Raw genomic sequence first — 144,179 nt, forward strand, 5'->3', positions numbered from 1 at the left:
CCACGAGGGTGAAGGGCGTGCCCTACCACCCTGGGCGCTCCCCCTGCCTCATGGCCACCTCGTGTGCCCTCTGGACTCCGTTTTCTTGCACGATACTTCTTTTGGTCGGTAAAAAATCATTTGTATCGCACGGATAATCAAGCTACAGTGAGACTCTGCTAATGATGCCATGTCACCTCCGTTACTTTTGCTAATCTCTGGTTAGTTCAAAACCAGTTCAAAAATCAAATTCAAAATATAGCAAACCACCAAAGTTTTCAAACTTTGAAACAAAATTGTTCGGTTGGTGCCAGATATTGCACAGGTAATAATAGTGGAGGAAACTCATTTTTAGAAAGTGCCTAAATATTTTAAATTGAATATAAACAACAAAGGAAATAAAAAGGAAAAAAACCTAACAAAACGAAAGACAAAAGAAACCCCCCAACCCCCTGGGCCAACTAGCCCAGCTAGCCGCCAGCCAGCCAGCCAACCGGCCCATCTGGATCGGCCCACTCCCCCGTCCCCCTTGTCGCCTCCTTCCCCACGCCCTATTCCATCGACCGCGCCATGAACAGGATGAACAGGGGTGCTGAGGGAGTCCTGGATTAGGGGGTGTCCGGATGGCCGGACTATGACCTTTGGCCGGACTCCTGGACTATGAAGATACAAGATTGAAGACTTCGTCCCGTGTCCGGATAGGACTTTCCTTGGCGTGGAAGGCAAGCTTGGTGATACGATATGTAGATCTCCTCCCATTGTAACCGACTCTGTGTGTAACCCTAGCCCTCTCCGGTGTCTATATAAACCAGAGAGTTTTAGTCCGTAGGACAAACAACAATCATACCATAGGCTAGCTTCTAGGGTTTAGCCTCTCTGATCTCGTGGTAGATCAACTGTTGTACTACCCATATCATCAATATTAATCAAGCAGGAGTAGGGTTTTACCTCCATAGAGAGGGCCCGAACCTGGGTAAAAACATCGTGTCCCTTGTCTCATGTTACCATCCGCCTAGACGCACAGTTCGGGACCACCTACCCGAGATCAGCCAGTTTTGACACCGACATTGGTGCTTTCATTGAGAGTTCCTCTATGTCGTCACCTTTAGGCCCGATGGCTTCTTCGTTCATCAACAACGACGCGGTCCAGGGCGAGACTTTTCTCCCTGGACAGATCTTCGTGTTCGGCGGCTTTGCACTGCGGGCCAATTCGCTTGGCCAACTGGACCAGATCGAAAGCTACGCCCCTGGCCATCAGGTCAGATTTGGAAATTTGAACTACACGGCTGATATCCGCGGGGACTTGATCTTCAACGGATTCGAGCCACAGCCGAGCATGCCGCACTGTCACGTTGGGCATGATCTAGCTCTGCCGCTGGACAATGCCCAGAGCGCCGCTCAGGTGTCCGCTCCGACCCTTAGCTCGGAGCCGACCGCGCCAATCAGGGATGGATGGTTGGACGCCGCCTCGGGGGCTGCAATCTCTATGGCAATCGAGCCGAATACCAGCCTTGTCCTTTATAAAGCTTGTGACTCCAAGGTGCCGGACTCCTTTCCGAACTCTGAATCTTCTGCACCCCTTCCGATCGAACCCAGTTGGGCTCCGATCATGGAGTTCACCACCACAGACATCTTTCAGCACTCGCCCTTTGGCGACATCCTGAATTCACTAAAGTCTCTCTCTTTATCAGGAGAGCCCTGGCCGGACTATGGTCAGCAAGGTTGGGATGCAGACGACGAAGAAATTCGAAACCCACCCACCACTCACTTCATAGCCACTATCGATGATTTAACCGACATGCTCGACTTCGACTCCGAAGACATCGACGGTATGGACGCCGATGAAGGAGACGACCAAGAACTAGCGCCTATAGGGGACTGGAAAGCCACCTCGTCATATGACATATACATGGTGGACACCCCAAAGGAAGGGAATGGCGATGGAGCAACGGAAGACGACCCCTCCAAGAAACAGCCTAAGCGCCGACGTCAGCGGCGCCGCTCTAAATCCCGCCATAGCAAAAACGGCGATTCCAGCACTGGAGACAATAACACCCCGGACAGTGCCGAAGACAACCCCCTCCAGCAGGATTCAGCGCAGGAGGATGGAGAAGCCAACCCTCATAAGAGAGCGGCAGATAGAGAGGTCGAGGACGACAATTATATGCCTCCCTCCGAAGACAAGGCAAGCCTCGACGATGACGAATTTGTCGTGCCAGAGGATCCCGTCGAACAAGAGCGTTTCATACGCAGGCCTATGGCCACGACAAGCAGCCTTAAGAAAAAACAGCAGCAGCTTAGAGCTGACCAAGATTTGCTAGCCGACAGATGGACTGAAGTCCTGGCGGCCGAAGAGTACAAACTCGAACGCCCCTCCAAGAGCTACCCAAAGCGCAGGCTGCTACGCCAACTAGAGGAGGAAGCAACTAAACCTACATCACCAGCGTATGATGCGGCCGATCGGCCACCCCGTGGCTGCGACAGGGAGACCTTTCGGCCCTCAGCTCAAGCCGCACCCCGGCGCCGCTCAAAAAGTACCAAGGCACGGGGAAATGCGCCAGACCTGCAAGACATATTGGAGGACAAGGCAAGGCAAACAAGATCGATCTACGGATTGCATGGGCGCCCCAGGACACGTGACGATAACCATCACATCGGATATGGCAAATACGGCCGGGCCGAACACAACAGACAAAGCTCATCCGAGCTACGTCATGATATAGCCCAGTACAGAGGCGCCGCACATCCACTATGCTTTACAGATGAAGTAATGGATCATCAAATCCCCGAGGGTTTTAAACCCGTAAACATCGAATCATACAATGGCACAACAGATCCCGCGGTATGGATCGAGGATTATCTCCTTCATATCCACATGGCCCGTGGTGATGATCTACATGCTATCAAATACCTCCCGCTCAAGCTTAAAGGACCAGCTCGGCATTGGCTTAACAGCTTGCCAGCAGAGTCAATTGGTTGCTGGGAGGACCTGGAATCCACATTCCTTGACAACTTCCAGGGCACTTATGTGCGACCACCAGACGCCGATGACCTAAGCCACATAATTCAGCAGCCAGAGGAATCGGCCAGACCGTTCTGGACGCAGTTCCTAACCAAGAAAAATCGAATAGTCGACTGTCCGGACGCAGAGGCCCTTGCATCCTTCAAACATAACATCCGAGACGAATGGCTTGCCCGGCACATAGGACAGGAAAAGCCGAAATCTATGGCAGCCCTCACGACACTCATGACCCGCTTTTGCGCGGGAGAAGACAACTGGCTAGCTTATAGCAATAACATGACCAAGAGCCCTGGTAATTCGGATACCAATGCAATAATGACAGGTCGCGTCGTAACAAGCACAAGCGCCGCATTAACAGCGACAATACCGAGGATACGGCAGTTAATGCCGGATTCAGAGGCTCTAAACCCGGTCAGTGGAAAAAGCCATTCAAAAGAAATACTCCAGGCCCGTCCAGTTTAGACCAGATACTCGACCGCTCGTGCCAGATACATGGCACCCCCGAACAACCAGCCAATCACACCAACAGGGATTGTTGGGTGTTCAAGCAGGCAGGCAAGTTAAGTGCCGAACACAGAGACAAGGGGCTGCATAGCGATGATGATGAGGAGCCCCGGCCGCCGAACAACAGAGGACAGAAGGGCTTTCCCCCACAAGTGCGGACGGTGAACATGATATACGCAACCCATATCCCCAAAAGGGAATGGAAGCGTGTTCTCAAGGACGTCTATGCGTTGGAGCCAGTCGCCCCAAAGTTCAACCCGTGGTCCTCCTGTCCGATCACTTTTGATCGAAGGGACCACCCCACTAGAATTCGTAACGGCGGATTCGCCGCATTGGTCCTAGACCCAATCATTGACAGATTTCACCTCACTAGAGTCCTCATGGACGGCGGCAGCAGCCTGAACCTGCTTTATCAGGATACAATGCGAAAAATGGGTATAGATCCCTCAAGGATTAAACCCACAAAGACGACCTTTAAAGGCGTCATACCAGGTGTAGAAGCCAGCTGTACAGGCTCAGTTACGCTTGAAGTGGTCTTCGGATCCCCGGATAATTTCTGAAGCGAGGAGTTAATCTTTGACATAGTCCCGTTCTGCAGTGGATATCACGCCCTGCTTGGACGAACCGCATTTGCAAAATTCAATGCGGTGCCGCACTACGCATATCTCAAGCTCAAGATGCCAGGCCCTCGCGGAGTCATTACGGTCCATGGAAACACTGAACGCTCTCTCCGAACAGAGGAGCACACGGCGGCCCTGGCGGCAGAAGTACAAAGTAGCTTGTCAAGGCAATTCTCCAGTCCGGCTGTTAAACGTCCGGACAACGCCAAACGCGCCCGAAGTAACTTACATAAAAACCGTCTGGCACGTTCCGAGCAAGCATAGCAGTGCGGCCCCAACCCCAGCCCTCGCGAGATTGCGATACCAGTACCATGCGTACGTAATTACGCTCTGGAAATACCATGGTCATAAGGGGAGGGGCATAACCACGGCACGCCCAGAATGCGGCTCAACTGCACTAGGGGCTCCCGATTTTTCCATTTCTTTTTTATATATACTTTCAGGACTCCACTATTCGGAAGGCCTGTCCGGTAGTACAATCACCGGACACATGATGTAACAGCCAGGGAGACAACAGGCCATGTCAAACGTCCAGGTGGTCTCTATAATGAGCTAAATACCTGTCTTACTTAAAGTCTCGCAGCTTGCCCCTGGAGGGGGACATGTCAAATAATCCCATCTCTCGCGTATCGCACTATTTGTATCGTCCTGCTCTCATAGCAGCCCTTTTAATAAATAATACATAGCTCTTGTCTATTATTGCACTCATTTTTTATATAAATATGTTCAGTTATGACATTATGCAACCATACACTTCGGTACGACCAATACACCAGGGGCTTAAGTACCCCATAATACGGTGTGAGAAGACCGAACACTCTCATGAGTGCGGCACCCCGAACTTATAGAATTATATGCATCGGCTCCGAATCATGTCTTGGGTCAATAGTTGGGTTTGCCCGGCTCCCATGTTTTGGTACCTTACGTTCCGCTATGTCGGCTAAGGTAGTGCTGGGAGAACTACTGTGATTGTGCCCCAGTTGAGCTGGGTTAACACCTCAGTAGAGAAAGCTAAAACTGGCCGTCATGATAGGGCGAGAGACCGGTCGCTCTTCGAGAGGTTTTTTGAGTCCTTAAAGACTTATGCCGCTTAGAGCGAGGAGCTGGCTTTGTCCGGCCTAGGCGTGGATAGCGCCCCGAACTCGGTCTTCCGAATACTAGGGGCTTCGCCGAAATTTAAAATTATAGAATTCTATGGCTAAGTGGGAGTGATAAAGCATTATAAGTCTGATTGCCTTGTTCGTTGTGCTGAGCGCCTCCCTCGATGGACCCAAGAATGGGAACAAGAGTGCTCAGGTTTATCCCGAACACCCCAGCACTCGTGGCATGGGGGTAGAAGCCGACGACTTGCATCTCTCAGATTTAATAAACGGCCGCACAGAAGGTAATATTTTAAATTCAAAAAGCGTTGCTTAGCGCATATGAACAAGTTTTCAGCGCACAGGATAAACACGAGCGAGTTTACTCAAAAATTACATCCCTGGTACATTCATCCGCCACACGACGGGCACCCTTCAGGACGCCCTCATAATACATCTCGGGCCTGCGATGCTCCTTCCCCTCCGGTGGCCCCTCTGTCACCAGCTTCTCAGCATCCAGCTTGCCCCAGTGCACTTTAGCACGGGCAAAAGCCCTACGGGCGCCTTCGATGCAAACGGAGCGCTTGATGACTTCAAACCGGTGACAGGCATCCACCAGCCACCGCACCAGCCCAAAGTAGCTCAAAGGCATGACCTCCCCAGGCCACAGCCGGCCTATCAGGCCCTTCATGGCCTGTTCGGCTGCCTTATGAAGCTCGACCAGCTGCTTCAGCTGGTCGCTCAGGGGCACCGGGTGTCCAGCCCCAACATACTGGGACTAGAACACCTTCTCCGTCGAGCTCCCTTCCTTGGCCCGGTATAATGCGGCAGCGTCGGATACACTGCGGGGCAGATCCGCGAATGCTCCTGGAGAGCTCCGGACTCGGGTAAGTAACAGGTAATTTACTTTCACGTGCTTGCTCTACATAAAGAATGCCTTACCCGCCGCTATCTTTTTCATCGCCTCAATTTCCCGAAGGGCCTTTTGGGCTTCGGCCTTGGCAGATTTGGCGCTTTCAAGTGCCAAGGCAAGCTCGGACTCTCGCGTCTTTGAGTCAAGCTCCAAACCCTCGTGTTTCTTCACGAGAGCATTGAGCTCTTGCCGCACCTCCGCCACCCGCGCCTCTTGCTTTTCTCGCTCAGTGCGCTCCACGACCGCATTGTCTTTGGCCTTGGACAATGCTTCCTTCAGGGCCGCCACCTCAGTTGTGCCCTTGCAACATTCATGTTGGTCCTGTCATTATTTGCAACCAAGTATTTTTTATATACTTACATAAGGTATTACATACCTTCCTTGTCCTCGAGCTGCTTCTTGGCACGGCCGAGCTTGTTTTTGGACCGCTCGAGGCTCTGCTTCAATGCATGGACCTCCGCAGTCAGTGCGGCAGAGGTCAGCAGCGCAGCCCGCATTCCCATATTGACATATTTATCTTAGACTCCTGCGTATATCTTTTTTCGATCCTCAGTCCGGCTTTTCTTTCCGAACACCAAACTGAGCATCAGGGGCTACTGTCTATGCGGTAACATTTTTATATGTTTTAAATACATACCTCAAAGCCTGTTAGAAGGCTGGTACAGGCTTCTGTCAGCCCGCTCTTGGCGGACTGAACCTTCTGAATCACCGCACTCATAACAGTGCGGTGCTCCTCGTTGATGGAGGCGCCGTTAAGCACCTCCAGCAAATTGTCCGGCGCCTCTGGTTGGACGGAGGCCGCCGGCGTCGTAGGCTTGCCCTTCTTGCGAGGGGGCCGCCTGCCGGACTCCGGAATCACTGAAGGTTCCGGAGCGGTGTCCGGCCCAGGGCCGGACTTAGATCCCTCTGGGGCTTCATCCCCTTTGGGCCTGGAGTCCGGGAGGTCGCCTTGCGGCGCCTCCAGGACCACCTCCTCCTGGTGTAGCCCCGTTTGGGACTCCACCTCGGCATCGTCCGTAGGGCGAGGGGAGGAGGCCGTCGGGAGTGAAGCGCTATTCACATCCGACGAATCTAGGGAGCCGCTCGACGAATCGCCGAGCTGAGCCTTGGGCGGACTGCATGAGTGAATTTGGCGTCAGAAGGTACTGTACAATAGGGGAATACCATAAGTTATTCTGGTATCCAGATACTTATGATTTTGCCAGGGGCTTGGCCCTGGATGGCCATTCCTCTCTACCGTCGTCGGCGTCGGAGGCGTAGTCCGGAAGAAGGGTCTTCCCCTTCTTGGACCCTCCGGCCTCCCTAGTTGGGGCGGCCTTCCTTTTCTTTCCTGCTCCAGCTGGAGGGGGAGAGGCTTCTTCTTCCTCCTCCTCATCTTCGGAGGCGGAGGGCGCTTCGGGGTCGTCGGGCGATGAATCCGACATCACCAGGCGCCGGGAACTCTTTCGAGTCCCCGTGGCCTTCTTCCTGGCCTTCTTCTCCAGCACCACGTGAGGTGCCGGAACCAGCAGCTTCGTCAAGCGTGCATCTGCTGGGCCTTCGGGCAGAGGGGCCGGACAGTCAAACTATTCGGACGTCCTGTTCCAGTCCTGTCAAAGGAGCGGGAGTTTAGATCCTGCATAGAGTCAAACTATGAAAATCAAGTGTCCTGTAAAGGATAAAAACAAGCTTACTTCGGTGGCTTGGCGCTTGGCGCAGAATCCGTGATCCTCAGTGACGGGAGGGGAGACCTCGGAGCTCTTGAATAGCACCTTCCAGGCGTCCTCGTGCTTTGTGTCGAAGAGCCTGGACAAAGTCTGGTGCTGGGCCGGGTCGAACTCCCACAAGTTGAAGGCCTGTCGTTGACACGGGAGGATCCGATGGAAGAGCATGGCCTGGACTACATTGACAAGTTTAACCTTCTTGTTCACCAGGTCTTGGACGCAGGTTTGGAGTCCGGTCACCTCTTCCGGATTACCCCACAACAGGCCCGTCTCTTTCCAAGATGTGAGCCGTGTGGGGATGCCAGATTGGAATTCGGGGGCCGCTGCCCACTCAGGGTCACGCGGCTCGGTGATGTAGAACCACCCCGATTGCCACCCTTTGATGGTTTCCACGAAGGAGCCCTCGAGCCATGTGACGTTGGGCATCTTGCCCACCATGGCGCCTCCGCACTCTGCTTGCCGGCCGCCCACGACCTTCGGCTTGACGCTGAAGATCTTCAGCCATAGGCCGAAGTGGGGCTTGATGCGGAGGAAGGCCTCGCACACGATGATAAACGCCGAGATGTTGAGGATGAAGTTCGGGGCCAGATCATGGAAATCCAGGCCGTAGTAGAACATGAGCCCTCGGACAAATGGGTGAAGTGGGAAGCCCAGTCCGCGGAGGAAATGGGTGAGGAACACCACCCTCTCATGGGGCCTAGGGGTGGGGATGAGTTGCCCCTCATCTGGGAGCCGGTGCGCGATCTCGTTAGACAAGTATCCGGCTTTCCTCAACTTTTTGATGTGCCCCTTCGTGACGGTGGAGGCCATCCATCTACCTCCCGCTCCGGACATGATTGGAGAAGGTTGAGGTGGGAAGTGCGGACTTGGGCGCTGGAGCTCGAGTGCGCGGAAATGGATAAGCAAAGGAGGAAGAAGGCGTAGATTGAAAGGGTGAATTCTTATCCCCTTATATGGGCGGCCGAAACTGCGTGCCCCCACTAGCCTAGTAAAGCTCGCTTATCTCCCAAGCGCCATGATTGATGGCGCGGTTGGGTTACCCACGCCCGTATTGATGAGAATCCCGGAATAAGGGGACACGATCTCTGCTTTGACAAGACGTGCCAAGGAAACCGCCTCGCTAAACACGCTGAGGTGGGACGGTAAAACGATTCAAATGAAGGCTTGGCTGTGGCATGACGTCACGCTATGGAATACGTCAGCAGATTAGATTTGTGCAGATGTTATTCTCTCTACGGTGGTATGTGGAACTTATTTCACAGAGCCGGACACTATCCTTGTGTTCAACATCTTCTATGAAGTATTCAGAGGAGGAACCCGCCTTGCAATGCCGAAGACAAATTTGCACGCCAGACTCGTCGTCATTGAAGCCTGGTTCAGGGGCTACTGAGGGAGTCCTGGATTAGGGGGTGTCCGGATGGCCGGACTATGACCTTTGGCCGGACTCCCGGACTATGAAGATACAAGATTGAAGACTTCATCCCGTGTCCGGATAGGACTTTCCTTGGCGTGGAAAGCAAGCTTGGCGATACGATATGTAGATCTCCTCCCATTGTAACCGACTCTGTGTGTAACCCTAGCCCTCTTCGGAGTCTATATAAACTAGAGAGTTTTAGTCCGTAGGACGAACAACAATCATACCATAGGCTAGCTTCTAGGGTTTAGCCTCTCTAATCTCGTGGTAGATCAACTGTTGTACTACCCATATCATCAATATTAATCAAGCAGGAGTAGGGTTTTCCCTCCATAGAGAGGGCCCGAACCTGGGTAAAAACATTGTGTCCCTTGTCTCCTGTTACCATCCGCCTAGACGCACAGTTCGGGACCCCCTACCCGAGATCCTCCGGTTTTGACACCGACAGGCGCGTCCCCGTCGCACCACCTCGCCGTCTCCGCCAAGGGGATAAGATCGCCAGTGCCGCGCCTCCTCGGGTCTCCTCCCCATTCCACCTCAGGCTCCCTCTCAGCCTCTCCCTCTCCCCTCGGATCCACCTCGCCCCTCCTCGCTCTCCGCCATGGCCGAGCGCCTTCCTCGCCACCGCTCGCAGTAGAGGCGACCACCGTCGTCCGTTCACCTCTCCAAAAAATCCAACAGCTCAGCCTCGCCCGTCTGCTTCAACTACACGGCTGGATCGAGCCCTGTAACCCATCGCACCACCGCATTCCTCCTCGACTCCGACTCGGCCAGTGCATCATCCTCGCCTTCGATCAACGCCGCCGGTCCTCCCCGAGCCCTCTGCCCAGACCCCACGCTCATCCGGTGAGCCTCTGCGCCGGATGCATCCTTCCCTGCCTCCTCTGGTCACCTATAGCACCTGATCCATGCTCACCCGAACGTGTCGCCGCTCACGTCATCGCCGGCAAAGCTCCGGTAACCAAACGGCCCCGGGCTTATGCCCATCTTGCTCGCGCGCGCACGTAGGTCTTGCCTAGACTTTTACTTCGCCTGTTTGCACCCCGTATCGTCGTGCCCGACCTCTGCCCGAGAGCTTCGCCACCGATGAGCTCGAAATGCTCGACTCCGGCCACTGCAGCCTCCGCCATCGTCACAGATCGCTCCGCCGTCGTCTTGTCGTTCGAATGAGCCCGGCCGCGCCCAAAATGATGCGGTGTGGATGAATCTCGCAGCTCTCCCAATCCCTTCGCCATTGGAATGGTTGCCGGAGCTAACTCCGACGTGATTCCGGCCGGTGCTAACCTGGCGCTGGTGGGACCCGCCCGTGTGCCACTACCACTAGGCCCCGTTGACCTCGGTCAGCGCTGACGTGGCTCCCCTGTGTCCATGACATGCGGGCCCCATGCCATAAACAAATAAAAATAAATAGATAAATTGCTAATTAATTAAATTATTTAATTAAAAACTTAATATCTCACTGACTACTGGGCCCCACCCGCTAATTAATCCATTTAGTTAGTCTAAACCCCCTATTAGTGCCCCTGACAATGACATGTGGGTCCCACTGGACCCACAGGTCAGATTTGACTCAGTCAACCGCGCCGTTGACTGATGACCTCAGCATTCCGTCATGCTGACATCAGCAGACACTATTCTGGATAATGTTAGAATTAAATAGATAAATAAATTCGAAAAATAATTAAAACTTTAGAAAATTAATATAAAATAAACCGTAGCTCGAATGGAAAAACTTTGTACATAAAAGTTGCTCAGAACAACGAGACGAATCTGAATACGCAGCCTGTTCGTTCGCCACCCATACCTAGCATAGGAAACATGCAACTTTGCCCCTCCGGATCATCTGTCCGAAAACGCAAACTTCGGGGATACTTTCCCAGATGTTTTCCCCCTTCGCCGGTATCATCTACTACCGCATTAGGGCACACCTAGCATCGCTCATTATCATGTCATGCATATGTTTGCATTATATTTATTGTTCCTTCCCCCTCTTCTCTCGCTAGACACCAAGACCTACGCTGCTGCTGCCCAGTTCGACTACGGAGTTGGCGACCCCTCCTTCTTGGCAGAGCAACCAGGCTAGCCCCCCCTTTGATCACCAGATATAGCCTATTCTTCTCTCTACTGCTTGCATTAGAGTAGTATAGCATGTTACTGTTCTGATTGATCCTATTCTGTTGCATAGCCTGTCATTGTTGCTACATCTGTTGATACCTTACCTGCAATCCTAAATACTTAGTATAGGATGCTAGTTTATCATCAGTGGCCCTACATTCTTGTCAGTCTGCCTTGCTATACTGTCGGGCCGTGATCACTCGGGAGGTGATCACAGGTATATACTATACATACATACATACATACATACATACTATATAGATGGTGACTAAAGTCGGGTCGGCTCATAGAGTACCCGCGAGTGATTCACGGGTTGGGGGCTGAAAGGACATTTGTCCCGACGGCCCTCTATGTGGATCTTTGTGGCGGAGCGACAGGGCAGGTTGAGACTACCTAGGCGAGAGGTGGGCCTGGCCCTGGTCGGCGTTCGTGATTACTTCATAATAACACACTAACGAGATCTTGGTATTTGATCTGAGTCTGGCCACTGGCCTATACGCACTAACCAACTACGCGGGAACAGTTATAGGCACTCGACGTTGTGGTATCAGCCGAAGCCTTCTTGACCTCAGCGACTGAGCGGCGTGCACCGGATTGGACTAGAACGTCTGCTCTTGTATAAGGGAGGCTAGGTCTGCTTCCGGCCGCCCTCGCAATGTGCAGGTGTGCAATGGGCGATGGGCCTAGACCCCTGCGCCATAGGAGTTAGACCAGAGTGCTGACCTCTCTATTGTGCCTAGGTGGGGCTGCGACGTGTTGATCTTCCGAGGCCGGGCATGACCCAGGAAAGTGCGTCTGGCCAAAGGGGATCGAGCGTGTTGGGTTATGTGGTGCACCCCTACAGGGAAGTTTATCTATTCGAATAGCCATGTCCCTCAGTAAAAGGACGAACCGGAGTTGTACCTTGACCTTATGACAACTAGAACCGGATACTTAATAAAACACACCCTGACAAGTTCCAGAGGCAACCCGGTGATCGCTTTCCCACAGGGCGACGAGGGGAGGATCGCCGGGTAGGATTCTGCTATGCGATGCTACTTGGAGGACTTAAATCTACTCTATTCTACATGCTGCAAGACGGAGGCTGCCAGAAGTGTAGTCTTCGATAGGACTAGCTATCCCCCTCTTATTCTGGCATTTTGCAGTTCAGTCCATCGATATTGCCTCTTTACACATATACCCATGCATATGTAGTGTAGATCCTTGCTTGCGAGTACTTTGGATGAGTACTCACGGTTGCTTTGCTCCCTCTTTTCCCCCTCCTTCCTTTACATCTTGGATGCCGCAACGAGACATTGGAGCCCAGGATCAAGACGCCACCGTCGACGACGACTCCTTCTACACTGGAGGTGCCTACTACTACGTGCAGGTCGCTGACGATGACCAGTAGTAGTTAGGAGGATCCCAGGCAGGAGGCCTGCGCCTCTTTTGATCTGTATCCCAGTTTGTGCTAGCCTTGTTAAGGCAAGCTTGTTTAACTTATGTCTGTACTCAGATATTGTTGCTTCCGCTGACTCGTTTATGTTCGAGAACTAGTATTTGAGCCCTCGAGGCCCCTGGCTTGTAATATGATGCTTGTATGACTTATTTATGTTTTTAGAGTTGTGTTGTGATATCTTCCCGCGAGTCCCAAATCTTGATCGTACACGTTTGCGTGCATGTGATACGTCCATTTCGCATCATGCTTTCATATCAATATTTATTGCATTACGGGCTGTTATTACACATTATGTCACAATACTTATGGCTATTCTCTCTTGTTCTACAAGGTTTATCATGAAGAGGGAGAATGCCGGCAGCTGGGATTCTGGCTAAAAAGGGAGCAAATATTGGAAACCTATTCTGCACAATTCCAAAAGTCCAGAAACTCCACGAAAGTCATTTTTGGAATTAATAAGAATTATTGAGAAAAGAAAGTACCAGAGGGGGGCCACACCCTGGCCAGGAGGGTGGGGGCGCGCGCCCCCTAATGGGCACGCCCCCTATCTCCTGGGCCCCCTGGTGGCCCTCCGGTGCCCATCTTCTGCTATATGAAGGCTCTTACCCTGGTAAAAATCATAAGCAAGCTTATGGGACGAAAGTCCGCCGCCACGAGGCGGAACCTTGGCGGAACCAATCTAGGGCTCCGGCGGAGCTGTTCTGCCGAGGAAACTTCCCTCCGGGAGGGGGAAATCATCACCATCATCATCACCAATGATCCTCTCATCAGGAGGGGGTTAATCTCCATCAACATCTTCACCAGCACCATCTCCTCTCAAAACTCTAGTTCATCTCTTGTATCCAATCTTGTATCAAAACCACAAATTGGTACCTGTGGGTTGCTAGTAGTGTTGATTACTCCTTGTAGTTGATGCTAATTGGTTTACTTGGTGGAAGACAATCAGTTCAGATCCTTAATGCATATTAATACCCCTCTGATCATGAACATGAATATGCTTTGTGAGTAGTTACGTTTGTTCCTGAGGACATGGATGAAGTCTTACTATTAGTAGTCATGTGAATTTGGTATTCGTTTGATATTTTGATGAGATGTATGTTGTCTATCCTCTAGTGGTGTTATGTGAACGTCGAATACATGATACTTCACCATTATTTGGGCCTAGAGGAACGCATTGGGAAGTAATAAGTAGATGATGGGTTGCTAGAGTGACAAAATCTTAAACCCTATAGTTTATGCGTTGCTTCGTAAGGGGCTGATTTGGATCCACTAGTTTCATGCTATGGTTAGGTTTACCTTAATACTTCTTTTGTAGTTGCAGATGCTTGCAATAGGGGTTAATCATAAGTGGGATGCTTGTCCAAGAAAGGGCAGCACCCAAGCACCGGTCCACCCACATATCAAATTATCAAAGTAATGAACGCGAATCATATGAGCGTGATGAAACTAGCTTGACGATAATTCCCATGTGTCCTCGGGAGCGCTTTTCGCATTATAAGAAATTGTCCAGGCTTGTCCTTTGCTACAAAAAGGATTGGGCCACCTTGCTGCACCTTATTTACTTTCATTACTTGTTACCCGTTACAAATTATATTATCACAAAACTATCTGTTACCTACAATTTCAGTGCTTGCAGAGAATACCTTACTGAAAACCGCTTGTCATTTCCTTCTGCTCCTCGTTAGGTTCGACACTCTTACTTATCAAAAGGACTACGATAGATCCCCTATACTTGTGGGTCATCAGCATGATTAGTGTACGATTGAATCGTGGGCGTCACAAGTTGGTATTAGAGTCGACTGCCTATAGGAATCCCCCTTCCACACTCCTTGGCCGAAGTCTAGTCTAGTCACTACAAAACTTTTACTAACATGGCTGTGAGTCTTACGGGCCCACGTCGCCATTGGGTGGTATTATGATGTTTTACTCCTCGACCTTTACTCTGGGGCTCTGAACTCTCTCCTACTCGGGTTAACCGAATTTACTAACTTTAACATTAGGATCCTGTTACCACATTCACCCCAAATTTGGATAAGCCATAGTTATTCTGTAGGATAGTATTTTGAATAATGCCCACATTGTCATTTGACTCCATTGAAACATCTTTGTTTTCATATGGAACCCACAAGGCAGGTCGTGCGCCACACGACAGCCATTGGTGCCTCAGGATCACCTGCTATGCTAGCTGAGATGATGACCTATCTGGGTTATCGCTGGCACCCTGAGTACACCGTCTACGAGGAGTACCAGGACTTTAACCAGGAGCAGTATCGTGCCATCGTCCACCTCTAGTCTCGGGAGTATGACTCCACTACTGTGCTGCACACCGCTCATGGTGTTGGAGTGACCATCGAGATGGCAGTCCACGATGCTGCTTATGCTGCTCTGACACCTCTTCGTGGAGAGTATCGGGCGTTGGACACTTCCCCTTTCAGGCACATTTCTATCGCATCTGATGTTGGTGTGGAGGGATAATACACTGCTGCCTACTCCACCGTCACCCGAGAGCCCTTCCACCATCAGAGCCTGGTTCTGCATGCTGATAGGTTGGACCAAGCTAACTGAGCTCTTCGCCACGAGTTGTACACCACCCGTCAGCACCTTTATAGTGCTCTGACACTGTTGCACTCCTTTGTTCTATCTAGACAGCTGTCGCGTTCTGCGGTCTACCCAACTAGGACCGTGATGCCCCACGGTGTCGGTTGGCCAGAGGTGGGAGGCTATGCTGCTGCACTTGGTCCTCTTCTGCCACCTGCCGTCGGGTTCTACACCGTATCCGCGGCCCCCAGGCCACTGACGTGGAGGAATATCCGTTGCCTCACTACCAGTTGTCAGGCTACGACTACTTCCACAGTTCCTCCTGGGACTGATGTTGTCTTGCTTATTAGTATTAGATGCATTCTCGGCGAGCCTGCGTGCCGCCTATGATGACTTAGTCTATGTACTGAACTCTATGTCCGACCCGTTTTGTAAGTTATGCCGACTACTATGTAGTATCTATCGTGCTCCTTTCATTATGCATGTTTCATCGTGAATGATTCTTGTCTATGCAAATTTCTCAATGTTGAACTACCCCTGTTATATATTAGCAGGATGGTTAGGCCAGGTGGTCGTGGTCGTGGCGGCAACGCCCCACCATCGCCTGAGTACATGGCTGGTATGATCCAATAGTTCAAGCTAAACTGTCACTTCATGGAGAATATGCGGGCTCAGTTTCCTCGTCCCAATGTGAATCAACAGCCAAACCCTGTAACTCTGCAAGATTTCATGCGTCTCAACCTAACCATCTACCACACCACAACTTAGCCTCTAGATGCTGATGACTGGCTCCATGACATCACCTATGAGATGGAGTCTGCTGATGTAGCCCCTGCCAGCTACGTCACCTTTGCTTCCTTCTTCCTGAAGGGACCCGCAGCTCAATGGTGGGACAGCCACAGGCGTACTCTGACAGTTGGAATGATCATCACCTAGCCAGAATTTCAAGCTGCCTTCCGCGCCCGCTTCATCCCTCAGGGGATCATGGACAGGAAGAAGCGTGAGTTCCGCAACCTCACCCAAGGCGACAAAACTGTGGAAGCTTATCAGCGGGAGTTTCTGGACTTATCCCGCTATGCTGAAGAAGACATTGCAACTGATGCACGCAGACAGGAGAAGTTCTGTGATGGACTACAAGCTGACATCAAGCTCACATTGCTAGTGCATGACTTTGCTAATTTCGCCACCTTGGTGAACAAGGCCATCAATGTCGAAACTGGTCTGCAGGAACACCAGAGCTCTCACAGGCGCAACCATGACATGGGCTCATCTTCGGGCCCGTCCTCGCAGAAGTGTAGGATCTGGATTCCCAACAACATGTACCAACCAACTGCACCTGCTCCAAGGCAGTCCTATGCTGCACCGCGTCTGCCTCCTCCACCATCTAGGCAGCTAAGACTTCCAGCTCCACCACCCCGAGCTCCAGCTCCCACTCCCAATAATGGTCTGTGCTTCAGGTGTGGTCAGCCAGGACACCGTGCTAGGGAATGCAACCAGAACCAGAATCAACTGGCCCTTCCAGCAGCTGGCCGTGGTAACAAGCAGCCCCGCAACAACAATGCGAAGTCTTATGGTCGTGTTCATGCCAACCACGTTGATCTAAATGAAGCTCAAGACCAGCCTGCTACTGTGATGGGTACTGTCGGTGTAAAAACCGGCGGATCTTGGGTAGGGGGTCTTGAGCTGTGCGTCTAAGGCTAATGGTAACATGAGGCTGGGGACACGATGTTTACCCAGGTTCAGGCCCTCTCAATGGAGGTAATACCCTACTTCCTGCTTGATTTATCTTGATGACATGAGTATTACAAGAGTTGATCTACCACGAGATTGTAGAGGCTAAACCCTAGAAGCTAGCCTATGGTATGATTGTTGTCGTCCAACGAACTAAACCCTCCGGTTTATATAGACATCGGAGGGGGCTAGGGTTACACAGAGTCGGTTACAGAGAAGGAGATCTATACATCCAGATTTCCAAGCTTGCCTTCCACGCCAAGGAGAGTCCCATCCGGACACGGGACGAAGCCTTCAATCTTGTATCTTCATAGTCCAACAGTCCGGCCAAAGTATATAGTCCGGCTGTCCGAGTACCCCCTAATCCAGGACTCCCTCATTAGCCCCTGAACCAGGCTTCAATGATGATGAGTCCGGAACGCAGATTGTCTTCAGCATTGTAAGGCGGGTTCTTCTCCAAATCCAGAGTACCTGTTGTAATGAGTAGTGTCCGGCATCCCATTAACGATGTATTCCTCGGCTCCTGTGCTTTTAAGAATGGCTATATCCACGTGTCGAGCGAATGCAAGAAGTCGGGGCATTTTTACATTTTCCACCCTGACCATGTAAGTAAATCATCTATTTAAAGAGACGGGGATCCTCAGATCCAAATCACACCATCTTCCCCCGCGCGAGTATCCATCAGAGCGCGCCCAGAAAAATCCATTCCATCATGGCCGGTCGCCATGGCTCCTCTTCTCACTCCCGTAGAACTAAGCCAGGTGATTGGGAGAAGTGCTCTATCACCCATAGCCGATTGGTTGAGTTGCAGACCTAGGGGTTTCTCCCACCGGCGTACATGGTCCCCGTCCGAGCCGGATTAGCCACTTATAATGACGGGGAGCAAGCGGAGAGTTTTCCCAACCCATCCGAGGGGGAGCGAGTATGCCTTGTCCCTTACTTGCTGAGGGGACTCGGATTTCCAATCCATCCGTTCCTCCGTGGGCTCCTGGAGTTCTACGGCCTCCAGCTGCATAACTTCACTCCCGCCTCCATTTTACACATCGTCGGCTATGTCGCCTTTTGCGAGCTGTTTCTGGGCTGAGATGCTCATTTCAAGCTATGAAGAGGCTATTCTGCCCCGTTCCCCGTACTCAGGAGGGGTCAATATATCAAGTGGGTGGAGCCGAAATATGGCGCATTGCCGAGACCGGATACCTGTCCGGTACCCCGAAGAAGACACCCGAAGACTGGCCTTCAGAGTGTTTTATATGGAGGACGTCCCCCTTCTGGACCCTATTCGGATGGGCCTTCCTGAGTTTGCAAATGCCCCGTTGAAGAAACGCCACAGCTGGCGCCCCTGGAGCCCCCAGGAGGAAGATAACAGAGAGGTCCTTTTCCTGATGGACAGGATAAAACGCTGGCCAAATCAGGATTGACAATAATTGAGGTTATGTCAATATGCATAATGCGGGGGGTACATCCACTTCAGTATCGGGGAAAACCCATGTGGCACTTAAATGGAGAAGACGATGCCACCCGCTACGGTCGTAAAGGTCCGGACTCTGCCGCCGCTCTGGCGAGGATACTGTCCGATTTGTACAAAGGAGAAGAAGAGGAGTTCATCCGTATTAAGCCACGGGATGGATTCTCCATGTACAACTGCAGTCCTTTACTCCAGTCCTTCCCGCATTCTTTATCGTAAATATTTACCTTGCTAATTCATAGCAGGAACTGCGAAAAGCTGTGAGGGAGATCCACAACCCGTCTCCACAACCAGAGGACCCCGAACGGGCCCTTGACCCCGGACTTGAAGAAGATCCATACATATCTATGGAGCTCGTCGACATGACATTTTATCAATTAAGTTGTGATGGTGCCTTGGTGGCTATCATAGCCGATTACCCAGGCCTACTCCCTGCATCGGATTTAAGTAAAACCGGAGTCCCAATTTCCAAGAAGGATCCCTTCTTTGCACCTTACCCACTGCACACATATTGCATCTTACAGGGAAGGCTATCGGGGCACCCTGCCAGACCAGCGAGACTCGTCAACAAGGAGCACCGAAGCCAGGTCGGCTTAAAAGGAAGGCGGTCAGGACAGAGACGCCATCGCATAGGTATGATTAACAACCTGCTACGTAATTATTGTCCTTAAAATATAATAATGCCCATGGTTCCTTGGCAGAAAGAGCGCTCGCCGGACTATATCCGGAGAGCCTGCCGGTCACGCTTCCACCAGCCGGACTCCAAGGCCAGATTCAAGGGTGGAGATTAACCCGGGTGCAACACCGGACGGTCCTCCTACAAAGGATGTGGATAGATTATCCACTACAAACTCCGATGTGGAGAGCGCCATCAAGCACTGGCGCCGATGGGCCACATTACGCAACCCTAATTTCTCTGAAGAGGCGTCCAATGCCTTCAACTCAGGGGACGCGTACATCAGAGCTGCTCGAGATGGACTTGCCAGAGCCACGGACCAATACGCAAAGGATATTCGGGTAAGAAAAATCTGATAATTATGTATATCAGTAGCACCTGAGACTTGAAACAGTTGGCACAACTGATTTAAGGATCATTGTATGCATAGGCTCTTATAGAGAAGAATACCCAGCTGTCGAAAGAGCTGGGGGAGTGCAAGGCCCAACTACGGGCCGCAGTTGCCGGAATGGAGGAGTCCAAGAAGGCCCCATCTGGTAATACTTGTCTTGATGGGAACAAAATGTAATGACGTGTACCAGTCAGTATTCGGCATGAATGCTAATCTAACAATAGATTCTACAAAAAATCCCGAAGTGAATCCGGAGATAATACAAGAGGATGAGCAATATGCTAAATGACAGCGAGAGGTTGGTGAGCAAGTGCTTACACGGGTTATTTGGGAGAAAAATGAGCTCCAAGATGCCCATACTCGGTTGGGCATTGAACTAGGAGATGTTCGTGCCCAACTTGCGGACTCCGTAAAGGAGAATAGGAGGCTTCGATGCGGCATTTTTAGTAAGTGCTCGAACGAACCTTTACACAGTTTGGCGAAGAAGCGGGCTAAATAGAATTATGTCTGTAGGTATGCTGACAGGTCGCCCCGAAGAGGAGATGCCCGGATCCACAGGTGATCTACTGCCGGAGCTCTCGCGACTGCACGAACAAGTTCGGCAGGTGATGCAGGGATTGCCCAGGCCTTGTGGCCCTCCGCGTCCCTGCCCGGAGGCATGGGAGAGCTCATGGAGATGCTCAAGGGAGCGCGGCGGCGCTTCCGATTATGAAAGATATCGGCATGCCGACAAGGTGCAAGGAAAGCCTAGGCCATGGTGAAGACGCGATACACCAAGGCTGACCCTAACCACATGGCCGAGGTCGGACCTGTAGGGCTAGATGGGGAAGAGATTCCTGTTAGTCTGGTGTATGACCAGGTAGGATTAGCCGCAAAGTATTCCTAACAGGATTGTAGGCTAGACAGCCTGTTGGATGGTATAGAAGAAGAATTTAGTCAGTCTAAGTGACTGTGTACTTCAAATGACATATATTGTCTCTAGCCGGATTGTAAATCATTTGTCATGGCAGACCTTTTCGCTTCAGCCTCTGGACCCGATAGTCCGGAGTGTATCCGAATACCCGCTCGGTTATGTAAAACCGGGGTATGCGTGGAGAACAGGCGTAGGGGTCATAAGTTCTTGAACAGACAAGTACCCAACTAGCTATGTTATATTACATGGATAGTATGAAACATCTTCCAGGGAGAATAGTTTCGTTAAGGGTTCCTTTCCTTGGGTACGCATGCATTAATGTGCATGTCCGAACTGCGAAAAGCTACAGAGGATATAAAACATCTGGGGACATGTGTTAAAATAAGTAAGAAACATCTTTTGTTCACCGATGGAATATTCCCTTAAGAATGCTAGCTTTCGGCTTCACCCAGTGTGAGGTACACATCCGGCTGACCCGGCAGTAACAATCGTAGAGGTGCTCCCCTTATGCCCTAGCCGAATTAACGAGAACGTAGGGCATAAACACAAGAGCCAGGCAACCCAGCTTGGCCAAAACTTAAGTCATATTGATGCATATAATGGCGGAAAAAGGGCACATATGAAGAAGTGACGCATATGTGGTGGGCATAAAGCCCCGAAGATAATTGTATTAAGCATCTGTGTAAGAAGCCCCCATGTATATTGAGCACGCATAGTGCGGCAGGAGTGTGCGTTCAAAGCACACTTGGAGCTTTTAAGGCTACGTATAAAAATAAAGAAAGAGAGAAAGAAAGAGGGTATAACTGAAAAAAAGAAAGGCGGAGGTAAGGAGACGAACACAGAGTTCGGCACTAGGCGTAGAATCTTCGTAGTTTGGCCGCGTTCCATGGGTTCGGCTCGAGTCGATTATCTGATGCATCACGCAGACGGTACGCTCCTCCGGTGAGAACTTTATCAATGATGAAGGGACCCTCCCACTTGGGCTTGAGCTTGTCCTTTTTCTTCTCTGGTAGGCATAGAAAGAGTTCACCGACGTTATAAGTTTTGGCTAGTACTTCTCTGCTTTGATACCTTCGAGCCTGCAGCTGATAGAATGCGGAACGGGCCTTAGCGACATCACGCTCCTCCTCCTGGGCATCTAAACTGTCTTGTCGATCTAGCTTGGCTTCTCTCTCTTTGTACATGCGCACTCGAGGTGAGTCATGAATGATATCGCAGGGTAGTACTGTCTGTGCGCCGTACACCATAAAAAATGGTGTGTATCCTGTGGTTCGATTTGGCGTGGTCTACAGCCCCCATAGTACAGAGTCGAGCTCCTCGACCCAGTGTGTGTCTGATTCCTTCAAGGATCGCACTAGTCTGGATTTGATGCCGCTCATAATAAGACCATTTGCTCATTCAACTTGACCGTTTGTTTGAGGGTGATAGACAGAGAGGCATAATCTAGCTTAATGCCATTTTGCCGCACCAAGTTTTCACTTCGTCGGCTGTGAAGTTGGAGCCGGTATCAGTGATGATGCTGTGGGGGACACTGTAACGGTGTGTGACCCTGGATTCGGTCGTTTTTACTAGCTTGGCCTCTATCCCTTTGGTGAATTTATCTACCATGACCAACAAGTATTTTTTTCTTATGGCTTCCACCTTTAATATCGAGCCCCTAGACCGCAAAGGGCCAGGTTATGGGGATTGTTTGGAGGGCGGTAGGTGGCATATGGCTTTGGTTTGCAAAAAGCTGGCAACCGACGCAATGTTGGACGAGGTCATGTGCGTCTGCTCGGGCTGTCGGCCGGTAGAAGCCTGTACGAAAGGCCTTGCTTACAAGGGCCCGTGCTGTGGCGTGATGGCCGCCGAGTCCAGCGTGAATTTTGGCCAGTAGCTATCGTCCCTCCTCTTCGGAGATGCATCTTTGAAGCACTCCAGTCGCGCTTTTCTTATAAAGCTCTCCCTCGTGAACCTTGTAGGCTTTAGAGCGCCGCACAATGCAACGTGCTTCATTTTGGTCCTTAGGGAGTTCTTGCCTATTTAAGTAGGATAAGAAGGGTTCCGTCCATGGGGCAATGACAGCCATAATCACGTGGGCCGACGATGTTATTTTAGTGGTGGAGCCTCCGATTACGTCAGGTTGCTCGGGATCTTGGGTTGTGTTCGAATCCAGGCTGATATTGCCGATCTCCCCTTCCCATACCACGGATGGCTTGAACAACCTTTCCAAGAAGATATTAGGTGGGACAGGGTCGCGCTTAGTGCCGATGCGGGCGAGGATATCCGCCACTTGATTGTTTTCTCGGATCACATGGTGGAATTCGAGCCCCTCGAACCGAGCTGACATTTGGAGGACGACATTTCGGTAAGCCGCCATTTTTGGGTCCTTGGCGTCAAAGTCTCCATTTATTTGAGATATTGCGAGGTTCAAGTCCCCACGCACTTCCAGGCGTTGAATGCCCATGGAGACGGCCATCCGAAGACCATGTAATAGAGCCTCATATTCGGCTGTGTTCTTGGAGTCTGTATATAATATTTGGAGTACGTATTGGACTGTATCTCCGGTGGGGGATGTCAGGACAACACCTGCCCCCAGACCAGCCAACATCTTAGCGCCGTCAAAGTGCATGATCCAATTGGAGTACGTGCCGTATTCTTTAGGGAGTTCGGCTTCTGTCCATTCGGCAACGAAGTCAGCTAGTACTTGCGACTTAATGGCTCATCGTGGTTTGTATGTTATGTCGAACGGGAGGAGCTCAATAGCCCATTTAGCAATCCGGCCCATGGCATCACGGTTATTTATTATGTCGTTGAGTGGTACTTCGGAGGCCACCATGATTGAACACTCTTGAAAGTAGTGTTGTAGTTTCCGGGTTGCCATGAAGACCGCATATGCTATCTTTTGATAATGCGGGTACCGAGATTTGCATGGAGTGAGGACAGTGGATACATAGTATACCGGCTTTTGAAGCGGGAACTTATGTCCGTCCGTTTCTCGTTCGACGACGAGCACTGCGCTTACAACCTAGTGTGTTGCAGCTATATATAACAACATGGGTTCACCAATATTTGGCATGGCCAGGATTGGATTATTGGCCAAGAGGGCCTTTATTTCTTCCAGTCCGGCCGTGGCCGCATCCGTCCACTCGAAGTGTTCGGTGCGTCGAAGAAGGCAATAAAGAGGTAGTGCCTTTTCTCCCAATCGGGAGATAAAGCGGCTTAGGGAAGCCACGCATCCAGTTAATTTCTGGATTTGCTTGAGGTTTGTTGGGGTAGCCAACTGTGGCAGAGCTCAAATTTTTGCCGGATTTGCTTCAATTCCTCTATTGGAAACGATGAAGCCCACCAGCTTTCCGGAAGGTATGCCGAAAACGCATTTTTCCGGATTGAGCTTGATGTCATATGTTCGGAGATTGTCGAACGTAAGCCTCAAGTCGTCTATTAAAGATTCGACGTGTCTGGTTTTGATGACCATGTCGTCTACGTATGCCTCCACTGTTTTGCTGATTTGTTTCTCCAGGCATGTCTGAATCATGCGCTGATAGGTTGCGCTGACATTTTTGATCCCCGAAAGGCATGGTATTAAAACAGAATGGGCCGTATGGTGTGATGAATGCCGTTGCGGCTTGATCGGACTCTGCCATCTTGATTTGATGGTATCCGGAGTATGCATCAAGGAAGCACAATGAGTCGTGTCCTGCGGTAGCGTTAATGATTTGATCAATGCAGGGGAGGGGGAAGGGATCCTTGGGGCAAGCCTTATTGAGGTCCTTGAAATCGACACATAGGCGCCAGGATTTGTCCTTCTTTGGTACCATCACTAGATTTTCTAGCCAGTCCGGATGTTTTATTTCTCTGATGAATCCGGCTTCGAGTAACTTGGCTAGCTCCTCTCCCATAGCTTGTCGCTTAGGTTCTGAAAAGCACCGAAGAGTCTGCTTGACCGGCTTGTATCCCTTCAGTATATTTAGGCTATGTTCAGCCAGCCTGCGTGGGATACCTGGCATGTCTGAAGGATGCCATGCGAAGATGTCCCAATTCTCTTGCAAGAATTCTCGCAGTGCAGCGTCTATGGGTTTAGCTGTGCCCCAATGGATGCTGTTTTTGTAGGGTCTGTTGGGTGGACCTGGAATTTGACTATTTCGTCTGCTGGTTTGAAAGAGGTGGACTTAGGTTATTTGTCGAGTATCACATCATCCCTGTCCACTGTGGAGCACAGCGTGGTTAGTTCTTCAGCTACGAGGGCTTCAGATAATGCCTCAAGGGCCAGTGCGGCGGTTTTATTTTCGGCGTGGAGTGCTACGTCCGGATCACTAGCTAGAGTGATGATTCCATTGGGCCCGAGCATCTTGAGCTTCATGTACCCGTAATGGGGCATAGCTTGAAAGCTCGTGAATGCATCCCGCCCTAAAAGGGCGTGGTATCCGCTACTGAATGGGGTCACTTGGAATGTGATTTCTTCGGACCTATAGTTCTCCGGCATGCCGAATACCACATCTAGTGTGATTTTTCCCGCACATCGTGCCTCCCGACTAGGGATGATTCCTCTGAAGGTCGTGCTACTTTGCTCAATGCGGCTCTTGTCTATTTCCATTTTGTTAAGAGTTTCCTCGTAGATGAGGTTTAATCCGCTGCCACCGTCCATGAGCACTTTAGTAAGCCGGAAGCCGTCCACAATTGGACTAAGGACTAGAGAGGCTGGTGCTCAGACTGTTTGGAACTGAGGTTCGTCACTGGCATTGAAGGTTATGGCCGTGTCGTTCCATGGATTTATTGATGCAATGTGGCAGACTTCGGCGAGGCTGCGGAGCGCTCGCTTGCGCCTATTATTTGAGGCGAAGGTCTCGAAGACTGTCAATACTGTATTGTTATTTTCTGCGGGATGATGCTCTGCAGTATTGTTGATGAGGAGATGCTCGCCGCTCTTGGCCACCTACCGGAGTATCCAACATGCTCTAAGGCTGTGTGTTGGTATGGTATCCGGCGTGCTATGAATTTTGCATGGTCCATTGAGTCATCCCTCCAATACGGTTCCACGCCCCGTAGTGGGCTTTGGTTTCTTTGTAATTGGATCGGGTGACTTGCGAGACTGCACCCTTTTAGTTCGGACAAGGGGTTTAGTGAGAGCCGGAGGATCCTGGAATTTTGTTTGGGTTTTCCAGGCGCTTTCCATCGCACAGTATTTTTGTACTATGGCCGCCAAGTCAGCGAAGTGTGCTATATCACGGCGATTTATGGCGTTAAGGATTCCCCTATCTGTGCAATTTTTGCAAAAGAATAAAATTGTGTCTTCCTCGCGACAGTCCTTGACCTTGTTCATTACAAGGAGGAATTTGGCCCAGAAGTGATATGCTGTCTCTTGGGGCTTGTCGGGGATATACCCCGCGGTATGACCCGGCTGGAATCGTAAACCGGCTGGGACTTGGTAAACCGGTGAGTGGTAAACCGGCAGAAAGTTAAAACAGACGGTAAACCGGCGAGTGTTAAACCGGCAGACAATGTTAAACCGGCAGACAATGTTAAACCGGCAGACAATGTTAAACCGACAGACGTTAAAAAGACCAGGAAAGGAAGTCAAAATAGTTTAAGTCTTAGTCCGAGATGGACTCTACATGTAACCTGCCCCTTTAACTTATATAAGGAGGGGCAGGGCTCCCAAAAGAGGGGAGGCAAGAAACAATCTCTAGGGCTAGACACAACTAGAGATGAGTCGGTTTACGCCGACTCCCTCGTGATGATAATGAGATCTAGCCTCAAACAACATGTAGGGTTGTTACCGGATGATGTTTCCCAGGACCCGAAGCTGTCTAAACCCTTGTCTTGTGTTGCATCTCTCGATTCTGCTCAACTTCTCTCAAGCTACCACATAGATGCGTTGGCCTCACGACTAAGTCCTCACACTAAGGATATCTGACGTGTTAATTCCATGATAGTTGGCGCCCACCGTGGGGCCTGCGCATGGTGGTGATTAGTTCTTGGAGGGATCTCTCCTAGGGATCAGAGGTTCGCAATGTTTTTCGGATGAAGAAACGGTTTAGTTGTGATCTATTCACTGCTATAAGTCGCCGAGAGATCAATACCCGGGTCTAATTGCTACTATGTCAACGTCAGCGGTTGTTAAGGGTAAAATCCTGAGCTGTTGGTCAAAATTTTCTATTGTTTTCCATATCGAGATTCACCGATTCACGGAGACAAGATTGGACAATTCACTGTTGCTACTATTCATCACATGACGAAAGGAAGAGATCGGTTATCTGTGACTAGTTAGGATTGGATTGACAAAGAAAAGGGAAGAGCAAGAAGTTCCGATTAGTGCTCCAAAACAAAGGAAAGTCCCAAGAGACTTGTTGTTTTTTGGGAAGGAAAAATCAGTTAACCAGCACAACAACTCCATGATCTGAAGGTGGATTCGGATGTAGATAGCCAGCGGCAGCCCACACACAAACACTGGTCACGGGTTCAGTTTCAAACCATGCCGCCGGCTCGCCTCGCCGCCGTCTGTTCACGGCTGCACCGGTCGAGATGCCTTCATGGCTATGCTCCAGCCTCAACTTTGTCGTCGAGTCGGCCTCCTCTATAGCCGTTGCCCGCGGCTGCGTCCGCTGCGGCCCTTGCATCAACCTACCACCGCGCATTGACCCAGGCTGCTGCCCCTGAAGCCTCATGCTGAATTGTAACCCCACCGCCATCGCGTTAAACCATTGTGGCTCTAGCTGCCGCCCGCAACTCGGCTCTGAGTCACCCAATCACACCTCAAAGTCAGCATGCTAGAGATTGAGATGGGCGTGGACTTGTTCCACTGTTGCTGCGGTTATCAAGGCACCCTTGCATCAAACCACCCAGCTCGCCTTGCCGGTTCAAATTCCAGCCGCGGGCGCCTGCCGGTTTATGCTTCCACACGTCCCCGGCCGGCTGTGCACCGTGCTGCTATGCCGCATCGTGCTTTCACCTTCGCACTTACCTCCAGACTCCGTCGTCCGCCTCAACTATTACAGGAGTGGGTCTCTGCACACTCGGCTTTGCCTTAATCCGCCATCCGGTTCTCAAGTTATTCTGGAGAGTTGTCGCCGCCATGGTCGCCGGAGCGCGTCCCCAAGCCATCGTTGCAGCGATACAACCCGGCCCTGCTTCAGAGCCACTTTGGGCCGGCTCACGTTAAGCCGTCAAGGATCCGGCTCGCCGCTGCGGAGACCTCAAGCCGCCCGAATCTGCTGCGTCCGCCTTGCCACAAGGGCTCCGCTCCGTGGAGCTACCGTCGCGGCCCTCCGCTGTTTCAAAACATCGCGACCTAACGCCAGGGCCGCCATCGCCATAAGTCACTCAAACCACCAGCCTCTGCTCCGGCCACGGTTCTACTTCTTCTCCGGGTTGAACCGGCCCCATCACCACAACTCGCCACTGGGTCAAGCTGGCCCGAGTCACTTCAGCATGCATCACGCGGCCGCCTATCCCGAGTCATAGCCATGCATCGCTGCTGCGCTAAATCACCACACGTACCTTGAGCCACTGCGTCCAACTCGCGCCGACGAGCGCTTCTCTCCGCTGCCTCTACAGGCGTCACCCCTGCTTTAAGCGTTGCCAGCGCTGAGCTACTGCCGCATCATGAGTCGGCTGTCCCGCCTCACTTCGTCGCAACAACCTACCGCTGCCATGCCTCCCGCCGTTGCGGCCCCGAGACGGCGCTCCCGCCTGCGAGCAGGCTTGCTGGCCCCGCTACCATCCCGCGGTCTGCATCATGCTGAGCGGTCTCGCTGAAGAGGCCTTGAGTCGCTAGCAGCCGCCACCGCCCGCCCGCCACAGCCTTCGTTTGATTTTTGTTCCATGCCGTGGTGACCCGCCTTGCTCCGCCGTTGAATCGCCCAGAGCCACCTCCGCGGGTCCGCCTAGCCTTCCACTTCTGAGTCGCCGTCTCCTCCGCTAAACCGCCGCCGCGATGGATTTAACTCGCGGCCGCCCTCGTCGAAGCGCCTGACCTGCTTCCGGCTGCCGCTTTACCGTAACCCGCCTCACCGGCATCTTCTACGAAGCCGCTGCCGACTTACCTCGCGCTAGCACTGAACCATCCGTGTTGACTGGCCTCGCGAGCACGCTATCCTTGAGCTGATGGTGGTGTTTGCCTCGGCCCCTGCGCGTTGCCTGGCGCTACCGTGCCTCCTGCCGGCTTGTCGTACGGCTGGTTGGGGTTGTGTTTCCTGCTAGCTCGCACCATTGCACGCTCCGTCCGTGTGCTGGAAAGACTAGTTTATCAATCTGCATGGATGTCTTGATGATGAAGAAAATAAAGAAATATCTGCTGAACATGCACGAGACGACAAAAGCAACAGTGGGGCGGAAGCAAGGTCCATCAGTCAATTTTTGCTGTTGCTCATGCGAAAGATTTGATGGTCAGGGGCTACTTGTAGGCCAAAAGCAACTATATACTCCTAGGCACTTGAAAACAAGAGAACCAGTATTACTATTCCTCTCAACATGGCACAATTTCCAGGAGACGGGTTGGAAGATCAATTCTTCTGTCAAAAGCCAAAACAACACTATGGCATGAAAAAGTCAAAGGAGACGTATTTATCCACTTTCAGCAGCGTCCGGTTCATTTTACAGAGAGCAATTGTCAAGTCACCAAACCGGCCTGCATCGGCCGTGTTTCCGTGGCACAGTACCACCATGTCGTTCTTCCATCGCCCTCGATCCATGCCGCCGAGTCGCCGCTGTCACCATGACTCGCTCCATCTCCGCATCATCACTCCATTATTAAAACCACCTCACATGCACGCATGGTTATTATGAGTCGAGGATCGACTAAAGTGATGGAAGTTCAGTTATCACAAAAGATGCAGATTATCCAAGGACGATATATACGGATCATTGTTTATCCGAACATATCAGGTGATATCTCTCTAAACTTATTTTATTAGCATATATACAGGATCATTCTTCATTATGAATGTGGTTTATATCACGGGTATGGAGTACGGGATGATAATATTCCGCCTGGCGATAGTCCGGGACATATTACATGATGAATGGACGCACACAAGCTGCCGCCCTTGCGGTCCGGCCCACAGTGACTTGTTGGGATCGCGTTTGCTCGCTGTTCAATGGACGTGCGCAAATCGCTGCCCCCGCAGTCTGGTCTACATCAACACACCGAGCTGCACCTGTCTGCATGAGCTGTTTGAGCAAGTCATAGTTCGGGTAGCCCGGTTTTCTTCCAACAAATTGGAGGCAAATTATCATCAGCCACTGTCTGCGCTGGATGGTTCAATGGGCATACGCACAAGTTGCCGTCACTACAGTTTGGTTAGCTTTAAACAACCAGTTGAAAGGAACCATTGGCCAAGTTGCTGACACGGCTCATACGGGATCATTTATAATCCGCCGCAGTCACCTCAACCTTCTGTGAATTTACATCGCGTTATGAACACCGATGATATATACCTTCTGCTATGGTCAAGTACGGAGAATCTCAAGACAATTCCTTGAGTCATCCTAAGACTCGGGGGCTACGATGATATGACTCAGTAAGTCTTGCCAGTTTCAGTAAATTCAAGTGCCCCATGATGTTGAAGGGAAAGATAACACGGTCCCAGAGGCTACTGTTATATTGATAAAAATTTAAAGGCCGTCAGAAATATTCCTGCTCACAATGATGCTTCCGATTTATAATCCGGTTTAAGAGGAACTATCTCTTGCAAAGCTCTGACACTCTCAATATCCGGTTCAGAATCCCGGTTCAAAAAGAATTTATCTCTTTCAAAAAGTTGCCGAAGAGGACCTATTGCCATGATGCATGGTTTGAACATGGATATCCCGCCTTATTGGCTTATCATATTATTGGTTACATGGGGTCTTCAGCTGACAAAGCGGAGTTCTGTCCATTAATCCGGCTATCACGCCACAACAAAGCTCGGGAGCTTCACACCCAAGGGGCCAAAGAGAGTATTGTTGCTATGCACAATTCAAACATAGGCACCCATTGAGCATAGCTCACAAAGTTACTTGGGGGCTCTTTGTGCAAAAGCCACAAAGAGTTCGAAAGGACCCTTGTAATTGGGTATCGACCCATGGCTTGGAAGCCTGGTGTATTCACCTAAAACCCTGGGTTAACCTGCCTTCATCAAGTAAGCCACTCCTATCCAGGTAATCCTGGCATGACCCGCCGAACGTTTGACAGTTACTCTCATTGAGACCCTGAACTTGTCAAAGTTAAAACGACGATTGGTTAGTTGGAGGCCCATCTTAAAAGGCTTTGTCAAATGGTTTAACTCAGCGGCCTGGCAGCCCACGAAAAGCCTCGAATTTGGGCCCGGCAGCCCTCGAAAAGCCTCGACTACAAGTTTTATTTGCTTTTGCTTTTTGCAAAGTTTTTGGTCAAGTTTTAAATTAACCCGGTGTTTACTGACCCGGCTAGACTATATGTTATTACATGAACCCGGTGTTTCTTAACCCGGTGTGGCTTCCAGTTATGAAGCTGTTAGCACATAATCACTTATAATCCAGTGTTTATTGACCCAGCCTGGCTTTGGACTGTAAGTCGCCAGTATATATATGTATTGCGCCATTGGAATTATGCGCTTATAAATCATTGGGTATATTATTCAAATAGCCAACATGGCTGGATTTTTATTATGGTTATCATTAACTAGTATTATGATCAAGGTTTTCAAAGTCGCTTTAGCGCAATGGCTATCATATTATCAATAGATATGATTTATTCTACAATTGAAGGAATAGTCCGAGTTGCTGCAGGCTTACAACCCGGTACTTGGGGGCTACATTATTTAAGTTGAGATTACATCAAATACACAAGTCTCATGTCGCTGCAAGCATGCACCATGACACTTGGGGGCTAATGCAAAGTCATTATTTTGCTCACCTTTATTGAAGACCCGACTCATCACATCATAATGAGCCGGCCCTTGGGGGCTACTAATTGCTTTTGTCAACAATTCAAGGTACAAAGTTTTTTATCCATTACATTGTCCACTGCTCAGTTGGTAAAGCACAAGGCTCTTAACCTTGTGGACATGGATTCAAGCCCCATGATGGGGGTTACATTGTATGATGTTATTTTTATTGAAGTATATATCAAGACCCAGCTCAATATTATCTTATTAAGCCGGCTTTTGGGGGCTACACCGTTGCTGTTCAAAGTTTACATGATTATATTTACAAAGTCCCTGCTCATTATTGCATAATGACCGGGCCCTTGGGGGCTACACTTGTTGAAGTTTTTATGAGCATCAGGAAATTACAAGTCCCAGGTTGCTGCAAGCATGACAACCCGACACTTGGGGGCTACATATGCGGAATACTCAGTTCTAACTAGTGATTGAGACGAACAAACTGGATTTCTTCAAGCTTGTGACATTCATATTGAAGCAAATCTTAAGCTGTTACTACGTTAACTTCTTAAGATTTGAGGGCTACAAGTGATGGGTATATAAGAGGTATATTTTCAAAAGCTGATGTCAACAAACAGTTATGATCCGGTGCCATCAATATTTGTAAACCGGCAAATTTTACATTCTTAAACTGGCCTAGTTTTACATTCTTAAACCGGCTGAAGATCAGATGAGTATTTCAAGGACCAATATTGTTTTAAGCATTGGGAGCTGAATCAAAGGAGTTATTCTTCACAATATATTTTCTATGAGAAACCAATATCAGCAAGTTGATTATAAAGCTGGTCTATTAAACCGGATTTTCTAGAAGAAGGAAGTGACAAGGACTTAAGGATGATCAGGATCAGTTTAACATGGATAAATCCAAATTAAACTGGGGGCTAATGTCGGGGATATACCCCGCGGTATGACCCGGCCGGAATCGTAAACTAGTTGGGACTTGGTAAACCGGTGAGTGGTAAACCGGCAGACAGTTAGGACAGATGGTAAACCGGCAAGTGTTAAACCGGCAGACAATGTTAAACCGGCAGACAATGTTAAACCGGCAGACAATGTTAAACCAGCAGACGTTAAGAAGCCCAGGAAAGGAAGTCAAAATAGTTTAAGTCTTAGTCCGAGATGGACTCTACATGTAACCCGCCCCTTTAACTTATATAAGGAGGGGCAGGGTTCCCAAAAGAGGGGAGGCAAGAAACAATCTCTAGGGCTAGACACAACTAGAGGAGAGCCGGTTTACGGCGACTCCCTCGTGATGATAATGAGATCTAGCCTCAAACAGCATGTAGGGTTGTTACCGGATGATGTTTCCCGGGGCCCGAAGCTGTCTAAACCCTTGTCTTGTGTTGCGTCTCTCGATTCCGCTCAACCCCTCTCAAGCTACCACATAGATGCGTTGGCCTCGCGACTAAGTCCTCACACTAAGGACATCTGATGTGTTAATTCCACGATAGGGCTCTTGTCTAATGTGCGAAAGATCACTTGTATCTGGGTGGGTGGGTAGATTTAAGTCCAAACCCTGACCCGATCTAAGACCCAAGGGCAAAGGAGCTTCCGAGCTTGGCAGTTCGGGCTCTAGGATGTTGCCAGTTTTTCCGGCCCGCTGTACGATTCTAGGTTCGGAGCTTGGGCCATGTCCTCCCGTAGACGGGTACCCGGCTCGGAGAGCTTGGGAATCTGGACATAGTCACTACAAAAAAAATACACTTCCGTGATGATACGTGTTTGTCACAGTAGGTCGCTGTCGGTGTCAAAACCGGCGGATCTCGGGTAGGGGGTCCCGAACTGTGCGTCTAGGCGGATGGTAACAGGAGACGAGGGACACAATGTTTTTACCCAGGTTCGGGCCCTCTTGATGGAGGTAAAACCCTATGTCCTGCTTGATTAATATTGATTATGTGGGTTACAAGAGTAGATCTACCACGAGATCAAGGAGGCTAAACCCTAGAAGCTAGCCTATGGTATGATTGTTGTTCGTCCTATGGACTAAGGCCATCCGGTTTATATAGACACCAGAGAGAGCTAGGGTTACACAGAGTCGGTTACAAAGGTAGGAGATCTACATATCCGTATCGCCAAGCTTGCCTTCCACGCCAAGGAAAGTCCCATCCGGACACGGGACGAAGTCTTCAATCTTGTATCTTCATAGTCTTGGAGTCCGGCCGATGATGATAGTTCGGCTATCCGGACACACCCTAGTCCGGGACTCCCTCAGTAGCCCCCGAACCAGGCTTCAATAACGACGAATCCGGCGCGTATGTTGTCTTCGGCGTTTGCACGGCGGGTTCTTCTTCATGCTCCATGTGTTTGCCGGATAGTGTCCGGTTGCTTCATAAATGCTGCGCTCCTTGGCTTCCGCGTCCAATAATGGTCTTCTTCCACGCGTCGCACGAATGCGAAAAGCCAGGGTATTTTTATGTTTTACCCCCTAGCTGCGCAAATAAGCTGCCTATAAGAGAGGCGAGGATCCAGATCCAAATCACATCATCCTCTTTCCGCAAGCACTCATCGAGGCGCATCTGACACCAAACCCATTCCAACATGGACAGTCGACGCGGCTCCTCTTCTCACGCTCCCAGCCCTAAGCCAGGAGATTGGAGGAGATGCTCAGTCCCGCACAGCGAGTTAGTGATGCTCCAAGCAGAGGGATATCTTCCCCCGGCCTTCATGGTTCCAGTTCGAGCCGGACTGGCCACCTACAAAGGTGGGAAGCAGGCGGAGAGCACCCCCAATCCCTCCAAAGGAGAGTGGGTGTGCTTCGTATCCTACTTAATAAGGGGACTCGGATTTCCTATACATCCGTTTCTCCGGGGGCTCCTGGAGTTCTACAGACTCCAGCTTCATCACCTTACACCTGCCTCCATTTTGCACATCGCGGGCTTCGTAGCTCTGTGTGAGCTGTTCTTGGGCATTGAGCCCCATTTTGCGCTGTGGAAGAGGCTGTTTTGCCTCGTACCCCACTCTCACGAGGGGTCGATATATCAAGTGGGCGGAGCCGAAATATGGCGCATCGCCGGGACCGGATACCTGTCCGGGACCCCGAAGAAGACGTCCGAAGATTGGCCTTCGGAGTGGTTTTATATGGAGGACGCTCCGCTGCCGGATCCAGTCCGGATCGGCCTTCCGGAGTTCAGCAACGCTCCCCTGAAGAAACGCCTAAGTTGGCGCCCACGGAGCCCTCGACGAGAAGATGATAGTAGCATCCATTACTTGATGGGCCGGATACGGCTGCTAGCCCATTCCGGATTAACCATGGTCGGAGTCATGGCCACATGCATTATGCGTGGGGTGCAGCCGCTCCAATATAGGGGCCACCCCATGTGGGACTTCAACGGAGACGACGACGCCACCCGTCACGGCCGCAAGGGACCTGGCTCGACCGACGATCTGGTGAAGATCCTGTCCGGCTTGTACAAGGGGGAGAAGGAGGACTTCCTCCGCACGAATCCTCTGAATGGATTTTCCATGAACAACCCTCGGAGCTGGGTAAGCGGTCGCATGCATATCTGAACCGTGCCTTTAAAGGCAATTGTCTTATTGTATGATTTTGACACAGGAACTGCGTCGGGATGTGGAGGGCATAAAAAGCCCAGCCCCACAACCCGAAGACCCAGAAAGGTCCCTTGATCCGGCCTCCGAAGAGGATCTGGACTTAGTGGTGGAACTGATCGACGGGGTGTACCACCAGCTCAGCATAGATAATGCTTTAGTCGCCATTATGGCTGACTACCCCGGTTTGTGTCCGGCTTCCCCGGTGAGTACGACCGAAGTCCTGGCGCCGTTACTTCTTTAATGCTTAGTTCTGACCACCGTGCACCAATGGTGTTCGACAGGAAGCGCCTTTACGGCAGGAAGTCGAGCCCGCGGCGACCGGCCAACAAGGGTCAGTCCGGCCCAGCAGGCGGAAGAGGAGTGCGACGCGAACTGAAACGTCGCCGCAACGGTACGGAACACCGCTATTTTTTAAGGGAAGGATTCCCAGGAGGTATATTAATGCTCATAACTTTTCCAGAAAGAGCGCTCGCCGGACAGTGTCCGGAGAGGTTGCCAATCAAGCCTCCGCCAGCCATGCTCCAACGCATGGCCCGGAAGCGGAGGCGAATACAAGGCACGAGTCGGACGCTCCTCTAACGGAGGATGCCAACAGGCTGTCCGCCACCCGGTCTGAGGTGGAGAGAGCCATGAATCACAGGCGTCGCCGGACAGTTCTTCGTGACGCGTGTTTCTCCCCGGAGGCGTTAAATGCCTTTGATGTGGGAAACGCGCACCTCCGTGCCGCTCAAGATGGGTTAACCAGAGCCACGGAGCAGTATGTGAAAGACATACGTGTAAGTAATTTTAATAGTTATATATGCCAGTAGCACCCGAGACTTAAAATGGTTAAAATAACTGATTTAAGGATCAATTTTTATGCAGGATCTTACGGAGAAGAATACCCATCTGTCCCAGGAGCTCCAAGAGTGCAAGGCCCAACTTGAGGCCGCACTGGCCACCACACGGGGAGCCACAGAGACCCCCGCTGGTAAGACGTACTTTGAAAAGATAATTAATTAACAAAGTGCAGCGTGAATCTGACAATAATATTGCAGAGGGCGCCGGACTAGATCCGGACAAGCAACAGCTACTGCGTCAGCTAAAGGCTGGCGAGAGGGTGCTTATGAAGGTGCAACAGGAGAGAAACAAGCTCCAAGATGCCCACACCCAGCTAGGAGAAGAGCTGAAAGGTGTTCGGGCCCACCTGTCTGGCTCCTTGAAGGAGAATCAGCAACTTCGTCGCGGCATTTATAGTAAGTGCTTGAGCAAATTCCTTTGAAAAGAAGAATTCGGCGAGGAAGTCGTTTGACAGAAATATGTCTTTAGGTGTGCTCACAGGTCGCCCTGCGGAGGAAATGCCTGGGTCAACAGGTGACCAACTTCCCGAGTTGGTGCAATTGTTCGAACGTGTTTGGCAGGCGATGAGTGGCGTCGTTCAGGCTTTATGGCCATCCGTCTCCCTACCCGAGGGCCTTGGTGAGCGTGTTGAGAAGCTCCAGGGAGCACGGCGACGCCTCCGTTTGTGGAAGATATCGGCCTGCCGTCAGGGCGCCAGGGAGGCCTGGGCCATGGTGAAGACGCGCTACCCGAAAGCTGACCCAAACCACATGGCCGAGGTCGGACCTACGGGGCCTGATGGGAAGGAGATCCCTGTGAGCTTGATGTATGGCCAAGTAGAACTGGCCGCGAAATATTCCCAACAGGACTGTAAATTAGACAGCCTGTTAGATGGGATTGAGGAGGAGTACAATCAGTCGGTTTGACGATGTAATTTGAAATGACATGTAAGATGCCTTCTAGCCGCATTGTAGATCATTTGTCTTTGCAGACCGTTTCGCTTCAACCTCGGGACCCAACAGTTCGGAGTGTGTCCGAATACCCCTACGGTTATAAAAGAACCGGGGCATGCATGGAGACAAGGCGTCGGGGTCATAATTGCTTTATCAGACAAGTGCCCAACTAGTTATGTTATATTACATGGTTAGTAAGAAACATCTTCCAGGGAGAATAGTTCCGTTAAGGGCTCCTTTCCCTGGGAGGCATGCCCTAAGGTGCAATGCTGGACTGCGAAAATAGTAGAAAAAGCATCTGGGGGCTTATAAATAAGTAAGTAATAAATCATCTTTCAAGTCACCGACCGAATATTCTCTTAAGAACGCTAGCTTTCGGCTTCACCCAGTCTGAGGTACACATCCGGCTGACCCGGCAGTAACAATCGCAGAGGTGCTCCCTTTACCTCCTAGCCGAACAATCGGGAACGTAGGGGTAAGCACAGGAGCCAGGCAACCCAGCCTGGCCAAAACTTAAGTCATATCGATGCATATAATGGTGAATAAAAGGTACATGCGGAAGTATGACACATGTATTGGGCGTGAAGCCCATATTAATAAGCTTCTGGTAAAGAAGCCCCCAGGTATAATGAGTGCTAGGAGCACATTGTGCGAACAAAGCGCAAATCAGCCTATAAAAGGTATTGAAAAAAAGTGGGAAGAAGGAGGGGGACAAGAGACAGTAAAAAATATAAAAAGGTGGACGGGGGAGTGAGACGAACTCTGAGTCCGGTGTTTAGGCGTAGAATCTTTGGAGACGGGCTGTGTTCCATGGGTTTGGCTCGAGTCAGTTATCAGATGCTTTACATAGACGGTATGCTCCGCCGGTCAGGACTTGGTCAATGATGAAGGGACCTCCCACTTGGGCTTAAGTTTGTCCTTTTTCTTGTCCGGCAGGCGTAGAACGAGTTCGTCGACATTGTAAGTTTTGGCCCATACTTCTCTGCTTTGATATCTTCGAGCCTGCTGCTGATAGAATGCGGAACGAGCCTTTGCCACGTCCCGCTCCTCCTCTAAGGCGTTCAAACTGTCCTGCCGATCCAACTCGGCTTCTCTTTCTTCGTACATGCGCACACGAGGTGAGTCATGAATTATATCGCAAGGCAGAACTGCCTCTGCGCCATACACCATGAAAAATGGTGTGAATCCAGTAGTTCGGTTTGGCGTGGTCCGCAGCCCCCAGAGTACGGAGTCGAGCTCCTCTACCTAGTGCGTGTTAGATTCCTTGAGGGACCGCACTAGTCTGGGTTTGATGCCGCTCATGATTAGACCATTTGCTCGCTCGACTTGACCGTTAGTTTGGGGGTGATAGATTGAAGCGTAATCGAGGTTGATGCCCATGTTTTTGCACCAGAGTTTAACCTCGTCGGCAGTGAAGTTCGTGCCGTTATCAGTGATGATGCTGTGGGGGACGCCAAAATGGTGTACTACCCCGGATAGGAAGTCTGTCACCGGTCTGGATTCTGCCGTTTTAACCGGCTTGGCCTCAATCCATTTGGTGAATTTGTCCACCATGACCAATAAGTATTTGTGCTTGTGGGTTCCCCCTTTAAGGGGTCCAACCATGTCAAGCCCCCAGACCGCGAACGGCCAGGTAATGGGTATAGTTTTGAGGGCGGTGGGTGGCATGTGGCTCTGATTAGCAAAGAGCTGGCAACCGACGCATCGTTGGACTAAGTCCTGAGCATCTGCCCGGGCTGTCGGCCAATAAAATCCTATACGGCCTTGCCTACGAGTGCCCGGGCTGCAGCGTGGTGCCCGCCGAGTCCGGCGTGAATTTCAGCCAGGAGATTCCGCCCCTCCTCTTCGGAGATACACCTTTGAAGGACTCCGGTTGTGCTTTTCTTATAAAGTTCTCCCTCATGGACCTTGTAGGCTTTAGATCGCCGAACTATGCAGCGGGCCTCATTTTGGTCTTCGGGAAGTTCCTGCCGAATTAAGTAGGCTAGGAATGGTTCTGTCCATGGGGCAATTACTGCCATTATTTCGTGAGCTGAAGGTGTTATTTCGTTGGCTGAGCCGCCGATTGTGTCAGAATGGTCTGAGTTCGGTGATGCAGCTGGCTCTGGATTGTTATTTCCGGACTCCTCTTCCCATAACACGGATGGCTTGAAGAGCCGTTCCAGGAAGATGTTTGGAGGGATGGCGTCTCGTTTCGCGCCGATGCGTGCTAACACGTCTGCTGCCTGGTTATTATCCCGGGCTACATGGTGGAATTCGAGTCCTTCGAACCGAGCTGACATTTTTAGGACGGCGTTGCGGTAAGCTGCCATTTTTGGATCTTTGGCATCAAAGTCTCCATTTACTTGGGATATTGCGAGGTTTGAATCCCCGCGCACCTCTAGGCGTTGAATGCCCATGGAGATTACCATCCGGAGGCCATGTAGAAGGGCCTCGTATTCGGCTGCGTTATTGGAGTCCATGTACATTATTTGAAGTACGTATTGGATTGTGTCTCCAGTTGGGGACGTCAGGACGACGCCAGCCCCCAAGCCAGCCAACATTTTGGATCCGTCGAAATGCATGATCCAATTGGAGTATGCGCCGTACTCTTTAGGGAGTTCGGCTTCGGTCCATTCGGCGACGAAGTTGGCCAGAACCTGCGACTTTATAGCTCGCCGTGGTTTATAGGTTATGTCAAAGAGCTTAATAGCCCATTTTGCAATCCTGCCCGTTGCGTCGCGATTGTTTATAATATCGTTGAGAGGTACTTCGGAGGCCACCGTTATGGAACACTCTTGAAAGTAGTGTAGCAGCTTCCGGGATGCCATGAACACCGCATATGCTATCTTTTGATAATGTGGGTATCGGGACTTGCATGGAGTTAGAACAGTGGATACGTAGTACACTGGTTTTTGAAGAAGGAATCTGTGCCCTTCTGTCTCTCGCTCGACGTCGAGTACCGCGCTGACAACTTGATGTGTTGCTGCGACATATAATAACATAGGTTCGCCCAGGTTGGGCGCGGCCAGGACTGGATTTGTTGCCAGTATGGCCTTTATTTCTTCGAGTCCGGCTGTGGCAGCATCCGTCCATTCAAAATGTTCGGTGCGCCGGAGGAGGCGGTAGAGGGGCAGAGCTTTTTCTCCCAAACGGGAGATGAAGAAACTTGAGGCCGCTACGCATCCGGTTAGTTTTTGTATTTGCTTGAGGTCTTTTGGAATATCCAATTGTGACAGAGCTCGGATTTTGGCCGGGTTTGCTTCAATTCCTCTACAGGAGACGATGAAGCCCAAGAGCTTTCCGGCTGGTACGCCGAAGATGCATTTTTCCGGATTGAGCTTAATGTCATATGCTCGGAGGTTGTCGAATGTCACCCTCAAGTCTTCTACTAGAGTTTCGACGTGTTTGGTCTTGACGACCACATCGTCTACGGATGCCTCCACTGTTTTGCCTATCTGGGTAGCCAGACATGTTTGAATCATGCGCTGATATGTTGCGCCGACGTTTTTGAGTCCGAAGGGCATTGTGTTGAAGCAGAATGGCCCATATGGAGTAATGAATGCCATTGCGGTCCGGTCTTTCTCCGCCATCTTGATTTGATGGTATCCGGAGTATGCGTCGAGGAAGCACAATGAATCGTGCCCTGCGGTAGCATCGATGATTTGGTCGATGCGAGGGAGGGGGAAAGGGTCCTTTGGACAGGCCTTGTTAAGGTCTTTAAAATCGACGCAGAGGCGCCAGGATTTGTCCTTTTTTGGTACCATTACTAGATTGGCTAGCCAGTCCGGATGTTTTATATCTCTGATGAATCCGGCTTCTAAGAGTTTGGCTAGCTCTTCTCCCATTGCCTGTCTTTTGGGTTCGGAAAATCGCCGAAGAGCTTGTTTGACTGGCTTGAATCCTTTTAGGATGCTTTGCCAGCCTGCGTGGGGTTCCTGGCATGTCTGAAAGGTGCCAAGCAAAAATGTCCCAATTTTCCCGAAGGAATTCTCGTAGTGCGGCTTCGACATCAGGACTTAATTGTACCCCTATGGAGGCCGTCTTTGTGGGGTCCGTTGGATGGACCTGAAATTTGACTATTTCGTCTGCTGGTTTAAAAGAGGTGGACTTGGACCTCTTATCGAGTATCACATCGTCCCTATCCACCGTAGAGCGCAGCGTAGTTAGTTCCTCTGCCGCTAGGGTTTCGGACAATGCCTCTAGGGCCAGTGCGGCTGTCTTATTTTCAGTGCGGAGTGCTGTATCTGGATCACTGGCAAGAGTGATTATCCCATTGGGTCCGGGCATTTTGAGCTTCATGTACCCGTAGTGGGGTATAGCTTGGAAGATTGTGAATGCCTCTCGCCCTAACAAAGCGTGATATCCACTGCCAAATGGGGCCACTTGGAACGTGACCTCCTCGGACCTGTAATTGTCCAGTGAGCCGAACACTACGTCTAGTATGATTTTTCCTGTGCAGCGTACTTCTCGACTAGGGATTATCCCTCTGAAGGTTGTGCTGCTTCGCTCGATGCGGCTCCAGTCAATATCCATTTTTTGAAGGGTTTCCTCGTAGATGAGGTTTAATCCGCTGCCGCCATCCATGAGTACCTTGGTAAGGCGAAAGCCGTCCACTATCGGACTGAGGACCAATGCGGCTGGTGCTCTAGCTGTTCGGAATTTAGGTTCGTCGCTGGCGTTGAAGGTGATAGCCGTGTCACTCCATGGATTTGCTGTTGCTACTTAGTAGACTTCGGCGAGGCCGCGGATTGTTCGTTTGCGCATGTTATTTGATGCGAAAGTCTCGAAGACTGTTAATACCGTACCGGTACTGCTAGGCTGTTTGCCCGGGTCTAAAAAGCCTTCACCACTTTTGGCCACCTGCCGTAGTATCCAACATGCTCGAAGGCTGTGTGTTGGAGTAGCGCCCTCCGTACAGTGGATTTTGCAGGGTCCGTTGAGCCAGCCCTCCAGTATGGTTCCATGCCCTTTAGGGGGTCTTTGCTTTTTGGTTTTTAACCCAGGTGCTTGAGTATGGTGCACCCTTTTACTTCGGACTAGGGTTGTGGTCAAGGCCGGACTGTCCCAAAACCTAGTTTCGGTGTTCCTGGCACTCTCTACCACACAGTATTTTTGTATGATAGTCGCTAGGCCGATGAAGCGTGTAACTTTGCGATGACTTATGGCGTTCATGATTCCCTTGTCCATGCAATTGTTGCAGAAAATTGAAATCACGCTTTCTTCGCAGCAGTCCTTTATCCTGTTCATAACCAGGAGGAATCTGGCCCAGTAATGATGTACTGTTTCATCGGGCTCTTGCCGTATTCGAGATAGATCGCTTATGTTTGGGTGGGCGGGTGGAATCAAGTTCGGAACCCCGCCCGATCTGTGGCTCAAAGGCCAAGAAGTTTCCGGATTTGGAAGCTTGACTTGCTGGATGCTTTCCAACGAATCTAGTCCGATGCTTGACTCTAAGTTCAGTATTTGATTAGCGTCCGTCCCTTCGCGGGAATCCGGCTTGGAGGGATCGGGAATCCGGACATAGTTGGTTTTCAACATAGAAGAAGGGTTGCCATATTGTTCCTCTACCACGACAACGTGGTGGGTGGCCTGAGGAGAGTTAATCTCTCTCAGATCGGGTTTAAGCCCAATCTGATCGTAGTCTGTAGCAACTCCCAGGGCGGCGATGCGATCCAAGAGCTTCTTTACAGAGGAGAGCTCAATCGGATCTAACTGCTCGGCGAATTCCGGGCTGACGTGAAGATCGCTTTTGATGACCTGAGAGGTCATCGTCGGAGCGGTGGAGGAACAGGCGGTCATAAGAAAACCACCTAGCCGGACAGTTTGGCCGGCGGCCAAAGATCTCTTGACGACGGTGCCGTCTTTAAAGACGGGAGAATGCATCCTTCCTGATCGCGACGGCACAGAGGAACTCTCAATGAAAGCACCAATGTCAGTGTCAAAACCGGCGGATCTCGGGTAGGGGGTCCCGAACTGTGCGTCTAGGCAGATGGTAACAGGAGACGAGGGACACGATGTTTTTACCCAGGTTCGGGCCCTCTTGATGGAGGTAAAACCCTATGTCCTGCTTGATTAATATTGATGATGTGGGTTACAAGAGTAGATCTACCACGAGATCAAGGAGGCTAAACCCTAGAAGCTAGCCTATGGTATGATTGTTGTTCGTCCTATGGACTAAGGCCATCCGGTTTATATAGACACCGGAGAGGGCTAGGGTTACACAGAGTCGGTTACAAAGGTAGGAGATCTACATATCCGTATCGCCAAGCTTGCCTTCCACGCTAAGGAAAGTCCCATCCGGACACGGGACGAAGTCTTCAATCTTGTATCTTCATAGTCTTGGAGTCCGGCCGATGATGATAGTTCGGCTATCCGGACACCCCCTAGTCCGGGACTCCCTCAGTCGCGTTTTCTGTCATGCATGTACATCCATGATGATTTTATGACAGAATCAAGATAGTCATACCTGTGCTGTCGTAGAAGTGTTCCATGACATTACCAATATTATCATCACGGAAGTGTCCACTTCCATGACGATAAATCACGCATCACAGAAGTGCTTTCGTCAAGGGTGACCGACACATGGCATCCACCATAATGGAACGCCGTTAAGCTATCGGGTTGGGTTTTGGATCCGATAACCCGTTAACAGCCCCGGCCAATGGGGATTTTCCACGTGTAAAATCATCATTGGCTGGAGGAAACACGTGTCGGCTCATCGCTGGGACAGATGCCATCCACTCATTGGACAGAAGGCGCCTATGATACGTCGACACGTGGCACGGCCCAACAAAGGCCCATTCCTGTGAAAAGGCCGGCCCGTTTGACTTTGTCAAAAGGTGGCAGGCCGGCCCATGGAAAGCCTGTTAATGGCCTGTTCGCATATAGCCCATTTACAGCCCGCTAACCCAAGGCCCGTTTGTTGGGGAACGTAGCAGAAATTCAAAAAATTTCTACGTAACACCAAGATCTATCTATGGAGAGACCAGCAACGAGTAGAAAGAGAGTGCATCTACATACCCTTGTAGATCGCTAAGCGGAAGCGTTCAAGTGAACGGGGTTGATGGAGTCGTACTCGTCGTGATTCAGATCACCGATGATCAAGTGCCGAACGGACGGCACCTCCGCGTTCAACACACGTACAGCCCGGTGACGTCTCCCACGCCTTGATCCAGCAAGGAGAGAGGGAGAGGTTGAGGAAGACTCCATCCAGCAGCAGCACAACGGCGTGGTGGTGGTGGAGGAGCGTGGCAATCCCGCAGGGCTTCGCCAAGCACCATGGGAGAAGAGGAGGAGGGAGAGGGGCAGGGCTGCACCAACGAGAGATCAAATCACGTGTTATGGGCAGCCCCTAGGCCTCATATATATAGGGGAAGGGGAGGGCTGCGCCCCCTTTAGGGTTTCCCACCCCAAGGGGCGGCGGCCAACCTCCAGATGGCATCTGGTGCGGCGGCCAAGAGGGGGGGGAGGAGTCCATCCTCCCCAAGGCACCTCGGAGGTGCCTTCCCCCTTGAGGACTCTTCCCTCTAGGGTTCCCTAGGCGCATGGGCCTCTTGGGGCTGGTGCCCTTGGCCCATGTAGGCCAAGGCGCACCCCCTACAGCTCATGTGGCCCCCCGGGGCAGGTGGCCCCACCCGGTGGGCCCCCGGGACCCTTCCGGTGGTCCCGGTACAATACCGATGACCCCGAAACTTGTCCCGATGGCCGAAACAGGACTTCCTATATATAAATCTTTACCTCCGGACCATTCCGGAACTCCTCGTGACGTCCTGGATCTCATCCGGGACTCTGAACAACATTCGGTAACCACATACAAGCTTCCTTTATAACCCTAGCGTCATCGAACCTTAAGTGTGTAGACCCTACGGGTTCGGGAGACATGCAGACATGACCGAGACGTTCTCCGGTCAATAACCAACAGCGGGATCTGGATACCCATGTTGGCTCCCACATGTTCCATGATGATCTCATCGGATGAACCACGATGTCAAGGACTCAATCGATCCCGTATACAATTCCCTTTGTCTAGCGGTATTTTACTTGCCCGAGATTCGATCGTCGGTATCCAATACCTTGTTCAATCTCGTTACCGGCAAGTCACTTTACTCGTTCCGTAACACATCATCCCGTGATCAACTCCTTGGTCACATTGCGCATATGATGATGTCCTACCGAGTGGGCCCAGAGATACCTCTCCGTTTACACGGAGTGACAAATCCCAGTCTCGATTCGTGCCAACCCAACAGACACTTTCGGAGATACCTGTAATGCACCTTTATAGCCACCCAGTTACGTTGTGACGTTTGGTACACCCAAAGCATTCCTACGGTATCCGGGAGTTGCACAATCTCATGGTCTAAGGAAAAGATACTTGACATTTAGAAAAGCTTTAGCATACGAACTACATGATCTTTGTTCTAGGCTTAGGATTGGGTCTTGTCCATCACATCATTCTCCTAATGATGTGATCCCGTTATCAACGACATCCAATGTCCATAGCCAGGAAACCATGACTATCTGTTGATCACAACGAGCTAGTCAACTAGAGGCTCACTAGGGACATATTGTGGTCTATGTATTCACACGTGTATTACGATTTCCGGATAATACAATTATAGCATGAATAAAAGACAATTATCATGAACAAGGAAATATAATAATAATACTTTTATTATTGCCTCTAGGGCATATTTCCAATAGTCTCCCACTTGCACTAGAGTCAATAATCTAGTTCACATCGCCATGTGATTAACACTCACAGGTCACATCGCCATGTGACTAATACCCAAGAGTTTACTAGAATCAGTAGTCTAGTTCACATCACTATGTGATTAATACTCAATGAGTTTTAAGTTTGATCATGTTGCTTGTGAGAGAGGTTTTAGTCAACGGGTCTGAACCTTTCAGATCCGTGTGTGTTTTACAAATCTCTATGTCATCTCCTAGATGCAGCTACCACGCTCTATTTGGAGCTATTCCAAATAACTGTTCTACTTGGAGCTATTCTAAATTGTTGCTCCATTATATGTATCCGGTATCTCTACTCAGAGCTATCCGGATAGGTGTCAAGCTTGCATCGACGTAACCCTTTACGACGAACTCTTTTACCACCTCCATAATCGAGAAAATTCCTTAGTCCACTAGTTACTAAGGATAACTTTGACCGCTGTCCTGTGATCCATTCATGGATCACTCTTGTACCCCTTGACTGACTCATGGCAAGGCACACTTTCCGAGCGGTACACAGCATAGCATACTGTAGAGCCTACGTCTAAAGCATAGGGGACGACCTTCGTCCTTTCTCTCTTTTCTGCCGTGGTCGAGCTTTAAGTCTTAACTTCGTACCTTACAACTCAGGCAAGAACTCCTTCTTTGACTGGTCCATCTTGAACACCTTCAAGATCATGTCAAGGTATGTGCTCATTTGAAAGTATTATTAAGCATTTTGATCTATCCTTATAGATCTTGATGCTCAATGTTCAAGTAGCTTAATCCAGGTTTTCTATTGAAAAACACCTTTCAAATAACCTTATATGCTTTCTAGAAATTCTACGTCATTTCTGATCAACAATATGTCAACAACATATACTCATCAGAAATTCTATAGTGCTCCCACTCACTTCTTTGGAAATACAAGTTTCTCATAAACTTTGTACAAACCCAAAATCTTTGATCATCATCAAAGCATACATTCCAACTCCGAGATGCTCACTCCAGTCCTTAGAAGGATCGCTGGAGCTAGCATACCTTTTAGCATCCTTAGGATCGACAAAAACTTTCTGATTGTATTACATACAACCTTTCCTTACGAAAACTGGCAAGGAAACTCGTTTTGATATCCATCTGCCAGATTTCATAAATGCAGCTAATGCTAACATGAATCCGACAGACTCTTAGCATCACTACGAGTGAGAAAATCTCATCGTAGTCAACTCCTTGAACTTATCGGAAAACATCTTAACGACAAGTCGAGCTTTCTTAATGGTGACATTTACCATCATTGTCCGTCTTCCTTTTGAAATCCATCTGTACTCATACATGGATCCTCTCTCGGATTTTATGGCCTCAAGCCATTTATCGGAATCCGGGCCCACCATCGCTTCTCCATAGCTCGTAGGTTCATTGTTGTCTAGCAACATGACTTCCAAGACAGGATTACCGTACCACTCTGAAGTAGCACGTATCCTTGTCACCCTACGAGGCACGGCAGTGATTTGATCCGAAACTTCATGATCAATATCATAAGCTTCCACTTCAATTGGTGTAGGTGCCACGGGAACAACTTCCTTTGCCCTGCTACACACTGGTTGAAGTGATGGTTCAATAACCTCATCAAGTCTCCACCATCCTCCCACTCAACTCTTTCGAGAGAAACCTTTCCTCGAGAAAGGACCCGATTGTAGAAACAATTCATATTGCTTTCGGATCTGAATTAGGAGGTATACCCAACTGTTTTGGGTTTCCTATGAAGATGCATTTTATCCGCTTTGGGTTCGAGCTTATCAACCTGAAACTTTTTCATATAAGCGTCGCAGCCCCAAACTTTTAAGAAACGACAACTTAGGTTTCTCTAAACGGTGTCGTCTCAACGGAATTACGTGGTGCCCTATTTAAAGTGAATGTGGTTGTCTCTAATGCCTAACCCATGAACGATAGTGGTAATTCGATAAGAGACATCATGGTATGCATCATATCCAATAGGGTGCAGTTATGATGTTCGGACACACCATCACACTATGGTGTTCCAGGCGGTATTAATTGTGAAACAATTTCCACAATGTCTTAATTGTGTGCCAAAACTCATAACTCAGATATTCATCTCTATGATCATATCATAGACATTTTATCCTCGTGTCACAATGATCTTCTACTTCACTCTGAAATTACTTGAACCATTCAATAATTCAGACTTGTGTTTCATCAAGTAAATATTCTCAACATCTACTCGAATCATCTGTGAAGTAAGAACATAACGATATTCACTGCATGCCTCAGCACTCATTCGACTGCACACATCAAAATGTGTTACTTCCAACAAGTTGCTATCTTGTTCCATCTTACTGAAAATGAGGCTTTTCAGTCATCTTGCCCATGTGGTATGATTTGCATATCTCAAGTGATTCAAAATCAAGTGAGTCCGAACGATCCATTTGCATGGAGTTTCTTCATGCATATACACCAATAGACATGGTTCGCATGTCTCAAACTTTTCAAAAAATGAGTGAGTCCAAAGATCCATCAACATGGAGCTTCTTCATGTGTTTTATACCATTATGACTTACATGGCAGTGCCATAAGTAAGTGGTACTATCATTACTATCTTATATCTTTTGGCATGAAAATGTGTATCACTACGATCGAGATTCAATAAACCATTTATTTAGGTGCAAGACCATCGAAGGTATTATTCAAATAAATAGAGTAACCATTATTCTCCTTAAATGAATAACCGTATTGCGATAGACATAATCCAATCATGTCTATGCTCAACGCAAACACCAATCTCGGTGGTAGAGGGAGCGTGCGATGCTTGATCACATCAACCTTGGAAACACTTCCAACACATATCGTTAGCTCACCTTTAGCTAGTCTCCTTTTATTTCGTAGCTTTTTTTTTATTGCGAGTTACTAACACTTAGCAACTGAACCGGTATCTTAATACCCTGCTGCTACTAGGAGTACTAGTAAAGTACACATTAACATAATGTATATCCAATATACTTCTATCGACCTTGCCATCCTTCTCATCTACCAAGTATCTAGGGTAATGCTGCTCCAGTGGTTGTTCCCCTTATTACAGAAGCACTTAGTCTCGGGTTTGGGTTCAACCTTGGGTTTCTTCACTGGAGCAGCAGCTGATTTGCCGTTTCATGAAGTATCCCTTCTTGCCCTTGCCCTTCTTGAAACTAGTGGTCTCAATGACCATCAACGATTGATGATCCTTCTTGATTTCTACTTTCGCGGTGTCAAACATCGCGAATATCTCAAGGATCATCATATATGTCCCTGCTATATTATAGTTCATCACGAAGCTCTAGCAGCTTGGTGGTAATGACTTCGGAGAAACTATCACTATTTCATCTAGAAGATCAACTCCCACTTGATTCAAGTGATTGTTTGTACTCAGACAATCTGAGCACAAGCTCAACGATTAAGCTTTTCTCCCTTAGTTTGCAGGCTAAGAAAATCGTCGGAGGTCTTATACCTCTTGACGTGGGCACGAGCCTGAAATCCCAATTTCAGCCCTCGAAACATCTCATATGTTCCGCGATGTTTCGAAAACGTCTTTGGTGCCTCTACTTAAACAATTTAACTGAACTATCACGTAGTTATCAAAACGTGTATGTTCGATGTTCGAAACATCCACAAACGACGTTTGGGGTTTAGCACACTAAGCAGTGCATTAAGGACATAAGCGTTCTAGTGTCCGCATAATCGCTACTGTCAACTTTCAACTATATTTTCTCTAGGAACATATCTAAAACAGTAGAACTAAAGCGCGAGCTTACGACATGATTTGCAAAAGGTCTTTTGACTATGTTCAGGATAATTAAGTTCATCTTATGAACTCCCACTCAGATAGACATCCCTCTAGTCATCTAAGTGATTACATGATCCAAGTCAAACTAGGCCGTGTCCGATCATCACGTGAGACGGACTAGTCATCATCGGTGAACATCTTCATGTTGATCGTATCTACTATACGACTCATGCTCGACCTTTCGGTCTCCGTGTTCCGAGGCCATGTCTGCACATGCTAGGCTCGTCAAGTTAACCCTAAGTGTTTTCGCTGTGTAAAACTGTCTTACACCCGTTGTATGTGAACGTAAGAATCCATCACACCCGATCACGTGGTGCTTAGAAGCGACGAACTGTAGCAACGGTGCACAGTTAGGGGAGAACACTTCTTGAAATTTTGTAAGGGATCATCTTATTTACTACCGTCGTCCTAAGTAAACAAGATGCATAAACATGATAAACATCACATGCAATCAAATAGTGACATGATATGGCCAATATCATTTTGCTCCTTTTGATCTTCATCTTCGGGGCTCCATGATCATCATCGTCACCGGCATGACACCATGATCTCCATCATCATGATCTCCATCATCGTGTCTTCATGAAGTTGTCACGCCAACGACTACTTCTACTTCTATGGCTAACGCGTTTAGCAATAAAGTAAAGTAAGTTACATGGCGTTCTTCAATGACACGCAGGTCATACAAAAAATAAAGACAACTCCTATGGCTCCTGCCGGTTGTCATACTCATCGACATGCAAGTCGTGAATCCTATTACAAGAACATGATCAATCTCATACATCACATATCATTCATCACATCCTTTTTGGCCATATCACATCACATAGCATACCCTGCAAAAACAAGTTAGACGTCCTCTAATTGTTGTTGCATGTTTTACGTGGCTGCTATGGGTTTCTAGCAAGAACGTTTCTTACCTACGCAAGACCACAACGTGATATGCCAATTGCTATTTACCCTTCATAAGGACCCTTTTCATCGAATCCGTTCCAACTAAAGTGGGAGAGACTGGCACCCGCTAGCCACCTTATGCACCAAGTGCATGTCAATCGGTGGAACCTGTCTCACGTAAGAGTACGTGTAAGGTCGGTCCGGGCCGCTTCATCCCACAATACCGTCGAAACAAGATTGGACTAGTAACGGTAAGCATATTGAACAACATCAACGCCCACAACTACTTTGTGTTCTACTCGTGCAAAGAATCTACGCAATAGACCTAGCTCTGATACCACTGTTGGGGAACGTAGCAGAAATTCAAAAAATTTCTACGTAACACCAAGATCTATCTATGGAGAGACCAGCAACGAGTAGAAAGAGAGTGCATCTACATACCCTTGTAGATCGCTAAGCGGAAGCGTTCAAGTGAACGGGGTTGATGGAGTCGTACTCGTCGTGATTTAGATCACCGATGATCAAGTGCCGAACGGACGGCACCTCCGCGTTCAACACACGTACAGCCCGGTGACGTCTCCCACGCCTTGATCCAGCAAGGAGAGAGGGAGAGGTTGAGGAAGACTCCATCCAGCAGCAGCACAACGGCGTGGTGGTGGTGGAGGAGCGTGGCAATCCCGCAGGGCTTCGCCAAGCACCATGGGAGAAGAGGAGGAGGGAGAGGGGCAGGGCTGCACCAACGAGAGATCAAATCACGTGTTATGGGCAGCCCCTAGGCCTCATATATATAGGGGAAGGGGAGGGCTGCGCCCCCTTTAGGGTTTCCCACCCCAAGGGGCGGCGGCCAACCTCCAGATGGCATCTGGTGCGGCGGCCAAGAGGGGGGGAGGAGTCCATCCTCCCCAAGGCACCTCGGAGGTGCCTTCCCCCTTGAGGACTCTTCCCTCTAGGGTTCCCTAGGCGCATGGGCCTCTTGGGGATGGTGCCCTTGGCCCATGTAGGCCAAGGCGCACCCCCTACAGCTCATGTGGCCCCCCGGGGCAGGTGGCCCCACCCGGTGGGCCCCCGGGACCCTTCCGGTGGTCCCGGTACAATACCGATGACCCCGAAACTTGTCCCGATGGCCGAAACAAGACTTCCTATATATAAATCTTTACCTCCGGACCATTCCGGAACTCCTCGTGACGTCCTGGATCTCATCCGGGACTCCGAACAACATTCGGTAACCACATACAAGCTTCCTTTATAACCCTAGCGTCATCGAACCTTAAGTGTGTAGACCCTACGGGTTCGGGAGACATGCAGACATGACCGAGACGTTCTCCGGTCAATAACCAACAGCGGGATCTGGATACCCATGTTGGCTCCCACATGTTCCATGATGATCTCATCGGATGAACCACGATGTCAAGGACTCAATCGATCCCGTATACAATTCCCTTTGTCTAGCGGTATTTTACTTGCCCGAGATTCGATCGTCGGTATCCAATACCTTGTTCAATCTCGTTACCGGCAAGTCACTTTACTCGTTCCGTAACACATCATCCCGTGATCAACTCCTTGGTCACATTGCGCATATGATGATGTCCTACCGAGTGGGCCCAGAGATACCTCTCCGTTTACACGGAGTGACAAATCCCAGTCTCGATTCGTGCCAACCCAACAGACACTTTCGGAGATACCTGTAATGCACCTTTATAGCCACCCAGTTACGTTGTGACGTTTGGTACACCCAAAGCATTCCTACGGTATCCGGGAGTTGCACAATCTCATGGTCTAAGGAAAAGATACTTGACATTTAGAAAAGCTTTAGCATACGAACTACACGATCTTTGTTCTAGGCTTAGGATTGGGTCTTGTCCATCACATCATTCTCCTAATGATGTGATCCCGTTATCAACGACATCCAATGTCCATAGCCAGGAAACCATGACTATCTGTTGATCACAACGAGCTAGTCAACTAGAGGCTCACTAGGGACATATTGTGGTCTATGTATTCACACGTGTATTACGATTTCCAGATAATACAGTTATAGCATGAATAAAAGACAATTATCATGAACAAGGAAATATAATAATAATACTTTTATTATTGCCTCTAGGGCATATTTCCAACAGCGTTACGCCCTATTCGAATTAGGCCCAGTAGCGTCATCTGGGCCATCCAATATGATTCCAGCCCGTTTTCACTTCTGGCCCATGACATCTTTCGGCCCATATGAGGCCCTATGTAAATCTTGGCCTATTAATGGCCTGTGGTTAAACTGACCCGTAATGAACAATGTATCACTTTACACCCATTAACGGCCCATGGTGAAACTGGCCTGTAAAGAATAGTGTATCACTTTATACCCATTAACGGCCCGTTATTCCATTGGGCCGTTTCCAGCCCATGTTATCTTTCGGCCTTCTCACAGCCCATTTATTCTTGGGCTCATTTCCAGCATTCGTTTACTTATGGCCCATTACTATCATTTTCTGCTTGTGGGCCAAATTCAGCCCGTGGTTACAGTCGGCCCATTTGTGGTCCGTTAATACGTTGGGCCGTTTTCATAGCATCATCAAATACGGCCTATTAACGATGGCCCGTTATGGTCGGCCCATGAATGGACGATTCCAACTCTAGCCCGTTTACAGCCACAATGCGGTCTGTTTGGCCCATGTTTGACCAATCGATCATACGACCCATATAAGGCCCATTGATGATACGGCCCATAGAAGGCACATTGTTTCTACGGCCCGTAGAAGGCCCATTGTTTCTACGGCCCGTAGAAGGCCCACTGTTTCTACGGCCCGTAGAAGGCCCACTGCTTATACGGCCCATAGAAGGCCCACTATTTCTACGGCCCGTAGGAGGCCCAGTGTCACTACAGTAAATATTAGCCCATGGTTATTGTGGCCTAGTTTTAAAAAATAGGTTATTGCAGCAACTAGCAAACCGCAGAAAAAGAACTACACTGACTACAAGCAAACAAATAAACAAGACAACAAGGAAATAAATAAGCAAGCAACTTACACTAGGCTATCACGGCTATTACACATATTACATCCACTAGGCATCAAAGTTCGCCACCAGTGCAAATATAGGGAACACAACAGCATATAAACGCTGCAGCAACACAAGTCCAGAACTGAAACCACTTCAGAAGAGCTCAAGAAACAATATCCTGGGAACCCATAATACTAGCAAGATGCTTAGCAAGATTATTAACTTTCTCTTGTTTGGCTCTTAAGTCCTCCAGCGCTTGCTGTTGCACCAAGAAGTATGCATCTGAATTCTACAGGGACTTCCTCAGTCCTTCGGCTTCCTATCGCATAACATCTGATCGATGTCTTTCAACCTGAAGTTGAGACTCAAGAGGCCGAACTGATTCAGGCAAAGAGTTCGAAGAGCTGGTGCCAGCAGTGGTAGCCAGTAACTGAACACTACATCAAGGTAGGACTTTGGGTTTGTCTCAGTGTCTTCATTATAGTTTTTATCAGCTTTCTTGGAGACCAACAGGGATGTCTCACTATCTTGAACCTTATCTGCATTACTTCCTTTACCATTGCATAACAGGGTACTCTTCTCCAATATTTTATCCGTGTTCTAAAAGAGAAACAAACAAACACATCTCAGGTTTACAATGTAGTATATGAAACTCATTTTGGTAAACCAGTTCAGTAGTAAGGTGGACAGGATAACAACATGAAACAAACATATATCTATGTAGTATGGTCACTGTATGGTCTATATAATTCTAGTTTATGTTTCCAAATCAAGATTGATACAGTTCGAATCATATCTATTTAAGACAAAGCAGCATAGAATATAAGTGTGGGAAACTACACAGCAATAACAACACTTGTAATGTGCATGGCATGAGAACATAACTATTTATTCAATTGAAACTGAAATCAACATAGAGCAAGTTACAACAGCAAACAGCCAAACACGTTGAAGAAATAGGTTTAAAACATACCTATTGCACCATTGGAGTTTTAATTGCATCCTTCAAATTTGAAATTAGTTGGTATGAGTAAATACAGTGATGCAAGAGCAAAGTAGTATGAACCATAGCTACGGAACCTGACCTGAGAACAATTCTTCTTCTGCTTTAAGCGTTGACTTCGGGTTCGAAGTGGTGGTCCTCATGATTTGGGCACTGTAGTTGCCTTACTAACTGCTCGTGTTTGGGTGCTCTATGGTGGAGACGGTGTTGTGTCAATGGGAACTGGGTGTCCATCTGCTGGGGTTGGGGTTAGAAGGGGTGTAGCTGGTTCTCTGTCCAACTGGGTAGGGGTACAATCTGCATGAGTGTGGGTTATGTGTGGTGGGGTTGGTTCTTGGGAAAGTACAACCGTGGTTCTATCTGCATCGACAGGTAGCATGCTCTTTTCTAAAGACCGTGTTTTTTACTCCCACGGATACTGCCATCACTCCTTCCAATTGAAATGGCTGATAAACAAGAAAAGTAATTGAATGTAGAGACATTGTAAGATAGACAGGTGCAATGGATAGTAGGGACGAAAACAGGGCATGAAATAATTCACATTTATGTTGTCTAAGCAAACAGAATAGCAGGACAAAATTTCACATATATGATGGCTAATTAAACAGGATAGCATGACACAATTTCACATGTATGATGGCTAACTAAACGGGATAGAATGACATACTTCAAAATATGATGACTATGTAAGCAGGATGACATGATATAACTATACGATGTGTCTATTAAAGTGGTTGGCATGCCATAAATCACAAACATGCCATCGATGGAAACATGATGGCATGATACAATTCACGGATAGAATGACATAATTTAAAATATGATGACTATGTAAACAGGATGAGATGATATAACTATATTATGTCTTTAGAAAATGGGTTGGCATGCCATAATTCAGATACATGCTGTCTATGTAAATATCATGGCATGCCATAATTCAAATATATGATTTATATACTAAGGAAGTGAGCAGAGGGCAATCGCATATATGATGTGTCAACTAAGGAGATGGCATTCAATATTGTGTATATGATGTAAAAACTAAGCATTGCAATACAACATATGCATTATATGAGTAATATAATCCTGCCAAGTTTGAGTATACACCTCAGGGGGATAATAGGACTGGTCATCTGCCTCTGAATCCTCCTCCGAAGAGCTATCTATAACCAGCAAGATATCTGCTTCACTAGGTAGCATTGTCTGCTCTGAAGACCTTGTTTTCACTCTAGATTTCTCCATCACCAATTCAAATGGCTGATGCACAGGAAGAGCAGTTGAATATACAAACATTGTCGACAAAAGCAATGAGAAATACAAAAAAAGGACGGCATGATATAATTCACATATATGACGCTTGCCTAAACAGCATGGCATTACATAATTCACATACATAATGCCTTGCAACAAGATAACATTGCATAATTCACATATATAATGTCTTGCAACAAGATGGCATTGCATAATTCACATATATGGTAATTAGACACTAAACAGGTGGCATTCACACAAATCATGTCTAAACTAAGCAAATGACATAGCAATGCAAGATACCATACGCATGATATGAGCAACATAACCCTGCCAAGTTAGGGCATGCACCTCGGGGGGGAAATATGACTGGTCATCTGTCTCTGAATCCTCCTCTGAGGAGCTATCGGTAACCAGCAAGACATGCGCTAGTTCAGATAGCATTGTCTGCTCTGAAGACCTTGTTTCCACTCCAGATTTTTCCATGACCGTGCCGAATGGCTGATGCATGGGAAGACTAATTGAATGTACTAAAATTGTTGACAAATTTAACACGTAATAAAAAAATGATGGCATGATATAATTCACATATAAGATGACTGGCTAACCGGTGTGGCATTGCAAAATTCACATATATGATGCCTGGCTAGACAAGATGGCATTGCATGATTCACATATACGATAAAGAAACTAAACAGATGGCATTGACACAAAGCATGTCTAAACTAAGCAGATGACATCTTTAATGTATACAGTAAGCAATGCAAGGCACCATATGCATGATATTACCAACATTAGCATGCCAAGTTAGAGCGAAGACCTCATGGGGTAAATAGGAGTGGTCTTCTCCTTCTGAATCCCCCTCAAAACAGTTATCTTCCTCTTGATTATGATCCAAAATGGGTGGAGGGGGGGGGCGGCCTTTGCGCCCACCATGGAACGACGTCTGCATCAAATTTTATTGCCACGCAAGGCTCGTCTCTTTTGCTCTACATGATCAGTTCCATTGTGTACAATAACTGGCATGCATAGGAATAAAACATAGTGAGATTATGTAAGGAGTGCATGCATAAATCCAGAGTGATGGTAGCAAACTATGGATAGACCCAAAACCAATGATAGCAGGCAGATAATAGCTTTAGTTAAAAAATACAGATAATGGCTCCTTTAATGTTTGCTTGCACCCAACATGAAACTCATAGTAGACGCCGGAGATTAACTAGATAGTAGACAGATAGTACTGATTGTTTCCCCAATATGTACCCCACAACCATTTAAAAACTCAAGTTTCAGCATTAGTTTGGACCTGACTCGGAGTCTAATAGGTGAATACGAAGATAATGTAGCATGTCATCATATTAAGCGACGCATAACGTAAGCAGACACGGAAGAGTGCGACCTCTCTTGCGGACCCGTGTAGTCCTCAAGGTCATCTGCTCAGTTGATGATGGTAATGCAGTTGTCGTGGCTGCCGGCGGTGGGGAAGAAGATCTGAGGTGGCGAAAGACAGTCTGGAGAGCGGATCCCTGCTGTGGTGAACCCTTCCGTCGTTGGAGCAGCTGAGCTGGGGTGGAACACATCACCGCAGGAGCAGGACAAACCACACAAGGTTTTCTTTGACACATATCTATAACAGAAGTAACTGAGTAAGGGCTTGCTTGAATTTGAGGATTCTAACAATGCAGGGATAGGAAATAGACAGGAGTAGGATAGGAATGCACGTGCAAAACAGAGAATTAAAAAAAACAGGATTTCTGCCAATCTGGGTGTTTGATTCACAACAATTGGAAGATCACAAGATGCAAAAAAGCATGGTGAGATTAAGTCAAACCACAAGAAAATGTACGGTTATAATGCTATCATGCTACTATCTCTTAGTCTTGTGCTTGATGAATAGGAATATGAAAAGCAGGAGAAGTGGAAATTAGAATTCCTACGGGTTTTCTTTCAAAGAGACACTAAAGGAACAAATCCTACATTTTTTTGCTCCATTCCTTTGCACCAAATTCATGAAAAGTAGTACCATAGGAAACTTTCCAATTCCTATGTTTTTCATTCACTTTTCCTTTCAAGCACTGGCGATTCTAGTAGGCAGGCTTGAGCAAGGAAAATCCTACACTAAAAAATATTTTTGTGCTACTTCTATTACTTTGGACCCTGGCCACTGCCTTACTAGCTCAACTCCCAGGCCCATCGACAAATGCACAGCTCAAACACGCAGAGATAAATAATGATGGCATTCAAGAGAGTCCATCACGGATAGCTAAGTTGCCTAGTACCTCACTGCTTGTCATATAGTAGGATAAAATAACCATATTTCTCGTTACTACGAGTGCTCAGTGGACAATATATATAACATGTAGAGTAAAAATGAGATGCAACAAGTGTACAACCTCTTTGGCGAAGCCATGTTGATCTTAGCGTGATTGGGTTGGCCGGTGAGGATGCTCCGGCTGACTTGGCTGTCGAAGGAGGGGAAGAAGATCTTAGGCGTCTGGAGATGGAGCCCGAGGTACTACTCTGCTGTCATGGAAGGTTTCATTGTTGGAGCAGCTCCAGTGAGTTGTACGACGCCGAGGCTGAAGCAGGACAAGAGAGACAACGAACAATGTTAACCTGAGTGGAATTCTAATAGCATCTCCAATACATGACGTAATATACATAACCACAAAGTGCTAGATGTAAAACACATCAGCCGCTCATCTCTGAACTTAACTGCCGAAACTGAACTTAACTGTCGAAACTGAACTTAACTGTCGAAACTGAATTTTGCTGTCGAAACTGAACGCACTAGCAAGGTGAGGCTACACGTCGGTCGACTGACTTTTTCATCTCTGGTCAGTTGATTTTGCAGCCGTTGGATACGAAATCAAGGGCCCGCGGTTCATCTTCAACCTCCACCCCCCTGAGCCGCCAGCCAACACCGGCCAAACAGCAGCCCCCCAGTGCCGAGCGTTTTCTCCGGCGATCCCCACGCCACCGCCGCGCCAACGCCCCGCCACCGCCGGCGACCACCACCCCCATCCTGAACCCTAAGATAGATAGTGGGGTACCTCTCCGGTGAGCCCCCCTCCCTGCTGCGGCTGGTTTTTCTTTAGACCCGACGAGCCCCCCCCCCCTGAAAATCGACTGACCCAAAAGTCGATTCAGTCGACTAAAGTGTAGCTAAATCGAAGCAGCATCGCAAGCAAGAGCAAGAGCGAGAGCAGCAGCGCGAGCAAGAGCAGACTAGGCATGGAACCGAGAGCAAGAGCAGAGCAGCAGCGCGAGCAAGAGCTAAAGCAGCAGTAGCTCCTACTGATGTGGACGTCGCCGCCGAGGGAGCGACATAGTGGAGGAAGTGGTCGGCGACGCCGCCGTGGATGGAGCCGCGCCGTGTCGGCTCGGGACCGAGCACCGGCAGCACTGTGAGATCGAATCAAGAAGAAAATGCGACGATTAGTGTACAACCTCTTTGGTGGCACCGATTATGCCGCAGCTTCATCCGAGGAAACAGTGATGATGATGCTCTTCCGGTGGTGCAGGTGAAGACGGCGGTGTGGGAATGGAGGCGCGAAAGACGAGGGGAACATCGGGGCAGCTCCTTGGAGGTAGAGGACGAAGGAAATATGCCCTAGAGACAATAATAAAGTTATTATTTATTTCCTTATATCATGATAAATGTTTATTATTCATGCTAGAATTGTATTAACCGGAAACATAATACATGTGTGAACACATAGACAAACAGAGTGTCACTAGTATGCCTCTACTTGACTAGCTCATTAATCAAAGATGGTTATGTTTCCTAGCCATGGACAAAGAGTTGTCATTTGATTAACGGGATCACATCATTAGGAGAATGATGTGATTGACTTGACCCATTCCGTTAGCTTAGCACTTGATCGTTTAGTATGTTGTTGTTGCTTTCTTCATGATTTATACATGTTCCTGTAACTATGAGATTATGCAACTCCCGTTTACCGGAGGAACACTTTGTGTGCTACCAAACGTCACAACGTAACTGGGTGATTGTAAAGGTGCTCTACAGGTGTCTCCGAAGGTATATGTTGGGTTGGCGTATTTCGAGATTAGGATTTGTCACTCCGATTGTCGATGAGGTATCTCTGGGCCCTCTCGGTAATACACATCACTTAAGCCTTGCAAGCATTGCAACTAATGAGTTAGTTGCGGGATGATGTATTACGGAACGAGTAAAGAGACTTGCCAGTAACGAGATTGAACTAGGTATTGAGATACCGACGATCGAATCTCGGGCAAGTAACATACCGATGACAAAGGGAACAACGTATGTTGTTATGCCGTCTGACCGATAAAGATCTTCGTAGAATATGTAGGAGCCAATATGAGCATCCAGGTTCTGCTATTGGTTAATGACCGGAAATGTGTCTCGGTCATGTCTACATAGTTCTCGAACCCGTAGGGTCCGCACGCTTAAGGTTTCGATGACAGTTATATTATGCGTTTATGAGTTTTGATGTACCGAAGGAGTTCGGAGTCCCGGATGAGATCGGGCACATGACGAGGAGTCTCGAAATGGTCGAGATGTAAAGATCGATATATTGGATGACTATATTCGGACTTCGGAAAGGTTCCGAGTGATTCGGGTATTTTTCGGAGTACCGGAGAGTTACGGGAATTCGCCGGGGAGTATATGGGCCTTATTGGGCCATACAGGAATAGAGGAGAGAGGCGGAAAGGAAGGAGACGCGCAGCCCCCCTCTGGTCCGAATTGGACAAGGGGTGCAGCCCCCTTTTCCTTCCTCCTCTCCCCCTCTTTCCCCCTTTCTCCAACTCCAAGCCGGCCGCCCCCTCCCCCCTTGCTCCTTTATATACGGGGGCAGGGGGGCACCTCTAGACATAACAACAATTGACCCCTTGGATCTCTTAGCCGTGTGCAGTGCCCCCCTCCACCATAGTCCTGCTCGATAATATTGTAGCGGTGCTTAGGCGAAGCCTTGCGACGGTAGAACATCAAGATCGTCACCACGCCGTCGTGCTGACGGAACACTCCCTCAACACTCGGCTGGATTGGAGTTCAAGGGACGTCATCGAGCTGAACGTGTGCTAGAACTCGGAGGTGCCGTAGTTTCGGTGCTTGATCGGTCGGGCCGTGAAGACGTACGACTACATCAACCGCGTTGTTCTAACGCTTCCGCTTACGGTCTACGAGGGTACGTAGACAACACTCTCCCCTCTCGTTCCTATGCATCACCATGATCTTGCGTGTGCGTAGGTTTTTTTTTTGAAATTACTACGTTCCTCAACAGTGGCATCCGAGCCAGGTTTTATGCGTAGATGTCATATGCACGAGTAGGACACAAGTGAGTTGTGGGCGATATAAGTCATACTGCTTACCAGCATGTTATACTTTGGTTCAGCGGTATTGTGAGATGAAGCAGCCCGGACCCACATTACGCGTACGCTTATGCGAAACTGGTTTCACCGCCACAAGTTGCTTAAAGGTGACCGACGGGTGTCTGTCTCTCTCACTTTACTTGAACCGAGTGTGGCTACGCCCGGTCCTTGCGAAGGTTAAAACAGCACCAACTTGACAAACTATCGTTGTGGTTTTGATGCGTAGGTAAGAACGGTTCTTGCTCAGCCCGTAGCATCCACATAAAATTTGCAACAACAAAGTAGAGGACGTCTAACTTGTTTTTGCAGGGCATGCTGTGATGTGATATGGTCAAGACATGATGCTAAATTTTATTGTATGAGATGATCATGTTTTGTAACCGAGTTATCGGCAACTGGCAGGAGCCATATGGTTGTCGCTTTATTGCATGCAATGCAATCGCCCTGTAATGCTTTACTTTATCACTAAGCAGTAGCGATAGTTGTAGAAGCATAAGATTGGCGAGACGACAACGATGCTACGATGGAGATCAAGGTGTCGCGCCGGTCACGATGGTGATCATGACGGTGCTTCGGAGATGGAGATCACAAGCACAAGATGATGATGGCCATATCATATCACTTATATTGATTGCATGTGATGTTCATCTTTTATGCATCTTATCTTTCTTTGATTGACGGTAGCATTATAAGATGATCTCTCACTAAATTTCAAGATAAAAGTGTTCTCCCTGAGTATGCACCGTTGCCAAAGTTCGTCGAGCCCAGACACCACGTGATGATCGGGTGTGATAAGCTCTACGTCCATCTACAATGGATGCAAGCCAGTTTTTGCACACGCAGAATACTCAGGTTAAACTTGACGAGCCTAGCATATGTAGATATGGCCTCGGAACACTGAGACCGAAAGGTCGAGCGTGAATCATATAGTAGATATGATCAACATAATGATGTTCACCATTGAAAACTACTCCATTTCACGTGATGATCAGTTATGGTTTAGTTGATCTGGATCACGTGATCACTTAGAGGATTAGAGGGATGTCTATCTAAGTGGGAGTTCTTAAGTAATATGATTTATTGAACTTTAATTTATCATGAACTTAGTCCCGATAGTATTTTGCATGTCTATGTTGTTGTAGATCAATAGCTTGCATTGTTGCTTCCCTATGTTTTTATATATGTTCCTAGAGAAAACTATGTTGAAAGATGTTAGTAGCAATAATGAGGATTCGATCTGTGATCTGAGGATTATCCTCGTTGCTGCAAAGAAAAATTATGTCCTTGATGCACCGCTAGGAGTACTACAATCGCTTGAATCAAGTGGGAGTTAATATTCCAGATAAGATAGTGATTGGCAGAGTTCTCTAGCTACCATCACCAAGTTACTGGAACTTCGTGATAAACTATAATGCAAGGGATGATAAAAATGATTCCCGAGCTCTTCGTGATGCTGAAATCGATGAAGGTAGAAATCAAGAAAAGAGCATCAAGTGTTGATGATTGACAAGATAACTAGTTTCAAGAAAAGGGCGAAGGGAAAGAAAGGGAACTTCAAGTAGAATGACAAGCAAGTTGTCACTCCCGCGAAGAATCCCAAAGCTAGACCAAAGCCTGAAACTGAGTGCTTACACTGCAAAGGAAATGGTCACTGGAAGCGGAAATGCCCTGAATATTTGGTGGATAAGAAGGATGGCAAAGTGAACAAAGGTATATTTGATATACAGGTTATTGATGTGTACCTTACTAGTGTTTATAGTAGCCCCTGAGTATTTGATACTTGTCCGATTGCTAAAAATTAGTAACTCGAAACAGGAGTTACAGAATAAACAGAGACTAGTTGAGAGTGAAGTGATGATGTGTGTTGGAAGTGGTTCCAAGATTGATATGATCATCATCGCACACTCCCTATACTTTCGTGATTAGTGTTAAACCTAAATAAATGTTATTTGGCATTTGCGTTGAGCATGAATATGATTTGATCATGTTTATTGCAATACGGTTATTCATTTAAAATCAGAGAATAATTGTTGTTCTGTTTTCATGAATAAAACCTTCGACGGTCATACACCCAATAAAATAGTTTGTTGGATCTCGATCATAGTGATACACATATTCATTATATTTGATGCCAAAAGATGCAAAGTTGATAATGATAGTGCAACATATTAGTGGCACTGCCGTTTAGGTCATATCGGTGTAAAGAGCATGAAGAAGCTCCATAAAGATGGATTTTTGGAATCACTTGGTTATGAATCATTTGATGCTTACGAACCGTGCCTTTTGGGCTAGATGACTAAAACTCTGTTCTCTGGAACAATGGAACAAGCTAGTGACTTATTGGAAATAATACATACTGATGTATGTGGTCCAATGAGTATTGATGCTCGTGGCGGGTATAGTTATTTTCTGACCTTCACAAGATGATTTGAGAAGATATGAGTATATCTTCTTAATGAAACACAAATCTGAAACATTTGAAAAGTTCAAAGAATTTCAGAGTGAAGTGGAGAATCATCGTAACAAGAAAATAAAGTTTCTACGACTTGATCGTGGAGGAGAATATTTGCGTTACGAGTTTGGCCTTCATATAAAACAATGTGGAATAGTTTCATAGCTCACGCCACATGGAACGCCACAACGTAATGGTGTGTCCAAATGTCATAACCGTACTTTATTGGATATAGTACAATCTATGATGTCTCTTACCGATTTACCACTATCATTTTGGTGTTATGCATTAGAGACAGCTGCATTCACTTTAAAAAGGGCACCATCGAAATCCGTTGAGACGACGCCTTATGAACTATGGTTTGGCAAGAAACCAAAGTTGTCGTTTCTTAAAGTTTGGGGCTGCGATGCTTATGTGAAAAAGTTTCAGCCTGATAAGCTCGAACCTAAATCGAAGAAGTGCGTCTTCATAGAATACCCAAAGGAAACTGTTGGGTACACCTTCTATCACAGATCCAAAGGCAAGAGATTCGTTGCTAAAATGGATCCTTTCTAGAGAAGGAGTTTCTCTTGAAAGAAGTGAGTGGGAGGAAAGTAGAACTTGATGAGGTAACTGTACCTACTCCCTTATTGGAAAGTAGTTCATCACAGAAATTTGTTCCTATGATTCCTACACCAATTAGTGAGGAAGCTAATGATGATGATCATGTAACTTCAGATCAAGTTACTACCGAACCTCGTAGGTCAACCAGAGTAAGATCCGCACTAGAGTGGTATGGTCATCCTATTCTGGAAGTCATGTTACTTGACCATGGCGAACCTACGAACTATGAGGAAGCGATGATGAGCCCAGATTCCGCGAAATGGCTGGAGGCCATGAAATCGGATATAGGATCCATGTATGAGAACAAAGTGTGGACTTTGGTGGACTTGCCCGATGATCGGCAAGCCATAGAAAATAAATGGATCTTCAAGAGGAATACGGACACTAATAGTAGTGTTACTATCTACAAAGCTCGACTTGTTGCGAAAGGTTTTTCGACAAGTCCAAGGTGTTGAATACGATGAGATTTTCTCACTCGTAACGATGCTTAAGTCTATCCGAATCATGTTAGCAATTGCCACATTTTATGAAATCTGGCAAATGGGTATCAAAACTGTGTTCCTGAATGGATTTCTGGAAGAAGAGTTGTATATGATGCAACCAGAAGGTTTTGTCGATCCGAAAGGTGCTAAAAAAATGTGCAAGCTCCAGCGATCCATCAATGGACTGATGCAAGCATCTCGGAGTTGGAATATACGCTTGATAAGTTGATCAAAGCATATAGTTTTATACGGACTTGCAGTGAAGCCTGTATTTACAATAAAGTGAGTGGGATCACTACTGCCTTTCTGATAAGTATATGTGAGTGACATATTGTTGATCAGAAATGATGTAGAATTTTCTGGAAAGCATAAAGGAGTGTTTGAAAGGAGTTTTACAAAGAAAGACCTCGGTGAAGCTGCTTACACATTGAGCATCAAGATCTATAGAGATAGATCAAGACGCTTGATAAGATTTTTCAATGAGTACATACCTTGACAAGATTTTGAAGTAGTTCAAAATGAAACAGTCAAAGAAAGAGTTCTTGCCTGTGATGCAAAGGTGTGAAGTTGAGTAAGACTCAAAACCCGACCATGGCAGAAATTAGAAAGAGAATGAAAAGTCATTCCATATGCCTCTGTCATAGGTTCTATAAAGTATGCTATGCTGTGTACCAGACCTATTGTATACCTTGCTCTGAGTTTGGCAAAGGAATACAATTTTGATCTAAGAGTAGATCACTGGACAGCGGTCAAGAATATCCTTAGTGAGGACTAAGGAGATGTTTCTCGATTATGGAGGTGATAAAAAGAGCCAGTCGTAAAGTGTTACATCGGTGCAAGCTTTTACATCGATCTAGATGACTCTAAGTCTCAATCTGGATACATATTGAAAGTGGGAGCAATTAGCTAGAGTAGCTCCGTGCAGAGCATTGTAGACATAGAATATTTGCAAAATACATATGGCTCTGAATGTGACAGACCCGTTGACTAAACTTCTCTCATGAGAAAAACATGATCATACCTTAGTACTCTTTGGGTGTTAATAACATAGCGATGTGAACTAGATTATTGACTCTAGTAAACCCTTTGGGTGTTAGTCACATGACGATGTGAACTATGGGTGTTAATCACATACAGATGTGAATATTGGTGTTGAATCACATGGTGATGTGAACTAGATTATTGACTCTAGTGCAAGTGGGAGATTGAAGGAAATATGCCCTAGAGGCAATAATAAAGTTATTATTTATTTTCTTATATCATGATAAATGTTTATTATTCATGCTAGAATTGTATTAACCGGAAACATAATACATGTGTGAATACATAGACAAACAGAGTGTGACTAGTATTCCTCTACTTGACTAGCTCATTAATCAAAGATGGTTATGTTTCCTAGCCATGGACAAAGAGTTGTCATTTGATTAACGGGATCATATCATTAGGAGAATGATGTGATTGACTTGACCCATTTCGTTAGCTTAGCACTTGATCGTTTAGTATGTTGCTGTTGCTGTCTTCATGACTTATACACGTTCCTATGACTATGAGATTATGCAACTCCCGTTTACCGTAGGAACACTTTGTGTGCTACCAAACGTCACAACGTAACAGGGTGATTATAAAGGTGCTCTACAGGTGTCTCCGAAGGTACATATTGGGTTGGCGTATTTCGAGATTAGGATTTGTCACTCCGATTGTCGGAGAGGTATCTCTGGGCCCTCTTGGTAATACACATCACTTAAGCCTTGCAAACATTGCAACTAATGAGTTAGTTGCGGGATGATGTATTACGGAACGAGTAAAGAGACTTGCCGGTAACGAGATTGAACTAGGTATTGAGATACCGACGATCGAATCTCGGGCAAGTAACATACCGATGACAAAGGGAACAACGTATGTTGTTATGCGTCTGACCGATAAAGATCTTCGTAGAATATGTAGGAGCCAATATGAGTATCCAGGTTCCGCTATTGGTTAATGACCGGAACCGTGTCTCGGTCATGTCTACATAGTTCTCGAACCCGTAGGGTCCGCACGCTTAAGGTTTCGATGACAGTTATATTATGAGTTTATGAGTTTTGATGGACCGAAGGATTTCGGAGTCCCGGATAAGATCGGGGACATGTTGAGGAGTCTCGAAATGGTCGAGACGTAAAGATCGATATATTGGACGACTATATTCGGACTTCGGAAAGGTTCCGAGTGATTCGGGTATTTTTCAGAGTACCAGAGAGTTACGGGAATTCGCCGGGGAGTATATGGGCCTTATTGGGCCATACGGGAATAGAGGAGAGAGGCGGAAAGGAAGGAGGCGCGCAGCCCCCCTCTGGTCCGAATTGGACAAGGGGTGCAGCCCCCTTTTCCTTCCTCCTCTCCCCCTCTTTCCCCCCTTCTCCTACTCCAACAAGGAAGGAGGGAGTCCCCTTGGCGCGCCCCCTCATAGGCCGCCGCCCCCTCCCCCCTTGCTCCTTTATATACGGGGGCAGGGGGGCACCTCTAGACACAACAACAATTGATCCCTTGGATCTCTTAGCCGTGTGCGGTGCCCCCCTCCACCATAGTCATCCTCGATAATATTGTAGCGGTGCTTAGGCGAAGCCCTGCGATGGTAGAACATCAAGATCGTCACCATGCTGTCGTGCTGACGGAACTCTCCCTCGACACTCGGCTGTATCGGAGTTCGAGGGACGTCATCGAGCTGAACGTGTGATAGAACTCGGAGGTGCCGAAGTTTTGGTGCTTGATCGGTCGGGCCGTGAAGACGTACGACTACATCAACCGCGTTGTTCTAACGCTTCCGCTTACGGTCTACGAGGGTACATAGACAACACTCTCCCTCTCGTTGCTATGCATCACCATGATCTTGCGTGTGCGTAGTTTTTTTTTGAAATTAATACGTTCCCCAATAGAGTACGGGGTGGCTGAACCGGTGGGACCACGAGAACAACGACGGATCCTCATCCGGTACGGTGGATAAGGGACGTCGAGGTGTTGCTGTGGACGACTGCTACGTCTTGAGCTAGCGTTGGTTTTCCCCGAAGAGGAGAGGGTGATGCAGCAAGTGTAGCGTAAGTATTTCCCTCAGTTTTTGAGAAGCAAGGTATCAATCCAGTAGGAGGCTCCTCAAAAGTCCCACGCGCCTACACAAACAAACTGAGAACTCGCAACCAACGCAATAAAGGGGTTGTCAATCCCTTCACGGCCACTTGCGAAAGTGAGATCTGATAGAGATAGTATGATAAGATAAATATATTTTTGGTATTTTATAATATAGATGCAAAAAGTAAAGATGCAAATAAAAGTAGATTGAAAGCAAATATGATAAGAGATAGACCCGGGGGCCATAGGTTTCACTAGAGGCTTCTCTCAAGAGCATAAGTATTACGGTGGGTGAACAAATTACGGTCGAGCAATTGATGGAAAAGCAAATAATTATGACGTTATCCAGGCATGATCATATGTATAGGCATCACATCCATAACAAGTAGACCGACTCCTGCCTGCATCTACTACTATTACTCCACACATCGACCACTATCCAGCATGCATCTAGAGTATTAAGTTCATAAGAACAGAGAAACGCATTAAGCAAGATGACATGATGTAGAGGGATAAACTCATGCAATATGATATAAACCCCATCTTGTTATCCTTGATGGCAACAATACAATACATGTCTTGCAACCCTTACATAATTTTAAGAGACTTGCAAAGACAACTCAATCATACATAAAACAATTCAGAGAAGATTCAATTAATATCCATAGATAAATCTGATCATATACTCACAATTCATCGGATCTCGACAAACAAACCGCAAAAAGAGATTACATCGAATAGATCTCCGCAAGAGAGGGGGAGAACATTGTATTGAGATCCAAAAAGAGAGAAGAAGCCATCTAGCTAATATCTATGGACCCGTAGGTCTGTGGTAAACTACTCATAACTCATAGGAGGGGCAAGGATGTTGTGTTGGAAATATGCCCTAGAGGCAATAATAAATTTGTTATTATTATTATATTTCCTTGTTAATGATAATCGTTTATTATCTATGCTATAATTGTATTGATAGGAAACTCAGATACATGTGTGGGTATATAGACAACACCAAGTCCCTAGTAAGCCTCTAGATGACTAGCTCGTTGATCAATAGATGGTTACGGTTTCCTGACCATGGACATTGGATGTCGTTGATAACGGGATCACATCATTAGGAGAATGATGTGATGGACAAGACCCATTCCTAAGCCTAGCACAAAGATCATGTAGTTCGTATGCTAAAGCTTTTCTAATGTCAAGTATCATTTCCTTAGACCATGAGAATGTGCAACTCCCGGATACCGTAGGAATGCTTTGGGTGTACCAAACGTCACAACGTAACTGGGTGGCTATAAAGGTGCACTACAGGTATCTCCGAAAGTGTCTGTTGGGTTGGCACGAATCGAGACTGGGATTTGTCACTCCGGTTGACGGAAAGGTATCTCTGGGCCCACTCGTTAGGACATCATCATAATGTGCACAATGTGACCAAGGGGTTGATCACGGGATGATGTGTTACGGAACGAGTAAAGAGACTTGCCGGTAACGAGATTGAACAAGGTATCGGCATACCGACGATCGAATCTCGGGCAAGTACAATACCGCTAGACAAAGGGAATTGTATACGAGATTGCTTGAATCCTTGACATCGTGGTTCATCCGATGAGATCATCGTGGAACATGTGGGAGCCAACATGGGTATCCAGATCCCGCTGTTGGTTATTGGCCAGAGAGCTGTCTCGGTCATGTCTGCATGATTCCCGAACCCGTAGGGTCTACACACTTAAGGTTCGGTGACGCTAGAGTTGTTATGGGAATTGGTGTGCAGTTACCGAATATTGTTCGGAGTCCCGGATGAGACCTCCGACGTCATGAGGACTTCCGAAATGGTCCGGAGGTAAAGATTTATATATGGGAAGTCCTATTTTGGCCACCAAAAAATGTTCGGGATTTTTCGGTATTGTACCGGGAAGGTTCTAGAAGGTTCTGGAGTGGGGCCCACCAGCATGGGGGACCCACATGAACGTGGGTAGTGGGGGCAAGGCCCCCACACCCTTGGTCAAGGCGCACCAAGATTCCCCCTTAGAAGGAATAAGATCATATCCCGAAGGGATAAGATCAAGATCCCTAAAAAGGGGGATAACAATCGGTGGGGAAGGAAATGATGGGATTTCTTTCCTCCCACCTTTGCCAACGCCCCAATGGACTTGGAGGGCAAGAAACCAGCCCCCTCCACCCCTATATATAGTGGGGAGGCGCATGGGAGCTTCACCCTTGCCCCTGGCGCAGCCCTCTCCCTTCCCAACACCTCCTCCGTAGTAGTAGTGCTTGGCGAAGCCCTGCCGGAGAACTGCAAGCTCCACCACCACGCCGTCGTGCTGCCGGATCTCTCCCTCAACTTCTCCTCTCCCCTTGCTGGATCAAGAAAGAGGAGACATCCCTGGGCTGTACGTGTGTTGAACGCGGAGGTGCCGTCCGTTCGGCACTAGGATCTCCGGTGATTTGGATCATGATGAGTATGACTCCTTCAACCCCGTTCTCTTGAACGCTTCCGCTTAGCGATCTACAAGGGTATGTAGATGCACTCCCCTCTCTCTCGTTGCTAGTTTCTCCATAGATAGATCTTGGTGACTCGTAGGAAATTTTTGAATTTCTGCTATGTTCCCCAACAGTGGCATCATGAGCTAGGTCTATTGCGTTGATTCTATGCACGAGTAGAACACAAAGTAGTTGTGGGCATTTATTTTGTTCCATATGCTTACCGTTACTAGTCCAATCTTGATTCGGCGGCATTGTGGGATGAAGCGGCCCGGACCAACCATACACGTACTCTTACGTGAGACAGGTTCCACCGACTGACATGCACTTGTTGCATAAGGTGGCTAGCGGGTGCCAGTCTCTCCCACTTTAGTCGGATCGATGAAAAGGGTCCTTGTGAAGGGTAAATAGCAATTGACATATGACGTCGTGGTTTTTGCGTAGGTAAGAAACGTTCTTGCTAGAAACCCATAGCAGCCACGTAAAACATGCAAACAACAATTAGAGGACGTCTAACTTGTTTTTGCAGGGTATGCTATGTGATATGATATGGCCAAAAAGGAATGTGATGAATGATATGTGATGTATGAGATTGATCATGTTCTTGTAATAGGAATCACGACTTGCATGTCGATGAGTATGACAACCGGCAGGAGCCATAGGAGTTGTCTTAATTTATTGTATTACCTGCGTGTCATTGAACAACGCCATGTAATTACTTTACTTTATTGCTAACCGGTAGCCATAGTAGTAGAAGTAATAGTTGGCGAGACAACTTCATGGAGACACGATGATGGATATCATGGTGTCATGCCGGTGACAATGATGATCATGGAGCCCCGAAGATGGAGATCAAAAGGAGCAAAATTATATTGGCCATATCATGTCACTTTTTGATTGCATGTGATGTTTATCATGTTTATGCATCTTATTTGCTTAGAACGACGGTAGTAAATAAGATGATCCCTCATTAAAATTTCAAGAAAGTGTTCCCCCTAACTGTGCACCGTTGCGAAAGTTCGTCGTTTCGAAGCACCACGTGATGATCGGGTGTGATAGATTCTAACGTTCACATACAACGGGTGTAAGATAGATTTACACATGCGAAACACTTAGGTTGACTTGACGAGCCTAGCATGTACAGACATGGCCTCGGAACACAAGAGACCGAATGGTCGAGCATGAGTCGTATAGTAGATACGATCAACATGAAGATGTTCACCGATGATGACTAGTCTGTCTCACGTGATGATCGGACACGGCCTAGTTGACTCGGATCATGTAATCACTTAGATGACTAGAGGGATGTCTATCTGAGTGGGAGTTCATAAGATGAACTTAATTATCCTAAACATAGTCAAAAAGGTTTTCACAAATTATGTCGTTGCATACGCTTTAGTTCTACTATTTTAGATATGTTCCTAGAGAAAATTTAGTTGAAAGTTGATAGTAGCAATTATGCGGACTGGGTCCGTAAACTGAGGATTGTCCTCATTGCTGCGTAGAAGGCTTATGTCCTTAATGCACCGCTCGGTGTGCTGAACCTCGAACGTTGTCTGTGGATGTTGCGAACATCTGACATACACGTTTTGATAACTACGTGATAGTTCAATAATGTTAAACGGTTTAGAATTGAGGCACCGAAGACGATTTCAAAATGTCGCGGAACATATGAGATGTTTCGAGGGCTGAAATTGGGATTTCAGGCTCGTGCCCACGTCAAGAGGTATAAGACCTCCGACGAGTTTCTTAGCCTGCAAACTAAGGGAGAAAAAGCTCAATCGTTGAGCTTGTGCTTAGATTGTCTGAGTACAACAATCACTTTAATCGAGTGGGAGTTTATCTTCCAAATGAGATAGTGATGTTTCTCCAAAGTCATTGCCACCAAGCTGCTAGAGCTTCGTGATGAACTATAACATATCAGGGATAGGTATAATGATCCTTGAAGTATTCACGATGTTTGACACCGCGAAAGTAGAAATCAAGAAGGAGCATCAATTGTTGATGGTTGGTAAAACCACTAGTTTCAAGAAGGGCAAGGGCAAGAAGGGATACTTCATGAAACGGCAAAAAAAATTGCTGCTCTAGTGAAAACCCAAGGTAGAACCCAAACCCGAGACTAAGTGCTTCTGTAATGAGAGGAACGGACACTAAAGCAGAACCACCCTAGATACTTAGTAGATAAGAAGGCAGGCAAGGTCAACGGAAGTATATTGGATATACATTATGTTAATGTGTACTTTACTAGTACTCCTAGTAGCACCAGGGTATTAGATACCGGTTCGGTTGCCAACTGTTGGTAACTCGAAATAAAAGCTACAGAATAAACGGAGACTAGCTAAAGGTGAGCTGACGATATGTGTTGGAAGTGTTTCCAAAGTTGATGTGATCAAGCATCGCACGCTCCCTCTACCATCGAGATTGGTGTTAAACCTAAATAATTGTTATTTGGCGTTTGCGTTGAGCATAGACATGATTGGATTATGTCTATCGCAATACAGTTATTCATTTAAGGAGAATAATGGTTACTTTGTTTATTTGAATAATACCTTCAATGGTCTTGCACCTAAAATGAATGGTTCATTGAATCTCGATCATAGTGATACACATTTTCATGCCAAAAGATATAAGATAGTAATGATAGGACCAATTACTTGTGGCACTTCCATGTAAGTCATAAAAACGCATGAAGAAGCTCCATGTTGATGGATCTCTGGACTCACTCGTTTTTGAAAAGTTTGAGACATGCGAGCCATGTCTATTGGTGTATACACATGAAGAAACTCCATGCAGATGGATCGTTTGGACTCACTTGATTTTGAATCGCTTGAGAAATGCAAATCATACCACATGGGCAAGATGACTGAAAATCCTAGTTTTCAGTAAAATGGAACAAGATAGCAACTTGTTGGAAGTAACACATTTTGATGTGTGCAGTCCAATGAGTGCTGAGGCATGCAGTGAATATCGTTATGTTCTTACTTCACAGATGATTTGGGTAGATTCTAAGTATATTTACTTGATGAAACACGAGTCTGAATTATTGAAAGGTTCAAGCAATTTCAGAGTGAAGTTGAATATCATCGTGGCAAGAGGATAAAATGTATATGATATGATCATAGAGATGAATATCTGAGTTACGAGTTTTGGTACACAATTAAGACATTGTGGAAATTGTTTCATAACTAATACCGCCTAGAACACCATAGTGTGATGGTGTGTCCGAACATCATAAATGCACCCTATTGGATATGGTGCGTACCATGATGTCTCTTATTGAATTACCACTATCGTTCATGGGTTAGGCATTAGAGACAACCGCACTCACTTTAATAGGTCACCACGTAATTCCGTTGAGATGACACCGTTTGAACTATGGTTTGGAGAAACCTAAATTGTCGTTTCTTAAAAGTTTGGGGCTGCGACGCTTATGTGAAAAAGTTTCAGGTTGATGAGCTCGAACCCAAAGCGGATAAAAATGCATCTTCATAGGACACCCAAAACAGTTGGGTATACCTCCTATCTCAGATCCGGAAGCAAAAGTAATTGTTTCTAGAAACGGGTCCTTTCTCGAGGAAAAGTTTCTCTCGAAAGAATTGAGTGGGAGGATGGCGGAGACTTGATGAGGTTATTGAACCATCACTTCAACCAGTGTGTAGCAGGGCACAGGAAGTTGTTCATGTTGCACCTACACCAATTGAAGTGGAAGCTGATGATAGTGATCATGATGCTTCGGATCAAGTCACTACCGGACCTTGTAGGTCGACAAGGATGCGTACTACTTCAGAGTGGTACGCAATCCTGTCTTAGAGGTCATGTTGCTAGACAACAATGAACCTACGAGCTATGGAGAAGCGATGGTGGGCCCGGATTCCGACGAATGGCTCGAGGCCATAAAATCCGAGAAAGGATCCATGACTTTGGAAGAAATACTTGATGGTCTTAAGGCCGTTGGGTAAAGATGGATTTTAAAAGGAAGACAGACAATGATGGTAAGTATCGCCATTAAGAAAGCTCGACTTGTTGTTAAGATGTTTTCCGACAAGTTCAAGGAGTTGACTACGATGGGACTTTCTCACTCGTAGCGATGCTAAGAGTCTGTTGGAATTATATTAGCAATTACTGCATGATTTATGAAATCTTGCAGATAGGATGTCAAAACATTGTTTCCTCGACGATATCCTTGAAGAAAGGTTGTATGTGATGCAACCAGAAGGTTTTGTCAATCCTGAAGAACGCTAACAAATATGCAAAGCTCTAGCAATCCTTCTAAGGCCTGGAGTAAGCATCTCGGAGTTGGAATGTACGCTTTAATGAGATGATCAAAGATTTTGGGTTTATACAAAGTTTATGAGAAACTTGTATTTCCAAAGAAGTGAGTGGGAGCACTATAGAATTTCTGATGAGTATATGTTGTTGACATATTGTTGATCAGAAATGATGTAGAATTTCTAGAAAGCATATAGGGTTATTTGAAAAGTGTTTTTCAATAGAAAACCTGGAATAAGCTGCTTGAACATTGAGCATCAAGATCTATGATGATAGATCAAAAACGCTAAATGGTACTTTCAAATGAGCACATACCTTGACATGATCTTGAAGGTGTTCAAGATGGATTAGTCAAAAAAGGAGTTCTTGTCTGAGTTGTAAGGTATGAAGTTAAGAGTTAAAGCTCGACCACGGTAGAAGAGAGAGAAAGGACGAAGGCTGTCCCCTATGCTTCAGACGTAGGCTCTATAGTATGCTATGTTGTGTACCGCACCGGAAGTGTGCCTTGCCATGAGTCAGTCAAGGGGTACAAGAATGATCCGGGAATGGATCATTGGACAGCGGTCAAAATTGTCCTTGGAGTAAATAAAGGACATGTTTCTCAATTATGGAGGTGATAAAGAGTTCGGCATAAAGGGTTACGTTGATGCAAGCTTTAACACCTGTCCGAATGACTCTGAGTAGCAAACCGGATACGTATAGTGGAGAAACCATTTGGAATAGTTCCAAGTGGAGCATGGAAGCAGCATTTACAATATGACATAGAGAATTGTGAAATACATACGGATCTGAATGTTGCAGACCCGTTGACTAAAACCTCTCTCACAAGCAAAACATGATCAAACCCTAGAACTCATTGAGTCTTAATCACATGGTGATGTGAACTAGTTTAGTAACACTAGTAAACTCTTTGGATGTTGGTCACATGGCGATGTGTCCTGTCAATGTTAATCACATGGCGATGTGAACTAGATTATTGACTCTAGTGCAAGTGGGAGACTGTTGGAAATATGCCCTAGAGGCAATAATAAATTAGTTATTATTATTATATTTCCTTGTTCATGATAATCTTTTATTATCCATGCTATAATTGTATTGATAGGAAACTCAGATACATGTGTGGGTACATAGACAACACCAAGTCCCTAGTAAGCCTCTAGATGACTAGCTCGTTGGTCAATAGATGGTTACGGTTTCCTGACCATGGACATTGGATGTCGTTGATAACGGGATCACATCATTAGGAGAATGATGTGATGGACAAGACCCATTCCTAAGCCTAGCACAAAGATCGTGTAGTTCGTATGCTAAAGCTTTTCTAATGTCAAGTATCATTTCCTTAGACCATGAGATTGTGCAACTCCCGGATACCGTAGGAATGCTTTGGGTGTACCAAACGTCACAACGTAACTGGGTGGCTATAAAGGTGCACTACAGGTATCTCCAAAAGTGTCTGTTGGGTTAGCACGAATCGAGACTGGGATTTGTCACTCTGGTTGACGGAAAGGTATCTCTGGGCCCACTCGGTAGGACATCATCATAATGTGCACAATGTGACCAAGGGGTTGATCACGGGATGATGTGTTACGGAACGAGTAAAGAGACTTGCCGGTAACGAGATTGAACAAGGTATCGGCATACCGACGATCGAATCTCGGGCAAGTACAATACCGCTAGACAAAGGGAATTGTATACGGGATTGCTTGAATCCTTGACATCGTGGTTCATCCGATGAGATCATCGTGGAACATGTGGGAGCCAACATGGGTATCCAGATCCCGCTGTTGGTTATTGGCCAGAGAGCTGTCTTGGTCATGTCTGCATGATTCCCGAACCCGTAGGGTCTACACACTTAAGGTTCGGTGATGCTAGAGTTGTTATGAGAATTGGTGTGCAGTTACTGAATGTTGTTCGGAGTCCTGGATGAGATCCCGGACATCGCGAGGAGTTCCGGAATGGTCCGGAGGTAAAGATTTATATATGGGAAGTCCTATTTTGGCCACCGGAAAATGTTCGGGATTTTTCGGTATTGTACCGGGAAGGTTCTACAAGGTTCTGGAGTGGGGCCCACTAGCATGGGGGGACCCACATGAATGTGGGTAGTGGGGGAAAGGCCCCCACACCCTTGGTCAAGGTGCACCAAGATTTCCCCTTAGAAGGAATAAGATCATATCCCGAAGGGATAAGATCAAGATCCCTAAAAAGGGGGATAACAATCGGTGGGGAAGGAAATGATGGGATTTCTTTCCTCCCACCTTTGCCAACGCCCCAATGGACTTGGAGGGCAAGAAACCAGCCCCCTCCACCCCTATATATAGTGGGGAGGCGCATGGGAGCTTCACCCTTGCCCCTGGCGCAGCCCTCTCCCTTCCCAACACCTCCTCCGTAGTAGTAGTGCTTGGTGAAGCCCTGCCGGAGAACTGCAAGCTCCACCACCACGCCGTCGTGCTGCCGGAGCTCTCCCTCAACTTCTCCTCTCCCCTTGCTGGATCAAGAAAGAGGAGACATCCCTGGGCTGTACGTGTGTTGAACGCGGAGGTGCCGTCCGTTCGGCACTAGGATCTCCGGTGATTTGGATCATGATGAGTATGACTCCTTCAACCCCGTTCTCTTGAATGCTTCCGCTTAGCAATCTACAAGGGTATGTAGATGCACTCCCCTCTCTCTCGTTGCTAGTTTCTCCATAGATAGATCTTGGTGACTCGTAGGAAATTTTTGAATTTTTGCTACGTTCCCCAACATGTTGATGTAGAGGCCCCCCATGGTCGATTCCCCCTCCGGCAGAGTGTCGGCGAAGGCTCCAAGATGGGATCTCGCGGATATAGAAGGTTACGGTGGTGGAAATTGTGTTTCGTGGTGCCCCTGGATGTTTTCGGGGTACGTAGGTATACATAGGAGGAAGAGGTACGTCGGTGGACGCCCGAGGGGCCCACGAGACACGGGGCGCGCCCTCCTATCTCGTGGAGGCTCCGGTTGTTTCTTGACTTTCACTCCAAGCTCTCCGGATCTTGTTCGTTCCAAAAATCACGCTCCCGAAGGTTTCATTCCGTTTGGACTCCGTTTGATATTCCTTTTTTCGACATACTGAAATAGGCAAAAACAACAGCAATATGGGCTGGGCCTCCGGTTAGTAGGTTAGTCCCAAAAATGATATAAATGTGTAAAATAAAGCCCATAAACATCCAAAACAGGTAATATAATAGCATGGAACAATCAAAAATTATAGATACGTGGGAGACGTATCAAGCATCCCCAAGCTTAATTCCTGCTCGTCCTCGAGTAGGTAAATGATAAAAAAGAATTTTTGATGTGGAATGCTACCTAGCATAATTCTCAATGTAATTTTCTTTAATGTGGCATGAATGTTCAGATCCAAATGAATACAAAACAAAAGTTCATATTGATTAAAGAAATAGTAACACTTCAAGCATACTAATCAAAGTAATCATGTCTTCTCAAAATAACATGGCAAATGAAAGTTCATCCCTACAAAATCATATAGTTAGGCTATGCTTCATTTTCGTCGCACAAAGATGTTCCCAACTTCTATACCCCCGATGACAAGCCAAGAAATTATTTCATACTTAAATAATCTCAAACTTTTTCAATCTTCACGCAATACATGAGCGTGAGCCATGGATATAGCACTATGGGTGGAATAGAATATGATGATGGGGATTGTGTGGTGAAGACAAAAAAAGGATAAAGTCTCACATTGACGAGGATAATCAACGGGCTATGGGGATGCCCATAAATTTATGTCAACATGAGGAGTAGGGATTGCCATGCAATGGATGCACTAGAGCTATAAATAAATGCTCAACAAAAGAAAACCAGTGGGTGTGCATCCAACTTGCTTGCTCAGGAAGACCTAGAGCATTTGAGGAAGCTCATCGTAGGAATATACAAGCCAAGTTCTATAATGAAAAATTCCCACTAGTATGAAAAAGACAACTTATGAGACTCACTACATGAAGAACAAGGTGCTACTTTGAAGCACAAGTGTGGAAAAAGAGATAGTAGCATTGCCCTTTTTATTTTATTATTTTTTTCTTTTTTCTTTTTTTTGGGCCTTCTTTTTTTTCTTTTGGCCTTTCTTCCTTTTTTCTGTTTTTTCTTTGGGCAATGCTCTAAAAATGATGATCATCACACTTCTATTGATTACAACATATGAATTATAACTCGAAACTAGAACAAGATATGACTCTATATGAATGCCTCCGGCGGTGTACCGGGATGATGCAATGAATCTAGAGTGACATGTATGAAAAATAATGCATGGTGGCTTTGCCACAAATACGATGTCAACTACATGATCATGCAATGGCAATATGACAAAAGTAATGTATTTCATGATGATGAAAAACGGAACGGTGGAAAGTTGCATCGCAATATATCTTGGAATGGCTATGGAAATGCCATAATAGGTAGGTATGGTGGCTGTTTTGAGGAAGATATAAGGAGGTTTATGTGTGATAGAGCGTATCGTATCACGGGGTTTGGATGCACCGGCGAAGTTTGCACCAACTCTCAAGGTGAGAAAGGGCAATGCACGGTACCGAAGAGGCTAGCAATGGTGGAAAGGTAAAGGTGCGTATAATCCATGGACTCAACATTAGTCAAAAGAACTCATATACTTATTGCAAAAATTTAGAAGTCATCAAAAATCAAGTACTACGTGCATGCTCCTAGGGGGATAGATTGGTAGGAAAAGACCATCGCTCGTCCCCGACCGCCACTCATAAGGATGCACAAGCCAGGTACACTTCATGTTTCAAATTTGTTACATAACTTTAACCATACGTGCATGCTATGGGACTTGCTAACTTCGACACAAGCATTCTTTAAATTCATAATCACCCAACTAGCATGACTTTAATATTACTACCTCCATATCTCAAAACAATTATCAAGTATCAAGTTGATCATAGCATCCAATTCACTTTCTATGATAGTTTTTATTATACCCAACTTGGATGCTCATCATTCTAGGACCAACTTTATGATAATAGCAAAAACCATGCTGTTCTAAAAGACTCTCAAAATAATATAAGTGAAGCATGAGAGACTAGTAATTTCTTCAAAATTAAGACACCACCGTGCTCTAAAGGATATAAGTGAAGCACTAGAGCAAAAACTATCAAGCTCAAAAAGATATAAGTGAAGCACATAGAGTATTCTAGCAAATTCTAAACAAATAGGCTTCTCAAAAATGGTGTGTACAGCAAGCATGATTGTGGTAAACTAAAAAGAAAAGACTAATAAAATACACGACGCTCCAAGCAAAACACATATCATGTGGCGAATAAAAATATAGCTCCAAGTAAAGTTACCAATGAACGAAGACGAAAGAGGGGATGCCTTCCCAGGGCATCCCCAAGCTTAGGCTTTTGGTTATTCTTGAATATCTTGGGGTTACTTGGTCATCCCCAAGCTTAGGCTCTTGCCACCCTTTATTCCATAGTCCATAAAAGCTTTACCCAAAACTTGAAACTTCACAACACAAAACTCAACAGGAAATCTTATAAGCTCCGTTAGTGAAAGAAAACAAAATCACCACATAAGTTACTGCAATGAACTCATTCTTTATTTATTTTGGTGTTAAACCTACTGTATTCCAACTTCCTTATGGTTTATAAACTAATTTATTAGCCATAGATGCATTGAAATAAGCAAACAACACACGAAAAACAGAATCTGTCAAAAACAGAACAGTCTGTAGCAATCTGTAACTAACGCAAACTTCTGGAACTCTAAAAATCCTACTAAAATAGGAAGTACTGGAAAATTTGTTTATTGATCAGCATAAAAAACAATCAATGCAAAAGCACGTTTCTGTGATTTATTGAATTTTTTCTCGTGAGCGCAAAGTTTCTGTTTTTCAGCAGAATCAAATCAACCATCATCATAGTTTATCCTATAGGTTCTACTTGGCACAAACACTAAACAAGAGATAAAAATACATCTAAACAGAAAGTAGAAACAACATTTAGCACTAAACAGGAACAAAAACAAATAACATAAAGAAAATTGGGTTGCCTCCCAACTAGCGCTATCATTTAACGCCCCTAGTTAGGCATAAAAGCGAAGATAGATCTAACGAGTGCCATCTTTGGCACTTGATTCATAAGTAGCACGCATAATAGATTCATAAGGTAATTTGACTTTCTTTCTTGGAAAGTGCTCCATACCTTTCTTTAAGGGAAATTGGAATCTAATGTTCCCTTCTTTCATATCGATAATCGCACCAATTGTTCTAAGGAAAGGTCTACCAAGAATAATAGGGCAAGAAAGATTGCAATCTATATCAAGAACAATAAAATCTAAGGGCACCAAATTTCTATTTGCAACAATAAGAACATCATTGATCCTTCCCATAGGCTTTTTAATGTTGGAATCCGCAAGGTGCAAATTCAAAGAGCAATCTTCAATATCATGGAAACCTAGAATATCACATAAAGTTTTCGGAATCGTGGAAATACTAGGACCCAAATCACACAAAGCAAAACACTCATAATCTTTAATTCTAATCTTTATAGTAGGTTCCCACTCATCATTAAGTTTTCTAGGTATAGAAACTTCCAAATTAAGTTTTTCATCAGATTGCATCAAGGCATCAACAATATGTTTGGTAAAAGCATTGTTTTGACTATAAGCATGAGGAGAATTAACAACGGATTGCAACAAGGAAATACAACCTTTTAAATAGCAATTATCATAGTCAAATTCCTTGAAATCCGAGATAGTAAGTTCAACATTATTAGAAGTTGAGGATTTTCCAATCTCACTTTTACCAAATTTAGCATTAAGATCTAAAGACTCCGAATTCTTGGGACGCCTTCTAGGCAAAGTTGATTCATCATCAGTCCCATAATCATCAAAATTCATATTGCAAAACATAGATCTAATAGGAGATGCATCAATAGCTTTAAGATCCTCATCATTATTTTCATGGAAACTAGAAGAACACGCTTTTATGAAGCTATCTTTTTTAGCACGCAATCTAGTGGTTCTTTCCTTACACTCATCAATGTAAATTCTCATCACTTTGAGAGACTCATAGATATCATGCTTAGGAGGAGAAGGTCTAAGTTTAAGAGAATCATCATCGAGCGAAAGTCTATCAACGTTCCTAGCTAAATCATCAACTTCGAGCAATTTTTCTTCAAGCAAAACATTAAAATTCTTTTGAGAAATCATAAATTCTTTCACACTATTCTAAAATCAGAGGGCATCTTATTAAAATTACCATAAGAATTATTGTAGGAATTTCCATAATTATTAGAGGAGTTACTAGGGAACGGTCTAGCATTAAAATTTCCTCTATAAGCATTGTTTCCAAAACTATTCCTACCAAAAAAATTCACATCCATAGATTCATTATTATTCTCAATCAAGGAAGTCAAAGGCATATCATTAGGATCAAGAGGAGTATTTTTAGTAGCAAACGTCTTCATAAGTTCATCCATCTTTCCACTCAAAACATTGATTTCTTCTATAGCATGCACTTTTTTACTAGAAGATCTTTCGGTGTGCCATTGAGAATAATTAGCCATAATATTATCAAGAAGTTTTGTAGCATCACCCAACGTTATTTCCATAAACGTGCCTCCCGCGGCCGAATCTAAGAGATTTCTAGAAGCAAAGTTCAAACCGGCATAAAAAATTTGTATGATCATCCATAAATTCAAACCATGAGTAGGGCAATTGCGAAGCATCAATTTCATTCTTTCCCAAGATTGGGCAACATGCTCATGATCAAGTTGTTTAAAATTCATAATATCATTCCTAAGAGTGATGATCTTAGCGGGAGGAAAATACTTAGAGATAAAAGCATCTTTGCACTTGTCCCAAGAATCAATACTATTTTTAGGCAAAGACGAAAACCAAACTTTAGCACGATCTCTAAGTGAAAACGGAAATAACTTTAATTTGACAATATTGTTATCTGTATTTTTCCTCTTTTGCATATCACACAAATCAACAAAATTGTTTAGATGAGTAGCGGCATCTTCACTAGGAAGGCCGGCGAATTGATCTTTCATAACAAGATTCAGCAAAGCGGCATTGATTTCACAAGACTCAACATCATTAAGAGGAGCAATCGGAGTACTAAGGAAATCATTATTATTGGTATTCGAGAAATCACACAATTTGGTATTATCTTGCGCCATGACAACAAGTAATCCAACACACAAGCAAACAGAAAAATGGCAAGCAAAAAGAGAGGAGGAGATTGGGAAAGAGAGGGCGAATAAAACGGCGAGGGTGAAGTGGGGGAGAGGAAGACAAGAGGCAAATGGCAAATAATGTAAATGCGAGGGAGATAGGTTTGTGATAGGTACTTGGTACGTCTTGACTTGAGTGAAGACCTCCCCGGCAACGGCGCCAAAAATCCTTCTTGCTACGTCTTGAGCTAGCGTTGGTTTTCCCCGAAGAGGAGAGGGTGATGCAGCAAGTGTAGCGTAAGTATTTCCCTCAGTTTTTGAGAACCAAGGTATCAATCCAGTAGGAGGCTCCTCAAAAGTCCCACGCGCCTACACAAACAAACTGAGAACTCGCAACCAGCGCAATAAAGGGGTTGTCAATCCCTTCACGGCCACTTGCGAAAGTGAGATCTGATAGAGATAGTATGATAAGATAAATATATTTTTGGTATTTTATAATATAGATGCAAAAAGTAAAGATGCAAATAAAAGTAGATTGAAAGCAAATATGATAAGAGGTAGACCCGGGGGCCATAGGTTTCACTAGAGGCTTCTCTCAAGAGCATAAGTATTACGGTGGGTGAACAAATTATTGTCGAGCAATTGATAGAAAAGTGAATAATTATGACGTTATCTAGGCATGATCATGTGTATAGGCATCACGTCCATAACAAGTAGACCGACTCCTGCCTGCATCTACTACTATTACTCCACACATCGACCGCTATCCAGCATGCATCTAGAGTATTAAGTTCATAAGAACAGAGCAACACATTAAGCAAGATTACATGATGTAGAGGGATAAACTCATGCAATATGATATAAATCCCATCTTGTTATCCTCGATGGCAACAATACAATACGTGTCTTGCAACCCTTTCTGTCACTGGGTAAGAACACCGCAAGATTGAACCCAAAGCTAAGCACTTCTCCCATGGCAAGAAAGATCAATCTAGTAGGCCAAACCAAACCGATAATTCGAAGAGACTTGCAAATATAACTCAATCATACATAAAAGAATTCATAGAAGATTCAATTAATATCCATAGATAAATCTGATCATAAACCCACAATTCGTCGGATCTCGACAAACACACCCCAAAAAGAGATTACATCGAATAGATCTCCACAAGAGAGGGGGAGAACATTGTATTGAGATCCAAAAAGAGAGAAGAAGCCATCTAGCTAATAACTATGGACCCGTAGGTTTGTGGTAAACTACTCACAACTCATAGGAGGGGCAAGGATGTTGATGTAGAGGCCCTCCGTGGTCGATTCCCCCTCCGGCAGAGTGCCGGCGAAGGCTCCAAGATGGGATCTCGCGGATACAGAAGGTTAAAGTGGTGGAAATTGTGTTTCATGGTGCCCCTGGATGTTTTTGGGGTACGTAGGTATATATAGGAGGAAGAGGTACGTCGGTGGACGCCCGAGGGGCCCATGAGACAGGGGGGCACGCCCTACAGGGGGGACGCCCTTCTATCTCGTGGAGGCTCCGCTTGTTTCTTGACTTTCACTCCAAGCTCTCCAGATCTTGTTCGTTCCAAAAATGACGCTCCCGAAGGTTTCATTCCGTTTGGACTCCGTCTGATATTCCTTTTCTTCGAAATACTGAAATAGGCAAAAAAACAGCAATATGGGCTGGGCCTCCGGTTAGTAGGTTAGTCCCAAAAATGATATAAATGTGTAAAATAAAGCCCATAAACATCCAAAACAGGTAATATAATAGCATGGAACAATCAAAAATTATAGATATGTCGGAGACGTATCAACGACGTCCTCGGGGAAGAGGCTCTGGCTGGGTGGCGGATGGAGCAGGGTGTGGGGTTTCCTCGCGGGTTTTCGCGGCCTCGATGTACGAATGGGTGGGCGGATGGGATGGCAGTGGGGAAGCATGGCTTAGAGACACGCTTGTCCGAAATGTGGGGTAAGTTACGAAAGTACCCCCACCGATTTGAGGTAGTTCTTTCGGTTCAGGGGTACCACGGGCATTTCGCATGTCAGGATTTCACAGGAGGTGAGAGTTTTTGCGCGCGTTGTAATTTCGGAGTAGCAAGACGAGGGTTGAGACGGAGGGAGTTGTCGGATCACAAAGAGACAAAGATATATCTTAAATATTTCGGGCTAACAAGGCGCGGGTTGAAGAGGCGGGAGTTTCGCAGCACGATAGACAGAGACGGTAGCTTGAATTTTCGGCATAACAAGGCGCGGCTTGAAATTTCGGAAGAACAAGCTTGACGTGTACCAAAAAAAAGACAATTTGGACCTCAACACGCACAACACACACACAAACACCATTTATACTAGAGTAAGGTACACGTGCATTGCACGCATGAGATTTGGCAACCAAACTATGAATAAATACCACATTATAGCATGCAAGCTTTGAGTCATATATGCATGATGTAGATGTTCGTTTAATTCTTATAGTTCATTTCATTCAAAATCATCTAGTTTTTATAAGAAAGCTAATCTATTTTAAGATTCATGAAATTGTGCGTTGTAAGACATAAAGTAAAACAAATAATGGCAAATCATGTAGAAAAACATTTGGGCAATTCTGAAAAGGAAGATTCTAGAACAAATAAGAAGTGCTTGTGCTTTGATATTTGTGCACTATGCTTAAGTTCAACCATGGAGTCTTTTAGATTATACATGTGGCGAAATCTGGTGGAATCTAGATGATATCCAATGACCAGTAGTGCTCAAATTTGCCATCTTTGGACCATCGGATTCGCCTCATCCAATGACCATCTTTCAAAGTTAAAGTTACCCACACATAATATAAAAAATATAAAATATTATATATAGGGGTATATATATAGATATGTGATGCAAAATCCGCCCATCGTCTCCAATTAGAATAGTGTGTCCATGCACGGATGCGACGTGGCCAAATGATGTCTTCCATTGGTATCTCAAATTCAAATCAGTTTGACCTTGTTCAATGTGTATACCTTACAATATGCTCGTTTCCAAACCACACCGTGCATATCTCCATTATATTCATGCATGCATGGGTTTCAAACATCAGGATCTCTCATTCAAAATATTTGAATTCAACTTTACATTGATTATGACCTCACCTATTCTTTTACACCCACACAGTAGTCTTCTCTTTATAATTGTACCACTAACTTTCTCTCGTGCCTGCATGCACATACACTATCAGTCGGCATTATCCATCGCATGCATGCAATCTTTTTCTTCAGGCCGGTCTCCCATGAAGGCACACACCCACACACATCCCCCTCTCCATCATATCGAGTGTCGGTGTCAAAACCGGCGGATCTCGGGTAGCGGGTCACGAACTGTGCGTCTAAGGCTAATGGTAACAGGAGGCTGGGGACACGATGTTTACCCAGGTTCGGGCCCTCTCGATGGAGGTAATAACCTACTTCCTGCTTGATTGATCTTGATGATATGCGTATTACAAGAGTTGATCTACCACGAGATCAGAGAGGCTAAACCCTAGAAGCTAGCCTATGGTATGATTGTTGTTGTGTCCTACGGACTAAACCCTCCGGTTTATATAGACACCGAAGGGAATTAGGGTTAGACAGAGTCGGTTACAGAGAAGGAGATCTACATCCGAATCGCCAAGCTTGCCTTCCATGCCAAGGAGAGTCCCATCTGGACATGGGACAAAGTCTTCAATCTTGTATCTTCATAGTCCAATAGTCCGGCCAAAGCATATAGTCCGGCTGTTCGGATACCCCCTTATCCAGGACTCCCTAAGTAGCCCCTGAACCAGGATTCAATGACAATGAGTCTGGCGCGTAGATTGTCTTCGGCATTGCGAGACGGGTTCCATCTCTGAATACTCCAAGATAAATTCCAAACACAAGGGCCGTGTCCGGCTCTTCACATACCGCCGTAGAGAGAACAATAATCCACGAATCTAATCTGCTGACAGTCCTTCGTAGCGTAACAGCATGCCGTGGCCCGGTAATTATTCGAACCGTTTTCTACAACCTGCTTCCGCACATATTGCAAGGCGGTTTCCTTGGCACGTCTTGTCAAAGCAGAGAGCATGTCCCCTTAACGCGGGATTCTCTTCAATACGGGCGTGGGTAACCCAACCGTTCCACCAATTATGATGAGTGGGGAACAAGCAGGTTTCATTAGGCAAGCGGAGAGGCATAAAGTTTCATCACCTCTATAAAGGGGAAAGGCATCTTCCTTTCTACCCACGCCTTCTTCTCCTTCTGCTCGCCCCTTTCCTTTCGCTTGAGCCCTAGCGCCCAAGCATTCATCTTCCCCACCAATCAAAGGTTCTCCGAAAATGTCTGGATCCGGAGCAGGAGGCAAGTGGATGGCCTCCTCCGTCCAGGAGAAGGATATTAAAAAGCTGCGGGCGGCCGGGTATCTGGCCAAGAAAATCGGCCACCGTCTTCCAACGGCGGGACAGATCGTCCCTACTCCGGAGCCCCATGAGAGGGTCGTTTTCCTCCCCCATTTTGTTTGCGGGCTTGGGTTTCCCCTTCACCCTTTTGTTCGCGGCATCATGTATTACTACGAGATAGATTTTCACGATCTATCCCCCAATTCCTTCCTCAACATCTCGACGTTTATCATCGTGTACATGGACTTTCTCCACATCTCACCACACTTCGGGCTATGGCTTAAGATCTTCAACGTGAAGCCCAAAGTGGTGAATGGAGAACATGCTGAGTGCGGAGGTGCCATGGTGAGCAGGATGCCCAAGGTCACATGGCCGACGGGTACTTTCAACGACTCCATCAAGGAGTGGCAGCAGCACTGGTTCTACATCACTGAGATGCGCGACAAAAAGTGGGCCGCTGCTCCTGAGTTTTGATCTGGAGCCCCTTTGCGGCTCACGTCCTGGCCCAAGAAGGGCGTGAACTGGTCGTCGTCCGACGAACTGTCAGTGATCCAGGCGCGCGTCAAAGGTATGGAAGATAAGGCCATCAGGATTGTTGACGTAGTCCAGGTGATGCTGGTCCGCCTAGTCCTTCCTTGTCAGCACAGAAGTTGTGACTTGTGGGAGTATGACCCGGCCGAGCACCAGACCCTGCGGGAGCTTTTCGGCTCCTCGCACAAGGACATATGGAACCATGCCGGACTCCGCCACAGACCGCGGGTACCAGCTGTCCCACCCCGCGAGTCCGGTAAGTCGTCATTATGTCTTGGCCATCTACATGTTTCATTGGAATGTCCTGAGGGAGATGTTTTTAACGTGCTTTTCCATGATCACCTCAGGGCTGGACGAAGAAGGCGGAGCGGATTCATTGTCCAGCCCCGCTGCCGGAAGAACCGGCGGGACCTCTTCTAATGAAGATGCTGGTCCCGGCGCCTTACGAGGCGCCGAAGAAAGAGGCCAACAAAAAGGCCAAGGAGACCAGGAGCGGTCTCCGTCGTCGCGGTGCTTCGGACATGAAGTCCGAAGGCTCTAGTGACCATCCCTCCTCCGGAGAGGTCGAGGAGGAGGAGGAGGGGGACGAGGAGGAGGAAGAGGATGAGGAGGAAGGAGAGCTCAAGTCCCCTACGAGGGGGAGGAAGAAAAGGACAACCTCCTCATCCTTAGAGGCAGATTCGCCTAAGAGGGGAAGAAATCCATCCCCGAGGCGTCCACCACGGCTACCGATAGCAGCTCGGAGTGGGATCCCAGGGCCTAGCCCCTGGTAAACTCGTAAGTGCATGAAATCCAAACATATTCATGCATCCAGAATTATTAGAATGTAGTATTTTGATTTGCACCGTACTTTTTACAGTCCGGCGAGGTCTCCTTCCCAACAATCATCATCGGAGGATTCGTTGAGTTCCGATGCCTTGGAGAGCAAGACACCTCCCAGGGCCCCTTCCCCAAAGCCTGGCTTTGACACCGAGGTGTCGTCCCAAAGGGACCTGAGCCGGGGGGCATACCTCAGGGGCCAGACACGCGGGAGCGGCGGTTCCCATAAACGTCAATGGCGGGGGCGATCGTGGATTCAGCCCATAGCCAGACACAGTCCCAGTGACCCTTAAGGCTCCGGGATCAGGCAGGCAGCCCCTCTTGACTGGAGGGGGCGATCCTGCTCCACTTGCGACCTCTGTCCAACCAAAGGTGCCGGGCGGCCTATCGACAGCACTGGAGGGCGCGTCCATCATTGATGAACACCGCGCACTTATGGGCGCGGTGATAGAAAAGATTCAGGCCGCCGAGAGCGGACTGAATGAATCCTGCATCAGCCTTATAAAAGGCTTGGAGGTATGTTTTAGGAGTTGTTAGAAGATTGTCATAGTATAGATAGCAGCCCCTCATGCACTGTTCGGAGAGGACAGGAAACGGACAGGGGATGAAAGTTCTGTCCGCAGGAGACTCAGCTAATGGCATACTGCCTCCTCTCATACTGCGGAGGTGTCCGGACTCAAGCAGAGTCCGGAGCGGGCCGAAGAGGAACTCGGCCGAGTGAAGAAGCAGCTGGAGGATAAAGAAGGTATGTTTTGAAACTTTAGTAAGTTTTAGCACAAGTAAGTAGTTGTGTCTTTCTTAAAGCATATATATCGCGCACTCCAGGAGCAAATGCCGAAATTGAGGCGCTCAAGAAGGCTGTTGCCTTGGCCGAAAAGAAGATGGCCACGAAGCAGGCTCTCCGCAAGAAGCACGAGGCGAGGGTCGTGGAAGCTGAACGAGAGCTTCAGGAGGCCATAAAGAAAAGCGAGAGTTTGGAGCAGAGCCTATTACTAAAAGAATCCGAACTCGCCCAAGCTCTACAGACCGCGAATGATGCTCGGGAGGAAGCCCAGGCTGCTCTAAATGATATTCAGGAGGCGCGGAAGATTGCGGCAGGTAAAGGTTTTTCTTATTCAAAGCGTCTTATGCCTTCGCAGGGAAGATTCATGGTGACCCATTGAATCCTAATTTTTCCAGGGGCATTTGCGGATCTTCCACACAGCATATCTGATGTTGCCCAATTCTGCCGAGCTGAGAAGAAGGAAACTGCGGAGAAGCTCTTCTGGTCATAGTATTTGGCGCCGAATTATCCGATGTCGTTTGTCGACCAGCTGAAACAGCTGATCGAACTGCATCAGGCGGCCGAACTAGCCATGAAGGATTTAGTTATCCGGCTATGGCCCGCTGAGCCCATTCCGAGCAGTTTCTTTGGGCTCGTGAAGCTAATTGTGAGTGCCTGCCCTCGGCTAGACGTTGTTAAGCGGTCGATTTGCATAGAAGGGGCACGAATGGCATTTGCCCATGCGAAAGTGCACTGGGGGAAGCTTGATGCTGAGAAGTTAATGACCGAGGGGCCGCCGGAGGGGAAGGAGCACCGCAAGCCCGAATTATATTATGATGGTGTCCTGAAGGGAGTCTGCCTTGTGGCAGAGCAATGCGCGAAAGACATTATTTTTCCCTAAAGGCAGTTGTGTTGTCCTTTGTAAGGCGGAATAGAGTCACTTATATGTATGTGCCTGTTATGTGTAAATTTTGTTCCTGTGCGGCCGTTTTATATGTTAGTCTTGAGAGTTGGCCAGTCGTCGGCTTCTGCCCCCACGTAGGAACTACGGGGGTGTTCGGGATACACCTGAACACTCTTTATCCCATTCTTGGGTCCATGAAGGAGGTGTTCAGCACAGCGAACCAAGCAATCGGACTTTAGGGCTTTATTACTCTCACTTAGCCATAGGAATTCGAGTATGGGAGGCGCAGCCCCTGGTGTTCGGAAAACCGCACGAGGGGCTCTAATAGCGCCTGATCGGTGGACCGATCCTTCGCATGCTGCATTTTATTATGGCATTATGCGGAATAAATCCTTAAAGATTTTACAACCTCTTGAACAGCTGACCAGCTCTCGCCTTATCATGGAAGTCAGTTTTCGGCTTTCTCTACTGAGGTGTTCGTCCGGAAGAACCGGGACACAATCGCAGTAGTTCTCCCACCACTACCTTAGCCGATATTGCGGAACGTAAGGTAACAAAACATGGGAGCCCGGCAAACCCAACCAATGACCCAAGACATGATTTGGAGCTGATGCATATAATGCTATAAGTTTGGGGTGCGGAACGACTGAGAAGGTGGTCGGACTTTTTGTTGCCGTAGTGCGGGTGCAATGAAGCCCCTAGCGTTTTAAGGCATAACACGATGTTCGGATGTCGTTATGACAAAATGTCTTTGAGAAATAATAGCAGATAAGTGTCAAATGACTCTACATGTTGTATTTAAGTAATACGTCTATGCGTATGAGTACAATGCATGTTATAAAAGAGAGGCATGACGGCAGAACCTGTTGGGACCGGGCGGTAGGGAGCTGTGTGCAAGTCCGGAGTAATATCTGAATTGTATTCAGGTGGGGTGGAGATTCCCCCTGTGTGCGTCCGAGATGATTCCAAGTCACCAGTTCAGTTCTGCACAAAGGCGAACCTGCAAATAATGCTAAAAGGCGTGTGTGAGCAGCGGCTGAGCCGTGGGATGTGACCCGTCCAGCTTATGCCGGAGGATCTGTATGAGCCATGAGCAGCCTGGAGTATCATGAAGTAGTTCGGACTCCTTTATCGGTGTCCTGGAGTTCGGCTGCCGAATCAAGGTTCGATTGAAAAAACCATAACTCGCTGCTTCTGTTAGTAAAGTGGCCGAATACTCTTCGGCGCCGAGGCATAGCTCGGTCTTGCCCGCGATTGTGACTACATCACGTGGGTCTAGTTTTTTTTAATACTATCGTGGGCATTGGGTGATAATGCATCGAGTCGCAGTGTATCCTAGCGGTGCTGAATAGCTACTGCCTAGAGATGCAATGCCGAAAGTTAGTTCTTTGGTATGGAAATTTTTGGGCGATCCGAAGACCATCTCCAGAGTGGCGGGGCCTAAGTGGCCTTCGCACCTAGTTATGACACTCTAAAATGAGTTTTTTAGTGGGTCTGATCCTCGAGTGATCGATCCTTAGGCTTGATAATCTGGGCTCCTTGCCCTTGGACCTCTTCATGTTGTTCCTATCGTCGGCCTGCCGATCTATTTAAAGACCCAGCATTGTCTATTGGTATGGCTGGCTGCCACTCCTAGGGTACCATGAATTTGACATGGGCGGTCAAGTATGCGGTTCAGGCTGGAGGGGCCCGAATTATGATTTTGAATTCTCTTCTCCTGCTGAACGGGTTGAGGACTACGGGCTTCTGTGCTGACTGTCGTTTCCTGGGCGTCATTCTTTGCCTTGGGGCGCTTATATTTGTTGCACCAAGGTTTGCAGACTCTGTTTTTGGCTGCTGATGTGCCCGGGGTGCTTGCTATGTTGCTATTTGGTATGTAATGCTGGTCTTGCACGTAGCCCCTTACCGTAGTGTGCTGTCGGCGGGGTGTAGGCCTGCGTTTGATTTTTAGTGCCGCCTCCTCGAATTGAGGTAGTATCCTGCGCTTTGGGTAGTATTTTGTTCGGCGCTCAAGTCCGTATTCCTTGGCTGCCCGGGCCGTAGTCCATCTGTCTGTGAGCAGATTCTGATCAGCTTCAAGCTGCGGTTGTTTCTTTTTCAGGCTTCTTGCAGTGGCTATAAGCCGGCGCTTCAAGCGCTCCTGCTCTACGGGATCCTCTGGTACGCCAAATTCGTCGTCACCGAGGCTCGCCTCATCTTCGGAGGGAGGCATATGGTTATTGTCCTCCAAGTATCCGTCTGTCGCCTATTCGTCTGGGCTGACCTGTCCGTGTTTCTGTTCGGCCTGCTCGAGGGTAGGCTGATCGGGATTGTATCCCTCTTCGGCGCCATCTGGATTATTTTCTTCTTCGGTGCCGGTATTGCTGTGGCGGGGTTTGGAGCGGTGTCGGAGACGCTCATGCTTTGATTTCTTCCCTGAGGGGTTATATCATGTTGCCTCATCGCCATTGTTTTCTTTGGGAGTATCCACCATATATATGTCATATGAAGAGGTGGCAGTCAAGCGCCCTGTGGGCGGTGGTTCCTGTTCTTCTCCTGCATCATCGTCTATGCCGTCGAGGTCTTGGGAATCGAAGTTAAGCACGTCGGTCAAGTCATCGACCGTGGCTATTAAGTGGGTGGTGGGTGGGTGACGAATTTCTTCATCGCCTGCTTCCCACTCGAGCCGAACATAGTTCGGCCAGGAATCTCCTGATAGGGAGAGAGACCTTAATGAATTTAGCACATCGCCGAAGGGGGAGTGCTGGAAGATATATGCAGCGGTGAATTCCATTATTGGAGCCCAATCAGATTCGATGGGCATGGATGCACGCGGTCCGGGACCTATGACCGAAGGTGAGACCGGGGGTCCGGAAACACAGATCTCCTTAGGAGCGAAGTCTGTGTTCGGCTCCAACGCCGAGGAGTGTGCGGCCTCCGGGGCGGGGTCCATCCACCCGTCCTCGGAAGGCACGACCTGCTCTGGAACAAAGTCCAGAGCCGTAGCAGGTGCGATGTTCCGAATACTGTCCGACGGCAGATCTAAGTCATGCGTGTGGCGATTGTTCGGCGCTCCTGACATGGGCTCGAATCCGTCGAAGATCAAGTCTCTGCGGATATCGGTAGTGTAGTTTAGGTTCTCGAACCTGACCTGACGGCCAGGGGCGTAGCTGCCGATCTGCTCTAGATGGCCAAGCGAGTTGGCCCGCAGTGCGAAGCCGCCGAACACAAAAATCTGTCAGGGGAGAAAAGTCTCACCCTGGACGGAGTTGTTGAAGGTTGGAGTAGCCATCGAGCCGTATAGCGACGACACAGAGGAACTCTCAATGAAAGCTCCAATGTCGGTGTCAAAACCGGCAGATCTCGGGTAGGGGGTCCCGAACTGTGCGTCTAAGGATAATGGTAATAGGAGGCTGGGGACACGATGTTTACCCAGGTTCGGGCCCTCTCGATGGAGGTAATACCCTACTTCCTGCTTGATTGATCTTGATGATCTGAGTATTACAAGAGTTGATGTACCACGAGATCAGAGAGGCTAAACCCTAGAGGCTAGCCTATAGTATGATTGTTGTTGTGTCCTACGGACTAAACCCTCCGGTTTATATAGACACGGAGGGGGCTAGGGTTACACAGAGTCGGTTAAAGAGAAGGAGATCTACATCCGAATCGCCAAGCTTACCTTCCACGCCAAGGAGAGTCCCATCCGGACATGGGACAAAGTCTTCAATCTTGTATCTTCATAGTCCAACAGTCCGGCCAAATCATATAGTCCGCCTGTCCGGATACCCCCTTATCCAGGACTCCCTCATTGGGCATTCTTTATCTCTCACGCGTGCATGCGCAACGATCGATGTTCCTCTATGTATGTGTGTATATAGCTAGGTCTTTCATAGTTTTCCACACAAACCGATCAATCGGTATATCAAGTGAGGTCTCACCCTCTTTCCCACGTCCACATCGATCAATCTATACCTCTCTATATAGAATTGACATATATAGCTAATACACCCACATTAATTATATATCCAACGTCCCCCTCTCAGACGCGTGCACAAAGGAGAAGACAAGGGGCAGTAAGGGCCCTGCCCCCCCCCCCTAACATCACTATGTATTGAGGCTAATATGAATGTGATCATTAGACAATTGCTGCTAAAATGGTTTAAGTTCATGAATTGACCCTCCTCGTAAAGGATTAGCAATGCTTGGCCCCCTAGCTCATTTATTTTTCATGGCTCCGCCACTGCGTGCAACAGCGCACGTGTTTGCCCCCTCTCTCTAAATATCGATCTCGCACTTGTGCATTCCTTCATAGTCTCCCTCCACTCGGCCCCTCGCACCATCTTCTAGCCCCCCACCGGATTTTGCCACATGTACAATCTAGCAGACTCCATGGTTCAACTTAAGCATAATGCACAAACCTCAAAACAACAGTGGTTCTCTTTTGTTCTAGAATCTTCCGTATCATAACTGCCCAAACTTTTTTTCTAGTTGAATTGCCATTATTTGTTTTTACTTTATGATTTACAATGCACAATTCCATGAATCATAAAATAGATTAAGGGCTTCTTTGATTCAAAGGATTCTCAAAGGAATTTTGGAGGATTCTAATCATTAGGAATTTTTCCTATCTTGGTTGTTTGATTCGTAGGATTGTAAACCATAGGAATTTTTCCATATGATTCATTTGCACTAGATTTCATAGGAAACATCCCATCCACTCAAAGTTCTTTGAAACAATTCTGCGTTTTTTCTATGCACAAGCAAACACTCGTACAATCCTATAGGATTCAAGACGACATTCCACTATAATCCCATGTTTTTCCTATTCCTGCGTTCTTAGCTTTTTTATAAAAACTAATTGACTTTGAATGAGATAAACTATAAGAATTAAACGAAGGTCTACATTAGGCATATATGACTCAGAGCTTACATGCTATAGTGTGGTATTTATTCATAATTTGGTTGCAAAATCTGATGCGTGCAATGCACGTGTACCTTACTAGTTCTTCGAGTATGTGCAAAACACGTAAATTAGAATACCAATGGCAGCTACACAGTGTCTCTCTTACAGTTCTTGAAGCCACATGGCACATGTGGAGGCGTTGTCGCGACCTCCTTGCATGGATTGATCACAGTAACGTGATGCTGGTTCCAGAAGAATGTACTCGTCCTCCCTGAGCCATACTGGCGGTACATGCATGAAGCGAAGATGTGCACCCACGCCACGCACGCACTCATTCCCTCGCACGCATACGCGGGTACACGGGCGGACGCAATTTTGTACCAAGATCCACCCCATGTGATAATTTGACGCTGTAAAGTCGTTCACTTCATTGATGGTCAATTAATACAGCGCATGCAAATTGAGTGGACGTGAGGTCGGAAGAAAGACATTATTACTCCACTGCACGCATGCGAGTAGTTAAATCGTGGGTTGCTAGTAGTACTTCCATTGGTCTCCTTCGTATTTTGTGCCAATTTTTGACAGTAACATAATATTTACGCATTTGAGCAGTGTAGTACTTGAAATTTACGTTCTGCTAAACTCATCGGGAGCCGTTTCGGGCCTCGAAACCAAAACCATCAATTAATCTTTACCTTGTTCCCATCACATTCGAAAGCCTGCTCACACCTACTAGTACATACCAAACCTGAACGTGTTCCCACTATGCAGGTATTAGTACTAGTGCTACTACTTAGGTTATAAAAAGGGGAACTACCTAGCCAAAAATTACTCTACCTTTCCTCCTCATAAGTGCTTCTTCTTTGTTCGTCGTTGCCATGGCCGGTGAGCAGAGCTCTGGGTCGAGAACTACTCATAACAAGGGAGCGGCAACCAAGGCTGCAGAAAAAAAAGAGGGCTCGCTGCCACGCAGAGATCTCGAAAGATCTCTCATGGGCAGGCGATGGCTCCCAGGAGCGCCCTAACCGCGGAGGCGAACATGCCGAGCCAGCGGAGCTGGAGTCGTTATCCCTCGACGGCATGCCTGATCAGCTCAAGAAGCACCTCAATAAGCAGAAGGAGTGCATCCAAGGCTTGATGGAGTTGCTGAAGGAGAGCCTCGACGACATGCCCATTGAGCTCAATCAGCAAGGGGAGTTGACCGCCGGCTTGGTGATTCTGCTGAAGAAGAGCATTGCCTCGGAGAAGAAGGCAACCGGCAAAATCCTGCGACTTCAGGAGGACAAGGAGAAGCTCTGCCACGAGATCGACCTATTGAAGGAGAAGAACGTCGGCTGGAAGAATCTGCATGAGAATAGTAGTTCCTCGATGAAGATGTTCCAGGCCCTCGTCACGGAATAGAAGGAGGAGTTGGCGAAGCTCCGCATCGAGCACCCGGCTGCTGTCAAGGTACGTAATGCGGTCATGGAACAGATGATGAAGGCTTGCGTCGAGAAATCCCGCGTCATGGACAGAATGAAGAAGATGGCGGAGGAGACGCGCAAGGAAATGGAGGTTGTGGAGGCGATGAAGAAGCAGTTATGACTCCACGGCGAATTAGATCATTTGGGGTGATAATCTTCCTTCTTATTTTGCTCCTGTGTTTCATCTTTTGCTTTGGGTGTTTCGCAGCACGTGTCATGTTCCGGTGCTAGCTTTGGGGGAGGAGAGACGGTGGTCTTGCAATAGAGAAGAGGGAGAGGCGAGACGGTGGTTTTGGAATGCAGATGATGGAGAGGAGAGGAGGTGGTTTTGCAATGGAGAAGATCAGAAGAGGGAGAGGCGAGACGGTGGTTTTGGAATGGAGATGATGGAGAGGAGAGGAGGTGGTTTTGCAATGGAGAAGATCAAAAGAGGGAGAGGCGAGACGGTGGTTTTGGAATGGAGATGATGGAGAGGAGAGGAGGTGGTTTTGCAATGGAGAATATCAGAAGAGGGAGAGGCGAGACGGTGGTTTTGGAATGGAGATGACAGAGAGGAGAGGAGGTGGTTTTGCAATGGAGAAGATCAGAAGAGGGAGAGGCGAGACGGTGGTTTTGGAATGGAGATGATGGAGAGGAGAAGAGGTGGTTTTGCAATGGAGAAGAGGGAGAGGAGCGAGCGGCAGCGATTTAGGATTGGACGAGAAGGCCGACGCGCTGTGACTGGATCAAAATCAAAATCAATTTACCCTTCAATTAAGAAAGCGACCCCACATTAACTAGTCTCCCTTTTATTCTGGGTCATAATTGACCATGATTTTCGCACATAAAATATATGTTATACGTTGCAAAAATAATATAATTTGGAAGTACATTCAGATACGAACTAAACGATACAATTTTTGGTGACATGCATTCACATTTTGCTTGTCAAATACAGTATGTGGTCAAACTTTGACCCAAAATATGCAAGACAACAAAAAAATACTTCCAGGACCAGCGTCGCTCTTCCGCTCTTCTCCTCTTAAACAACCGTCGCTCCTCTCATGTTCCAATCTAAATCTAGCGCCGCTCCTCTCCTCTTCCATTTCAAAACCACCGCCCCTCCTCTCCTGTTCTAGTCCAAAACCAGCGTCCCTCCTCTCCCGTTCTAATCCAAAACCAGCGCCGCTCCTCTCCTCTTCCATTCAAAAACCACCACCGGTGAGTGAAGGTGTTGTGGAGAAGTAGATCGATGGAGGAGTACAACTGATACGTGAGGATCGCAAACGACGACCCTGTGAAGCTAGCTAGGATGTTGGAGATACAGTCTTGGTTTGACAACAAGGGCCAACTAGCAGCTACGGCAACATCCATGGCCAAATATCTGCAACAGAGCGAAAAGGCGGCAATACTCCCGGAGGGAGTCGCGCCGGAGTACATAGAGCTGCTCCTCTGGGCCATGGAGCAAACAGATTCACCGAATCCGATCGTGAGGGAGCGGTGGTGGGAGTATCAATCCCAGATGGAGCATCCACCAGAGATTGAAGGATCGAGCATCTACAGGGTGCCGTTTGTGAGGGTGTCCTGCCAGAGCGAGTCGGTGGAGTCTTCATCGACCGAACCCAACTGCAAGAGGAGAAAAGCAGTTGGCCCGATGACGCTTCCCCACCATCGTCTCCCTCGCTGTTCACATCGTCTCACGGGGCGGCTGTCTACCACCGAGGAATAGGAGGGGGTTGCCCCCCCCCCCAACCCAATAGTCGGGCAGGTTGTGAATTGTCACGAGGAGCATAGGGTTGTTAGTATTTGCAGGTTGTGAATTGTGTTTTGTGTTGTGTATTTTGAGAGTACTTTCAGATATGAATGTCTTTTGAATTTCAGATTTGCAGTATTGACCATATGAAGTATTTTATGAATTCTAGAGAACTATTTTTAGCACTTAAAAATGTAGTTTGATAGGAGTATAAAAGTGCAGACAATGTGATTCTCAGAGAAGAAACTGAAAGTTTCAGTTTCAGACAAGAAACTGCAAGTTCAGTTTCAGATAAGAAACTACAACTTTCAGAGGCAGAGCATTTATATTAACACAGCCTTTTCAAACAGGGTTAACATCATGTTGGAAGTTTTATTCATGGTTAAAAATGGAACTACCAGCCAGTTAACATCATGCTGATCAACATTCATGCATAGCACATATTCATATGATGCACAGTCAAAATGCCCACACAATGTCGAGTGTGCGAAACACAGAGAAAACGAAGGACGAAGTTTTGGCAAGTGTTGGACGTGGTTTTGGGCTACCCCGTCTAGGCTTTCATTTTTAACATCCGCAGCCCACGACCTCGGATGAGAGGTCCATAGGCATGTTTGTATTTTCTTAGGGCCGCCATGTATCGACCGGCCTACGGACCTCCCATCCGAGGTTTTATTTTTGGCAGCCCAATTTATGTATTTTTTTTGAAGAAAACGCAGAGGTCTGTTCTATTTTTCTATATAAGAATAGGAACGCCAGGTCCAACTTATGTTTCCCTTCTAACTATATTATATATATTTAAATTATTTTATATGTTATTATATATTATTTTTATTGTCATCATATATTGAACAGATACTTACATATGTAAGAAAACAATATCCCACATCTTATTAACTTATAAAAATAATTTCTTAACAAATAAAATCCTGGATTGTTTTGGCACGAAAATCCTAGTGATTGTGTACAAAAGCTTGGTAAGATTTTAGGACGAATGTAATAATATCACTTATTATTTAAATATATTTATAACAAAATGCTCAGCCCCTTTTTATTTTTTGATAACATTGCTGGCCCAACCCAGCATTATAATTAGAATCAGCCCAGCAAAATCGTGTATTTCAAGAAAGTGCAAATGGCCTGTAATTTTATAGGAAATAAAATAAATGGGCCGCATGGACGCTACATTATTTGTTCACCCAGCCCAGCTAATGGCTGTAATTCAAAAAAAAGATCAAATTGACTGTAAATTCTACCGCGTAAAAAAAGAATATAAATTCTGAAAAAATGGGTTGAATACGTGCCACATTTTTGGAGGCTGAAATGTGGGCCAATAGGTCGAAGCCAACGCAAGTCGTTGTCAATTTAGTCAACAAATGATTCTGACATGTTTGCCGTTGGATTTACATCCAATGACCGGCATCCATCTTCAATCTCTCGTCTTCTTCCTCCAGCGCCGCCGGGACCACCTCCCGCCTCCTGCTGCTAGCAGCTCTGCTTAGCACGCTTCGATATTAAGCGCTACTCCACCGTTGGCCAGGCCATCCCTCCACCCCTCCACACCTCCTGTTCTTCTCCACCGACTGCTGAACCAGACCGCACTAGAACCAGTTAACCCTTGTACACCTCTCCATCTGTGACTCTACTCCCGCGTCTTCCCATCTCCGGCTCGCTGCTGTCCGGGGCCTCGCTGTCGTCCACCACCTTGGATGCGCTCGGCGCGGCATGGTCAACGTGGTCAATGAACGACACCATTGGAAGTAGATTGTGCGTGGAGAGGCTGACAGCTGGGTCCACAGCCGCACATAAGGAAATGCCTCCTTATTACGCGCAAAATAATGATTCCTCCACCTGGCATTTGGGACCCACCGGAAGGGCCTCTGTATTTCGTGAAAAAAATGTGCCCCCCGTTGACATGTCGGACCCACCAGCTATCTTCGCACGCAAGGAAGTGCCTCCTTATTACGCACAAAAAATGAATACTCCCCCTGCCAGCTGGAACCCAGCATAGCGGGAGGCTGACTTGTGGGCCTACCAAGTTGACGGGGACGGAGGGCTTGGTCAACTTAGTCAATATGAACGATTCTAGCTCCTGTTACCGTACGATGTTCATCCAACGGCCGTAGTGCTTCTTCAACCTCTGGTCTTCTTGCTCCAGCCACCCAAACCAGTGCCGGTCGTGTCGCGTGCTCCTGCCTCCTGTGGCCGGCTGTGATGCCGCGGAGGCCTCACCGCCCCTACTACTCCCACCGCTGGCTAGGCCATCCCTCTACTCACCCACACCCCCTGTTATTCTGCGGCGACAACAGCCTCACACCGCAGCCGAACCAGTGAACCCTCGTACTCCTCTTCACGTGGGCATCCACTGCTGCGTCTTCCCCGGCTTTGAGTCGTCCCCTTCCTAGGCCTCGTTGTCGTCCACCGCCATAGTCCTCTCGACGTGGCATGGCCGACATGGTTAAGGAACGACTACCATCGGACGTGGACTGTACGTGGAGAGGCTGACAGCTGGGTCCACGGCCGCAGCAAGGAAGTGCCTCCTTATTACGCGCAAAATAATGATTCCTCCACCTGACAGCAGGGACCCACCGGACGGGCCACCATATTTCGTGAAAAAAAACGTTTCCCCCTGACTGCTGGGACCCACCAGATACATCTTCGCACACAAGGAAGTGCGTCCGGGCAAAAAAAATGATTCGCCCCCCTGACTGCTAGGACCCACCAGCTACATCTTCGCAGGCAAGGATGTGCCTGACAGTCGGGACCCACCTGGTCGAAGCGTACGTAGCGTTGTCATTCTGGTCGGGAACGTGTACGTACATACTGGTCGATGTAGAGGCGTGCATGTGTCGTAGTAGAGGCGCGCATGTAGCATGTACACGTACGTACAACGGCCAGGGTGCAAGAAAGGAAATACGGCCACGTACATACATACGGGCGGGGTCTCGAACGTCTACTCGTGCATACGTACGGCCAGGGCTCATGAACATGGCTGGGTTGGAATGGAGAAACAGCGTCATCGTCGTGTTCATGGGGACGCAATGGAATGCGTCGTGTTCATGGGAGGCAACGAAATGCGTCGTGTTCATGGGGAGGCAACGGAATGCGTCGTGTTCATGGGGAGGCAACGGAATGTGTCGTGTTCATCGGGAGGCAACGGAACGCGTGGGAGCCAACCCGCTGGGTCGGAACGGAATGTGTGGTCATGTTCATCGGGAGGGCTTGGATGGAACAGGCGATGGAAATGAGGCTTAGCGTACGGCAGAACGGAGGAAACGGACCTCCTACATTCGGAATGGGGTCCTGTTGATTGGGAGGGGTCTGGCGTACCGCAAAATGGAGGAAACGGACCTCCTACGGTCGAAACGGGGGTCCTGTTGATCGGGAGGGGTGTGGCGTGCCACAAAACGGACGAAACAGACTTGTGTTGGAGCGCTACAGTCAAAACGGGGGTCCTGTTCATCGGGAGGGGTGTGGCGTACCGCAAAACGGGACTCCACGGGATATTGTTCATCTCCACCGTCGACCTCCTCCAGCCTCCACGGGCTACTGTTCATCCACCGTCGACCTCCTCCATCCTCCACCTACGACTGTTCATCCACGGGCTCCTGTTCATCCAGCCTCCACCGCGCGCTACTCCACCGGCTACTGTTCAACCACCCCTCCACGGGCACCCCCCCCCCCCACCGTCTACTGTTCATCTAGCCCTCCACACCATGAGGTCCTATTCAACCATCCCTCCACGGGCACCCCTCCACCATCTACTGTTCATCCAGCCCTCCACACCACGGGGTCCTGTTCAACCACCCCTCCACGGGCACCCCTCCACTGTCCACTGTTCATCCAGCCCTCCACACCACGGGGGTCCTGTTCATCCAGAGGCAATGCCACCGCTCACTATTCATCCAACCCCCCCCCCCCCCCGCAATGCTCACTGTTCATCCAATCGATCAGCTTCAGTTAGTAGGAGTAGCGAAGGAATCGCTCGATCGAGTTCAGTTAACAGCCATCGATCGATCGCTCGGGTTCAGTAACGCGTAGCCTGCACTGCAATTGCTCGGGTTCAGTTAGAGCCCAACGCCTCGCTCGGGTTCAGTTAGAGCCAACGCCTCGCACACACGTGCGTACGTGTACGAGAGAAACGTGCATCGCTCAGCCCCCGACCACCCACCGTAACCGGGAACTCCCCGAAATTTTCCTCGCCCTCGCTTCTACCACGGTTTTTTCCATCATGGACGGCCCAAAGAATGTCATGCAGCTGCGTCTCCGGCCCGCCCAGGATGAAAAGCCCATTTTCTGTCATGATTTTTTGTCATAGAAGTAGGAGCCCACCAAATCTATGATGAATCGATGATACTGGGTTTTGTCACAATTATCGTCATAGAAGTGTCATATGTATGACAGAAAAAATATCGTTCGTCCCAAAATGTCACGGATGTGTCTTTTTTTTGTAGTGAGTTCATCCTCAAAATAGAGGAAGAATCGCCGCATTGCTCCTCCACCACCGCTATCTGATGGGTGACCGACGGAGAGTTAATATCCCTTTGGTCGGGTTTAAGCCCGATCCGATCATAGTCCGTAGCGACTCCCAGAGTGGCGATGCAATCAAAGAGCTCGTTCAGGGAGGAGAGCTCCATTGGATCCATCTGCTCAGCGAATTCCGAGCTGATGTGGAGGTTGTTTTTGATGACCTGAGAAGTCATCGTCGGTGCGGCGGCCGAACGAGCGGTCATGATGAAGCCGCCTAGTCCAAGAGTTTGGCCTACAGCAAGAGCTCCCCCAGAGGTGATGTTGTCCTTGTCAACAAGGCGAGCCATCAAGCCTTACCGCGACGGCACAGTGGAACTCTCAATGAAGGCACCAATGTCGGTGTCAAAACCGGCGGATCTCAGGTAGCGGGTCCCGAACTGTGCGTCTAAGGCTAATGGTAACAGGAGGCGGGGGACACAATGTTTACCTAGGTTCGGGCCCTCTCGATGGAGGTAATACCCTACTTCCTGCTTGATTGATCTTGATGATATGAGTATTACAAGAGTTGATCTACCACGAGATTGTAGAGGCTAAACCCTAGAAGATAGCCTATGGTATGATTGTTGTTGTCCTACGGACTAAACCCTCCGGTTTATATAGACACCGGAGGGGGCTAGGGTTACACAGAGTCGGTTACAAAGAAGGAGATCTATACATCCGGATTGCCAAGCTTGCCTTCCACACCAAGGAGAGTCCCATCTGGACATGGGACGAAGTCTTCAATCTTGTATCTTCATAGTCCAACAGTCCGGCCAAAGTATATAGTCCGGCTATCCGAGTACCCCCTAATCCAGGACTCCCTCAGGTACACTCCTCGTAAATTCAGTACCAGCATCCATTTTATTTGATACAGGAGCATCGCATTCATTCATGTTAGAAGATTTTGCATTCATGCATGGCATTAAAAGCGAAGACATGAACGCTTCGCTATTAGCACACACCCCTGCGGGCCAATGTCGGACCTCCATGATTTGTAACGACGTCCCCATTGAAATTGAAGGACTGGAATTCCTTGTCTCTCCCATCGTACTGAAGTCCTGTAGCATTGATCTCATTTTGGGAATGAATTGGTTAAAGGCGCATACTGCTTCTATAGTTTGCGCCACTAAGACCGTCCATTTGCTACACCCTTCTGATGAAATAATTAGCTACAATGCTCGTCTGGTTAAGAATGCCAAGGCAAGGCTTTATGCCTTGAATGCATTGAACGCTACACCACTCAAGGGCATTAAAAATATTCCCATTGTGCGCGAATTCCTCGACATCTTTCCTGAAGAACTTCCAGGGATCCCCCTGCCAGAGCTGTCGAATTCATCATCGACTTGAAATCAGGCACCACTCCTATAGCAAAACGGCCCTACAAGATGCCTCCGTATGAAATCATTGATCTCAAGGAGGAAATCGACAAATCTCTTCGAAGTGGTTTCATTCGCCCAAGTTGCTCTCCTTGGGGAGCACCTTCTCTCTTTGTCAAGAAGAAGGATGGGACAAACCAATTGGTCCAAGATTGTCGTCCTATTAACCAAGCTACCATTCAGAACAAATATCCTCTTCCTCAGATCAATGACCTATATGATCAACTGGTTGGTTCGTTAGTGTTCTCTAAACTCGACTTGAGGTTGGGTTACCACTAGATCCATGTCCGCGAAGAGGATATGCCAAAGACCACATTTGTGACTCGCTATGGTTTATACGAGTACACTGTTATGTCTTTTGGATTAACCAATGCTCCAACCACCTTCTTTCGTCTGATGAACTATATCTTTATGGAATACTTCGACAAGTTTGTCATGGTTTATCTGGATGATATCCTGGTATATTCCAAGAATGAAGAAGAACATGATGAACATCTTTGTCTTATTCTGGAAAAGCTTAGAGAGCATGAACTCTATGCCAAGTTCTCCAAGTGTGAATTCAGGCTTCCCGAAGTAACCTATCTTGGGCATGTCATCTCCAAGGATGGCTTTGCCGTCAACACTGAGCGAGTTCAAGCTATTCTTAATTGGACTCCTCCGAAGAATGTCAAGCAAGTCAGAAGTTTTCTCGGACTCGCCAGCTATTGCCGTCGATTCGTTGAGAACTTCTCCAAGATCGATAGAACCCTGACTAACCTGCTTCATAAGGGCGTCAAGTTTGACAAAAAAGTGTCAAGAAAGTTTTCACGCGCTCAAAGACAAGTTGACTTCTGCCCCAGTGATTGCTCCTCCAGATACTAAGAAGGACTTCGTCATTTATTGTGATGCTTCACGTCAAGGCTTAGGCGCTGTCCTAATGCAAGAGCACAAAGTGATTGCATATGCCTCTCATCAGTTGCGCCCTCACGAAGAGAACTATCCAGTTCACGACCTCGAGCTTGCTGCTGTTGTCCATGCACTAAAATAGTGGCGAGTTACCTTCTCGGTAATCCTTGCGAGATCTTCACCGACCACCAAAGTCTGAAGTATTTGTTTACTCAACCAGACCTGAACCTCCATCAGCAGAGATGGATGGAGATTGTTGCAGATTTTAACTTGGGTATTTCGTATACCCCATGCAAGGCTAATGTAATGGCAGATGCCTTGAGCCGCAAGTCATATTGCAACCACCTCCAGGTTCACAAAGTTCAGCCCTCGCTTTTTGAAGAATTCAGAAAGCTGAACCTCCATATTGTTCCTCCTAGTGCTCTCACTCCCCCTCCTCCTGAGAGCCGCAAAATGAACCTCCACGTTGTTTCCCAAGGTTCTCTCAATACCCTGGTTGCTATACCAGATCTCGTGGAAAGCATCAAGACGCTGCAGAAGTATGACTCTCAAGCCCACAAAATTAAGCGCTACCTTGAAGAAGGAAAGCCCTCGTTCTTCACTATTGATGATACTGGCACTTTGTTCTTTAAAGGTCACCTAGTGGTCCCTTCAAGAGATAACCTGGATAAGACTCAGACGGTTATGAAAGAAGCTCATGATACACCTTTGTCTATTCATCCCGGTAGTACCAAGACATTCGTCAGAGATTCTGGTGGCCTAATATGAAGCAAGATATTGCTCATTATGTTGCTAAGTGTGACGTTTGTCGTCGTATCAAAGCAGAGCATCAAAGGCCTGCTGGAACTCTGCAACCTATCTCTATTCCTAAATGGAAATGGGACCATGTTGAAATGGACTTCGTCAATGGATTTCCCAAATTGCATAAAGGTAATGATGCTATTCTTGTCGTCACTGACCGGCTTTCCAAAGTTGCGCATTTTCTGGCTGTCAAAGAAACTATCATTGCTTGTCAGCTGGCAACCCTCTACATGTCCAGAATTGTCTCACTTCACGGTATTCCATTGGTAATCAGTCCAGACCATGGTAGTTTATTCACTTCAACATTTTGGGCAAGTTTCCAAGAAGCTATGGGGACTCATCTGTCTTTTAGCACTGCTTTTCATCCTTAGTTGCAAGGGAAAGTTGAACGCGTCAACCAAGTTCTCGAAGACATGCTTCGAGCTTGTGTTATTTCCTTCGGCAAGAAATGGGGGGAATCTCTCCTGTATGCTGAGTTCTCTTATAATAATAGCTATCAAGCTAGTCTGAAGATGGCCCCCTTCGAAGTGTTATATGGACGAAAGTGCCAAACCCCTCTGAACTGGTCAGAAACTGGGGAACGTCCACTCTTCAGTCCAGATATTAGTCAACATGCCGAAGAACAAGTCTGCATTATTTGCGAGAATCTCAAGACTGCTCAGTCGCGTCAGAAGAGTCAGTATGACCGTCATCATAAGGACATGGTCTATCAACCTGAAGAAAAGGCTTATCTTCGAGTCACACCAATGAAGGGTGCTCACCGCTTTCGGATCAAGGGCAAGCTAGTTCCTCGCTATATTGGTCCTTTCACTATTCTGGAAAGGCGTGGAAAAGTGGCATACCAACTGGAGCTTCTGCCGAACATGTCTCGGTTTCACGATGTGTTCCATGTGTCACAACTCCGCCATTGCTTCACGGACACAATCTGAGCTGTGGATCATGAAGTGCTTGAGTTGCAACAGGACCTCTCATATAAAGAGCATCCAGTCCACATTCTCAACCAAGCTAACGCCGCACACATCAGAAGGCGATCAAATTCCTCAAAGTTTAGTGGTCGCATCACTCTGAAGACGAAGCCACTTGGGAATGCGAGGATCGCCTGCGTGATGAATACCCCGCACTGTTTCCTTCTACCTCCTAAGTCTCGGGACAAGATTTGTTATAGTGGAGGAGATTTGTAACGCCCGGAAAATCAAGCTATAGTGAAACTCTACTAATGATACCATGTTACCTCCGTTATTGTTGCTAATCTCTGATTAGTTCAAAACAAAATCAAATTCAAAATATAGCAAACCACCAAAGTTTTCAAACTTTGAAACAAAATTGTTCGGTTGGTGCCAGATATTGCACAGGTAATAATAGTGGAGGAAAATCATTTTTAGAAAGTGCCTAAATATTTTAAATTGAATTTAAACAGCAAAGGAAATTAAAAAAAGAAAAAAAAACCTAACAAAACTAAAGACCAAAGGAACTCCCCAACCCCCTGGGCCAACTAGCCCAGCTAGCCGACAGCCAGCCAGCCAACCGGCCCATCCGGGTTGGCCCACTCCCCCGTCCCCCTTGTCGCCTCCTTCCCCGCACCCTGTTCCACCGACCGCGCCATGAACAGGATGAACAGGGGCGCATCCCCGTCGCACCACCTCGCCGTCTCCGCCAAGGGGATAAGATCACCAGCGCCGCGCCTCCTCGGGTCTCCTTCCCACTCCACCTCAGGCTCCCTCTCGGCCTCTCCCTCTCCCCTCAGATCCACCTCACCACTCCTCACTCTCTACCATGGCTGAGCGCCTTCCTCGCTGCCGCTTGCAGTAGACGCGACCACCGTCGCCCGTTCACCTCTCCGACGAATCCAATAGCTCCGCCTCGCTCCTCTGCTTTGACTACACGGCTAGATCGAGCCCCGTAACCCCTCGTGCCACCGCATTCCTCCTCGACTCCGGCTCGGCCACTGCATCATCCTCGCATTCGATCTATGCCGCCTGTCCTCCCCGATCCCTCTGCCCTGACCCCACGCTCCCCCGATGAGCCTCTGCGCCGGATGCGCCCTTCCTTGCCTCCTATGGTCGCCTATAGCACCCGATCCACGCTCACCCGAACGTGTCGCCGCCTGTGTCGTCGCCGGCAAAGCTCCGGTAACCAAACGGCCCGGGGCTTATGCCCATCTTGCTCGCGCGCGCACGTAGGTCTTGCCTAGCCTTTTACTTCGCCCGTTTGCATGCCGTATCATCGTGCCCGACCTCTACCCGAGAGCTTCGCCACCCATGAGCTCGAAACGCTCGACTCCGGCCACTGTAGCCTCCGCCACCATCACATATCGCTCGGTTGTCGTCTTGCTGTTCGAACGAGCCCGTCCGCGCCCAAAATGATGCGGTCTGGACGAATCTCGCAGCTCTCCCGATCGCTTCGCCGTTGGAATGGTCGCCGGAGCTAACTCCGGCGCGATTCCGGCCGGCGCTGGTGGGACCCGCCCCTGTGCCACTGCCACTGGGCCCCGTTGACCTCGGTCAGCGCTGACGTGGCTCCCCTATGTCGATGACATGTGGGCCCCACGCCATGAACAACTAAAAATAAATAGATAAATTTCTAATTAATTAAATTAGTTAATTAAAAACTTAATATCTCACTGACTACTGGGCCCCACTCACTAATTAACCGATTTAGTTAGTCTAAACCCCCTGTTAGTGCCCCTGACAATGACATGTGGGTCCCACTGGACCCACAGGTCAGATTTGACTCAGTCAACCGCACTGTTGACTGATGACCTCAGCATTGCGTCGTGCTGACATCAGCAGACACTATTCTAGATAATGTTAGAATTAAATAGATAAATAAATTCAGAAAATAACTAAAACTTTAGAAAATTAATATAAAATAAACCGTAGCTCGGATGGAAAAACTTTGTACACGAAAGTTGCTCAAAACGACGAGACAAATCCGAATACGCACCCTGTTCGTTCGCCACCCATCCCTAGCATAGCGAACATGCAACTTTTCTCCTCCGGATCATTTGTCTGAAAACACAAACTTCGGGGATACTTTCCCGGATGTTTTCCCCCTTTGCCGGTATCATCTACTACCGCATTAGGGCACACCTAGCATCGCTCATTGTCATGTCATGCATATGTTTGCATTATATTTATTGTTTCTTCCCCCTCTTCTCTCGCTAGACACCGAGACCGACGCTGCTGCTGCCCAGTTCGACTATGGAGTTGAAGACCCCTCCTTCTTGCCAGAGCAACCAGGCAAGCCCCCCCTTTGATCACCAGATATCGCCTATTCTTCTCTCTACTGCTTGCATTAGAGTAGTATAGCATGTTACTCTTCCGATTGATCCTATTCTGTTGCATAGCATGTCATTGTTGCTACATCACCTTACCTGCAATCCTAAATACTTAATATAGGATGCTAGTTTATCATCAGTGGCCCTACATTCTTGTCAGTCTGCCTTGCTATACTGTCGGGCCATGATCACTCGGGAGGTGATCACGGGTATATACTATACATACATACATAATATACAGATGCTGACTAAAGTCGGGTCGGCTCGTAGAGTACCCGCGAGTGATTCACGGGTTGGGGGCTGAAAGGATATTTGTCCCGACGGCCCTCTGTGTGGATCTTTGTGGCGGAGCGACAGGGAAGGTTGAGACCACCTAGGCAAGAGGTGGGCCTGGCCCTGGTCGAAATTCGCGATTACTTCATAATAACACGCTTAACAAGATCTTGGTATTTGATCTGAGTCTGGCCACTGGCCTATACGCAGTAACCAACTACGCGCGAACAGTTATGGGCACTCGACGTCGTGGTATCAGCCGAAGCCTTCTTGACATTAGCGACTGAGCGGCGCGCGCCGGATTGGACTGGAACACCTGCTCTTGTATTAGGGAGGTTAGGTATGCTTCCGGACGCCCTCGCAACATGCAGGTGTGCAATGGGCGATGGGCCTAGACCCCTACGCGATAGGAGTTAGACCGACGTGCTGACCTCTCTGTTGTGCCTAGGTGGGGTTGCGACGTGTTGATCTTCCGAGGCTGGGCATGACCTAGGAAAGTGCATCCGGCCAAAGGGGATCGAGCATGTTGGGTTATGTGGTGCACCCCTGCAGGGAAGTTTATCTGTTCAAATAGCCGTGTCCCTCGATAAAAGGACGACCCGGAGTTGTACCTTGACCTTATGACAACTAGAACCGGATACTTAATAAAACACACCCGGACAAGTTCCAGAGACAACCCGATGATCGCTTTCCCACAGGGCGACGAGGGGAGGATTGCCGGGTAGGATTATGCTATGCGATGCTACTTGGAGGACTACAATCTACTCTCTTCTACATGCTGCAAGACGGAGGCTGCCAGAAGCATAGTCTTTGATAGGACTAGCTATCCCCCTCTTATTTTGGCATTCTGCAGTTCAGTCCACCGATATTGCCTCTTTACACATATACCCATGCATATGTAGTGTAGATCCTTTCTTGCGATTACTTTGGATGAGTACTCATGGTTACTTTGCTCCCTCTTTTCCCCCTCCTTCCTTTACTTCTCGAATGCCACAACCAGACGTTGGAGCCCAGGATCCAGACGCCACCGTCGATGACGACTCCTTCTACACTGGAGGTGCCTACTACTACGTGCAAGCCGCTGACGACGACCAGGAGTAGTCAGGAGGATCCCAGGCAGGAGTCTTGCGCCTATTTTGATCTATATCCCAGTTTGTGCTAGCCTTCTTAAAGCAAGCTTGTTTAACTTATGTATGTACTCAGATATTGTTCCTTCCGCTGACTTGTTTATGTTCGAGCACTTGTATTCGAGCTCTCGAGGCCCCTGGCTTGTAATATGATGCTTGTATGACTTATTTATGTTTTTAGAGTTGTGTTGTGATATCTTCTCGTGAGTTCCTGATCTTGATCGTACACATTTGCATGCATGATTAGTGTACAATTGAACCGGGGGCGTCACATCATTATATAATCTCCCGAAGGTTTTGACCACCGTACCACGACGGAATCCTCTGTTTTTGTTTTGAGTTGTTTCTGCCACAGATTTAGAGCAAGATGTCCTCTCAAGAGTCAGCTGGGGAGAGTCGGGTATCTCATACGACACCGGGGCTAAGAGCCTACAGCGGAGCTGATCACTTTGGGCCATCAACGGAGGAAGAGATGGAGGCCGACTTGAAAAGGGTAGATGACATGGAGGAGGATCAAGAAGTTACCTCTCGTCTCCAAGCCAGATTCATGATGGAGGAACTTCAGAGCTCAGCAATTCCAAATTTGATCATCCCTCCCAATGCTAGATTTCTTTCTTATGAAAATATGAAAATGAGTGTTGCCTTTTCTCCCGCAGCTATGAAACATCCATGGGTAAATGGAGCTTTAATCGTCATGGGTAAACTCCATAAGGAAATAATGGATCTTAAGAATCAAGTTAATAAGCTCGAGCACGAGAATCATATCCTAAAGAGCATCATCGCCAAGAATATCACATCACCACCTCCAAAGAAAGAGACATAAATAAATGGGTATGGGCATTCCCCTTGGAAACTGTCAAGCTTGGGGGAGGTGCCCCGGTATCATATCACCATCACACTTCTATCTTTACTGTTTCTCTTAGTTCGATCCTTTTGGTTATATCTTGATCTAGTAGAATAAAGTTTTAGTATGATCTAGCTTTGAGTTTTGTTTTGATCTCTATCTATGTAGTCGAGTCAGTGAGTTATATAATAAAGAGTAGTTTTGATTCAAGGGCTTTTGCTATCTTGCTATGATCTTGAGGGAATTAAATAAAGAATAAAAAGAAATAAAAGGCCATATTGATTTTATGGAGAGTAATGAGTTCACATATAAAGAGTATGATGAATAAAAGTTGTTGAGAGTTGAGAGAGATACTTTTGGTCATTGTTGCAATTAATAGGAAATAATAAAGAAAGAGAGGTTTTCACATATAAATATACTATCTTGGACATCTTTTGTGATTGTGAGCACTCAATAAAATATGACATGCTAAAAAGTTGATGTTTTCTTATATATGATAAGCTATATTGTCATGGATCATCCAACATGTTGAGCTTGCCTTTCCCCCTCATGCTAGCCAAATTCTTTGCACCAATTGAGATACTACTTGTGCTTCCAAACATCCCTAAACCCAGTTTTGCCATGAGAGTCCAACATACCTACCTATGGATTGAGTAAGATCCTTCAAGTAAGTTGTCATCGGTGCAAGCAATGAAAATTGCTCTCTAAATATGTATGATCTATTAGTGTGAAGAAAATAGGATTTATACGAGCTTGTGATATGGAAGAAATAAAAGTGACGTTCTGCATAATAAAGGTCCCTATCACAAGTGGCAATATAAAGTACGTTCTTTTGCATTAAGATTTTGTGCATCCAACCATAAAAGCGCATGACAACCTATGCTTCCCTCTGCGGAGGGCCTATCTTTTAATATTTTTTACCTTCTACCCTCATACAAGAGTCAAGGTGATCTTCACCTTTCCCTTTTTACACTTTTATCCTTTGGAAAGCACTATCTGTTGGAAAGATCCTGATATATATATCCACTTGGATGTAGGTTTTCATAAAATATTATTGTTGACATTACCCTTGAGGTAAAATGTTGGGAGGCAAAACTATAAGCCCCTATGTTTCTCTTTGTCCGATTAAACTTTGTACCCATAAGTATTGCGTGAGTGTTAGCAATTGTGAAAGAGTAAATGATAGTTGAGTATGTGGACTTGCTGAAAAGCTCTTAAATTGACTCTTTTCGATGTTATAATAAATTGCAATTGCTTCAATGACCGGGATCATAGTTTGTTAGTTTTCAATGAAGTTTCTGATTCATACTTTACATTGTGAATAGATTGTTACTTTAAGCATAAGAAATCATATGACAATATATGTTGTTGTTCTAAAGATGATTATGATGCCCTCATGTCTGTATTTTATTTTATCGACACCTCTATCTCTAAACATGTGGACATATTTTTCGATATCGCCTTTCGCTTGAGGACAAGCGAGGTCTAAGCTTGGGGGAGTTGATACGTCCATTTTGCATCATGCTTTTATATCAATATTTATTGTATTATGGGCTGTTATTACATTATATCACAATACTTATGCCTTTTATCTCTTATTTTATAAGGTTTACATGAAGAGGGAGAACGCCGGCAGCAAGAATTCTGGACTAAAAAAGAGCAAATATTAGAGACCTATTCTACACAACTCCAAAAGTCCTAAAACTCCACCAATATCAGTTTTGGAATATATTAAAAATATTGGCCGAAGAAAGCACTAGAGGGGGCCACCCGTCAGCCATGAGGGTGGAGGGCGTGCCCTACCCGCTAGGTGCGCCCCCTGCCTCGTGGGCCACCTGGTAGGCCCCCGACGTCCATCTTCTGCTATATGGTGTCTTTTGCCCTGAAAAAAATCATAAGGAAGCTTTCGAGATGAAGCACCACCGTCTCGAGGCGGTGTCGGATTTACGGTTCAGGCAGACCCTTGAGGTTCGAACACTGGGGTGCGCGCGGAGGTTTCGCCTTCTACCTACCTGTTCCTCATCGAATCGCTAGGATCTAAACTACAAGAAGAAGAACACAAGGGACACAGGATTTATACTGGTTCAGGCCACCATTGTGGTGTAATACCCTACTCCAGTTTGTGGTGTGGTGGATTGCCTCTTGGGCTGATGATGAACAATACAAGGAAGAACTGCCTCGCAAGGGTCTGTTCTTGTGGTCTCTCTCTTTTATCCGGCCGGATGGATTGATCGATCGATCCTTCTACCCTGTGGGTGGCTAGTCCTATTTATAGGCGATGGCCCTGGGCCTCTTCCCAAATATTGAGCGGGAAGGGCGCCAACAATTGGCCAATTTGAAGGGGAACATCTAGTACACTTATCCTGACTAAAGTTGGTCCTTGCCTGTCAAAGCCTCTGGTGGTGACATCGACTTGGGCTCCACGGTGACCTCCATCCTGCCGTTGGACTGGTCTTGCTCTTGTTGCACCGAAATGAACGCATTTGCTTGATGCTCTCGCCTGCGCTTGCTCCCCTTGCACCAAAGAGGAAAGAAGGACACTGCGCGGGCTGGCGCCCTTGGTCGTCATGGCTTGCGTCATCGGCACCTCGCGAGGTACCCCACCTTGAACTCTCCGCCTCCTCGTGAGCCAGCTTTACGAGGCCGTGCCTGAGGAAGCTCCTTGTCATCCGCCCCGCGAGGCTTGGCCCCTCGCGAGGGTCTTGAGCTTGTGCTGATGAAGATGGGCCGTGCTGGGCCCCCTTTGAGCCACGCCGCAGGCCGCAGGCAGGCAAGTCTGGGGACCCCCGTTCCCAGAACGTCGACAGTAGCCCCCGGGCCCAAGGCTTGCCCGGACTTGGCCGAGCAGAGAGGCGAAAGGGAAAGTGCGAAGCGTCACGGGCCCTAACAGTCTACGGCCTTGGGTGCCGCGTGGCGGTTGATTGGACGTGGGCGGCTCCGCTCCCCCATGACGCCTCGGCAACTGCACAAACTGACAAGTCCCTGCATGCAAAAACGGGTCATGATTACCTGCAATCGTGTAAGCCGACGGTTGGCCTCCTCCGGCTATAAGTATGGAACGGCGCGAGCCATTCTAGTTCATCTTCCTCTGCTATTCCTCATCCTCTTCATCTTTGCCATTGCCCCGCCTTGCCGAAATGGCTCCGATCCACCGGTTCTCCGCAGAGGAGAAGGGAAAGGCCCCCCGAGAAGGTCCTGACCCGCTCCCGCCGAAGAAGCGGTTGGTCCTCTGCCACCGAGATGAGGATGCGTGGCTGGACGTGTCGAGGCCTTGGTGCGAGCGACCGCTGCCAGGGTTTCCGCTGCCCTTGTATGCCCACCTTGAAGGCCTTGTAGAAGCTGACGCCGAGTGCCATGGACGACGCCGCCGTCGGCGCCGGCGGGTCACAGCGGTGCGCATTGTTCCTCCTGGAACCCACGCCGAGGGCTCCTCCCGAGAGTTTGTGCTCCACGCGGCCATGCCTCCTCGATCTTGGATTCGCCTCCCTCCTTCCTTCGCCTTTGAGATCCCGTCGAGGGGGCCTTTCAGGCTTCGGCTGCAGCACGCCGACTGCCAGGCCCCCGCGACCGATGCGGATATCGAGGTCGTCGCTCCAGGTAAGGTCTTCATGACCCACGGCTGGGGCGAGATCGCCTGGGCTTGTGGGACGAGGGGCGCCCTCGTGATCCACCTGGAGTTCGATGGCGCTTCCGTGATGCTCTTCAAGGTCTTCAACAAAGAAGGGCGCCGGCTGGAGTGCTGCCCCAGAGGCAGCGGCCGGAGCTCTGGAGCGGCGAGGACTAGGCCTGCCACTCACCCTTCCAAAAGCTCCTCTGGTGGCAGCGGACGCCTCGAAGGATCCAGCGGCTCCGCCGAGCCCTTCGCGACTTCGGAGACGAGCGATGACAGCTACGAGCCCCCAAGCCTGCGCCGCTCTCGGAGCAGGACGGGCTCATTAGGCTGCCGCCGTCTCTGATCTGGATGAGGTTGGCGCTGGTGCCTGACGGCCCACTGTTGATGAGGGCGTCTGCCGTGGCGGTTCCTGTAGTTAGGACTCCTTAGGATATGCGTCTTTTGTCCCTGCGAGGAGCCAAGAACACACCCCGTGGGAGGCTTGTAAGGTGTCTGTAGCTCCTTTTGTCAATATGATCCTCATTATGAAGCAGTGTGAAGTGGTTATTTCGTCTTAGCTTAGTTTCTTCCTGTCAGACCTCATGAGGGCTTGGTGCTCTGCGCCGACAGGTCCCAGTCCCAAGGCGGCTTCAGCCGTCGCTGGTATGCCAGGTCGCGATGCCGTGGTCAAGGCCAGGAGGTGAGCGGCCGGGGGCCCGGTAAGAGCCCCTGAGTCGCGATGCTCAGGAGGTCCCCCTTGGCGCTCAAGCAGCCATCATTCGGTGAGAAAGGAGAGCGACGTTGCTAAGACGGAATGGTATTAGGTGTAGGGACGGTGCTGCAATAGCTAGTGTTCCCGGAGAGTGACTTATATCGAGGGTCAAGAACGCTTCCTCATGCGGTGCTAAGTCCGCATCTTGGCCGTCGGAGGGTTGTTTGGCGAGGTCACCACGTGCTTCTCCCCTCTCGCCCTCGCTCCCCTTTCTGCTCTACATCCTCGGGTCCCGGCCCTCGAGCGAGTCTCAGCCGTCGCTGGCATGCTAGGTCGTGATGCCATGGACATGGCAAGAGGGTGAGGGCTGGAGAACCAGTAGGAGCCCTGAGTCGCGATGCTCAGGCACCCCCCCTTTAACATGCAAGCGGTTTGTGTGGACGAGGGTGAAGAAGACACTGTGGGGGCCTCGCATGACGATGCTCCTGGGGGAACCCTGCAGGCTCATCACAGAAGAAACGAGAGTTCATCGCGACAAACGACGGTTAGCCGCTAGTTGCCTTGGAGAGGCGGCGAGGCACGAAAGGCCTGGCGAGGTGTGCTGGTTCACCCGTGGTCCAGCTCGGGACTCACGGGGCCCTACCCCAAGGTGGGTTGCGCCTGGCTCTAGGCCTTATCTTGGAGTGTGTTCCTGCAAATTTGGCTAGATGCCGATGCTCTACGTCCTCGGGTCCTGGCTTTCGGGCTGGTCTCAGCCGTCGCTGGTATGCCGGGGTGCGATGCCGTGGGCAGACCAGAGGGTGAGGGCCGGAGAGCCAGTAGGAGCCCTGAGTCGCGATGCTCAGGCACCCCCCTTTAACGCGCAAGCTGGGTTAGATGTCGAAACTCTACGTCCTCGGGTCCCGGCTCTCGGGCTGGTCTCAGCCATCGCTGGTGTGCCGGGGCGCGATGCCGTGGGCAGACCAGAGGGTGAGGGCCGGAGAGCCGGTAGGAGCCCTGAGTCGCAATGCTCAGGCACCCCCCCTTTAACGCGCAAGCTGGGTTAGATGTCGAAACTCTACGTCCTCGGGTCCCGGCTCTCGGGCTGGTCTCAGCCGTCGCTGGTATGCCTGGGCGCGATGCCGTGGGCAGACCAGAGGGTGAGGGCCGGAGAGCCGGTAGGAGCCCTGAGTCGCGATGCTCAGGCACCCCCCCCCTTTAACGCGCAAGCTGGGTTAGATGTCGAAACTCTACGTCCTCGGGTCCCGGCTCTCGGGCTGGTATCAGCCGTCGCTGGTGTGCCGGGGCGCGATGCCATGGGCAGACTAGAGGGTGAGGGCCGGAGAGCCGGTAGGAGCCCTGAGTCGCGATGCTCAGGCACCCCCCCCCTTTAACGCGCAAGCTTGCGACATCCAGGAATAAAAAGGTACCATGAACCGACACCAAATAGCAAGCATGACGGGTCGAAAACACGACCCTAAAATAAATGCAAGAGGGGTACATGCCACTGGGTCTGACCCGAGTGGCTTGGGGATAATGCAGCCCGAGAGGCGCCCCCAGCAGAGTGAGCTAAGAACATAAAATAAAAGAGATACATGCCACAGGGATGGACCCACGCGGCCTGGGAATAATGCAGCCCTGGGGGCGCTCCCGGCTGGAAATGAAACTAGAAAGATGTCACCTGATGATACTGAAGACGAAGGGGTGTTGATGCAGCAGACTCGGTGGGCTGCGGGAGCAGATCCTCACGAGCCCCTAGGCCCTGGGGCCTCGGGAGGCTCCGGAGGCGTTGGTGGCTCCTCACGGACCGTCTCCATCTCCGCCAGGGCTGCGGAATGCCTGACCTCTTGAGCCTCCAGGATGGCCCTCATGATACGCCGGTACGCAGCAGCCGCGTTCGGCAAGCCATAAGGCATCGAACGTAACTGTGGGGCGGGCCCTCGCAGCGTCCCACTCGCGAAGGCCAGAGGCGCTCCTGAGACGCGGCTTGGTTGAGCCCTGGTATGTCGATGCAGACGCGCAGCCCACCATCCTCTCCTGGATGGGGGGCCACAGTGGGTAAGCGGCGGCTGCCTCTCATGACCCTTGGCTCATGTAGCTCCTGAATGGCCTTGCTGACGAACTCCTGAGGGTTTGGCCCTCCTTGCCTTGCTCCTTCTTGATGGAAACGTGCTTCGAAGCACGCCTCCACGTGGTGCCCAAGCGCCTCCCTCGTGACCTTGGCGAGGTCGATGGCCCTCCAGGGGAGAGCCCCCGAGCCCTGCTTGAGGAGGGCGTCGGCCGCGCTTCCCTATGCAATGGCAGGAGGTTCCCCGTGAGCAGGCGCGGGCCCAGAGGGACCTGCCTCCTAAGGGGTCGGGCCGGTCGATGTCTTCTTCTTCTTGGGGGCGGCCTCGGGAAGCCTCCTGCTTCCACGATCTCGGTCTTCCAGCGACGCGGCCTGAAAGGCTCTCTCTAGGAAGCAAACTGCGTCTCTTTCTTCGCAGGGCACCGTGATGACTCCGCCACTTCCTGCCATCTTGAGGATGTTGTAGCCATGGTGGGTTACGGCCATGAACTTGGCGAGCGCTGGGTACCCGAGGATGGCGTTGTACGGCAGGCGAATGTGGGCGACGTCGAAATCTATGAGCTCGGTGCGGTAGCTGTCGCGTGCCCCGAAGGTGACAGGGAGGCGGACCTACCCAATCAGGACCGTGGAGCCGTCGGTGACTCCGGAGAAGGGCTTGGTGGGCTGAAGCTGACTGTAGGGTACTTGGAGATTGTTGAATGTTTCCACGAACAGGACGTTGAGCCCTTCCCCGCCATCGATGAGGGTCTTGGTGACTAGCATGTTGCTGATGATTGGGGAACAAAGCATCGGGAGGACTCCGGCTATGGCCGCGCACTTGAGCTGATCCGCTGAGCTGAACATGATGGCGCATGCCGACCACCTGAGAGTGCGCGTGGCCTCGAGCTTGGGGAGGATTGTATTCACTTTGCGGGCGAACTGCTTGAAGATGCATTGAGAGGTTGGGGCTTGAGCTCCGCCTAGGATGCAGGCGATCGCACGTGGTTCCTGGAAGCCCCCAGCCCCTTCGTCCTGATGACGGTCCTCATTTCTCCTTGGCTATGGCGGTAGCGGAGGGAGGCCTTCGTTACCTTGCGGGCGATCCTCGCGAGGCTGATCCCTCCAGCCTCCCTCGCGAGGTGGGTCCTGCCAGCGATCCTCGCGAGGTTGGTCGCTCCACCCTTGACGTGGGCCGCGGTCTTCCCAGCGTCCTGCGTTCCTTCCTCCTCCTCGGCCATAGCCCCGGTCATTGCGGTCGGGACGCCGGCCAGTCCGTCCTTCGCGCACGGCCCTGAGCTCTTGGCATTCATTGGTGTTGTGGGTGTGGAGGTCGTGGTACACGCAGTATCGACTGCCCTTGGAGGATTCGGGCTGATCTCTGCCCCGCTTGGTGTCTGGTTCTGCCGCAAGTACGGCAGCCCCCTTGCGCTTCACGTCCTTGGCCTTGGGCTTCTTCTCTTCAGGGTCTGCGGCAGGCAATTCGAGGAGGGAGAGACGCCCTTCCTCAGCCCTGGCGCACTTGGTCGCCAGATTGAACAGCTCCAAGGAAGTGCACAGATCTTCATGCATTGCAAGCTCCTCCTTCATCTTGACGTCACGCACGCCGTCAGAGAAGGCTGAGATGATGGCCTCCTCGGTCACCTTGGGAATCTTGAGGCGCGCGCTGTTGAAGCACTGGATGTACTTCTGCAGGGTTTCCCCCGGTTGTTGCTTGATGCGGCGCATGTCGCTCACGGCGGGTGGCCGGTCGCGAGTACCCTGGAAGTTGGCGATGAAGCGGGTGCCATCTCGTTCCAGGAGGAGATCGTGCCTGGGGCCAGGTGCGGGCCCCGTCCTTGAGAGCCATGGGAAACCAGTTCGCCATGACCTTCTCGTCTCCGTTGGCAGCCTCGATGCCCAGCTCGTAGAGCTGGAGGAACTCTGCAGGGTCTGCCGTGCCGTCGTAGCGAGGAGGCAGGTCTGGCTTGAACTTGCCGGGCCACGCGACGGTGCGTAGCTCGATGGTGAAGGCGCGGCAGCCCGCTGTGGCCACAGGAGGCCTTGGAGGATGACGGGCTCGGTCTTGCAGGTCCCCGTGCGCCGCAGCTGGGTGTAGCGCGGGGTCTTGACGTGCTGGAGCTGGAGCGTGGTCGGGACGAGCCGGAGCAGGGAGCGCTCGGGCAGCTTCTCGAGGGCGTGGGACCTCTTGGCAGCTCTGCTCCTGCCGCGCTGGTTCCTGACGGGGCGGGTTCCGCCCAGGGGCCGCGCGCCTTGGAGCCAGGGCGCCTTCTTGAGGGGGAGGCGGCTGAGGCGCCCCAGGAGCTTCATTGCCCGCACATGGCGGGGTGCGGTGCAGCGAGAAAGATGGCGCAGGGGAGCCCCCAGCGGCGCGGACGAGTTCGGAGACTCGGTCGAGCCACTCTTCGTAGACGTCGTCGACTGGGCGGTAGCGCAGGAGCTCGTTTGCCGCGATGAGCGCAACTCGATCCTCCATGGCCGCTTGGGAAGCACGGGATGAAGAACCAGTGGGGGTGAGCAAGGGCGTAGCGGTACGGACGTCTCGCCTCATGGACGGGTGCTGGGACGATGCTTGCTGCTCGTTCCCCGCTAGGCCGGTGGCGGCGTTGACGGCAAGCGACGGGGAACGACGAGGGCGCCCGCCGACGGAAGCCGTCTGGGTGACGCGGGAAGCGAGGGCGGCTCGGCGCTCGGCGCGAGCCCAGCGTGCGTCAGACATGGCCGCGACGGTCGGAGGAGAACAGGGCGACGGAAGACGAAGTCCGGAGCACCCCTACCTGGCGCGCCAAATGTTGGATTTAGGGTTCCGGCAGACCCTTGAGGTTCGAACACTGGGGTGCGCATGGAGGTTTCGCCTTCTACCTACCTGTTCCTCGCCGAATTGCTAGGATCTAAACTACAAGAAGAACAACACAAGGGACACAGGATTTATACTGGTTCAGGCCACCATTGTGGTGTAATACCCTGCTCCAGTGTGTGGTGTGGTGGATTGCCTCTTGGGCTGATGATGAACAATACAAGGAAGACCTGCCTCGCGAGGGTCTGTTCTTGTGGTCTCTCTCTTTTATATGGCCGGATGGATTGATCGATCGATCCCTCTACCCTGTGGGTGGCTAGTCCTATTTATAGGCGATGGCCCTGGGCCTCTTCCCAAATATTGAGCGGGAAGGGCACCAACAATTGGCCAATTTGAAGGGGAACATCTAGTACACTTATCCTGACTAAAGTTGGTCCACGCCTGTCAAAGGCTCTGGTGGTGACGCCGACTTGGGCTCCACGGTGACCTACATCCTGCCGTTGGACTGGTCTTGGTCTTGTTGCACCGAAATGGACGCCTTTGCTTGATGCTCTCGCCTGCGCTTGCTCCCCTTGCACCAAAGAGGAAAGAAGGACACTGCGCGGGCTGGCGCCCGGCTGGCGCCTTGGTCGTCATGGCTTGCGTCATGGGCAACTCGCGAGGTACCCCGCCTTGAACTCTCCGCCTCCTTGTGAGCCAGCCTGAGGAAGCTCATTGTCGTCCGCCCCGCGAGGCTTGGCCCCTCGCGAGGGTCTTGAGCTTGTGCTGATGAAGATGGGCCGTGCTGGGCCCCCTTTGAGCCACGCCGCAGGCCGCAGGCAGGCAAGTCTGGGGACCCCCCGTTCCCAGAACATCGACAGGCGGAACCTGGGTAGGACCAATCTAGGGCTCCGGCTGAGCTATTTTCTGGGGAAACATCCCTCCGGGAGGGGGAAATCACCGCCATCATCATCACCATCGATCCTCTCATTGAGAGGGGGTCAATCTCCATCAACATCTTCACCAGCATTATCTCCTCTCAAGCCCTAGTTCATCTCTTGTATCCGATATTTGTCTCAAAACATCAGATAGGTACATGTGGGTTGCTAGTAGTGTTGATTACTCCTTGTGGTTGATGCTAGTTGGTTTATTCGGTGGAAGATCATATGTTCAGATCCTTAATGCTATTCAATACCCCTCTGATTATGAACATGAATATGATTTGTGAGTAGTTACGTTTATTCCTGAGGACATGGGAGAAGTCTTGTTATAAGTAATTGAGTCAATTACACCACCGGTGCTTGAACTTGGCATGAAAAATCACTTTAGTGCTAAAACTTGTGGTGTACATTGAATCGGTGCAACAACTTGGCTTCCTTGTGCAAATACGGTGCAAAATGCAATTGAATACGCCCACAGGGCTGACTAGGCGTGACAGGATGGCATGGGTTTACTGTCAGGATGCAAGATGCAGGGCGTGTGCCCTGTTAATTTGCAAAAATTCCCTCGGATTTATTTTTCACAAGAAAGCCCCAGCGAGCTGGGTCCCCCCTGTCAGTAGTACAAAGTGTAAATAATCACAAAAATTAGTCCTGCACTCTGTCGAACACAAGAACTGCAGCATGCACATGGAAGGTACTAGCCACTGCAGCCACAACATTTTCCACGGACGTATTGGATAGCTAGCCTAAATATCTTATAACAATGATGCTCACTGGGCATGGACTGCAGTTAGTGCAGCTCATTTTGTACGCGATAATTGTTTCTATGATATTTGCAAAATACATGTAGTAAGTAATAAAATAATGTTAAAATATTACTATGCTATAAATATTATACAAGAAAATTTATGGTTAGTAAATAAAAGCATTCAAAATGTTTAATGAATACAAACACTTTTGTACACTCGTGGCTCATATTTAAATTATACAAATATTGAATACAAACATTTACTAAATATTTATGACCATCAACTTCTGTATATTTTTCAGTTGTGACCTATATAATTTTTTTACGTAACCTAAGTATTACTACTATTGAATATTCATATCAACTTTTTATTTTCTAAATTATGAATATTTCTTATTATTCAAACATTATTTTAAACGACATACCTATGAGTTATAGGATTATGTGTATAATTAATTAAACGTTTCTATAATTAAAAATAATAATAATTATGAATTATAATTTAAGAAATATTTGTATTCTTTAATTGTACAAACATTTTTTCTAATTCATAAACTAAGTACATGAATATTTCGAAATAATACTTGACAACTTTTGAGTAAGTTATTTGATTGTATATAATATTTATAACACGCGGATATAACACACCAGTATATATTTTTCTATTTGTGTGTTAATAGATGTTTTTTTAGAAAACACACAATCTTTATTAAAACAACTTCTTGAACCAACATAATTTTTTTCTAAAAGATGACTAGTTTTAGTAAAATTGTGCTTTGTTTTACTTATATGAGCATTTATTTGAATATATATGAACTTGTTTAAATGACTTATACAAATATTTATATATTTCTTTATTTAATATGTACAATATAAAATTAACAATTGAGTATTATATGAAATTAGATGAAAATTTTCTAATTGGAGTGGAAGGATCGGTTACAGGTCTTTATGTGGTCGCTAGTTCGAGTTCCTAAGCCATCTTTTTAAACTTGTACGTATCAAAAATCTTAATTTACATTCTTTAAGGAAAATTGTATAAAAGATATGTAGTCATATGAGACAACAAATTCCCAAGGTTGGGGTGGCTAGTTGTGCACGCCCTGTACCAACAGGTCCTCGGATTTAGTCTGCTGTTGACCAATTTTGCTTTTTCTCATATAATGTATGTAGGATGGTGAGACAACTAATTATTTTTACACATGTCACTGGCTTTTTTGTGAGGAGAGAAATGTTGAGGGTGTTTTCGCAAAGAAGCAGGCCAAAAGTCTCCAACATTGGGTCGCTGACAGTGGACCCATGCCATGCTGTCATGCCTAGTCAGCCCCTATTGGGGAACCAGCAACGAGGGGAAGGAGAGTGCATCTACATACCCTTGTAGATCGCTTAGCGAAAGCGTTCAAGAGAACGGGGTTGAAGGAGTCGTACTCGTCGTGATCCAAATCACCGGAGATCCTAGTGCCGAACGGACGGCACCTCCGCGTTCAACACACGTACAGCCCGGTGACGTCTCCCATGCCTTGATCCAGCAAGGAGAGAGGGAGAGGTTGAGGAAGACTCCATCCAGCAGCAGCACAATGGCGTGGTGGTGATGGAGGAGCGTGGTAGTCCAGCAGGGCTTCGCCAAGCACCGCGGGAGAGGAGAAGGGACAGGGGGAGGGCTGCGCCGGAACATGTGGTGCGGCTGCCCTCCCACCCCCCACATATATATAGGGGCAAGGGAGAGGGGGGGCGGCCCCCTCAGATCCAATCTGAGGAGGGGCGGCGGCCAAGGGGGGGAGGAGTGCATCCCAAGTCAAGTGGAGGCCCTCCCCCTTAGAGTTTTCCCCTTCCCATGCACATGGGCCTTGGGGGGGCTGGTGCCCCTGGCCCATTAAGGCTAGGGAGCCCCCCTACAGCCCATGCTACTGTATTGGACATGGTGGAACAATTTCCGGACCTCCGGACCCCTCCGGAATCCTCCGGAACCTTCTGGAAGCTTCCTGGTACAATACCGAAAAAACCCGAACTTTTCCTGGAACCCGAACAACAACTTTCCATATATAAATCTTTACCTCCGGACCATTCCGGAACTCCTCGTGATGTCCGGGATCTCATCCGGGACTCCGAACAACATTTGGTAACCACATACAAACTTCCTTTATAACCCTAGCGTCATCGAACCTTAAGTGTGTAGACCCTACGGGTTCGGGAACCATGCAGACATGACCGAGACGTTCTCCGGTCAATAACCAACAGCGGGATCTGGATACCCATGTTGGCTCCCACATGTTCCACGATGATCTCATCGGATGAACCATGATGTCAAGGACTCAATCAATCCCGTATACAATTCCCTTTGTCTAGCGGTATAGTACTTGCCCGAGATTCGATCGTCGGTATACCGATACCTTGTTCAATCTCGTTACCGGAAAGTCTCTTTACTCGTTCCGTAACACATCATCCCGTGATCAACCCCTTGGTCACATTGTGCACATTATGATGATGTCCTACCGAGTGCTCCTAGAGATACCTCTCGTTTACACGGAGTGACAAATCACAGTCTCGATTCGTGCCAACACAACAGACACTTTCGGAGATACCTGTAGTGCACCTTTATAGCCACCCAGTTACGTTGTGACGTTTGGTACACCCAAAGCATTCCTACGGTATCCGGGAGTTGCACAATCTCATGGTCTAAGGAAATGATACTTGACATTAGAAAAGCTTTAGCATACGAACTACACGATCTCTGTGCTAGGCTTAGGGTTGGGTCTTGTCCATCACATCATTCTCCTAACAATGTGATCCCGTTATCAACGACATCCAATGTCCATGGTCAGGAAACCGTAACCATCTATTGATCAACGAGCTAGTCAACTAGAGGCTTACTAGGGACATGGTGTTGTCTATGTACCCACACATGTATCTGAGTTTCCTGTCAATACAATTATAGCATGGATAATAAACAATTATCATGAACAAGGAAATATAATAATAAGTAATTTATTATTGCCTCTAGGGCATATTTCCAACAGCCCCATGGGCGTATTCACTTGCATTTTGCACCGTATTTGCACGCCTAAGCCATGTTGTTGCACCGATTCAATGTACACCGCAAGTTTTAGCACTAAAGTGATTTTTCACGCCAAGTTCAAGCACCAGTGGTGTAATTGACTCTAAGTAATTATGTGAATTTGGTATTCGTTCGATATTTTGGTGAGATGTATGTTGTCTCTCGTCTAGTGGTGTGATGTCTACTACCCAACTTTATTCTTGTAGACACGTGTTGGGCCTCCAAGCGCAGAGTTTTGTAGGACAGTAGCAATTTTCCCTCAAGTGGATGACCCAAGGTTTATCAATCCGTGAGAGCTGTAGGATGAAGATGGTCTCTCTCAAACAACCCTGCAACCAAATACAAGAAATCTCTTGTGTCCCCAACACACCCAATACAATGGCAAATTGTATAGGGGCACTAGTTCGGCGAAGAGATGGTGATAAAAGTGTAATATAGATGGTAGAAATATATTTTTATAATCTGAATAAATAAAAACAGCAAGGTACCAAATAGTAAACGGGCACAAAAATGGTAATGCAATGCTTAAAAATGAGGCCTAGGGTCCATACTTTCGCTAGTGCAACCTCTCAACAATGCTAACATAGTTGGATCATATGATTATCCCTCAAAGTGCAATAAAGAATCACTCCCGAGTTCCTATTAGCAGAGAACAAAAGATAGAAATTGTTTGTAGGTCACGAAACCACCTCAAAGCTATTCTTTCCGTTCGATCTATTCAAGAGTTCGTACTAAAATAACACAAAGCTATTTTTTCCGTTCAATCTATCCTAGAGTTCATACTAGAATAACACCAAAGCAAATTCATATTCATAATACTCAATCCACACAAAGAACTATAAAGAGACCCCAAAGTTTCCGTCGGAGAAAAAACGTGCATCAACCCCTATGCATAGATTACCCCAATATCACTGCAGGAATCCGCGAGTTGAATGCCATAACACATATCAAGTGAATCAATAAGATACCTCATTGTCACCTCAAGTATTCATATTGCAAGACATATATCATGTGTTCTCATCTCTGAATATTCAATCCGACAAGACAAAACTTTGAAAGGTAAAGATTCAATTCATCATAACAAGAGTATAGAGGGGAGAAACATCATATGATCCGAGTATATTAACAAAGCCCATGATATAGATCACGAGAGAGAGAGAGAGAGAGATCAAACACATAGCTATTGGTACAAACCCTCAGCCCCGAGGGTGGACTACTCCCTCCTCATCGTGGTGGTCGCGGGGATGATGAAGATGGCCACCGGAGATGATTCCCCCCTCTGGCAGGGTGCCAGAATGGGGTCTAAATTGGTTTTTGCGGATACAGAGATCTTGCAGCGTCGGAACTTCTGATTTAGGGCTACCCCGAAGGGTTTCAGAATATTTGGGAATTTATAGTGCAAAGAGGGGGTGCGGGAGGCCACTGAGGTGGGCACAAGCCACCAGGACGCGTCAGGGGGCCCTGGCGCGCCCTGGTGGGTTGTGCCCCCCTCGGGGCACCCCCCCTAGGTGCAGCTCAGGCCCATTGGGTTCCTTCTGGTCCAGAAAAAATCTCCAAAAAGTTACATGGTGTTTGGCCTCTGTTTGATATTGATTTTCTGCGATGTAAAAAACAAGCAAAAAAATAGCAACTGGCACTGGGCATTGGGTCAATAGGTTAGTCCTAAAAATGATATAAAGTTGCTATAAAATGATTGTAAAACATCCAAGAATGATAAAATAACAACATGAATACTTCATAAATTATAGATAAGTTGGAGACATATCATGGTGTTATGTGAACGTCGACTACATGATACTTCACCAGGATTTGGGCCTAGGGGAAGGCATTGGGAAGTAATAAGTAGATGATGGGTTGCTAGAGTGGCAAAAGCTTAAACCCTAGTTTATGTGTTGCTTCGTAAGGGGCTGATTTGGATCCATATGTTTCATGCTATGGTTAGGTTTACCTTAATTCTTCTTTCGTAGTTGCGGATGCTTGCGGGAGGGGTTAATCATAAGTGGGAGGCTTGTCCAAGGAAGGACGGCACCCAAGCACCGGTCCACCCACATATCAAATTATCAAAGTAACGAACGCAAATCATATGACCATGATGAAAACTAGCTTGACGATAATTCCCATGTGTCCTCGGAAACACTTTACTTTATATAAGAGTTTGTCCAGGCTTGTCCTTTGCTGCAAAAAGGATTGGTCCACCTTGCTGCACCTTAGTTACTTTTGTTACTTGTTAACCGTTATGAATTACCTTATCACAAAACTATCTGTTGTTAATAATTTTAGGGCTTACAGAGAATACCTTACTGAAAATTGCTTTATCATTTCCTTTTACTCCTCGTTGGGTTCGACACTCTTACTTATCGAAATGACTACGATAGATCCCCTATACTTGTCGGTCATCATTGGGGTTTTGATTATATGGGACATTTTCCTTCCTCTAATGGGTATGCACATATTCTAGTTGTTGTTGATTACATTACTAAGTGGGTAGAGGCTATACCAACTAGTAGTGCTGATCATAATACTTCTATTAAGATGCTTAAAGAAGTTATTTTTTCGAGGTTTGGAGTCCCTAGATATTTAATGACTGATGGTGGTTCACATTTTATTCATTGTGCTTTTCATAAAATGCTTGCTAAGTATGATGTTAACCATAGAATTGCATCTCTGTATCATCCTCAGTCTAGTGTTCAAGTAGAATTGAGTAATAGAGAGATTAAGTTGATTTTGCAAAAGACTGTTAACAGATCTAGAAAGAATTGGTCCAAGAAACTTGGTGATGCATTATGGGCTTATAGAACTGCTTATAAAAATCATATGGGTATGTCTCCGTATAAAATGGTTTATGGAAAGGCTTGTCATTTACCTCCCGAACTAGAACATAAGGCATATTGGGTTATTAAAGAGCTCAATTATTATTTCAAACTTGTCGGTGAGAAGAGGTTATTTGACACTAGCTCACTTGATGAATGGAGAACCCAAGCCTATGAGAATGCCAAGTTGTTTAAAGAAAAGGTTAAAAGATGGCATGACAAGAGGATACAAAAGCATGAGTTTAATGTAGGTGATCATATTTTGTTGTACAACTCCCGTTTAAGATTTTTTGCAGGAAAACTTCTCTCTAAATGGGAAGGTCCTTACATTATCAAGGAGGTCTATCGTTCCGGTGCCATAAAAATCAACAACACCGAAGGCACAAATCCAAAAGTGGTGAACCGTCAAAGAATCAAACATTATATCTCAGGTAATCCATTAAATGTTGAGCATATAATTGACACCATAACACCGGAGGACTACATAAGGGACACTTTCCAGAATGTTTCAGACTCCAAAAAGGAATAGGTATGTAGTGCGGTAAGTAAACCGACTCCAAAACTGTTCTAATAGCAATTTTTCTCCATTTTGGAATATTTAAAAAATACGAAAATGAAAAGTAGTCCAAAAGAGACACGAGGCAGCCACAAGGGTGGAGGGCGCGCCCTACCCCCTCGGCGCACCCCCTACCTTGTGGACACCTCGGGTGCCCTCCGGACTCCATTTTGTTGCATAATACTTCTTTTGGTCGATAAAAATCGATTATATAATCTCCCGAAGGTTTTGCCCACCATACCACGACTGTCGGGGAAACCGATCACCTATGGGGTCACAAGGATCCCTTTTACGTTTGGCGAGGGATAGTTGCACGAAGAGCAGGTCGAGCTATTAGCACACAGAGGACTTTTATCCAGGTTCGGGCCGCAAGGATGCGTAATAAGCTAGTCCTGCTTTATCTGGTTATATGTGTGTTCTTGAGCTTTTGAACTAGCTACGATGCGTGCTTTGTCCAAAAGTATGAATCCTCTCTCTGTGCACCTCGGGCCTCCTTTTATACACAAAGGGGTTGCCACAGTGGCACACAGGAGGTGGCAAGCTATAGTGGCACGAGCTTATCACTCGATCAACATAGGACAAGTGCATTTAATATGTTGCCTACATGTCCTCTCGCTTTATTGGAGACGACAACGGAGGCCATCCCGTCCTTCGCCGCTCTTCCTCGCCTCACCACGTGTCCGGGCCGACGAGGCATGTAGTGCCACGCTAGCCAACCAGCTGCTGTGTTGGCGAAGTGGCAGGCTTCCACAAAGATCTGCATGCCGCTATGCAGGCGCGTGCTTAGCTGGCATGCTTATCGTTGCGCTGGAGTGGTGGTGAAGTGGCAAAACCTTGCCGAGCGCGGGCCTGGCTGCAGCCCAGCGATCGTCCCCGGCAAGGCTTGCCAGGGGCCTTGGAGTCATCCCCAGCAAGGGCCTTGCCGGGGGTCTTCGTCTCCTGATCCCACGTGGGTTCGTGGGTTGCCAATCTTCGTGAGGGGCTGCACGCTACCAGGCATGCGCTCTCCAAATCTTGGTCTTTAACATTGTCGATGGTGTCAGAGCTCTCAACCCCAAGGTGGTGGCCCTGCGGGTCTGTTCGCAAGCTGCCTCGGCAAGGAGCTTGTCAGGGGCCTCGTAGGTTGCCTCGGCAAGGCTTGTTGTCGGGTGTGGCCCTGCTTAATTGCCTCTTGTTGCTTGCTACTTTAAGCATCTGTTTTGATATTCTTTATACATGTCTTGCTTCCTGCTATCCTCCTCTGACTCGCCTGGCCCTGTTGAAGGCATGGCTGCGACCGTTCGCACACAAGTAAGGGGTACAAAAGTACCCATACTTTTGTACACTGACAGGATCCCCCGGGCCTGGGCCACACACACAAGCGCAAGGCATAGTAGGGCCAGGCCCAAAGCAGTGCGCGGGCAGGCGTGGCAGAGGCGAACCGCCATGATTTTCCTGTCAGTTGCGCTTCCCCATGACCCACGTCGTGTGTGTGAAGTGGGGGTCGTGCGTGGGATGGCCTCAGTATGCTCGCATCATCTCGCAGTCGATAGCAAAGAGGCGACCCATGCTTACCTTATTGAAAAGGAAGGAATCTTTAGGGGCGCTACTCATTTAATAAGTGGACTTGGGTCGCAGCCTGCATGGCACCGCACCCCCCGATCACGGGGTGGTAATCGGTCGTCCCATCCATCCCTACGCCCCCTTCTGCTTCTCCACGTACCCTCCATGCGTTGGGAAGGGCAGTTGGCGGGCACAAAGGACGTGGGCATTAATGCCGAGGCGGAAAATCAGGCATTCGTGGATTGGGGGAGCAGGCCAGTTCTGATCCCCTGTGCTTCAAGAGGCCGCACTGGCCGTGCGGGGCAGCCGCCCCTTGGGCTGAGTGGCCAGGCTCCGGCCTTGCTCTTCTATATAAGTGGAGAGGGACGGTGCTTCTCCGCACTCGCTCTCTTCTCTCCATCTTGCTTACCATCTTCCTCCCATTCACCATGGTGAAAGGGCGCGCTAGCGCCTCGATAGTGGCGACGAGGGCTTCTGCTCGACAACGCGTCCCTCCTCCCATGGAGCCTCCGGCAGTGGAGCCCGCTATGAGGGGGGAGGAAGGGGACGGGGCCGAGGTTGTCGCGGCGCTCGGGGAGGAGGCGGACGGGGCGGCGTATCCACTGCGCTCCCGCCGGCGTCCCCTCCTCCGTTGGACAGCCACATCAGGGACCGGCCCTATGAGTTCTTCATCAGGCTATATAAGCATGTGTGCAGTCGCCTCCGGCTTCCGACTCCGTTCGCTCGGGTGATGGAGGAGGAGGCCATTCGGGCCTTGAGGCTTCACGTGAGGGACTGCGAGAACGGCAGCATGTGGGCTGATGTCGACTTTCCCCACCCTCACGTCATGTATCTTCATCAAGGGTGGAAAACTTTTGCACGTGCCCACAGCTTGATGGAGGGGCACGTTCTCTATTTTAAGTTAATGGAGAGCGGCCTGCTCTCAAGGTGTTCGAGAACTCCGGAATTCGCCTAGGGTGCTGTGTGGAGAGCTCCACTAACAATGAAAGCTCCTCCTCGAGCAATTGCGGCGAGGAGGACAGTGCCAGCGACGACAACGGCAGTGGGCGGGAGGACGATGACTCTGATTCCAGCTGACGGCCAGTGGCCGCACCATCGTCTGGCCCGCTCCCTCCCCCGGCAACATGCCTTGCCAGGGGCTTCGTCCTGCTGTCCCTGGTGACGGTGGTTGGTGGGCTTCCTCGTCAAGCTCTCCATCGCCCAGCCCCCCATGCCCGTCACCTTGTGCGGTCTACCGTGCCTGGGGAGGAATGGGTCAAGAACGGGAATTATGGGACACTTATCTTTTTTCCAAATATGTAGGCATTTGCCAAATCTTAACTTTCTAGAAAATGTACTCTACCGAGCCCATGCTCACGTTCTGTAATATCTGTATTTGCGTCAACTTATCAATGAAAAAGATGAGCTTTCGTCGGGAACTCATGCACGTATGCATGCATGCAGAGGCAAAGTGCTCCTTTAATGAAAATAAATGAGTCTCCCCGGTAAGCTACCTTGCCGACGCTCCTGCGCCTGCCGGAGAATCACATCTGCTGGGTTACAGACGCAGGGTCCAGTCCCCTGCCAAACTCTTCTTTTGCCCAAGATTACTGCAACAACCCCGACCGAAGCAGCGTTTGAGTTGGGGATGGGAGCACCCCAGTCTAGACAGAGTGGCGAGGTTTTCTAATGCACAAATCACAAGTTTACGAACATGAATGGGCAGGGGAGGAACTTTATCTGATTAAGTTTTTGATGGAGATGCCACGCCAAGCAGTCTTCCTAATTCCTTGTCGGGGCGTCGTTGCTTCGGCTGGGATGAAGAGAGGACAGGGGCATGGAGCCTTGGCGGTTTCTCAACACCTGTTAGAATCTAAGGCAGCACAATATCCTGGACAAGCACGCATGCATACATACATATATAAACATGGAAACTAGCAGGAAACCGTACATGCTAAAAACTATCTAGCTATGCGCAGGGTCTGCGCCTGGCTCTGTACATAGGGTTACATGCCTTGTCAGCAAGGCTAGTACAAAAGGGGGTTGCCAGAGCACAAGTCAAGCAATCAACCTACACATGCAATTCTAAGAGTATAGCAGCAGAATGTAAAACAATTGCATATGAAGGTAAAGGGGAGGAGTTTGAGAAGGCAAACACAATTGGAGACACGGATCTTTTTGTCGTGGTTCCGATAGGTGGTGCTATCGTACATCCACGTTGATGGAGACTTCAACCCACGAAGGGTAACGGCTGCGCAAGTCCATGGAGGGCTCCACCCACGAAGGGTCCACGAAGAAGCAACCTTGTCTATCCTACCATGGTCGTCGCCCATGAAGGACTTGCCTCACTAGGGTAGATCTTCACGAAGTAGGCGATCTCCTTGCCCATACAAACTCCTTGGTTCAACTCCACAATCTTGTCGGAGGCTCCCAAGTGACACCTAGCCAATCTAGGAGACACCACTCTCCAAGAAGTAACAAATGGTGTGTTGATGATGAACTCCTTGCTCTTGTGCTTCAAATGATAGTCTCCCCAACACTCAACTCTCTCTCACAGGATTTGGATTCGGTGGAAAGAAGATTTGAGTGGAAAGAAACTTGTGGAAGGCTAGAGATCAAGATTCATATGGTAGGAATGGAATATCTTGACCTCAACACAAGTGTAGGTGGTTCTCTCTCAGAAAATGTAAGTTGGAAGTGTAGGCATGTTCTGATTGCTCTCTCCACGAATGAAGAGTGGGTGGAGGGGTATATATAGCCTCCACACAAAATCTAACCGTTACACACAACTTACCAATCTCGGTGGGACCGAATCGTGAAACTCGGTCGGACTGATTTAGTAAATAATGTGACTGTTAGGATTTTCGGTGGAACCGACATGTCAACTCGGTGGGACCGATATGGTTAGGGTTAGGGCATAACATAATCTCGGTGAGACCGATTACACAAACTCGGTGGGACCAATTTTGGTAATAAGCTAACCAGAGAGTTGGTCAGGCAAACTCGGTGGGGCCGATTCGCTCATCTCGGTGAGACCGAAACGTTACGAAAGGGAAACAAAGAGTTTACATTGCAATCTCGGTGGGACCGATCACTCATCTTGGTTGGACCAAAACGTTACAAAGGGAAACAGAGAGATTACAATCCCATTTCAGTGAGACCGAGATCCCTATCAGTGAGACCGAAAAGACTAGGGTTTGTGGCAGTGGCTATGACATCTGAACTCGGTGTCGCTGGATAGAAAGAATCGGTGGGGCTGAGTTTGACTTTTGGTTTGGGTCATATGTGGATGTGAGAAAGTAGTTGAGGGCTTTGGAGCATATCACTAAGCACTTTGAGCAAGCAAGCCATTAAGCAACACCTCATCTCTCCTTGATAGTATTGGCCTTTCCTATAGACTCAATGTGATCTTGGATCACTAAAATAGAAAATGTAGAGTCTTGTGGTTTGAGCTTGAGCCAATCCTTTTGTCCTTAGCATTTTGAGGGATCCACTTTTCTCATCCATGCCATGCCAATCATTGAGCTTTCCTGAAATATTTATCTTGAAATAGCATTAGCTCAATGAGCTATATGTTGTTAGGAATTACCAAAACCACCCAGAGATAGTTGCACTTTCAATCTCCCCCTTTTTGTAATTGATGACAACATATAGATCAAAGCTTCGACAAATGATAATAAGATTGAAAAACATTGTCGCTTTGAGAAGTATGTGAAAAGCAAGAGCTCCCCCTAAATTTTTGCATTATTTAAAATTTGCTTTGGACTGCAAATGCACAATGAGTTAGGATCATGGTTTACTCTTTCATGTCACATACATCTTAGTGGAGCGCTCAAAATGATAATGATTGAACACATGCACTCATCACCAAGCAAAGTTAATGATCATATGAGAATATAAGAGATAATATCATCCAACAAGCATTAATGTAGCATAGCATATGATCAAACACATGATCATCCAAGGATCTCACAAAAGGCATAATGTATCAAGCAAACACACAAATAACGAAGTTCATCCACCAAAGACAAGAGAGAACAAAAGCAACACACTCTCTCGAAGCCTATGATCTATACATTCTTCTCCCCCTTTGGCAACAAGTTACCAAAAAGTTCACAGAAAATGCATAGTGCTAAACGACTCTCAGGCTTGGTCTTCTGGCGGTGGTGTAGAGATGACTCCAAGGACGAAAGCATCAGTTGATGTAGCTGGAGCTGGTGGAGTGGCTACTGGAGCTGGTGGCACTGAAGTTGTTGCTGGTGCAGATGATGTAGCTCCTCTAGACACTCTAGCAAATGCATCTATAGTAGACTTGCCCTTCTTCTCCTCCACTTCCTCCTGAAGTTGCTCAACAACTGACTGGATCTCAGTGACCTTAACATCAAGATCATAGAATTTCTGCTCTATGATTCTCTCTAAGCTCTCCTGATTTTGAGTTAGGGTGGCCAAGCCCTTATCAATCCCGAAGGTGGAGGCAATCAAGTAGCCAAGCTGATCTTGCTTGCTCTTCAGGAACACTTGAGATGCCTCTTCAGCAGTTGGCATCTTAGCAGCTTTCACAACCCTTGCTTTCTCTTTCTTCTCTTGTGCTTGCACAGATGATGGTTCATTTTCATCCATCACAATGGTGTTGTCCTCAAAATCGGGGTAGATGGGCAGGTGCTCCTTGTCCAAAAGATATGTGTCTGTGCCCATCTTGGAGTTAATGAGCTCCTGAATGTGTGGAGCATACCCATAAGATCTCTTCTGATCAGCAGCAGTCCTTTTGATTGTTTCCACAATCAGACTCGTGACTTGGAATTTTTGAGGCACATCAAATATATGCAGCAGGTTGACAGCATGGCCTCTGATCATCTTGTGATCACCTGACTTGGGCAACAAAGTGTGCCTTAAGATCTAGTTGATAGTAGGCAATCCAGACAGCAGGTAATGTACAGATCCAAATTTATGTGTCTCCAGTGCAGCATCTGGGATTTCTCTGTACATACTAGCCATGGAGTTGTGGTCTTTCTTCTTCTTGGCATAGACATCCAAGTCATCCTCATTCTCCTTTGGTGCATTGATCAACTCAGCCCATTCTTCAACTGTGGATTGGTACCTTGTACCCTCAGACATCCAGACAATTTTCCCATCTGGGTAGAAGTGAGCTGTGGAGTAAAACTGCATGATGAGCTCATCATTCCACTTGGTGAGCTTCTGGCCAACAAAGTCATCAACTCCACAAGCATTGAAGCTGTCATATACTCCTGGATAGTGATCTTCATTCTTCCCGATGTACTCCCAGTTAGCCCATCTCATGTCACATACTATGGGCTTCTTGTCAAGCAAAACTGTCTCATAGAAATCCTGCTATTCCTTAGTGTGGAACCTATAGTCCACTGCAGTTCTTCTTCTGACAGAATAGGGATCAAACTGACTCCATAGTCTCGGTCCTGCATCCTTCCTGAGCTTCATGTCCTCTGCAACTGGATGTACATCATTGTGGTCAGGGATCTTGGGCTTCAACTTTCTCAAGACAAGTGTGTCATCTTCTTCATCATCAGCAGCCTCAGGCACTGGGGCCTTGTTCTTCTCTTCAGCTGGAATACTCCTGGTGTTCCTCTTAGGTGCAGACTTGGGCTTAGGAGCAGCAGCCTTGGGAGCATCTTTGGGCTTAGATGAAGCAGCCCCTGATCTTATAGCATCTCCCATCAGCTTTTGAGCTTTAGGTGCTGGTGCAGGAACCTCTTCCTCTTCTGCCATCATTGAGGGCTTTCCAACAACTCTGGCCATAGTCTTCTTGACCCTTTCTTTCCTTTTCTTCCCTTCTGCAGCAGCCTCTTTGGGTTCAGATTCAAAAGTTACTTGAGTAGAGGCTCTGGCCTTAGACATGGGAACTCTTCTTGCAGGTCCCTTGGTCTTCATACCTGGCTTAGTGGCAGCAGTTGTGCCATATTCCTTCTTCAGCACCTTCTTCTTAGAAGTGGCCTAATCCTCAATAGCCACATTGTCGGTGTACTAAAGTAGGGGCACTCCTTTGTACCCCTTACTTGTGCGCGGGCAGTCAGAGCCACTGGCCAAAGCCACGCATAGCAGGGCAGAGGAGGGAAGCCGGAAAGAAGCCAAAGGCACGAGGCAAACAAAGCAACATCAAGGATCAAGGCCACAGAGATCAGATGGACGAAGCAGGTTTCCCCGGCAAGGCCCTTGCCGGGGCAGCTCGCCCGCACCAGCAGAGTGAGCCACCCTTGAGCCCACGGTTTCCAACATCATCAACCGCATTGAGCCAGGGCTCAGGAGGCACCTCCATGGTGGCATGCAGATCTTTGTGAAGACAAAGAATATTCAAGATCAGGAGAGGATTGGAAGGCCACGGCCCTCGACGGGATCCTTGTCGAGGAAATCCACAAGACCCCCGGCAAGGTCCTTACCGGGGACGATAGCACGCCACGGCAAGACCCTTGCCGGGCCACCTGACAAGACCCTTGCCGGGCCACCCGGCAAGACCCTTGCCAAAGGCGTCAGCAGGGCCGTCGCTAGGCCCACACCAATCAAGTCTCCGCCGCCGTTCACATGCAGCTGCCAGCCCAACCAGCTGGGCAGGCACCTGCGTGGCAGCATGCAGCTTCCAGGCCAACTCAGCACGTGCCTGCGTGGCGGCATGCAGATCTTCGTGATGGCTCCACCATCGCGTCATCTCAGCTGCTTACCTGCGTACATGGCACCGCATGCACCACTAGCCAGGGCGCGTGTCGAAGCGAGGGGAAGCGGCGACGGACGGGACGGGCCTCGCCCCCGTCCCCGATAAAGTGAAGGGACACCTAAGCCATGCATTAAATGTGTCTTGTCCTGTAATACGAGCGATAAGCTCGCATCACTGCAGGCCTTTCCACCTCCTGTGTGCCACTGTGGCAGCCTCTTTCGCCTATAAAAGGAGGCCCATGGTGCACTCGAAAAAGATTCGGCTCTTTAGAACTATGCAGCACCCGTAGCTAGTTCATGAACTCAAGAACACTCAATATATCCACCAAGCAGGACTAGGGTTTTACACATCCTAGCGGCCCGAACCTGGGTAAACGATCTTTGTGCTGATTACCAGTCCTGCTCTCCTCACAACCCCGTGCCCCGCAACCGTAGTAGGGATTCTTGTGATCCCATAGGTGTCGTTTCCCACCGACATCTTTGGTGCTCCAAGTAGGGGGTGCAATTGTGAGAATCTGGTCTAGTAGTTGGCCTAGCTGTTCTTCGTCGCCATGGCTCCGAAGAAGAAGATGACCACGGTGATCAGTTCGGCCAGGACCAGATTGCCAGTACCGGTGCAGACGAGTAGCAGGCCAATCGCGGAGAGAACTCGTGGCGCGGTGCTACATCTTGAGCTAGCGTTGGTTTTCCCCGAAGAGGAGAAGGTGATGCAGCAAAGTGTAGCGTAAGTATTTCCCTCCGTTTTTGAGAACCAAGGTATCAGTCCAGTAGGAGGCTCCTCAAAAGTCCCACGAACCTACACAAACAAACTGAGAACTCGCAACCAACGCAATAAAGGGGGTGTCAATCCCTTCACAGCCACTTGCGAAAGTGAGATCTAATAAAGATAGTATGATAAGATAAATATATTTTTGGTATTTTATGATATAGATGCAAGAAAAGTAAAGATGCAAATAAAAGTAGATTGAAAGCAAATATGATAAGAGATAGACCCGGGGGCCATAGGTTTCACTAGAGGCTTCTCTCGAGAGCATAAGTATTACGGTGGGTGAACAAATTACTGTCAAGCAATTGATAGAAAAGCGAATAATTATGACGTTATCTAGGCATGATCATGTATATAGGCATCACATCCAAAACAAGTAGACCAACTCCTGCCTGCATCTACTACTACTACTCCACACATCAACCACTATCCAGCATGCTTCTAGAGTATTAAGTTCATAAGAACGGAGTAACGCATTAAGCAAGATGATATGATGTAGAGGGATAAACTCATGCAATATGATATAAACCCCTTCTTGTTATCCTCGATGGCAACAATACAATACGTGTCTTGTAACCCTTTCTGTCACTGGGTAAGAACACCGCAAGATTGAACCCAAAACTAAGCACTTCTCCCATGGCAAGAAAGATCAATCTAGTAGGCCAAACCAAACCGATAATTCGAAGAGACTTGCAAAGATAACTCAATCATACATAAAAGAATTTAGAGAAGATTCAATTAATAACCATAGATAAATCTAAACATAAACTCACAATTCGTCGGATCTTGACAAACACGCCGCAAAAAGAGATCACATCGAATAGATCACCACAAGAGAGGGGGAGATCATTGTATTGAGATCCAAAAAGAGAGAAGAAGCCATCTAGCTAATAACTATGGACCCGTAGGTCTGTGGTAAACTACTCACAACTCATAGGAGGGGCAAGGATGTTGATGTAGAGGCCCTCCGTGGTCGATTCACCCTCCGGCAGAGTGCCGGCGAAGGCTCCAAGATGGGATCTCGCGGATATAGAAGGTTACGGTGGTGGAAATTGTGTTTCGTGGTGCCCTTGGATGTTTTCGGGGTCCGTGGGTATATATAGGAGGAAGAAGTACGTCGGTGGACGCCTGAGGGGCCCACAAGACAGGGGCGTGCCCTACAGGGGGGGGCGCCCTCCTATCTCGTGGGGCCCTTGGGGCTTTCTTGACTTGCACCCCAAGCTCTCCGGATCAGATTTGTTCCAAAAATATCGCTCCCTAAGGTTTCATTCCGTTTGGACTCCGTTTGATATTCCTTTTCTTCGAAATACTGAAATAGGCAAAAAACAGCAATATGGGTTGGGCCTCCGGTTAGTAGGTTAGTCCCAAAAATGATATAAATATGTAAAATAAAGCCCATAAGCATCCAAAACAAGTAATATAATAGCATGGAACAATCAAAAATTATAGATACGTTGGAGACGTATCAAGCATCCCCAAGCTTAATTCCTGCTCATCCTCGAGTAGGTAAATGATAAAAAGAGAATTTTTGATGTTGAATGCTACCTAGCATAATTCATAATGTAATTTTCTTTCATTGTGGCATGGATGTTCAGATCCAAGTAATACAAAATAAAAATTCATATTGACATAAGAAACAGTAATACTTTAAGCATACTAAGCAAGTAATCATGTCTTCTCAAAATAGCATGGCCAAAAGAAAGTTATCCCTACAAAATCATATAGTCTAGCTAAGCTCTATCTTCATCACACAAAGTATTTAATCATGCACAACCCCGATGACGAGCCAAGCAATTGTTTCATACTTTAATAATCTCAAACTTTTTCAACTTTTCATGCAATACATGAGCGTGAGCCATGGACATAGCACTATATGTGGAATAGAACGGTGGTTGTGGAGAAGACAAAAAATGAGAAGATAGTCTCACATCAACTAGGCATATCAACGGGCTATGGAGATGCCCATTAATAGGTATCAATGTGAGTGAGTAGGGATTGCCATGCAACGGATGCACTAGAGCTATAAATATATGAAAGCTCAACAAAAGAAAACTAGTGGGGTGCATCCAACTTGCTTGCTCACGAAGACCTAGGGCATTTTGAGGAAGCCCATCATTGGAATATACAAGCCAAGTTCTATAATGAAAAATTCCCAGTAGTAAATGAAAGTGACAACATATGAAACTCTCTATCATAAAGATCATGGTGCTACTTTGAAGCACAAGTGTGGTAAAATGATAGTAGCATTGTCCCTTCTCTCTTTTTCTCTCATTTTTTTATTGGGCCTTTTCTATTTTTTTATGGCCTTTTTTTATTTCGTCCGGAGTCTCATCCCGACTTATGGGGGAATCATAGTCTCCATCATCCTTTCCTCACTGGGACAATGCTCTAATAATGATGATCATCACACCTTTATTTTTTACAACTCAACAATTACAACTCGATACTTAGAACAAAATATGACTCTATATGAATGCCTCCGGCGGTGTACCGGGATATGCAATGAATCAAGAGTGACATGTATGAAAGAATTATGAACGGTGGCTTTGCCACAAATACAATGTCAACTACATGTTCATGCAAAAGCAATATGACAAAAGTAATGCGTGTCATATGAACGGAACGGTGGAAAGTTTCATGGCAATATATCTCGGAATGGCTATGGAAATGCCATAATAGGTAGGTATGGTGGCTGTTTTGAGGAAGGAGTATGGTGGGTTTATGGTACCGGCGAAAGTTGCACGATACAAGAGAGGCTAGCAATAATGGAGGGGTGAAAAGAGTGCGTACAATCCATGGACTCAACATTAATCAAAAGAACTCATATACTTGTTGTAAAAAATTAAAAGTCATCAAAAACCAAAGCACTACACGCATGCTCCTAGGGGGATAGATTGGTAGGAAAAGACCATCGCTCGTCCCCGACTTCCACTCATAAGGAAGACAATCAATAAATAAAATTGTGCTCCAACTTCATCGCAAAGCGGTTCACCATACGTGCATGCTACGGGAATCAAAAACTTCAACACAAGCATTCTTTAAATCCATAATCATCCAACTAGCATGACTTTAATATTACTACCTTCGTATCTCAAAACAATTATCAAGCATCAAATTGATCATAGCATCCAATTCACTTTCTATGATAGTTTTTATTATACCCAACTTGGATGCTCATCATTCTAGGACCAAATTAAAACCATAGCAAATACCATGCTGTTCTAAGAGACTCTCAAAATAATATAAGTGAAGCATGAGAGACTAGCAATTTCTATAAACTTAATCCACCACCATGCTCTAAAAGATATAAGTGAAGCACTAGAGCAAAAACTATCAAGCTCAAAAGATATAAGTGAAGCGCATAAAGTATTCTAGAAAATTCTAATCAAATAGGCATCTCCAAAAAGGTGTGTTACAGAAAGGATGATTGTGGTAAGATAACAAGCAAAGATCAATATAATACACGACGCTCCAAGCAAAACACATATCATGTAGCGAATAAAAGTATAGCTTCAAGTAAAGTTACCAATGAACAAAGACAAAAGAGGGGATGCCTTCCCGGCGCATCCCCAAGCTTAGGCTTTTGGCTATTCTTGAATATCTTGGGGTGCCATAAGCATCCCCAAGCTTAGGCTCTTTCCACTCTTTATTCCATAGTCCATAAAAGTTTTACCCAAAACTTGAAAACTTCACAACACAAAACTCAACAGGAAATCTTAGAAGCTCCGTTAGTGAAAGAAAACAAAACCACCACATAAGGTACTGCAATCAACTCATTATTTATTTATTTTGGTGTTACACCTACTGCATTCCAACTTCCTTATGGTTTATAAACTAATTTATTAGCCATAGATGCATTGAAATAAGCAAACAACACACAAAAACAGAATCTGTCAAAAACAGAACAGTCTGTAGTTATCTGTAACTAACCAAACTTCTGGAACTCTAAAAATCGTACCAAAATAGGAAGTACTGGAAAATTTGTTTATTGATCAGCATCAAAAAGAATCAACGCAAAATCTATTTTCTGTGATTTATTGAATTGTTTCTCGTGAGCGTAAAGTTTCTGCTTTTCAGCAGAATCAAATCAACCATCGTCATAGTTTATCCTATAGGTTCTACTTGGCACAAACACTAAACAAAACACATCTAAACAGAAAGTAGAAACAAAATTTAACACTAAACAGGAACAAAAACAAAGAACATAAAGAAAATTGGGTTGCCTCCCAACTAGTGCTATCGTTTAACGCCCCTAGATAGGCATAAAAGCAAGGATAGATCTAACTAGTGCCATCTTTGATTTTCAGTTTCTTAGCGGATTCACGCTCAAATCCAGGAGGTTCTTTACGTTTCCCTTCATACTCGGAAATTTTTAGATCCAAAGAATCCAACCGCTCATTACAAAGGGTAATCAACATATTCATGCGGTGAAGATTTCCGCTAACACTTCTAAGAGGCTCAAGAGATTTTTGTAAAAAAATTGTTACTTCGCAAATCTTTCCAAACACTTGGGTTTCTTATTGGGTAGGCTGTGGTCCCCCATTTTGAGGTAGTGTTCCCACTATTCCCTCTATAATTTCATGCGCAATAATAGGATCAATTTCAATAAAGTTTCCCTTGGCAATGCAGTCCAAAAGTTGTCTTTGCGTCATATTTAGCCCAGCATAAAAATTGCGAAGAAGAATTCTAAAGTTCACCTCTAGGGTGCACTTGCGATAAGATTCCATCATCCTATACCAAGCATCTTTCAAATTTTCTCCTTGCCTTTGCTTAAAGTGTAGAACTTCAAACTCGGGAGACATAGGAGCGGATAAGGAACTAGCCATAATAACGAGGTAAATGAGCAAGCACAAGCGTGACGGAAAAAGGAAAGCAAAAAGAGAGGAGGAGATTGGGAAAGAGAAGGCGAATAAAATGGCAAGGGTGAAGTGGGGGAGAGGAAAACAGAGGCAAATGGCAAATAATGTAAATGTGAGGGAGATGAGTTTGTGATGAGTACTTGGTATGTCTTGACTTGAGCGAAGACCTCCCCGGCAACGGCGCCAGAAATCCTTCTTGCTACATCTTGAGCTAGCGTTGGTTTTCCCCGAAGAGGAGAGGGTGATGCAGCAAAGTGTAGCGTAAGTATTTCCCTCAGTTTTTGACAACCAAGGTATCAATCCAGTAGGAGGCTCCTCAAAAGTCCCACGTACCTACACAAACAAACTGAGAACTCGCAACCACCGCAATAAAGGGGTTGTCAATCCCTTCACGACCACTTGCGAAAGTGAGATCTAATAAAGATAGTATGATAAGATAAATATATTTTTGGTATTTTATGATATAGATGCAAGAAAAGTAAAGATGAAAATAAAAGTAGATTGAAAGCAAATATGATAGGAGATAGATCCGGGGGCCATAGGTTTCACTAGAGGCTTCTCTCGAGAGCATAAGAATTACGGTGGGTGAACAAATTACTGTCAAGCAATTGATAGAAAAGCGAATAATTATGACGTTATCTAGGCATGATCATGTATATAGGCATCACATTCGAAACAAGTAGACCGACTCCTGCCTGCATCTACTACTATTACTCCACACATCGACCGCTATCCAGCATGCATCTAGACTATTAAGTTCATAAGAACGGAGTAACGCATTAAGCAAGATGATATGATGTAGAGGGATAAACTCATGCAATATGATATAAACCCCTTCTTGTTATCCTCGATGGAAACAATACAATACGTGTCTTGCAACCCTTTCTGTCACTGGGTAAGAACATGCAAGATTGAACCCAAAGCTAAGCACTTCTCCCATGGTAAGAAAGATCAATCTAGTAGGCCAAACCAAACCGATAATTCGAAGAGACTTGCAAAGATAACTCAATAATACATAAAAGAATTCAGAGAAGATTCAATTAATAACCATAGATAAATCTAAACATAAACTCACAATTCATCGGATCTTGACAAACACACCGCAAAAATAGATTACATCGAATAGATCTCCACAAGAGAGGGGCAGATCATTGTATTGAGATCCAAAAAGAGAGAAGAAGCCATCTAGCTAATAACTATGGACCCGTAGGTCTGTGGTAAACTACTCACAACTCATAGGAGGGGCAAGGATGTTGATGTAGAGGCCCTCCATGGTCGATTCCCCCTCCGACAGAGTGCCGGCGAAGGCTCCAAGATGGGATCTCGCGGATACAGAAAGTTACGGTGGTGGAAATTGTGTTTCGTGGTGCCCCTGGATGTTTTCGGGGTCCGTGGGTATATATAGGAGGAAGAAGTACGTCGGTGGACGCCCGAGGGGCCCACAAGACAGGGGGCGCGCCCTACAGGGGGGCGCGCCCTCCTATCTCGTGGGGCCCTTGGGGTTTTCTTGACTTGCACCCCAAACTCTTGGATCAGATTTGTTCCAAAAATATCGCTCCCGAAGGTTTCATTCCGTTTGGACTCCGTTTGATATTCCTTTTCTTCGAAATACTGAAATAGGCAAAAAACAACAATATGGGTTGGGCCTCCGGTTAGTAGGTTAGTCCCAAAAATGATATAAATATGTAAAATAAAGCCCATAAGCATCCAAAAAAGGTAATATAATAGCATGGAACAATCAAAAATTATAGATACGTTGGAGTCGTATCACGCGGCCCGTGAACACCCACATCGCCCTGGCAGTCCAGGCCTGGTGAGCGGCGTCGTTTGTACGCCACGCGACGAGCCACGCATCGCGGGCTCCAGAGACGAAGTCGCCCCCCCCCCCCCCCCGAAGGCGGCATGGGGCCCTGCAGGGGTGCCATCATGCCGCCAGACGGCGCAGCGGCAGCCTCCAAGACGCCAACACCGGCGCCTACAACGCACTCTTCTCCAGCCGTCTGCGATGAGCAGCGCCGCCCTATTGTTGACCCTGGGCGCCGCCTTGCTGGTGATCCTGGGAACCGCCCTGCTAGTGACCCTAGGCGCTTCCCTGGGAAGAGTCCCATGCGCCCATCACATGACGAGGAAGGCCAGCATGCGCACCGAGGTGCCGATGGAGATGACGAACGGCTGCGGGGCCGTGATGGGGCTCCTTCAAACGCAGTTAGAAGTTGAGGCACATCACGGTCCACACAGCTTTTGCCGCTGCCCACACCAGTAGAAGCCCTAGCACGCGCTCAGCTGCTCCTCG

Source organism: Triticum aestivum, chromosome 2B, assembly GCF_018294505.1.
Source record: "Triticum aestivum cultivar Chinese Spring chromosome 2B, IWGSC CS RefSeq v2.1, whole genome shotgun sequence".
NCBI lineage: Eukaryota > Viridiplantae > Streptophyta > Magnoliopsida > Poales > Poaceae > Triticum > Triticum aestivum.